General features: G+C 44.6%; 3 protein-coding genes across 4 annotated transcripts in view; 2 read left to right on the forward strand and 1 right to left on the reverse strand.

Annotated features, from left to right (window-relative positions):
• The first annotated feature begins 32697 nt into the window (after positions 1-32697).
• On the forward strand, positions 32698-111493 carry LOC120917326 (pre-mRNA-processing factor 39-like). 2 transcript variants are annotated; one of them, XM_040328544.1, is made up of 14 exons: positions 32698-32801; positions 47413-47609; positions 62669-62794; positions 69695-69813; positions 73161-73328; positions 79031-79175; positions 91608-91712; positions 91830-91994; positions 94067-94193; positions 95338-95606; positions 97330-97508; positions 101830-101886; positions 110283-110760; positions 110850-111493. In XM_040328544.1, the coding sequence occupies exons 1-14, from the start codon at positions 32762-32764 to the stop codon at positions 110892-110894; spliced, it is 2220 nt and encodes a 739-aa protein (XP_040184478.1). In that variant the 5' UTR covers positions 32698-32761; the 3' UTR covers positions 110895-111493. The 2 variants fall into 2 exon arrangements, with proteins under 2 accessions (XP_040184478.1, XP_040184479.1); XM_040328545.1 differs by lacking the exons at positions 32698-32801; positions 69695-69813 and having other exon boundaries at positions 47503-47609.
• Positions 111494-121631: 10138 nt separating this feature from the next.
• On the forward strand, positions 121632-124778 carry LOC120917327. Its single transcript, XM_040328546.1, has 2 exons — positions 121632-124522; positions 124739-124778. The coding sequence occupies exon 1, from the start codon at positions 121658-121660 to the stop codon at positions 124517-124519; it is 2862 nt and encodes a 953-aa protein (XP_040184480.1). The 5' UTR covers positions 121632-121657; the 3' UTR covers positions 124520-124522; positions 124739-124778.
• Positions 124779-130961: 6183 nt separating this feature from the next.
• MRPL49 (mitochondrial ribosomal protein L49) overlaps positions 130962-144179 on the reverse strand; it is a 14964-nt gene continuing 1746 nt past the window's right edge. The window contains exons 2-4 of the mRNA XM_040328547.1: positions 142859-143021; positions 133431-133555; positions 130962-131299 (exon numbers count right to left, since the gene is read on the reverse strand). Coding sequence (XP_040184481.1) covers positions 131153-131299; positions 133431-133555; positions 142859-143021 — 435 coding nt within the window. The 3' untranslated portion in view covers positions 130962-131152. The remainder of the gene's footprint in view (positions 131300-133430; positions 133556-142858; positions 143022-144179) is intronic.

A 144179-nucleotide genomic window follows, 5' to 3' on the forward strand; every position in this document is an offset into this window, starting at 1 on the left:
TCTTATGAACAGATAAGCTACACATGGCTTCATTAGTACACACAGTATAATTTCTGTTACTAAGGTACATTAGATGTGAGTTAGGAGGCTCAGTTTCCAAAGCTTAGGATACTTATTTTAAAATAACTGATGGCTACTGTCAATTGGATTTAAACTGAGTCACTTGCTTAAAATAAGGGTCCTCATCCTTCTGTTCAGCCTTGAGCCTAATGTGACCTATGCAAAGACTTTTGAGCACATTCATATAGTGAACTAAAATCCAAGCTTTCTAGACTTCTTATTGTATGACCTTTTTTTTAAATCCGCTAAATACATTCCACATGCGTCAAAACAAATGTTGTTCAATGTCTTGCAGTTTGGTTTACTTTCTAAAATGAATTGAAAAGCTTGTCCACTGCCAGCAGCTTCAGAGTGGGACTCTTGCTCTTTTGTGAAAACAATGTTTTTTTTTTTTTCAGAGGTCTGACACGTCCTAAAAAAATCTGTGGCGGCCCGTCCATTAGGGGGGTTCCCAGGCGCCGTCCCCTCTCTCCAGGCCCCCCCCCCATACGGTAATGGATAGATTCATGCGTCTGGTCCCTTTCGAGTCACCGGGCACATGAATTGCAGTGGCGGGGGTGTGTTTTTAAAGCTCCTGATTAGGGCCAGAGGCTTCATAATCGGGTGAGCTTGGGTCACAGAATGTGCGACCTGGAGCCCACCCAGGTGTTGCAACAGCGAATTAACCTCAATCTGGCCTGTCTGAAGCGGGTGTGAGACCAGTTTTCTGATTGGCCAAAAAGACTCCCAAATTCGGCTGAGGGGGCGTGTTTTATGCTAATAGGGGGTGACCTTACGAGATTGACGTATTTTATGAACGGCGCATGCGCCGTCCGCCTACATATCCCAGTGTGCATTGCGGCAAAGTACGCTGCACGGTCCTTTTGGTTTCGACGTGGATGTAAATGACGTAAATCCCTATTCACGGACGACTTGCGCAAACAACGTAAAATTTTCTAATTTCCACGCGGGAACGACGGCCATACTTAACATTACTATTCCAGCTATTTGGAATAACTTTAGGCCTGATTATGCGTTACGTAAACGGTGTATCGGTACTGCGTCGGCCGGGCGTACGTTCGTGAATAGGCGTATCTAGTGATTTACATATTCTACGCCGAACCGCAATGGAAGCGCCACCTAGCGGTCTGCCTAAAAATTACCCTTTAGGATACGACGGTGTAAGACACTTACGCCACTCGTATCTGAGCCTAATTTAAGCGTATCTGGTTTCCAGAATACGCTTAAATTAGCGCCGGCGCACATTCAGACTTAGGCTGGCGTATCAGTAGATACGCCAGCCCAAGTCTTTCTGAATCCACCTAATAGAGCAGAAGTGCTGCATGCTGGCAGGGGTTAGGCTTCTTTACTAATCTGATTTTAATCAGAAAGATTAATTGGGCTTTAAAAAACTTGCAAGATAGTTGTTTGTTTACATATGCTGCAGGTGTCCATTCTGTGAGACAAATGTAAACGCTGCACTTGCTAGATATTTGTCATCAGAATCTTGTATCAGAGATTTATTGTCTAGTCTTTTGTTTTCAGAATTTGTTGGATAACGTATAATGGAAATTAAGTTTAGTGAATCTGAAGTGACACAAGTATTTCCCTGCATTCTGGTAAACCCAGAAATATAGACACTAAAGACAAGTAGAACCAGCAATTGATACTGCCAGTAAAGTATTGTGCACAAAGTCTGTACATGCTTCATTGATACAGAAAGGGTAGAATGATATTCTTGGTCTAATTGGGCAGACTCAAGAAGACTAGGGTATGGGTTATATTCTCTCCTTACAATGGCACCTAAATGTTGGTGTGATATTTTAGGCAGCAAGTGAACATGTCTCTGAAGTTGATGTGTTTAAAAGAAAAAGTGGCCAACCATAAGGATTTGAACAACTTTGATAAGTCTCAGATTGTAATGACTGAATCGGAGCAACTCCAAAACGGCAGCTCTTATGGAATGATTTCGGTGTGAAGTAGTCCATTGAAAGAAAACTGGCAACAGTGTCATGGCCAACGCTAAAATTGCTGAAAAAGTAAATGTTGGTTCAGATAGAAGGTGTCGGAACAAAGGGCATCAGTTTGGTAAGTGTGCCCGGGCTGACCAGTGTCAACAGCCAAATGCATCAGACCTGGACCACGGAGCAATTGAAGGTGGTCTGGTCTCATGAATCAAGTTTTTCTTTAAAATCATGTGGCTGGCTGGGTGATTTGTGTATTGTTTACCTGGGGAAGAGATGGCATCGGGATGCACAAAGTGAAGAAGGAAAGCTGGTGGTGGCAGTGTGGTGCTTTGAGCAATGGTTTTCTGGGAAACCTGTAATCCTGCCATTCATGTGAATGTTACTTTGACACCTACCTAAATATTGTTGCCGATAAAGTACACCGCTTTATGGAAACGGTATTGCTTGATGGCAGTGGCCTTTTTTTTTTTTTTTTTTAACAGGATAATGTGCCCTGCCACACTGCACAAAATGGTTTAAGTATGGTTTGAGGTGTTGACTTGGCAACCAAATTCTCCAGATCTCAATCAAATCCAACATCTGTGGTATGGGCTAGAAAAAACATGGAGGCCCTACCTCGCAGCTTAAAGTATCTGCTACTGATGGTTTTGTGCCAAATATCACAGCATACCTTCCGAGGTCTAGTGGAGTCCATGCCTCGATGGGGCAGGGATGTTTTGGTAATAAAAGGAAGGGGCCTACTCAATATTAGGTGGGCGGTTATAATGCTTAGGTTGATCGTTTGTATAAACCAGGGGTCTCCAAACTTTTTACTTCGAGGGCCACATTCTATATTTTACACATATTCGCGGGCCGGAAACATAATTTATAAATAAATCCACAGTAGAAGAAGAATAGAATAGAATTTGACTTACTGCTGACAGCAAGATTGAATGGTGCTCCTCTATTCTTTGCTGGCACCTAAACGCTGGAGCATCATGCAGCGGGGCTAAACTTCCAGCGTGCATGAGGCTTTACATCCGTGTCACCATCATCTGTGTCCCCATCAGTCTCTCCATTCATCTGTGTCCCCATTCATCTGTGTCCCCATCAGTCTCCCCATCCAACTGTGTCACCATCATCTGTGTCCCCATCAGTCTCCCCATTCATCTGTGTCCCCATCAGTCTCCCCATCCAACTGTGTCTCCATCATCTGTGTCCCCATCAGTCTCCCCATCCATCTGTGTCCCCATCAGTCTCTCCATTCATCTGTGTCCCCATCTGTGTCCCCATTCATCTGTGTCCCCATCAGTCTCCCCATCCAACTGTGTCACCATCATCTGTGTCCCCATCAGTCTTCCCATTCATCTGTGTCCCCATCAGTCTCCCCATCCAACTGTGTCACCATAATCTGTGTCCCCATCAGTCTTCCCATTCATCTGTGTCCCCATCAGTCTCTCCATTCATCTGTGTCCCCATTCATCTGTGTCCCCATCAGTCTCCCCATCCAACTGTGTCACCATCATCTGTGTCCCCATCAGTCTTCCCATTCATCTGTGTCCCCATCAGTCTCCCCATCCAACTGTGTCACCATCATCTGTGTCCCCATCAGTCTTCCCATTCATCTGTGTCCCCATCAGTCTCTCCATTCATCTGTGTCCCCATCAGTCTCCCCATCCAACTGTGTCACCATAATCTGTGTCCCCATCAGTCTTCCCATTCATCTGTGTCCCCATCAGTCTCTCCATTCATCTGTGTCCCCATCTGTGTCCCCATTCATCTGTGTCCCCATCAGTCTCCCCATCCAACTGTGTCACCATCATCTGTGTCCCCATCAGTCTCTCCATTCATCTGTGTCCCCATCTGTGTCCCCATTCATCTGTGTCCCCATCAGTCTCCCCATCCAACTGTGTCACCATCATCTGTGTCCCCATCAGTCTCCCCATTCATCTGTGTCCCCATCAGTCTCCCCATCCAACTGTGTCACCATCATCTGTGTCCCCATCAGTGTCCCCATTCATCTGTGTCCCCATTCGTCTGTGTCCCCATTCATCTGTGTCCCCATCAGTCTCCCCATCCAACTGTGTCACCATCATATGTGTCCCCATTAGTCTCCCCATCCAACTGTGTCACCATCATCTGTGTCCCCATCAGTCTCTCCATTCATCTGTGTCCCCATCTGTGTCCCCATTCATCTGTGTCCCCATCAGTCTCCCCATCCAACTGTGTCACCATCATCTGTGTCCCCATCAGTCTCCCCATTCATCTGTGTCCCCATCAGTCTCCCCATCCAACTGTGTCACCATCATCTGTGTCCCCATCAGTGTCCCCATTCATCTGTGTCCCCATTCGTCTGTGTCCCCATTCATCTGTGTCCCCATCAGTCTCCCCATCCAACTGTGTCACCATCATATGTGTCCCCATTAGTCTCCCCATTCATTTGTGTCCCCATCAGTCTCCCCATTCATCTGTGTCCCCATCAGTCTCCCCATCCAACTGTGTCACCATCATCTGTGTCCCCATCAGTCTCCCCATTCATCTGTGTCCCCATCAGTCTCCCATTCATCTGTGTCCCCATCAGTCTCCCCATTCATCTGTGTCCCCATCATTTTCCCCATCCATCTGTGTCCCCATCCATCAGTTTCCCCATCCATCTGTGTCCCAATCCATCAGTTTCCCCATCCATCTGTGTCCCCATTCATCTGTGTCCCCATCCACCTGTGTCCCCATCAGTTTCCCCATCCACCTGTGTCCCCATCCACCTGTGTCCCCATCAGTCTTCCCATTCATCTGTGTCCCCATTCATCTGTGTCCCCATCCACCTGTGTCCCCATCAGTTTCCCCATTCATCTGTGTCCCCATCAGTCTTCCCATTCATCTGTGTCCCCATCAGTCTTCCCATTCATCTGTGTCCCCATTCATCTGTGTCCCCATTCATCTGTGTCCCCATTCATATGTGTCCCCATCAGTCTTCCCATTCATCTGTGTCCCCATTCATCTGTGTCCCCATTCATCTGTGTCCCCATCAGTCTCCGCATTCATCTGTGTCCCCATCATCTGTGTCCCCATTCATCTGTGTGCCCATTCATCTGTGTCCCCATCAGTCTTCCCATTCATCTGTGTCCCCATCATCTGTGTCCCCATTCATCTGTGTCCCCATTTATCTGTGTCCCCATTTATCTGTGTCCCCATTCATCTGTGTCCCCATTCATATGTGTCCCCATCAGTCTTCCCATTCATCTGTGTCCCCATTCATCTGTGTCCCCATTCATCTGTGTCCCCATCAGTCTCCGCATTCATCTGTGTCCCCATCATCTGTGTCCCCATTCATCTGTGTCCCCATTCATCTGTGTCCCCATCATCTGTGTCCCCATCATCTGTGTCCCCATCCATCTGTGTCCCCATCATCTGTGTCCCCATTCATCTGTGTCCCCATTCATCTGTGTCCCCATCAGTCTCCGCATTCATCTGTGTCCCCATCATCTGTGTCCCCATTCATCTGTGTCCCCATCAGTCTTCCCATTCATCTGTGTCCCCATTCATCTGTGTCCCCATCATCTGTGTCCCCATCATCTGTGTCCCCATCCATCTGTGTCCCCATCATCTGTGTCCCCATCATCTGTGTCCCCATTCATCTGTGTCCCCATTCATCTGTGTTCCCATCAGTCTCCGCATTCATCTGTTTCCCCATCAGTCTCCCCATCCATCTGTGTCCCCATCATCTGTGTCCCCATCATCTGTGTTCCCATCAGTCTCCGCATTCATCTGTTTCCCCATCAGTCTCCCCATTCATCTGTGTCCCCATTCATCTGTGTCCCCATCACTCATCAGGCTATCCCCAAAAATTGGTGTCCCCATTAGAGCCCCCCCATCATTTATCCGAGTCTCCCTGCACATTTGTGTCCCCATCACAGCCCACCCCCGCCTGCATATTTGTGTCACCATTAGAGCCATCAGCCCCCCTCCTCACATGTTTGTGTCCCCATAAAAGCCACCAGCACCCCCACATTTGTGTCCCCATCAAACCCCACAGATATTTGTGTCCCCATCAGAGTCATCACCCCCCCCCCCCCCATTTATGTCCCCATCTGAGTCATCACCCCCCCCATATTTATGTCCCATCAGTCATCAGCCCCCCCCCATTTATGTCCCCATCAGTCATCAGCCCCCCCCCCCACATGTATGTCCCCATCAGAGTCATCAGCCCCCCCCACATTTGTGTCCCCATCAGAGTCATCAGCCCCCCAACATTTGTGCCCCCATCAGTCTACAACCCCCCCTCCACGTGTGTCCCCAGCAGAGTCATCAGTCCCCCAAAATTTGTGTCCCCATCAGTCTGAAAAACCCCCTCCACGTGTGTCCCCATCAGAGTCATCAGCCCCCAGATGTTTGTGCCCCATCAGCGCCATTCAACCCACCCCCACACAAGTGTATCAGCCCCCCTCCTTGCATGTGTCCAGCGCGTCTCCACTCTCCGTCACTGGCTGTGCACTGCAGACCTGCTGCATCTCCCGACTCCCGCCCCGCTGGTATTACACACTCGTTACTGGTTAACAGCGAGGCGGGAGCAGGGAGGCGGCAACAGGTCTGCCCTAAACACCTCATTGGCTGCTGGGATGCCGTGGTCCCAGCCAGCAGCCAACACACACAGTGAGACGCCGGGAGGGATTGCGGGACCTGCGCTGCATATTGCCTGGGGCGAATATGCAGCGCAGGTTTCACAACTAACAGGGGAACTAAGGATTCACACTGCGGGCCGGAATAAATGGCCTGGCGGGCCGGATGTGGCCCGCGGGCCGTAGTTTGGAGACCCCTGGTATAAACGGATGCATTGACTATATTTCTGCTCCTTATGTTGGGGGAAACCTATAAGGCGCCTTTCACATTGGAGCGGGAGCCACGGTGGCGGTATATCGCTGTAATTGCCGTGGGAATCGGCCGCTAGCGGTGTGCTATTAACCCCCGCTAGCGGCCGATAAAGGGTTAATACCGCCCGCAATGCGCCTATGCAGAGGCGCATTGCGGGCGGTATTGCAGCGGTTTCCCATTGTTTTAAATGGGAAGGAGCGGTATACATGCCGCACCTCTCACCGCTCCAAAGATGCTGCCGGGAGATTTTTTTTCTCTCCCGCCAGCACATCGCCTCAGTGTGAAAGCCCTTGTGCTTTCACATTGAGTAGGCAGTGAAGGAGTTTTTCAGGCGGTATTTAGGCGCTATTTTTAGCGATGTACCGCCTGAAAAACTCCTCAGTGTGAAAGGGGTCTAAGGCTTCATGTACACTAGCAGCTCCTAAACTTGCGTTTAGGAGCTGTTGGTGTTTTTTTTCTTTTCTTTTTTGCCAAACCTCCTAAACTCAATTCCAAAAAAACAATGTGTCAATGTACACATAAGCTTTTAGCAGAGTTTAGGAGCTGCTGCATTTTAGGTGAACTTCAATTTCACTCTCCTGAAAGTAGAATAATGTTAAATTGAAATGTTTTGACCGAAGGCCATGGCAAAATGCTGTGATTTTTGCAATGTTTTGCGGTTTCCCACTGCCACGATAAATGTAGGCCAGTGCACAGGAAGCCTTAGATGGGCTGAACCTGGGACCCCTTTTAAAAAAAAAAAAAAGGTGCGAGGTGTTAAAGGGTTTGTAAAGGAATTTTTTTTTTTTTTTTTTTTTTTTTTTTTTATCTTAATAGCTTCCTTTACCTTAATGCAGTTCTGTTTTCATGTCCTCATTGTTCGTTTTTTGCTCTTAAGTTGCTGTAATTCTTCTCTGATCCCCACACTTCCTGGTTGTCTGTTTCCTGATAACCACAGTGCTGGGAGCTTTCTCTCTGTGGTCACTAATCAAGGAGGTGTGATTACTGTGTGTCTAAAACCCCACAGCACCAATCAGTTTTGTTTTACAAACCATCATTGCCCTGTATTGGCTCTGTTTCTCTGTACATCACAGAAGCAGGAAACGGCATGCAAAAATGAAACTGAAACTGTAGCTACATTATATGATTGATTTTTATCTATTTTTAATCATTTTTAAAAGGAATCAGTTAACTATTATGTCTCTATACCCTGTAAACAGTCATTTCAGCAAAAAATGTTTTTCCTTTACAACGCCTTTAAAGCGTAAACCTGAAATTTCATCCTTGCAGTGGGGCTGTGCCCTCACTGTAAGGGTTAACTGTTTTTCTGTCTAGGGGGGTTGGGAAAACTGTGGAAACTTTACACTGGACTTCAAGCATCTTGCAGTGTGTGCCTCTCCATTCTTCCTCCATACTCGGAAGTCCTTGATTTCCAAATGAGATGCAAACTTTGCTCTCATCAGAAAAGAGGACTTTGGACCACTGAGCAACAGACCAGGTCTGTTTTTCTTTAGCCCAGGTAAGACGCTTCTGTTTGTTGTTCAGGAGTGGCTTGACAAGAGGAATACAACATTTGAATCCATGTCCAGGATCCGTCTGTGTGTGGTGGCTCTTGATGCACTGACTCCAGCCTCAGTCCACTACTTGTGAAACTCACCAACACTTTTGAATGGCCTTTTCCTGACAATCCTCTCCCGGCTGCGGTCATCCCTGCTGCTTTTGTACTTTTTTTTTACTTACACACTTTTCCCTTCCACATAACGTTCTATTAATGTGCTTTTGATACAGCACTTTGGGAACATCCAACTTCTTTTGCAATTACATTTTTTAGGCTTTCCCTCCTTATGGAGAGTGTAAATTTATGGTTTTCTGCACAACTGTCAGGTCAGCAGTTGTTCCCATGATTCCTACTGAACCAGACTGAGACCATTTAAAGGCTCAGGAACCCTTTGCAGGTGTTATGGCCTAATTAGCTTATTAGAGTGGGGAACTTTTGAGCCTAGAATATTGAACCTTTTCTCAATATTCAAATTTTTCTGAGATTGTGGATTTGGGTTTTTCATGAGATGTAAGCCATAATCATCACAATTATGACAAATCACGGCTTGAAATATCTTGTATAATAAAAGGTCAAACTAAGTTGCATTAGTGAAATAAATGAACTTTTGCACGATATTCTAATTGTTTTTAAGTTTCACCTGTATCCCCTAAAGGGGAAGGAAAATGGGTCACCTGTTAGATGAGACCTTTATCCCCTGTTTACATCGTCGCGATTTGACAGGTCAAAATGAAAAGTCAAAACTGAAATGTGGCTTTGAAATCTGAACACTCGCGATTTCAAAGCCATGGTCAGTGTGAACAAGGGCTAAAAGATTACCATTCATAAATGAAAAACATAAATTCGAATTGCATGCCAACCATTCAGAGAAAAGTGTCCGTTTCTCTTTAATGCTACCTCCCTGCAGCAGTATGTACCTTTTTCCAGAATGAAAAAAATAAAAATCTTCCGGTACTGCCAGGTATTGGTGAGGGTGTGACTTGTAACCCTCCCACCCATGTAGCAGCGTTGGTGATTGATCAAGCAAGTTACAAGGACATGTAAAAGGAAAGTGAGTGTGCAGCTGTGAGTGTTGGCAAAAAAGTGAACCTGTTTGCCCTGCATGTCAATAGACCGGGAAAAATCTGCATATCTGGTGCTTGTTCAAGGTCAGCAATTGGGAAACCTTGGTTCACACCTATGCATTTTATTTATTTTTAGTGCGTTTTGCAGTGAAAGTTGCAAATGCGCTACAGTATGTTTAACATGTTTTCCTATGGTATACGTTCACATTTATGCGCTTCGCAGCCGTTGCCTTTTTTGAAAGGGTCAGGGATTTTTTCCCGTGTTTTGCGTGACTTGTGGGATGGGGGCGCTTTAAAAAATAATTCTTATTTAAAATCTATATATTTTATTTAACCACTTCCATACTGCAGGCCGTCGTATAAAATCCTGGGCTTTCAGTGGATATATCTGAACGATGCCTGCATAAGGCATCATCCAGATATTTATTATTTTTTTTTATTTTTTTTGGTGGTGATTCTGAGCACAATAAGAACTATCACAGCGGCTGTTCAGCAGCTTGATCATTCGCTCTTAGCGGTGAGGGGAGGAAACGTCCCCTCCTGCCACCCTCCGGTACTTCTTCAGACTCTCCCATGCCATCAGGGACACTGAGAACAAATTAGCCGGCACTGGAAGAGAGGCATAGAGATTTCACAGGGACAGATGGTCCCCGGCAATCTCTATGATCCTTAGATGCCCGAGCGCAACGTTATGATGTCACGCCTGGGCCGCACAAGTCAACCAAGCTAAGGTCTCAGCTAGAGAAACATCAGATTGTCAATTTTCTTTCTTTTTTTTTTTTATCTGATGCTTTCCAGCCTGGAGGAGAGAGATGGAGTCCTCTAGACTCCATAAAGAGGACCTGTCACACACCATTCCTATTACAAGGGATGTTTTATATTCCTTGTAATAGGAGAAAAAGTGATCAGAAATAAAAGAAATCTGTTAAAGGGGAAGTGTAATAAAAAATAAATAAAAAATTAAAATGCCTTCCGTCCCATGAGCTTGCACGCAGAAGCAAAAGCATACGTAAGTCGCGTCCGCATATCTAACCCACACATGAGGTATCACTGCGAACGTTACAACAATAATTCTAGCACTAGAACCTCATCTAACTCTAAATGGGTAACATGTAAAAAAAAAATATTAAACTTTCGCTTATGTAGATTTTTAAGTACCGAAGTTTGGAACCGTACCACAAGTGTGCGCAATTTTAAAGCGTGACATATCTATTTTCTCGCCGAACATCTGTCGCATTATACAAAAAAAAAAAAAATGGGCCAACTACAGTTTTTTTTTTTTTTTTTTTTTTCTCATGAATGTTACACCCCCCCCCAAAAAAAATTGCATTTGAAAAATTACTGTGTGACATAAAAAGTTGCATTTTATTCCATAGGGTGTCTGCTAAAATATATATATATGTGTTTTGGGGGTTCTGAGTAATTATTAAGCAACAAAAATTATGATTTTTTACATGTAGGAGAGAAGTATCAGAATTTGCATGGTAAGGAAGTGGTTAATACTGTCCCTTTTTATAAAAAAAAAAAAAAAGAATCTTATCACTTTCATTGCTGTCGCAAGAAAAGTAACCATCCCTTGTGACAGTAATAGGCAGGGATTGGGGGGTCTAAAAGACATAGGGTGGGCTCGCCAGGTAATGTCATTGGATGGCTATATAAGAGATGCCAGACAGTGGGCAATGACGCAACTGAGGAAGGCAGCCTCAGAGCCCATTTACACAGGTCCGACTTTAAGTCGCCCCAAAAAATCAATGTAAGTGAATGGAGCCATCTTAATGCACACTACTGCAGTTGCTCCGACTTCAAAAAAGGTTCCTGTACTACTTCAATCTGACTTCTAGGCGACTTTTACTCATTGATTTCAATGGAAGTCGCCTCCAATTCAGATCCTCGTTCATAGTGAGGCAACTTTACAGGAAGTTGCCCCAGTGTGAACCGGTGTCTTGTCACATTCTGCTCCCCATCACAGATTGATCGGGAAGTAAAATTCCGTTGCCGCCATCTTGCTACACCCCACACTCCTGCACAGTAATGATTGAGTGTGAAGGGGGCAAGTGGACATCTTGTTACACCCACTGGAGTTTTGGATTTCACAGAAATTTTCAACACAAAACGGAGCTTATATGCTTAAATACAGTATTTTGAAATCCGACGGACTGTTTACATGTTAAATGTGAAAATCAGAGGTGTTCTGTGACATTAGCAACCATGTAAGGGTAGCAGGTTTGCTGCTGCTTTTAAAATTTAACATTTAACCACTTAAGCCCCGGACCTTTAGGCAGCTAAATGCCCAGGCCAGGTTTAGCGATTCGGCACTGCGTCGCTTTAACAGACAATTGCGCGGTTGTGCGACGTGGCTCCCAAACAAACTTGACGTCGTTTTTTTTTTTTTTTCCCACAAATAGAGCTTTCTTTTGATGGTATTTGATCACCTCTGCTTTTTTTTTTGCGCTATAAACAAAAATAGAGCGTCAATTTTAAAAAAAATTCAATATTTTTTACTTTTTGCTATAATAAATATCCACCAAAAACATATTACATTTTTTTTTTCCCTCCAGTTTAGGCTGATACGTATTCTTCTACCTATTTTTGGTAAAAAAAAATCGCAATAAGCGTTTATTGGTTGGTTTGCGCAAAATTTATAGGGTTTACAAAATAGGGGATAGTTTTACTATTTATTTTTTTATTTTATTTTATTTTTTACTACTAATGGCGGCGATCAGCGATTTTTTTATTTTATTTTTTTTCTCTTCCTTTCCTTTCCTTTGGACATTTTTGGGACCATTGTCATTTTCACAGCAAAAAATGCATTGTAATTGCATTGCATTGTTTATTGTGAAAATGACAGTTGCAGTTTGGGAGTTAACCACAGGGGGCGCTGATGGAGTGATGCTTCACCTAGTGTGTGTTTACAACTGTAGGGGGGTGTGGCTGTAGGTCTGACGTCATTGATCGTGTCTCCCTATAAAAGGGATGACTCGATCGATGCAGCCGCCACAGTGAAGCACGGGGAAGCCGTGTTTACATACGGCTCTCCCCGTTCTTCAGCTCCGGGGAGCGATCGCGAGGGGGTGGCTAGCCGCGCCCTCGTCCCGGATCGCTCCCTGAGGCTGACAGGCGGATCTGAACGGTCCGACCATGTGAAAGGGGCCTTTAACCTAATATAAAAAATATATATTATTATAAACTTTTACTAGGACCCTTTCACACAGGTGGATCTACGCCGCCTGTCAGTTTTTCACCATCACCATCAAAAGGGAAAGTAAGAGAAAATCAAACTTTGACTTGTCCCCAGAAAAGTAATTAAGGGAAAAATCTTCCAAAAGGGGCCTGGGGATTTGGTGACCTGTTTTGGTGACTTGGGGTCCCCAAGAATTCTCTTAATTTGCAGGGATTTCCTATCATTCCTGTTTGGCTATGGGACAGGAAGTAAAGGGAGAGCTCTGCAAAGAGACACAGATAAGAATAAATCTGACAGGCTATGTAACTCTTCCTTGCTCAACCCAGAATCAAACAAATAAAATAAAAATTACTTATAGTTCTACTTCAAGTACCATTAAAAGGCCAGAAATCCAGTTTGGCAGATTGTCTTTCACTCATTGATTTGTACCTTTGCTCAGGAAGTGACCCATATGGTTCCATCTATTAGGTCCTTGGGATTTGCATTTGGTTTTGTCTGTCTTATAGAAACCATCTTTTGAACCAATTTGTGATGTTCCTATACTCCTATTGACTCGAAAGGTGTTTTTTTTTTTGTGGCAATGTCAGAGTCCTCCCTCCTCCTCAACGACTTGATCTCACTGAACTTGCCGAGGGTGACTGCTCACTGGTGTCTGGATGGATCAAGCACAGCGGCATCTCCCACTGTGTCGTGGAGCTTTTATCTAAATATCCCGGTGCTCCCCTCCTCCAGCGGTCGCTGTAACAGAGTCCCACCTCCTAGACCAGGTCCTGTGATAGGTGGAACACTGCTTGGTTCGGTGTTCCGTCTATCACAGGACCCGTTCTTGGAGGTGGGACTTTGTTACAGCGGGCACTGGAGGAGAAGGACGGGCGTGCCGGGATATTCAAATCAAAGCACTGACAGGAGGTATTGTATCACCACCTCATTGATTGCTTTAACCCCTTCAACCTCACTAGCGCAGCCCAACCGTGTGCATTGCATGTGGCTATGGGGTGCCGCAGAGTACTACTTGCAGATTAGCCCCATTCACTTGAATGGGTCGTCGTTGGCTGGCGCTACGCCCTTGAAAACAATGACAGGGGTATATAGTAATTCCTACCATGGATGTTAAGCAAAGTATGGTGGCATGTGTACATACCCCTGCAGCTAAAGGGGAGGCGGTTGTGGGGGTGGTAAAAACACTTCAAAATTGCAAGGAGTTTACTACTCCTCAACTACTAGTGTTAATGAATCCCCATTAAAAAATAATTGCAAACTACACCAGAGCCATTGTTTGCCTGTAAAGTGGAGGCTAAACACAGTCCATAGAGAAGGATCTCTAGAGCAGTGTTTCTCAACTCCAGTCCTCAAGGCGCCCCAAGAGGTCATGTTTTCAGGATTTCCCTCAGTTGAAACAGCTGTGGTAATTACAAAGGCAGTGAAACTGATCAAATCACTGATGCAAAATAATGGGAAGCCTGAAAACATGACCTGTTGGGGCGCCTTGAGGACTGGAGTTGAGAAACCCCGCTCTAGAGAACCATTATTTACTTCCAATGTTCACATGGCAAGTGACTGGAAAAGATAATTAACTGGGATATACAGGTATATACAGTGCATCCGGAAAGTATTCACAGCGCTTTCTCCAAAAAAAAATTATGTTACAGCCTTATTCCAAAAATGGATTAAATTCATTATTTTCCTCAAAATTCTACAAACAATACCCACAATGACAATGTAAAAGAAGTTTGTTTGAAATTTTTGTGTAACACTACCCCCGAAGGAGCTGCTGGTTTGTTTTGGGTGGCATGTTACCTCTATTTCTTTACCGGCTAGGGTTCTTGATGAGAGCTGAAAGAAAGTTAATGTCCACACGTTGCGTTCTTTTTTCTCTGCTTTATTTACCAAGCGTGGTAAAAGAACAAGCATAGAAATTGAAGAGGTGGAAGGGTATAGGTAGTAGGTTCAGGTGTAAAACACTCCTGCTTCCAGTCATGTAGCTTTTGTCGCCACTCTAGCCAGAGTGGGGGTTGTGCACCTGGATAGGCCTCTCTCACTAACCCAGCAGCCAGGGTGTCACACGGAATTTTTGGTAAAGTCTCTGCCACGACCTTCCCAAAAAAAAGAGATTTAACTGGTCCAGAATCCTTTTTAGCATAGGCTTAAGCATCCAAATCTCTTCTTGAATAGTGATGGACGAACATCTGACGGGACGGTTCGCGAACGCTAACCTCAAACTTTCGCAAATGCCTGCGAACCGCAAGCCAATATTAAAAACCTTCAGGTCATATTTGCAGCCAAAAAATACTTACTAGCTGTGCACAAATAGTCCCACAACATGGACACTGACCTACCAGAAGTATTAAGTGAAAAACCGGATACATAAGTAAGTGCCGGCCATTACAAGCCCTAAAAATTAGCCGACAGGCATTCACCTGACAGCAAACAACTTTGTATTCTGTGGCTGGAGGTACATTAAGCTATTCACCGGATACAGAAGTAAGTGTCGGCCATTACAGGCCCCAAAAATTAGCCCACAGGTGTTCACCTGACAGCAAACAACCTTGTATTCTGTGGCTGGTGGTACGTTAGGCATTGTAACAGCATTGGTGAACGGAGTAAACCACAACTGCGGTTAGCAAGGAATTCAATGCGATTCTCTATGCGAAAACTCATTATTAGACCCGAGGCATCACTCCTTGCAACAGGAGTTTGGGGGATCTATACATTATCTCTGTGTCACATAAAGAAAGGCGTTGAGCTACTAAGCATGGATGCATTACAACATGTGACCAAGGCTTAGCGTTTAAAATTAGTTCAAGTTCAATATCCCAATACACCACTACATGCAGGTGATTATCAGTAAGGGACCCCAGGCTTCACTCCTAGCAACAGGAGTTTGGGGGTTCTCTACATCATATCAACCTTAGCATGTAGAGATGTATTTAGGCCACTAGGGGAGATGCTATGAAATAGCATCAACCCCTAGCATAGAAAAGTTAGAGCGAACATGTTCAACAATTAGGATGAGGCCTATAAGTATTTTATATTTCTGTCAAGCACGTAGTAAATTGTATTTGTAGTAACAAGTATTAATTGCATAGGAGAGATAGTGTAGCTCAGGTACTTTGAGGATACACGTATAATACACAAGTTGTACTGGCAACTAATAGAAATGCATGAGGCAATATAGCTCAGGTACTTTAAGAGTACATATAGTATTAGTAGTAACAAGTATTAATTGCGTATGAGAGGCAATATAGCTCAGGTACTTTGAGAGTACATATAGTATTAGCCCACGGCCACAGGCGTTCACTGGACAGCAAACAACTTTGTATTCTGTGGCTGGTGGTACATTAGGCATTCAACTGATACAGAAGTAAGCCAGTACAGGCCCAAAAAATTAGCCCACAGGCGTTCACCGGAATTTGAATGAAACATGGTCTACTGGTCACGTGTTGAATTCCTCGGGGATCCATGCTTCATTCATTTTTATAAATGTGAGGTAGTCAACACTGTTGTGAGCTAGGCGAGTGCGCTTATCGGTCACGACCCCCCCCTGCTGCGCTGAACGTCCTTTTGGACAGGACACTGGATGAGGGGCAAGCCCACAGTTCCATTGCAAATTGTGCAAGCTCTGGCCAGAGGTCAAGCCCGCCCACCCAGTAGTCCAGGGGTTCGTCACTTCTCAGTGCGTCCACATCGGCCGTTAACCCGATGTAGTCGGACACCTGTCGGTCTAGGGCAGGGTTTGACAAATTTGCTTGGAATCTAGGAGCCAGCTAAAAAAGTTAGGAGCCAGAAAACGCACCCCGTCCCGACAAGCTTGCGCGCAGAAGCGAACACATACGTGGGTAGCGCCCGCATATGTAAACGGTGTTTAAACCACACATGTGAGATATCGCCGCGATTGGTAGAGCGAGAGCAATAATTCTAGCCCTAGACCTCCTCTGTAACTCAAAACATGCAACCTGTAGATTTTTTTTAAACGTCGCCTATGAAGATTTTAAAGGGCAAAAGTTTGTCGGCATTCCACGAGCGGACGCAATTTTGAAGCGTGACATGTTGGGTATCAATTTACTCTGCGTATCTTTCATAATATTAAAAAAAATAGGGATAACTTTACTGTTGTCTTATTTTTTTATTTAAAAAAGTGTAATTTTTTCCCAAAAAAGTGCGCTTGTAAGACCGCTGCGCAAATATGGCGTGACAGAAAGTATTGCAACGATCGCCATTTTATTCTCTAGGGTGTTAGGATAAAAAATATATATAATGTTTGGGGGTTCTAATTAGAGGGAAGAAGATGGCAGTGAAAATAGTGAAAAATTACATTAGAATTGCTGTTTAACTTGTAATGCTTAACTTGTAATACCAACGGTCACCACCAGATGGCGCCAGCTCACATATGGTGGTAATAACTTGTAATACCAACGGCTCACTAAACTGGAAGCACTGTACGGGCCTGGCTCTTGCTCATCATCCAGGATAATGTCGTCCTCGTTCTCCTCCCCCCATCCACGGACAACACCAGGGATCCCAGAAAGGTTTAAAGTATGCTCTTCTTGCTCCTCCTCCTCCGCCCTGGCACCATCCTCCTCTGACCTTAGACTCCCGTTGTTGACTTGTCTCAGGTGGAGTAGCCCCCCCTGGGAATTCATCCAGCATTGCGACTTCCTCATCTTCCTGCCTGACGGTTTGATCAATGACACAACGCAATGCACGCTCCAGAAAGAAGGCGTAAGGTACGATGTCACTGATGGCGCCCTGGCTGCGACTGACCAGTTTGGTGATCTCATCAAATGGCCGCAGAAGTCTGCATGAGTAGCGCATGAGCAGCCACTGGCGCGGTGCAAAAAACCAAGCTCCCCAGAACCTGTCCTGCCGCAGAGTTCGTACAGGTAGTCGTTAACTGCACGTTTCTGCTGGAGCAGCCTATCAAGCATATATAATATTGAGTTCCATCGCGTCAGGCAGTAGTGTTGAGCAGAATATGCCATATTCGATTTCGCGATATATCTCGAATATATATTCGAATATTCGAGATATATTCGCTAAATTCGAATATTCGTGATATTTTATCGAAATTAATTGATTGCGATTTTTCGCTATTGCGAATGCGAAAATAATTGCGATTTTTTTAATAACTGCGGTAGGAGCGCTCTGATTGGCTTAGAATATTCGTGATATTTTATCGAAATATCGCAACATGCGAATGCGATATTTATTGCGGAATTTCGAGATATGCTGGAGGAGCGCTCTGATTGGCTCAGAATATTCGTGATATTTTATCGAAATATCGCAACATGCGAATGCGATATTTATTGCGGAATTTCGAGATATGCTGGAGGAGCGCTCTGATTGGCTCAGAATATTCGTGATATTTTATCGAAATATCGCAACATGCGAATGCGATATTTATTGCGCAATTTCGAGATATGCTGGAGGAGCGCTCTGATTGGCTCAGAATATTCCTGATATTTTATCGAAATATCGCAACATGCGAATGCGAAATTGATTGCAGATATTTCGAAAACTGCTGTAGCAGCACTCTGAAATCGAATATGTATGATATTTTAACCAAAATACATATTGCGATTGCGATTTTTCGATCGCGCATGCGCAATTGCGCGAACAACACGCGACCATTTCCTGGAGCCTTGCCAGTTTCCAACTTATGATCGCAGCGCAATCACACAGCAACATGGTTGGAAGCAATTTCACTAAGTCTGAGGAAAAGTTGCTGATTTGTGTAAGTATTTTGACCACTGTTATTTCATCATCTTCAACTGCATTTTAGTCTAGTTTAAAAGTTAGTATATATGATCAGATATTAGTATTTCACAAAAAATGTGTCTCCTGCTTTTATAAAACTACAAGTCCCAGCATGCCTGGACAGCTGCAGACACCCTGGTTGGCAAATGTGTATTTAGGCACTTTTCCTTGTTATTTAGCATAATGAATTTAACATTTTTTTGGACATAGGACGTATGCGAACGTCCTGACTTCAGTGTCCTCAAGGCCCAAGGACGTTCGAATACATATTGCCCTTTAGATGTTGCAGAACTACAACTTCCAGCATGCCTGGGAATGCTGGCACTTCTAGTATTGTAAGTTCTGCAGGCCCCCGTTTTTCAGGCCTTTATGCACGGGTCTCTAAACTGTGGCACCCTAGATGCAGCAAAAGTAAAATTCTTAGCATGCACTGACAGACCGTGGCTGATGGGAGTAGTAGTTTTGCAACAGCTGGAGGTGGACTGGTCTTGAAACCCAGAGTTAGGTAACAAACCCGTAGTGTTTTGCAACCATTCTGCCTCCAGCTGTTTTTTTCCTGTTGAAAAGCCTGTGGCGTGCAAAACACAACCCAAAAACTCCACCCGGATGCAGTGAAAAATGTGCACACACCTAAAGAGTGACATCACAAAAAACTGCGACGGGTACATACGTCAGTGGCCCTCCGAAAAGGTCCCGTCTCTGACCCCCGGGGCGTTAGGCTCCTGACAGGGAAAAGAGTTAGCAACGCATATCTCCCCTATACGTGTATCCTGTGTTGTTAATAATATATTCATAATTATGCAAATGATAATGGCTGCTATATTTATGCAAAAAAGGTGGCGACCGAAATGGCAGGATATAAAATCTGTCATGTTACCCCTGTCATTGATTAATAAGGCGAGAATGCTTCCAATTGTTGAATAGCATACATTTACGTCATATATCCATAAGGCTGTCAACAGAAGTATTACAATATACTTTGTTCTTCATCTTGCAGAAGTTCCTGGAAACAGGATACGATAAGCTGCGGAGGCAGCCAGAGAAAAGGGCTGTGGTCAGCGCCCTAATCGCTGACTTTGGCGGCCAACACGACCACAATGCAATTGTGAAGAAGTGGTCTGACCTGAAGAGGCGCCAAATGGATCAGGTCAGACGTCTTCGGGCTAAATATCATCCAGGTAAGTTATTGTTGACAGTTATGTTTTTTTTTTAAAAAGTGTATTTTGTGCGTGAACTCGAAAGAGAGAGGAGCCGGCCTGCAGGAGTTGGGAGGCCTCCCCCAGAGGCAATCTGCCACCTTTCTCCATGCCCCGGTTGGCAATGGCGGGTGTGAGGGGGTCCTCCCAACCCAACCTCGCATAGCACACCCACCAGGGGCGGGGCTGAGACCACCAAACTCAATTCACAGGTAGCCGAGAGCGGGATCCGAACCCCTAGCTGCAGAGGTGAATCACTTGTCAGTGCAGTGGCAATCGCGTGGAGCCACCGCAGCTCCTTTGGTGACAGTTATGTAAGGTCATATGTAATTCATGTAAGGTCAGATGTTGTTAACCAAGATGCCATGTTGTGCTAACATATATCACCACCAGCCAAGGTATTCATAGTACTGTTGAAAAAAGACATGGGACAGCAGACAGGAACACAGAAGTTATGTGGGAACATAATTTTCCCATTGCTTTGCATGGGACTTTAAAGAAAAACCCCGACCATGGCAAGTGGGGGTGGGTAAGGTTTAAACCACCTATCCTATGTTTGTGGCTGACATATAAGTAACCTGTGTGCCAAGTTTCATATAAATATCTTTAGCCGTTTGTACGTGATGCTGGAACATACATACATACATACATACATACATACATTTATGCACACACACACGTTGAGTTTTATATATATAGATTACCACTAAATTCCTGTGTTAGGAGTGGGGTTGTTATAGTAATCCCGTGTGCTCCATCAGGCCCTTTTTTTAACATGAGATGGTCTGAACAAAACAAAGGAGACAAAAACAGCTCATTTTAACATGGTTGCATCCCAGCTCACGCTCAGTCCCCTGTAGTGCCCACAAGACCCTTTAATATAACATTGTCCCATTGGTTAACTGTCTATATAAATCAATTTGTATTCATATACAATACAGCAGAGTACACAGAATTTGCATACGTCATTAGAAAACATTTTTATAATATATGAACATTGTGTTATTATAGGAGCTCCAATGCCAGTTGTCCGCGCCAAGCGCAGAAGGCGCCAGGCCGATGAGGAGGAGGAGGAGGATGCGGCAGAGGAGGATGCGGCAGAGGAGGAGATGCATGAGGAGGAGCAGCCAGGGCCCTCCCACTCCCCAACCCCAGCTCCTGTTGAGGAGCAAGCTGAGGAGCTTCCCCCCCCACCACCCCAACTTCTCAAGCAGAAGAGCAGGAGGAAGAGAGCGGTCCTGTGAGCCTCATTCAGGAAGGTAAATATGTGCACAATGATTAATAACATTTCAACAACAAAATGTAGATATAAAAATGGACAACATATAAAGCGCACCTGTCAGATTGTAGAACCATAATATGGTATTGATGCTAGAAGTATACAGGTAGTGCATAATTATTAGGCAAGTTGTATTTTTTGCGGATTCATTTTATTATTGAACAACAACCATGTTCTCAATGAACCCCAAAAACTCATTAATATCAAAGCTGAATTTTTTTGGAAGTAGTTTTTAGTTTGTTTTTAGTGTTAGTTATTTTCGGGGGATATCTGTGTGTGCAGGTGACTACTATTACTGTGCAGAATTATTAGGCAACTTAACCAAAAAATAAATAGATAGCCATTTCAATGATTTATTTTTAACAGTGAAACCAATATAACATCTCAACATTCACAAATACACATTTCTGACATTTAAAAACAAAACAAAAACAAATCACTGACCAATATAGCCACCTTTCTTTGCAAGGACACTCAAAAGCCTGACATCCATGGATTCTGTCAGTGTTTTGATCTGTTCACCATCAACATTGCGTGCAGCAGTAACCACAGCCTCCCAGACACTGTTCAGAGAGGTGTACTGTTTTCCCTCCTTGTAAATCCCACATTTGATGATGGACCACAGGTTCTCAATGGGGTTCAGATCAGGTGAACAAGGAGGCCATGTCATTACTTTTTTTTATTTAATACCCTTTCTTGCCAGCCACGCTGTGGAGTACTTTGACACGTGTGATGGAGCATTGTCCTGCATGGAAATCATGTTTTTCTTGAAGGATGGTGACTTTTTCCTGTACCACTGCTTGAAGAAGGTCTCTTCCATAATCTGGCAGTAGGACTGGGAGTTGAGCTTGACTCCATCCTCAATCCGAAAAGGCCCCACAAGCTCATCTTTGATGATACCAGCCCAAACCAGTACTCCACCACCACCTTGCTGGCGTCTGAGTTGGACTGGAGCTCCCTGCCCTTTACCAATCCAGCCACGGGCTCTTCCATCTGGCCCATCAAGACTCACTCTCATTTCAGCAGTCCATAAAACCTTAGAAAAATCTTTCTTGAGATATTTATTGGCACAGTCTTGACGTTGCAGCTTGTGTGTCTTGTTCAGTGGTCATCGTCTTTCAGCCTTTCTTACCTTGGCCATGTCTCTGGGTATTGCACACCTTGTGCTTTTGGGCACCCCAGTGATGTTGCAGCTCTGAAATATGGCCAATCTTGTGGCAAGTGGCATCTTGGCAGCTGCACGCTTAACTTTTCTCAGTTCATGGGCAGTTATTTTGCACCTTTGTTTTTCCACACGCTTCTTTTGTTTGATGATCACGCTTCAGAAGCTTTGCAACTTTAAGAGTGCTGCATCCCTCTGCTAGATATCTCTCTATTTTGGACTTTTCAGAGTCTGTCAAATCCTTTTTTTGGCCCATTTTGCCAAAGAAAAGGAAATTGACTAATAATTATGCACACCTGATATAGAGTGTTGATGTCATTAGACCACACACCTTCTCATTACAGAGATGTACATTACCTAATATGCCTAATCTGTAGTAGGCTTTCGAGCCTATACAGCTTGGAGTAAGACAACATGCATAAAGAGGATGATGTGGTCCAAATACTCATTTGCCTAATAATTCTGCACTCCCGGGATGTGTTAGACACAACAAGTGTATACACATGATAATGATTGATTAATAAGCAAAAAAAATATTTATTTATTTGGTAACGTTATTTGAAATCCAAATGTTTTTTTATTATATCCTAAAAGCATCAAGAGATATGAGGAGGCAGAACAGACTCATCGAAAAGACCCACCAGAGGATCCTGCAAAACCAGCGGAAGATGAGCTACCTCACCCAACAAAATGCTCTGCTAGAGCAGCAGCTATCGGGTCAGATTGCGGAACTGCACCGCATTCAGAAACGGATTGATAGCTATATTTAAATTTATTTTTGTATTAAAAAATCTTATTTTTTGGAAATGTTTCATTTCTTTTTGAGATAGAGTTGTAGGTTTTTCAACACATCTAACTTCACATCAAACAAATCAACATCAACACATTTAACTTCATAATAAGCAAAAACATTTTATACTATTATTTTATTTAACATTAACCTAGGACAAACTAAAGCACACGACACAGACACGACGAACACAAAATAAACTGTTGAAAAATGAACATAACAAAAGCAACAATATATATATATATACAAAGAGAGAGAGAGGGAGAGCAAGAAAGAGAGAGAATGCAGATGAGCTCTTGCAGACAGCCCAATGGTTGCAGTATAAATGCCGCAAAACAGGGTTTAACATAAGGTTCATTGTTATAGTTACACTTGCTGTTTAGATCCGGTCTGGTAGTCCGGTCTGGTAGCTTGTAGCGGAGGCTGTTGGTGGATCCGCTGTGCCAGAGAGGTCATGAAGCTTTACTCAGCATGGAGGCAGCAGCAGGAGTATTAAAATATAATATAACTAGACAATGCATTTCCTGAGGAAAATGCGAGTGGGAATGCTGAATAGCTTAATTGGTGAGCCCCTTGCCAAAGACATTCACCATAACCACTACACTATCTTTAGGACACACAGCTTCTTTCTCTATCTGCAAAGTATAGAGTATGCTGACTTCCTGGTCGCCCCTCCCCCCTCAATAGGTTTCCCCTCCCCCCCAGGTCAGTGAGGAGGAATATTGCACTGAGGTCAGGAAAGTTATTTATGGAAAGAAATAACATTACAAACGCTTTTAATTCACAGATCTAATACATGATTTAAGCCTCCAAACAAAGCTTAATAAATCCTCAAACGTACATGCAATTGATACAACGACTACACCGTTTGAAATACACGGCCCTTGTAAACGCATCGATATGAAATTTATGTAGATAAACTTAAAAATGTGGCCATGTCTGCGATTTAGAAAAGAGCGTCTTTGTGAGTTCTGCAGCAACATTTTTTAGATAATTTCACATGAGAGTCTATGAGACATAATTTCTGGCAGTTGCTCCAATAACTAAAACTAAAATACGTATCGCAGAATTGGTCACATTGCCATAAACCAGACAAGCATAGCTACGTTTTGATATAAAAATTGTGTATGAAAAGTAGATCTTGTGGGCGTGAGACCAATTTGTTTCCCCTTTTTGTAAAGATATTTTTAATTACAAAGATCTCCAATGTTAAGGTCACATGACAGACTCTAAATCCCCTCCATAGGATTACATTATAACCTATTGCATTTTTGTGAAAAATTCGCAAAACGTAAATTGCGTTTTCACCAAAAAATTTTAAACGATAACGATCTGAAAAGTCATAGCCGGATAGCTAAATATTTTGTGACCGCTTTAAAGTTTTTTCAGTGTCTGTAAGTGAAAGTATGAAGTAGCTGAAACTTTTGGCAGGGCATGTGAATTCAAAGGGGAAAAGGATGTTCTCATTGACTTCAATGTTAAAAAAAAGGGTCTAAAAGCTTAAAATTTATAAAAGTGTAAAAAGTAGAAAAAAACTTGAAGAAGTCCCATCATTAGCTGAACGAGACGAACATTTTTACAGTTGAATGGTCTCAATAGCTGAAAGTATGCCGAAGTTACGCAGAACCAAAAACGTAAGGAATAATAAGATTACTAAATTTACGGATATCAATACTGGAAATGTTTATTAAAGCATTCACACTAATTAAGATTAATACATTTACGGGTATCCATACTGGGAATGCTTATTAAAGCATTCCCACTAAGTATCACACAGGCATGATTTACAAGCAGTAGTGGTAATAGTAATACATAGCATAAAAACACTTGGGGAATACTTTACAGCATCAGTAGTGGTCATAGTAGTCAATAGTGTACCAAAAAATTGGGACACAGGTGTCTTGACTGAGCTGTAATAGTAGTAGTAGACATTGACAATACAGTGTCAAATCACTCGGGCAAGAGGTGCCATGATGAACAGCAGTCTTAATAAGAGTATATAGGGTGTGAAATAACTGCTGACATAGGTGTCTTGACTGGGCAGCAGAAGCAGCAGTAGTAGTATTAACAGTAGTAGTTGATACAGAGTCATATCACATGGGCAGGAGGTGCCATGATGAACAGCAGTAGGAATAGGAGTATATAGAGTGTCAAATAATTTCTGACATAGGTGTCTTGACTGGGCAGCAGCAGCAGCAGAAGCAGCAGTAGTAGTATTAACAGTAGTAGTTGATACAGAGTCATATCACATGGGCAGGAGGTGCCATGATGAACAGCAGTAGGAATAGGAGTATATAGAGTGTCAAATAACTGCTGACATAGGTGTCTTGACTGGGCAGCAGCAGCAGCAGCAGAAGCAGCAGTAGTAGTATTAACAGTAGTAGTTGATACAGAGTCATATCACATGGGCAGGAGGTGCCATGATGAACAGCAGTAGGAATAGGAGTATATAGAGTGTCAAATAACTGCTGACATAGGTGTCTTGACTGGGCAGCAGCAGCAGCAGAAGCAGCAGTAGTAGTATTAACAGTAGTAGTTGATACAGAGTCATATCACATGGGCAGGAGGTGCCATGATGAACAGCAGTATTAATAAGAGTATATAGGGTGTGAAATAACTGCTGACATAGGTGTCTTGACTGGGCAGCAGCAGCAGCAGTAGTAGTATTAACAGTAGTAGTTGATACAGAGTCATATCACATGGGCAGGAGGTGCCATGATGAACAGCAGTAGGAATAGGAGTATATAGAGTGTCAAATAACTGCTGACATAGGTGTCTTGACTGGGCAGCAGCAGCAGCAGTAGTAGTATTAACAGTAGTAGTTGATACAGAGTCATATCACATGGGCAGGAGGTGCCATGATGAACAGCAGTATTAATAAGAGTATATAGGGTGTGAAATAACTGCTGACATAGGTGTCTTGACTGATCCAGAGGAGTCATGGGAGAAAATCATGTGGTCAGATGAGACTATAATATAACTTTTTGATCATAATTTCACTAACCGTGTTCGGAGGAAGAATAATGATGAGTACCATGCCAAGAACGCCATCCCTAATGTGAAGCATGGGGGTGGTAGCATCATGCTTTGGTGGTGTTTTTCTGCACATGGGACAGGGTGACTGCACTGTATTAAGGAGAGGATGACCGTGGCCATGTATTGCGAGATTTTGGGCAACAACCTCCTTCCCTGAGTTAGAGCTTTGAAGATGGGTCGAGGCTGGGTCTTCCAACATGACAATGACCCAAAGCACACAGCCAGGATAACCAAGGATTGGCTCTGTAAGGAGCATATCAAGGTTCTGGCGTGGCCTAGCCAGTCTCCAGACCTAAACCCAATAGAGAATCTTTGGAGGGAGCTCAAACTCCGTGTTTCTCAGCGAGAGCCCAGAAACATGACTGATGTAGAGAAGATCTATGTGGAGGAGTGGGCCAAAATCCCTCCTCCAGTGTGTGCAAAGCTGGTGTAAAACTACAAGAAAGGTTTGACCGCTGTAATTGCAAAGAAAGCCTACTGTACCAAATATTAACATTGATTTTCTCTGATGTTAAAATAGTTATATTCAGCACTGTAAATACATCAGGTCCGGGGCTTTATCAGGGAATGCATGACAAGGGACCCTTCAGCGCCCTGAACCGACGACGGGTGCCAGAAAGTCACCGCCGATCCAGGACTCATTCATCTTTATGAATGTGAGTCTGTCCACGGAGTCTGTGGACAGACGGGTCCTCTTGTCCGTGACCACCCCACCTGCCGCGCTGAATGTCCGCTCAGATAGTACGCTGGAGGGGGGGCAAGACAATAACTCCAGCGCATACTGAGCGAGCTCGCGGCAGGTGTCCAATCTGGCAACCCAGTACTCCATGGGGTCGTCGGTGCTCATACTGTCAGAAGCACCGACGGACGCCATGTAGTCTGCCACCATGTGGGCCAGCCGCTGGTGGTGACTGCTGCTGCTGCTGGTGCTGGTACTGGGTCGCTCGGTTTGGAAGAACATCCTCATCTCTTCCATTAGGTCCCCTGCTCGGCTGCAGCTGGGTGCAGCCACCTGCTGGGTGAGATGAGGGGGGACAACTGGAGGCCGGGGAGTTGCCTGCTCCAACCGTCTGACAATGGCTGCCTGCAGTTCCTCCATCCGGTGCTGCCTCCGGCTGGCTGTGATGAACTGCTCCAGTTTCCCCTTGCACCTGGGATCCAAAAGGGTGGCCATCCAGAAATCATCCCTCGTCTTGATGGTCTTAACCCGGGGGTCCCTCCTGAGGCATCTCAGCATGTGGGCAGCCATGGGGAAGAGCACAGCCCGCTGTGACTCCTCAATGCTGGCCAGGTGAATGAGGTGCGACTCTTCATCCCTGAGGCGCTGCTGGTCAAACTCAGACATGCCCAACCTCCGGACTATCGGTGCCCCCAACACCGGCTCTCCCTCCTGACCAGGCCCTGACTCCGGGACGACACCAGCAACCACCTCCTCCTCCTCTTCATCATCATCCTCCTCCTCCTCCTCCTCGTCCTGGCCCTGGTCTCGGTGGAGCATTGCTGACTCCTCCTGCTCCACCAAGGCACTCTCCCCAGCCTCGAGCAGGCGATCTAGTGTCCTCTCCAGCATGAACACTATTGGCAGCACGCTATTGAGGCCGATTTGCTCACTGCTGACCATCTTGGTCGCCTGCTCGAAGGAGGACAACACTTGGCAGACCTGGTTTATCTGCCCCCACTCCGCACAGGCGATGAAAGGGAGTTGTGGTGAAGTCCTCTCAGTGCCTAGTTCCATCAGGTACTCCCTCACCGCCCTTTGCTGCTCCCACAACCTCTTCAGCATGTGGAGGGTGGAGTTCCACCGCGTCACACTGTCCACAATCAGCCTGTGAAGGGGCAGATTGTACTCCCGCTGCAACTTGGACAGGGACGCGGTAGCGGTTGGGGAGCGCCTGAAGTGGCTGGCAATCCTACGCGCCTTTGCCACAATGTCACTCAACCCTGGATAAGTGCGCAGGAACTTCTGCACCACCAGGTTGAGGACATGTGCCAGACAGGGCACGTGGGTCAGACTGCCAGCACTAAGGGCGGCGAGTAGGTTGCTGCCGTTATCGCAGACAACCATACCTGCCTGGAGCCTTCGGGGTGTCAGCCACTTCTGGACCTGAGCCTGAAGTGCTTTCAGCACTTCTTCTCCAGTGTGTCTCCGGTCCCCTAAACTAACAAGCTGGAGCACGGCCTGACAGCGCACGTGCCCCACACTTGAGTAGCTACGGGGGCGCTTGCTGGGAGGCTCAGCAGCTGCGGAGACAGTGGCTTGAGGGAGACCAGCAGTTCTCCCCTGGACACCCCGGGGCGGCACCACAAGATCGGTTGCCGCCGATCCCTCACCGACGCCTCGGAGGGAAACCCAATGGGCCGTGAAGCTGATGTAGCGCCCCTGCCCATGCCTGCTGGTCCAGCCATCCATTGTCAGATGAACCCTGTCGCTGACAGCGTGATCCAGCGACAGGGTTACATTCTGCACAATGTGCTGGTGTAGGGCAGGGACACCAGTCCTGGCAAAGAAATGGCGGCTGGGGACACGCCATTGGGGTTGGGCCTGCTCCAACATCTGCCTGAAGGTGTTGCTGTCAACTATGTTGAAGGGCAGCAGATGTTGGGCAATAACCCTTGCCAGGAGCCCATTGAGGGAACGCACACATCGGTCTCCAGGGGGGAAGGGAGTGGTGCGGTCAAAGGCGTCTGAAATCGACGCCTGGCGCCGGACGGCAGTGCGGGACACAGACGTGGAGGGTGCTGTGGAAGTAGAGGTCTGGCTGCCGGTACCAGTACCTCTACTAGAGGGAGCGGGGGGGCATGACCTGCTGGAAAGAGATGAAGATGTGGCAGGGGCTGCTGTACCCTGCTCACTTGTGGTGGTGGCGCTGCTACCACCACCACGCTTCATCTCGTCATACACCGCCCAGTGGTTTATTCTCAGGTGCTGGTTCAGGGCTGTGGTACCCACCCGAGCCAAACACTTCCCTCTCTTCACCCTCACTTTACAAATCCGGCAGATGGCCACGGTAGGGTTGTCTGCCACCAGGGTAAAGTAATTCCAGACAGGTGACTTCAGCACCGCCCTCCTGTCAGATGGGGTGACGCTTACTTGCACCTGCTGGGACTCGGTGCGCACAGGTGGAGCTGCCTGCTGCTGCTGCTCCTCCTCCTGACACCTCCTGCTGCCATCACCAGTGGAGACCCTGACGATGGTCTCCCTGGTGGTGACCTGGCGCACCGTTTCACCAGGGTGCCTACCTTCCCCGTCGTCACTGACGTAGTGAGCCGACGCGTCAGATGGCAACCATGATGGGTCACCCTCTTCGCCCCCAGAGATGTCAGACCAAGGGCTGAAATGTGTTGGTCTGAGGGAACCAACTGACATGGAGCCTCTAGCCTGGCTCCGCTGTCCCCTCACCCACGCCTGGGTCTGACTAGGTGCTGCTGTTTCCTGCACCAAAACAGCAGCACCAGTTTGAAGGGATGTCTCTGGGATACTGCCAGCAGGTATCCCATCCTCCTCATCCATCCCTTCAAAAAGGTCCTGACCATCAGGACAGAGCTGGAGGTCTGCCTGATGCATGGCCTCCCCCAAGAGATCCCTCTCACTGTCGCTGTCGAACAGTAAGATGCTGGACTCTTGGGGGCTGGGGGGGCGTACTACAGGCACCGGAGTAATGGTGGTACTACTGTGAGTCGGGACCGACGACTCAGTGGCACTGCTGTGCCCCATGTAGTCCACCACTACTTCAGCCTGAGATGGCAATATCGGGCGGCTGCCCGATGGGAAGAACTCCCGGATCAGGCGTACTCCCCTTGCACCCGATCCTCTACCACTAGTAGGGGCACGAGAGGTACCCCGTGCTGGCAGCGATCCAGCACTGGGAGTAACTCCCCTACCCCTGCTGCCACGGCCACGGATGCCGCTGATTATTGCTGATATGTGTGTGGGGGGGGGGGGTAAACTTTATTGGGGGGGGAAATGTGAACAAAATGTGTTTTTGTGTATTTTTTACAAGACAGGCACGCAGACAAAGACGTACACAGACAGCTACTAAACTATAAGAAAAGTAGTACACCAAAGACAAGGACTACAAAATTAAAGAAAAAAAAAAAAGCACTAAACAAACACTAACTTTTTTTTTTTTTTTTTTTTTTTTTTTTAAACACAAAACACAGACACTAAACACACACTAAGCTAAGCTAGATGAAATAAATGTACACTAACAGTGTGTACACTTACTACACAAAATTTAACTAAACTGAACACAAAACTTAGCTTTTAGAAAAGCTCTTTAGGAAAAACTAAACAAAATGTGAACTGAGAATGCCTAGCAAATATCACTGAACAGCGAACCTGCAAGATCTAACAGTAACACAAGATGAACAAAACTTAGCTTTTAGAAAAGCTCTTTTAGAAAGCTCAGCAAAATGTGTTCTGAAATCTCTAGCAAATATCACTGAACAGCGAGGATTGCAGGATCAAACAGTAACACAAATGAACAAAACAGCACAAAACAGCACAAAACGTAGCTTTGAAAAAAGCTCTTGGGTCTATTGCTTTGAAAAAAGCAGTTGATATACTGGAAAAGATCCACTGGAATCACTAAATAGCAATGCTGGTGATGATCTAAATCAATCAGGAACAAAGACACAGGAAAACAGGAACACAGAAACAGCCTCCACACTCTATAGCCAGCTTCTGAATCTGCAATGAAATGGTGCTGGGAGTGAGCTTATATAATGTCCATGCAGGCAGGTTCCTATTGGTTGCTAACCTCTGACGAGTGTGGAAGGAGAACTCTGATTGGCTCTGATGCAAAAGGGCGGAGCAAATAATCGCGCAATATTCCTATTGCCGAATATTCGCATTGCGAATATTCGGCAATATAAAATGATCGCTTCAGCTACTCGGCCCAATGGCTCTAATCATACCAGCAATGCTTTTAGACGTCTATGGAGATCACTAGGATGTGATCTGTTTTAAAAATGAAACTGTAAAAATCGCTCTGATGCGGAAGATCGGGGCGAGGAAAGTAATCGCGCGATATTGCGTTTGCCGAATAATCGCATTGCGATCTTTCTGGAAAATTCAATGAACGCTTCAGCTACTCGGCCCAGGGTCTCTAATGATACCAGCAATGCTTTTAGACGTCGATGGAGATATCTAGGATGTGATCTGTTTTAAAAAAAAAATTGTAAAAAATCGAATATTCGGAATTGCGAATATTCACTGCGAATTTCGAAATATAGCGCGATTTCTCGAATATGCTATATTCGAGTCGAATATTCGCAATGCGAATATTCGTGAGCAACACTATCAGGCAGTCACAAATAAGATGTCTGATGGGCAGGTTGTGTCGCCGCTGAATCTAAGCCAAGCGAGCCATGGCTGTGTTAGATCTTCTGAAATGGGCCGAAATTTTCCTGGCCTGCCACAAGACGTCATGGAGCCTAGGGTATTTGGCAACGAATCGCTGCACGACCAAGTTCAGGACGTGTGCCATGCAGCCGCCACGGAGATGAATCTCCTGTCATGCGAATTGGATCCTGCGAAACCGCATCCAATTCACACTAGTGTGAACCCGGGCCTCAAGGATGATCATTGGAAACAGGATTTTGAGTGTCACTGCAAAGGCTGTTACTAATATCTGTACATGGGAATTTTTATTTATTTATTTTACCTCCCTGGTGGTATGATTATGTCAGATTTTAGGTGCTGAAAGCGGTACAACTATTTTGCATGGAAATTTGGCGTCTTATATTGTAGGCATGCAATTCTTAGGAATAACTCACTTAAATCTTTCCAAATAACAGTCTAGTAGACATCCCGGGTATGATAAAGTTTGAAAAACAAAATCATAAATTATAATATAATAAATAATTATATAAGTAAAGTGTCCCTTGCACTACAGGAATAAATGTGAACCCCTTAAAGCAGAGCTCCACCCTCTACCTCCACTCGTCGGAACCCCCCCCCCTCCGGTGTCACATTTGACACCTTTCAGGGGAAGGGGGGTGCAGATACCTGTCTAAAGACAGGTATTTGCACCCACTTCCGGCCACACAGTCTGCGGGCAGGACGTCAGATCCCCCCACCCCCGTTGTGAACACAGCAGGAGCCAGTCAGCTTGGTGCAGCGCGACTCGCGTGTGCGCCGTAGGGAACCGAGCTGTAAAGACGGAGGAGCGCTTCACTTCCTGGTTCCCCCACCGAAGAATGGCGGTGGGGGCAGCAGAGTGACGAGCGATCGCTCGTCCTCTGCTGCGGACGGAGCTGGACTCCAGGACAGGTAAGTGTGCTGATATTAAAAGTCAGCAGCTGCAGTATTTGTAGCTGCTGGCTTTTAATATTTTTTTTTTTCCAGGGGACATCCGCTTTAACTAATAAAAAATGTTTTTGTGAAAAGTGCAGCAAAACCTGTTAGTGTTTACAATACACAAAAAATAGAGAATGAAAATTAAGTGATCTTGCGCAAAAGTCCAATAACATGAATAATAATACCCTCAATGTCCACTAGGTGGATTAAGTGATAAATGACAAACAAAAGATGAAGTGCAAGTGTGCATAAAATACGAATGTCCAAAATGAATAAACAAATCATCTAATAAATGGAAAGTCTTAAATAATCCGGAAAAACCGAGATTCTAAATGATCACATTGACAGCAGTGTAATGCGACGTATTCTTGAAAATCTCCAATGGTGTAGTATGCGGTAAATAAAATGGGAGTATTTATTTTAATTGCTTGTTTTTTTCAATTGCATTATTTAATTCCCGGAAATTCTGAATGAATACAGTAAACGGAGGAGTCAGGCGGAGCTCTGTGATGTGTATCTATGAGGAGTACTCCTCCTGTATACAGTACAGCCCCACCATCACCCCGCACTGCTCGGACGTCGCTCATTGATGACGTAGAGGGACAATATGGCGGACCCGAGGAGGCGTAGCAGGTTTTCAACAGCAGGTCTGATTATTGACTGTTTTTAATGCCGATAAGTGTGAGTGTCGGGTGTTGTGGCGGTGTTCGGTGACGGGTTCAAGGGGCATATAACGGGAGTCATGTGACTTGTCGATTTGTTCAGGGGCCCCGTGTCCCAAAATGGCTCTGTAGGTGAAAGCAGGCCATGCTGTGGTGTGCACAGCTCCTCATATTGTCTACAGCCTCTCTATACAACAATTGAAGGAAGATGCGAAGTCTGCCTACCCCTCCATAAAAACAAGCATTCGGGTAATAAATGCACCCATATAGCAATAGAAAAAAATGTGCATGTGTTCATCATTTGCAATTGGGGCAAGCAGAGCATTGCACCTGTGAGCAGTGCTTCGTGGGTGCAATGCTCTGCTTTCTGCAGACTGTTCCTCCAGGTATGGACATTCTGCTATGGCGTTTGAAGAAGTATATCCTAGGAGGCCGTCTGCTGTAGTCTTCCAATCACAGAACTGTGAATGGATGCTGTGCAGGCAGGTACACACCTGTGGGGAGAAGTACTTGATTGTTCAGGTAGGTGGGAGGTTGCAGAATGGCACCACACATCATTTACACTCAAAGGCTTCATTAACCACTTAAGCCCCGGACCTTTAGGCAGCTAAATGCCCAGGCCAGGTTTTGCGTGCGACGTGGCTCCCAAACAAAATTAGCGTCCTTTTTTCCCCACAAATAGAGCTTTCTTTTGGTGGTATTTGATCACCTCTGCGGTTTTTATTTTTTGCGCTATAAACAAAAATAGAGCGACAATTTTGAAAAAAATTCTATATTTTTTACTTTTTGCTATAATAAATATCCCCCAAAAACATATATATACATTTTTTTTCCTCAGTTTAGGCCGATACGTATTCTTCTACTTATTTTTGGTAAAACAAATCTCAATAAGCGTTTATCGATTGGTTTGCGCAAAATGTATAGCGTTTACAAAATAGGGGATAGTTTTATTGCATTTTTATTAATTTTTTTTTTTTTACTACTAATGGCGGCGATCAGCGATTTTTTTCGTGACTGCGACATTATGGCGGACACTTCGGACAATTTTGACACATTTTTGGGACCATTGTCATTTTCACAGCAAAAAACGCATTTAAATTGCATTGTTTATTGTGAAAATGACAGTTGTAGTTTGGGAGTTAACCACAGGTGGCGCTGTAGGAGTTAGTGTACACCTAGTGTGTGTTACAACTGTAGGGGGGTGTGGCTGTAGGAATGACGTCATCGATCGAGTCTCCCTATAAAAGGGATCACTCGATCGATGCAGCGCCATAGTGAAGCACGGGGAAGCCGTGTTTACATACGGCTCTCCCCGTTCTTCAGCTCCGGGGAGCGATCGCGACGGAGCGGCTATAAACGAATAGCCGCGCCGTCGTCCCGGATCGCGCCCCGAGGGAACCCGACCGCCGCATGTAGCGCGGGGGGGGGGGTCCCGATCGGACCCGCGGAAAGGCAAGGACGTACATGTACGCCCATTTGCCTGTACGTGCCATTCTGTGGACGTACATATACATGCGGCGGTCGGGAAGTGGTTAAAGCGGAGTTCCAGCCTTTTGGTGTTTATTAAAAGTCAGCAGCTACAAAACGTGTAGCTGCTGACTTTTAATAAACAGACACTTACTTGCCCCAGGGTCCAGCAACGCGGCCGTCCGGAGCTCTGCTCCTCGACGGAGGGGCCGCCTAAGGCGCAAAGAGAAGTCGCCGAGGCGGAAGGAGGAAGTGGGACAGGAAGTTCCACTCCTACCGAAGCCCCCACTCCCCCCCCCCCCAAAAAAAAATTACATGCCAAATGTGGCACGTGAGGAGGGCTTAAAGCGGAACTTCCACTTTTGGGTGGAACTCTGCTTTAACATGGAGAGTACTACAGCGCATTCCTATATGAGGCCATGTTTACCTGCACAATGTTCCATGCATCCCTCTGCAGGCTGTCCCATTTATGTTAATTGGATGCAGCATCTGCACAGAGACAGACACTGCTCCCAGTTTGACATTTATGTGGGTGCGGGTGGTGTCCTCAAACTTCAACTGTCTGCATTCAGGCCTGTGCATCCCCCATGGATGTCAGATTGGGAGCAGTATGTGTGTCTGTGCAGACGCTGCATCCAGTTGACATCTATGGGACTATCTGCACAGGGATGCATGGAACATCTGTGCATCCCTGTATGGGGAAACATGGCTCTCGACACAGGCATTCACTGTAGTATGCCCCATGTGAAAAAAATAGGGGGGGGGGGGGGGTAAGAAAAGAAGCATACCCTACCCCCTTCCCTTAGTTCAAGTGCACTGACCTAGACCAGGGTGAAATTACTGTGATTTATTCTGAGAAAGCTGAGACTACTCAGTCTTATGAGAATGCACTCTTGAACAGTGAAGGAGCTAATTTTTACAATATTTGGGATTTTCTGGTTCAAAGGAGTAATGGCATATGGGTGTCTACATGAAGCAGAGATGTAATGTGAGTATTTGTAAAACAACTAAGGATGAGCTCTGGCGTGTTCGCATGCTACACTTGCAGAGCCCGCCAGGAAGTGTGCACGGCGCTGCGCTAAGCACAGCGCCATGCACACTTCCTGGCGGGCTCTGCAAGTGTAGCATGCGAACACGCCAGAGCTCATCCTTAAACAAAACTATAGGGTTTTAATTTAAAGCGGAGTTTGACCCAAAAGTAAAAGCTCCGCTTTAAAGAGGCTTTACTTCCTCGTTTGCTCCATGCAAACCCTGCAAATTAAAAGCATAATGGGCTAGTTTGCATCGCATACTAGCCCATTATGTGACATTAAGGCTGCTTTCTCACTGAGGTGCTTTGCAGGCGCAATTGCGCTAAAAATAGTGCCTGCAATGCGCCCTGAAAGAGCCGCTCCTTTCTATCCAATGTGAAAGCCTGAGGCCTTTCACACTGAAGCGTTGCGCTGGCGGGACGCTAAAAAAAGTCCTGCCAGCTGCATCTTTGAGGCGTAGTAGGAGCAGTAAAAATACTGCTTCTATAGCACCCCTGCCTATTGAAATCGATGGGGTAGCGCCTCCAAACCACCCGCAAAACGCCGCAAAGCTGCGTTTTTTGCGGGCGGGTTTAACCCTTTTTTGGCCACAAGCGGGGGTTAAAATCTCACCGCTAGCACCCGAAAATAGCGGCAAACAAGACGGTAAAACGTAGCTAAATATATCGGTGCTTTACTGCCAGCGCACCAAGCGCCTCAGTGTGAAAGTACCCTTACTTGCAAACGAAGCCTGCGCTGTTCCCTGTGCAGGCTGCATCCAGCTTCACTCCTCTTCCTTCCGGGGCCACGGACTCCGGCTCTGTGACTGGCCGTGTGACGTCACTACCGCGCATGCACGCAAGAGCTGTCAGTCACAGCACACGCTTGGGAAGAAGGCGGTCCGTTTCTTCACAGCGCATGCGCCGATAACGACATCAGCACACTACAAGTGAATTATCTCCCAAACGGAGCACGTTTAGGAGATATTTCCACTACCTATAGTTGATCCTTATTCTAGGCTTACCTATGGATGAAAGACAGACAAAAGGGTTTTTACAACCACTTTAAGCACTCCTTACATGCCACATTTGTTATTTTTATTTTGGGGGGGGGGGCGCGGCTACCTAGTTTTGACAGGTATCTGCTCCGACTTCCGCTCGGGCCTCCTAGAATTACATGCAAGGGAGACAATGAGCATAGATCTGATAATTGTAGTATAGAATTGTATCCAGAATTCCATCGTCTTCGGGCAAGACCACCAGATATGGAATTGAGTGCAGTGTTCCATGCATCCCTAAAAGCAAAGGGGAATGCAGAGGGGACAAATTTGATTACACGCATCGGGGGTAATGTACTAATGTGGAGGCAGTTTGTAGGTATTCTCTTGAGTCGGTACATTTTGTGAGCATTTAGAAGAGCCCGGCCGTATTTGGTTACAGGTGGCTTGGTCTGACGTTTTGTGAGGTCCCATAAAATCAGTAAGTGAGGCGTACAGGTCTGAAACGAAGCCCTACAGGTAGGGGTCTTTCTGAAAGCGATTTTTAAATGGGGTTAGACGTTTTGGAGATTCTGTTTGGCACTTGAGAAGATTATGAGTGTGTATAGTGGTGTATTTGAATATATCGAAAAGCTTTGTCAGCTAGTGGACGGTTTTAACCTTTTAAATATTTTATTTATTACAATTCTTTTTTTATTTCATTTTATCAGCCCCAGTCCGTGATCACTGACTGTGCATTCAGAAAAGAAAGGAGTTGGTAAATGACATATTTACCGGCTCCTTCCTCCGCTCTCCATCCTGACAGATCCAGGAGGGGGGGGTGGCACCAGAGAAGGACACCAGGAGCCAAGGGAAGACACAGGGGACAGTCGGGGTGATTGGTGCAGCAGTGTTTTGTCAGTTATAAGCACCAATCTTACTGTATAGCTTTCAATAAAGCAGCTGACAGCCACAGGAGGGAGAGGAGGAGAAACAGCTGTCGGCTGCTTTATAAAAAGCTATACAGTGAGATTGGTGTTCTATATATCACTGAGTTGTAATAAGTCTGTATCACTTGCCTGACGAAGAGGTCCTGTGCGACTTCGAAACGTTGCTGTTTTCTGTGATCGTTTCTATGCATTAAAATTTTTTGGATGTTTTAAACGATCCGTGGTGTGCTGGCGAATATATCTATATGATTGCTTTTCCAGTTCCCAGCTGGTGATCGCTTCAGCACCCTCTTTTCTCATTGGCCACTCTCCAGGAAGGTGTGCAATTGGAATATTTTTGAGATGGTGTATGTAACTGCCCGCACCGGTCATCTTTGAGGCTGTCTGGCCTTCTCCCCCATGCTATGCTGAGGATGCCAGCCTAGGGTAAAACAGGTATCGAATTAATATAGAGAGAAAAAACTGCGCTTGTAAAAAACTTTCTAAATATATATGCGTCAAGGCAGCAGAAGAAATGAAATAAGTATATAAAGTCCAATAAAAAAGTAGACTGCGCCAAGTAGGAAACCAGATATCAGGCTGGTAAAAAGCAATGATAATAAATAATATGAATAAAAACACATTCAGTCCAATAAAAGGTTCGTAGCAGCACCACCATGTGTCAGCAAATGATGATTGAACATATCCTCGGAACGCGGTAACGTCAGTGTGCGCCTTCCCAGACGACGTTTCGTCATTAACAGACATTCCCATTGAGAATGTCTGTTAATGACGAAACGGCGTCTGGGAAGGCGCACACTGACATTACCGCGTTCCATCTGAAGGAGGAAGGGCTCCTATTGCCGGCCGGCATACATACACGCTTTTAATCATGAGATGTTTGTAAGTACATGTCTTATGCATTTTTATTAAATATTTCGTACGGTATCGCGCTATGGTCCGTTTTTATTTATATACCGAGGATATGTTCAATCATCGATGTGGTGCAATTTGAGATTTGCTCCCTGCCCAGTCTGATGCTAATTTGATGTGAAGCCCATTGAATAAAATCTGTCTACATGCCTAATGTTTGTGTGGTTCTGGTAAGCGGCTTTCAGTTTGGTGGTGGTGTGTTCACACTGAAGTTTTGCTGACACATGGTGGTGCTGCTACGAACCTTTTATTCGACTGAATGTGTTTTTATTCATATTATTTATTATCATTGCTTTTTACCAGCCTGATATCTGGTTTCCTACTTGGCGCAGGTATCGGATTAACCCCCCTGGCGGTATTCCCGAGTCTGATTTGGGGTTACATTTCTGTGCTGCGATCGGTAACCCAGAGTCAGACTTGGGCTTGCCTTGCTGAATCCACAGGCAGTGTTTACTTACCTTGTCCCTGGATCCAGCGATGCCACCGCGCTGTGTGAGCGAGCGGGTGCTCGCTCGATTCACACAGTGCCTCTGTGTGCCGCCGATCTCCGTTCCCTGCGACGTTACGACGCACGGGGGCGGAGAACCGCGCCAAATTCAAAACGGTAAACAAACACCTTACATCAGGGCTCGACAAATCCCGGGCGCCAGGTCGCCATGGCGACTAGAAATAGGGTCCTGGCGACTTGAATTGTAAGCTGGGGCCATCTGGTGGTGGCCGTTGGTATTACAAGTTAAGCATTACAAGTTAAAGGGTCACTAAAGGAAAAAAATTTTTTTGCTGAAATGACTGTTTACAGGGCATAGAGACATAATAGTTAACTGATTCCTTTTAAAAATGATTAAAAATTTATAAAAAAACAATCATATAATGTGCCTGCAGTGTAGTTTCGTTTTTGCTGTTGTTTGCTGGTTCTCTGATGTACAGAGAGCCACTAGAGGGCAGTCAGCCAATAGAGATCAGTGATACTTTGTCTAAAACTCCTCAGCACCAATCCAGTTTCGTTTTACACACAATAATCACATTAGTGACCACCGTGAGAAATCTCCCAGTACTGTGGTTATCAGGAAACAGGCAACCAGGAAGTGTCCAAAACAGAGAGGATTTACAGCAACATGAAAGCAAAAACGAACAATGAGGACATGAAACCAGGACTGCAGCAAGGTAAAGGAAGCTATTTAGCTAAAAAAAAAAATTCCTTTAGTGACCCTTTAAACAGCAATTCTAATGTTGTTTTTCACTATTTTCACTGCTGCCATCTTCTTCCCTCTAATTAGAACCCCAAACATTATATATATTTTTTATCCTAACACCCTAGAGAATTAAATGGCGATCGTTGCAATACTTTCTGTCACGCCGTATTTGCGCAGCGGTCTTACAAGCGCACTTTTTTTGTGAAAATGTGAAAAAATTACACTTTTTTAAATTAAAAAGTAAGACAACAGTAAAGTTATCCCCCTTTTTTTTTTATATTATGAAAGATAATGTTACGCCGAGTAAATTCATACCCAACATGTCACGCTTCAAAATTGCGTCCGCTCGTGGAATGCCGACAAACTTTTACCCTTTAAAATCTTCATAGGCGACGTTTAAAAAAAATCTACAGGTTGCATGTTTTGAGTTACAGAGGAGGTCTAGGGCTAGAATTATTGCTCTCGCTCTACCAATCGCGGCAATACCTCACATGTGTGGTTTGAACACCGTTTACATATGCGGGCGCTGCTCACGTATGTGTTCGCTTCTGCGCGCAAGCTCGTCGGGACGGGGCACGTTTTCTGGCTCCTAACTTTTTTAGCTGGCTCCTAGATTCCAAGCAAATTTGTCAACCCCTGCCTTACATACAGTATACTGTAATCTTATAGATTACAGCAGGGTTTGACAAATTTGCTTGGAATCTAGGAGCCAGCTAAAAAGGTTAGGAGCCAGAAAACGCACCCCGTCCCGACGAGCTTGCGCGCAGAAGCGAACACATACGTGAGCAGCGTCCGCATATGTAAACGGTGTTCAAACCACACATGTGAGGTATCGCCGCGATCGTTAGAGCGAGATAAATAATTCTAGCCCTAGCCCTCCTCTGTAACTCAAAACATGCAACCTGTAGATTTTTTTAAACGTTGCCTATGAAGATTTTAAAGGGTAAAAGTTTGTCGGCATTCCACGAGCGGACGCAATTTTGAAGCGTGACATGTTGGGTATGAATTTACTCGGCGTAACATTATCTTTCATAATATTTAAAAAAATGGGGATAACTTTACTGTTGTCTTATTTTTTAATTAAAAAAAGTGTAATTTTTTCCCAAAAAAGTGCGCTTCTAAGACCGCTGCGCAAATACGGCGTGACAGAAAGTATTGCAACGATCGCCATTTTATTCTCTAAGGTGTTAGGATAAAAAATATATATAATGTTTGGGGGTTCTAATTAGAGGGAAGAAGATGGCAGTGAAAGGCTTGCGGCCTTTTCCCAGGATCGCGGCGAGCGGCGGGCAGGATGTTTTAGGCGAGGCCGCGGCTTCGGCCTAGTCCGTGGAGCACCAGTCCTATGGAACCAATTTTTTTTTATTTTTTTGCCCACCTTCCAAGCCAAGTCGCCAGGGCGCCATTTCTAGTCGACCTCGCGACCGGGATTTGTCGAGCCCTGGTTTATGTATATAGTAGGTTGTATTTGGGAATAGTTTATGCTTGCAATTTTTTTTCTTTTCGTCCATGGACGGACATAGCTTCCATAAATCTTGACTTGTGGGTTATGTTCCTGTTCTATAGGAGAGGACTAGGCAGAACATTTTAGATATTTAAATACATGTTACTTTAACAGAGTTGAACAGCCCCACCCAAGGGGCAGTCCCTCCAGACATAACCCTCCGTCCTGCAGACAGCAGCTCAGTTTTCTTCTGCCTAGTAGAGGAGTAGGACCTGGCTCCCTTTGGACTCAGGGTCCTGAAGACATTTTTATTATTTTATTTTTTGAGAATCTTCTATCAACTGCCGGCTGGGTGACAGGCTGGATAATATAGATCCTTGTAGTCCCCCCCCCCCCCAGTCCGGCCATCGCACGTGAGCAGACCTTAGCTATGCGTTGGGTTGGCCACAACATACCCAATGGCTCCAGGGGTGGCGGGTGAGCTATATGCTCCAGGGTTCACATATGACCGGCCTGACAGCTACTCCATACTACTCGGTTGAAGGTCTGTCAGGAACGCACCAGCAGGGATGGGTAAGTACAGTTCCTCCTGCCTCGGCAGGATGGAACAGCTGGACATTCCTGGGAAGGGGGTTCTCCTGTCCTCCTCTTCCTCTCCCTCTGTCACCCTTTTTTCCTCCTTACCTTGCGGGGCTCGCTGCAGTTGGGGTATACCTTTGTAGGACTCCAGGTCCCGGTTAGGGTCTGTGGGGGTGTCCAGGCCCGCTTTCTGTGGGGGGTAGTCTTTTTGTGGGAAGCCTCCACCGCGGCCTTCTCGTCCACTTTGCTGTATTTGGGTGCCATTTTAGTAGCGCCTGCCTGTGGCCTGTGGTTATCATTGAATTTGCCATTGGTGGTGAAAGGAGAGCGGGCAGCGGCGCTGAACAGATTCCGACTGGGTGGCCAGTCCCCTGGGTGGCCAGTCCCCTGGGTGGCCAGTCCCCTGGGTAACCCCCCCCCCCGGTCAGTGCAGCATAGGAGGGTGGACGTTTTTGTCTTGGCTACATCCCTAAGGTTGTCAGTGGGCAACATGGAGTCAGTGGCTGACCTTTCTTTCCCAAACATTCCTGAGGCAACAACCAGTGCCCCTGCACCTGCGGTTCCCATGGATACACTGTCGGCAGTCCTGGAGTCATTTGTTGCCAGGGTGAAAGCGGTGTGTGGGCGTAAGGGGGGTAAAAAACGCCCCCTCCCCCCGCCATTCTTCTAGGTAATGCTCTGACTCAGATTCAGGCCTGGCTGCGGCACAGGACCCTGGTTCTGGATTGTTAGAGGATGCGGACCAGGACCTTCCCGGTGAGGAGGATCCCTCGTCCGGGTCAGCGCAAGACAGGGCACTTGTGAGCAGGGCTGTGGAGTCGAGGAGTCGGGGGAAATTTTGGGTACCTGGAGTCGGAGTCGGCAAACAATGCACCGACTCCGACTCCTACTAAATTTAGATTGGAATTAAAAAAAAAAAAAAGCAAGTTTAAATGTCCCAATTCACAAAAAGTTATAATGAATGACTTCTCTACTGTAAGAATAAAGACCAATGCATGCAGTGCCTCACGTAACCGCAAAACGAACACGTTAAATGACCGTGAAGAAGCATGTTTTTCATGTGCTTCACTATATGGCACGCAACGCACAATTAGGAGCTGCAATACTTATACTTTCCATAGTGTTGTGTTCTGCTTTTACAGGGAACGCAGCGTCCATGTGTAACCTAGCCTCTCACTGATAAGTAAATATGTTTTTTGCAGGACTAGAGAGTGAGACACTTGTATAAGTGAAGGGAATGGAGGGCCAATAGTTCAAGACTGAAGCTGTAAACCATTGGAAAAACTGCTGTCATTTAGCTAAGGCTATAAAAACTTGTAAACTCCGATTATTAGCTTAAACTTTAAACATGACTATGGGATTCTCCTAGGAAAATCATGTTTTAGAATAAATGCCCCTTCCTGGATCCTCCCACTGCCCTATCTTCAGCAGCAGATAAGCACACAAAGGAGAAAGCAGCAGCCCAACTACCTCTCTAAGATTATTTTCAGCCCTAAAAATAATAAAGTCTGACTTTAGAGCCTCTATGAAAGAGGATCTGGCAGAGGCAATTCTCTTCCTTAGAACTCTACATTGAATTGATTTGCATTTGCTAAGCCTATAACTACATTTCAAGATTAATATAAACCATTTCTAGGTTTTACAGATTTTGTTTTTGGTTCATTATAGATAAGCTTTGTTTTTGTTCTAAAACAACCAAATAATGTGGTTTGTATTTTTGAACTGGTAAAGATCCTGTTCCTGATGTTTATGCCTGCTGCTACTATCCAGCCACTTGATTGATTAATACATTTTTTTTTTATAAAACGTTGTTTTCATTGTGTTTCTTTTGCTTAAACTGTGCAATACAGTAGACTGTTGGCTTCCCAGCCAGTAGTCCTGTGGTAGGTTGCGTTTCTTTCCCTCAAGGAATGTATAAAATACATTCGCATATTAATACAGAGGAGTCGGAGTCGGGGAGTCGGAAGTACATAAAACTGAGGAGTCGGAACATTTATCTACCGACTCCACAGCCCTGCTTGTGAGTGCACTTATCAATGCTGTGAGGGATTCCCTCAAGCTGGAGGATACAGCCGAGACGTCCACGCAGGTCTCAGTTTCATTTGGGTCGCACAAAGCGAACCTTATCTATGAACAGAGCCTCTGTATCTGTGGTGTTATTGCGCTGCCTGATTTGGCTGAAATGCTGGTTCGCTGACCAAGCATCCAAAAACGCTCTGGCAGAGGTGGGAGGCTTTTTGGTACCTCGCTGGATGACATTATTAAGGATGTCACTGGGGGTAAGAGCACACTTCTCCTTCTGTCCTCTAAGGGGAAGGAGCCACGCCGTATGCCATGCAAAAGCGGTATTTTTGTCAGTCAGGGCCCGCGGGCAGATCTTCCCAGACTGACAAAAGGTCCAGCTGGGGGACAAAAGCATCCCTGGGTGCGCAAGCCTAACAAGCCTGCTACCGAATGAAGTTTTTCCCCATCCGACTCATGGGTGGGGGGACGACTTTGCGGGTTTGCAGATCGGTGGACCTCCCTGCTCTCCGACCAGTGGGTCTGCGAGGTGGTCACTTCAGGGTACAAGATAGAGTTTCTTTCCTATCCGCCGAACAGATTCTTTCCCTCAAATCTTCCTCTTCTCCCGACTCGTCGGACTGCTTTAATGGAGGCAGTTCAAGACTTACTGAGGAGCGGGGTAATTTTACCTGTACCACTACAAGAAAGGTTTCAGGGATACTACTCGAATCTGTTTGTGGTCCCAAAGAAGGACGGAGTCCGTCCAATCTTGGATATCAAGGCCCTCAATGCCTTTGTAAAGGTTCGAAATTTCCGGATGGAATCAATTCGTTCGGTGGTTGCTGCACTCCATCAGGGGGATTTTCTGGCATCCTTGGACATCAAGGACGCATACTTGCATGTCCCCATCTGCATCAGAGGTTTCTGCGATTTGCGATAGGTGAAGACCACTATCAATTTGTGGCTCTTCCCTTTGGCCCAGCGTCCGCACCAAGAGTTTTCACCAAGGTGCTAGCCCCGATTCTGGCTTTGCTGAGGCAGCGAGGCATTGCTATCGTGGGCTCCCTAGACGATCTTCTGAGAGCTGCTTCTGGCTCAGAATTAGAGGACAATGTGTCTATAGCCAGTCAGACCCTCCGGGAATTTGGTTGGGTGCTGAACATTCAGAAGTCGGTCTTGGTACCGACTCAGCGTCTGGAGTACCTAGGATTGATCCTGGACTACTCGGAGGCGAAAGTCTTCCTTCCTTTGGAGAAGTTGCAGACACTCCAGTCGGCGGTGAAATTTGTTAGCATCCCGCAAATGGTCGTCTCTCCATTTTGCATGCAAATTCTGGGCCTCATGGTACTTTCCTTCAAGGCAGTACCGTATGCCCTATTCCACACTCGATTTTTGCAGAAGGAGATCCTGTCCAAATGGAACAGATCTCTGTTGTCTCTGGATCGTTAGATTCAGGTAAGTCACCTGGTCAGGGCTTCTCTGAGTTGGTGGCTGAGATCCCCGACTCTTCAGTCCGGGAAGTCGTTCCTTTCCTTCCATTGGACTGTGATCACGACGGACGCCAGCCTCACAGGTTGGGAGGGAGTCTGGAGGGTCCAGTCGGCCCAGGGTCGCTGGACTCCGGACGAATCCCGCCTGCCGATCAATGTACTAGAACTTCGAATGATCAGGCTGTGCCTCTCCTCGTGGTCGCAGATGCTACAAGGACGTCCAATCAGGATCTAGTTAGACAATGCCACGGTGGTGGCTTATGTCAACCATCAGGGGGGAACAAGGAGCTCGGTGGCGGAGGTCGCTCACATCCTGCGGTGGGCAGAAAGGAGCGTGCTGGCTCTGTCAGTCGTTTACATTCTGGGCGTAGAAAACTGGCAAGCGGTCTACCTAAGTCGCCAAATGCTGGATCAGGGGGAATGGTCGTTACAACCCGAGGTGTTTCAACTCCTTTGCTGGAGGTGGGGCATGCATCTCCTGGCTTCTCGACTCAATCGCAGGGTGTCGAGGTTCGTGGCCAGTTCCAGAGATCACTGGGCAGACGCATCAGACTCGTCGGTGGCACCGTTGGGTCAGTATCGGCTAATTTATGCCTTTCCTCCACTGAAGTTGCTTCCTCGTCTGCTCCGCAGAGTAGAGGCCGAGGGGTTTCCGGTGATTCTAATCCCTCCGGATTGGCCCCGGCATCCCTGGTACACTGACCTCATGCGCCCTGGCGGCTGCCAATGCGGGAGGACATTCTGTCTCAAGGTTCCATACTTTATCCTGCTTTACAGTCGCTGGCTTTAACGGCACGGCTATTGAAAGCCAGGTACTAAGGGACCGAGGTCTGTCGGATTCGGTCATTTCAACCATGCTGAGGGCACGAAAGTCATCTTCTCGGAAGATCTACCATCGCACTTGGAAGGCCTACATCTCTATGTGCGAGGAGATGGAGTGCCGTCCACGGGCATATTCGATTTCCAGGGTCCTGCTGTTTTTGCAGTGTGGAGTGGATCGGAAACTTACCTTAAGCACCATTAAGGGACAGATTTCAGCCCTGGCGGTTTTCTTTCAACGACCCTTGGCGACCCATTCACTGATGGGTACGTTTGTGCAAGGGATTAGACATGTGATTTCCCCAATTAGACCACAGCTTCCTCCATGGGATTTGAATCTGGTGCTCTTGGCTCTTCAGGAGCCTCCTTTTGAGAACATCAGAGAAATTCCTCTCTTGACACTATCTCAGAAAGTGGCTTTTCTAGTGGCCATTACATCTGTCAGACGAGTTTCTGAGTTGGCGGCCTTGTTTAGCAGGTCACCTTACTTGGTACCCCATAAGGATAAGGCGGCGCTAAGCCTGCAGCCTTATTTTCTTCCGAAGGTGGTTTCAGCTTTTTACCTAAATGAGGACATTGTACTTTCTTCCTTGTGTCCTCGGCCGTCGCATCCTAAAGAGGCTGCTCTCCATACTTTAGACGTGGTACGTGCCTTGCAGGGGGAACCTGTCTGATACGGCTCCGTTCCGGAGGTCTGACTCACTGTTTGTGTCGGTGTCTGGTCCACAGAAGGGCCTGGCGGTCTCGTCGGCCACCATTTCTCAGTGGCAGATCGTCATCCAGGTTTATGCTCTTAAAGGGCGGGCGCCTCCCTTTCCTGTCACTGCACATTCGACCAGGGCTTTTGGTGCCTCCTGGGCTTTCCGACATCAAGCGTCTGTTTCACAAGTGTGTAAGACAGCAACTTGGTTGTCCGTTCACACCTTTTCCAACTTTTACAAGGTTGATATGAGTGCATCTTCATATGCTTCCGTCGGCCGCAAGGTTTTGCAGGCGGCTGTTTAAAGTTGCAACTCCTCCGTTGAGGAGCTCTGTTTGTTTGGGGTGAATTAGTTTTTGATTGCTGTTCCCACCCCTCATTTTTTTGACAACACTTGGGGACGTCCCACAAGTCAAGATTTATGGAAGCTGTGTCCGTCCATGGACGAAAAGAGAAAATGGGATTTTTTGTACTCATCGTAAAATTCTTTTCTCTGTCGTCCATGGACGGACACAGCACCCACCCCTCCTTTTTAAAAGTTTGTACTGCTGTGCTTTTTATGAACTGAGCTGCTGACTGCAGGGCGGAGTGTTGTGTGGAGAGACCGCCCCCTGGGCGGGGCTGTTCAACTATGTTAAAGTAACATGTATTTAAATATCTAACATGTTCTGCCTAGTCCTCTCCTATAGAACAGGAGCATAACCCACAAGTCAAGATTTATGGAAGCTGTGTCCGTCCATTGACGACAGAGAATAGGGTTTTACGGTGAGTACAAAAAATCCAATTTTTTCCCTCATTGATGATAAAAGCAACACAAAATGTACTGCCTTCTAATAAGCTTTATTTTGAAACATTTTCATTATGCTACACTAAAAATGACGGTCTGGGTCTTTCTTGCAAAAGAAGTAGACATTTGCAAAGCTGTAGGTGCTGTTGAAAATTGGGGATATTTTAGTGTAATTTTACCTTTGCATAACACAGTGTCTAATATTAGAAATGCACAATATAAGTGTAAATGTTCTGCATGTAAAGTTATTTCCCTTCATCTCCAGTGAATCCCACTACATCTGATTTATCCACCATGGACTGCGAAGTTCTGACCACGGAGGACTGTAGTGGCAGTGATGAAGAATCCTGTGATGTGAAAAGTGCCATGCCTCCTGAATTTAACAGTTTGTGGAAATCAGCGATGAAGAAGCCATTTAATTTCCATACTTGGACTAAACTGGTAGCATATGCAGAAAGTGAGGTAAAGGCCTAATGCCTTTTTTTATCATTGCTGATTTTACATTTAAAAAAATTAAGTTATATACAGAAACTTTATTGTTCATGTTTTTTACTTGTGTTGTCTTTGTATCTCCTTTTTCAGACTCTTGTCTGTTGTTCATTTTTTAAGATCAGGCTGTTATTAACATTATAATCAGCCACCTAGTGTGGGCAAGCATGTAATGTTGGCGCTGATCCTATCACAGTGGATCTTACACAAGGAGGTTGATTTACTAAAGCTGGAGAGTGCAAAATCTGATGCAGCTGTGCATAGATTTTAGTCAGCTTCCAGGTTCTTTTGTCAAAGCCTAAGGCCGGGTTCACACTGGTGTGACACGACACTAGTACTTTGCCCTGGGACTTGAAGTCACGTCCTACGCATCCGACTTCAATGAACAGGGATCTGCGCACCACTTATATAGACCTAGGGCGTGGTCACTGGGTGATGTCACCCGGTGACCCCCGCTCCTTGTGATGTTACATCCTGGGGCATGATGGGACTGTGACGTCATAAGGGGTAGGGTCACTGTGCACATGGCATTACAGCGGGAGAGAGCGTTGTGTCAACATTGGAAGAAGACGACGGAGAAGATCAGGCCACTGCTAGTAAAAGAGCTGGCAGAAGATAGCGGAGGAGCCCGGCAGAAGGCAGCGGAGAGCGCGGTAAAGAGGCCGAAGAGAGTGGAGAAGTCAGAAGAGACCCCCGGAGCTGCCTGATAAATTACTTTAAAAACCTGTCTAGTGTGTGTGTTTTTTTTTTTATTGACACTTTTTCCCCCAAGGTGAATGGGTAGGGTACGATGTACCCCATACTCATTCACATACGATGGGGGGGGGCCCCCTTATTAAAGGGGGCTTCGGATTCCGATAAGCTGCCCGCAGAACCCGAAAACCAATGGCCAGGTTTGTCAGGAAGAGGCCCTTGCCCTCATCAACATGGGGGACAAGGTGCTTTGGGGTGGGGGGGCTGCAGTGGAGTTCCCCCTCAAGATCAGCAGAGCACCAGTCGCATGCCAAAGTCGGATCATGCCAGATGGCATTTCAAATTTGATCCAACTACAATGATATTCAATGGGCTGAAGTAGGATCAAAGTCGGACCAAAGTAGTACAGGGAGCATTTTCAAAGTCGGACCGACATGTGTCGGACCAGTTAAGACGGCTCTCATAGGGAAACATTGATTTTCACACCTAATGCGACATGAGCTCCCAATGTCGGAGCGTTTGTCGCACCAGTGTGAACCTGGCCTAATTGAACAAGCTGAAGTTAGAAGTTGATTGGCTGCCATGCACAGCTGAACCAGATTTTTCACTCCCCGGTTTTAGACCCCTTTCACACTAAAGCCGCATACACACGACCGTTTTTCATGACGTGAAAAATGCAATTTTTTTAATTGGTCGTTAAAAACGGTCGTGTGTGGGCTCCAGAGCATTTTTCACGACCTGAAAAATGGGCATTAAAAATTTAGAACATGCTCTATTTTTTAACGTCTTTTTTCACGTTGTGAAAAACGGTGGGGCGGTGCGCTTGCAGGACAGGAAGAAAAGCAGCATCTTTGGGGTGGTGGGGGGAGCGGAGTATACATCGCTTCTCCACCGCCCCTGCCCATTGAAATTAATAGGCAGCACTGCCAAAGCGCTTTGGCAGTGCCACAACATGGGCGCTTCGAGTCCTTTTATTCGGCCGCTAGCAGGGGTTAAAAGTGCCTCGAGGCTGAAAAGCGCTGTTATAACAGCCGTAAAGCGCCACTAAAGCTAGCAGAGTTTTACTGCTACCGCCCCAGTGTGAAAGGGGTCTTAGTAGTAAATTAACCCCATGAAGTTTTTTGAGGTTTGTGTTGCCCCTTTAGCAACTAGTTGTCTTCTCCCTGTCAAGGTGTTATGGGTTAAACCTAACACCAAATGGTTGCTACAGTATGATATAGATACTTGTTTTAGAAGAATAGCAGGTTTTTTCCCCCCATAAATTTATAGCAGTTAAAATTGACAGGATGTTTGTTGAGAATGTGGATTTATATTGTGTTATGCCTATATATGTGGTCACTGCTTTCCAATGTCCAGTCATATGACAATGGTGACTACAGTCATAGGCAAAATATTGGCACCCCTGCGCTGTAGAGTACTGAACTGGCCAGCAATGAGTCCAAATCTAACTCCCATAGAGCACCTATGGAGAGATCTGAGAGACCTGGAGAAGTTGACGAAAGACTGGTCCAAAATTGCAGTAGAGAGATGTAAGCAACTTATTAATGGTTACAGGAAGCGATTGATTTCAGTTATTTTTTCCAAGGGGTGTGCTCCCAAATATTAAATTAAGGGTGCCAATAATTTTGTCCAGTCCTTTTTTTGGAGTTTTGAGTGAAATGTGTCAGATTTGGCTTTCCTGGTGCCTCCATGGCAGCATACCAATGGTCATGGCTCCGCCCCCACTGACCCACAGGACCACGTAACTCTCTCAATAAAAAGAGCTCCCCCCCTCAGATAGGCATTCTTTTTTTCTGTCCTCATCCCGCAGGATCAGATTTCAGCCCTTCCTCACCATCCATGGTGCAACCGTTGCAGGTTCATGCTCTCCTGCAGGACGGAGTCCTATGGCTTAGGCTGCTAAAGGCGCCAGATAAGTATAGGAGCCCATTTTTTTTGAGGATTTTTTTTGGGGCACTTGTATTACCTCCAGAAGCCTATGCTATCTCCTCTTCAGGTATTCAGGCTGACTATTCCAGGATAGGGCTTTACCACTATGTTAGGGGATTTCCAGCTCTTACCGCCTGTATGTCTCTCTCCTCGGCGAGACGCCGAGCGTCTGTCCTCTCCGTGAGCTGCAAGCGCTTCGCGCGGGTCACATGACGCAGTTTGTCATCTCGGGGGGCGGAGCGTGGCGACGCGGCCGCGCATGCGCACTGCGCGTTCGGCGGCCATCTTGGTACTCCCAAGACTTTAAAAACAGCCTGTCTTGGTCAGTTGAGAGCAGACTGTCAGTGGGGTAGCATCGCCAGCACTTGTCTCCTGATGGAATCCCTCTACCAGAGCGATATGGATCCTTGCCAAGGTACTCTTTTTTGAATAGTATGGGAAGTGTGTTTTATCATGTATTTTTTTTTTTTTTTTTCCTCTTTCTTCTTTGCTCTCTCTCCTTGTACAAGGACCAGATAGTAATCATAGGAAATTTCTTAAATTTACCCTTAGCTGTCCTGGACATAGTCTTGCCAATAAAAGATCCTCAACATTCCACTAGGTAAGGGCTGCTACAGATCAGGTAAGGTATTTTGAAGGAAAAAGAGCACTATCACAGACTTACTATAAATCCATATTCTGGGATTATGTCTCCGCAGCCCGCAACGAGACGCATCTTACAGATCCTCCCGTGACAGAAGCTCAGGAGGCCATAGGAGCTCAGGCCATCCACACTCTTCAGGCCGCAATACCAGCAGCCATCGAAGTTCGGCCCACCAGTCCTCTTCCAAACCTAGGGGGGATGACTGTTGGGTCTGTGGGAAAAAAGCCCTGCCAGGCAAGTTAGCCTGCGGCCAATGTTTCTTGGAGGCTACGGCAGAAAAACAGGTGTCTGCGAGCTCGATAAAAGACCTTATCAAGGAATCCATCAGGGAATTGGCTGCAGCACAAAGCACTTCTGCAACTCCTTCTCCCTCGGCTGAGCAAGAGATCGCAGGTCCATCCACCCCATACCCGGGAGAAGAGGACCTGGACGAGGACTTGGTATCAAATGAAGAAGAGATTTCAGCCTTTGACTTTGGGCTGGTGGAGCCATTTGTAAGGGCAGTCAAGGACGCCATTCAGTGGGAAGAAGAGGGTCTGGAACCTCCTTCCAAAACAAAAAAATACTTTCCGCATTTAGCAAAAAAGGTGTCTAATTTTCCCCTTATGGAGGAGATTAAAGGGATCATTCTAGAAGAATGGCAGAAGGTTGATAAGAGGCCGGTCGCCTTTAATCGTCTTCAAAAACTGTATCCGTTGGCCGAATTGGATGCTAAGATCTTTGAGTCCATTCCAACTGTGGATGCCTCAGTCATGAGGCTGGCAAAAAATTCGACCCTGCCGTTAGAGGATTCGGGCTCCTTCAAGGATGCTTTAGACCGGAGGATCGATGCAGATCTTAAGAAGATATACCAAGCAACTGGCGGGGCTTGCAAACCGGCGGTAGCCCTATCATCTGTTTCCAGAGCCACCAGGGTGTGGACTGACAACATTGAGACAGCTCTCAGAGCAGGCATAGACACTGAGGAAGTCATTAAGGCATTAGATGAGTTAAAACTGGCATCAGATTTCATGGCAGAGGCAGCGATAGATGTCTTGAGAAGCTCCTCCAGGGCCATGTTGTATTCAATCACGGCCAGAAGAGCCCTATGGTTAAAACCATGGGCAGCAGATCCATCTTCGAAGCAAGCGTGGTGTCGCATTCCGTATGATGGGAAAGCTCTTTTTGGGGAGAAGATGGATTCGGCAATTTCAAGAGTCACAGGAGGAAAGAGTGGTCTAATCCCTCAAGATAGAAACAATAGGAAGAGATTTTTTCCCAGACCGGGAGCGCAGCAGAGAGGAAGAGACTCAAGATCTTATCGCCCAGGTTATAGAAGGGGCTGGAAGGGGTCTCAGGCTTCTTTCCTTAAGATGGGGAAACCAAAACCCACAACTCCTGTGGGAGATTCCCAGAAGTCTTTTTGACTCCCCTGCCACCCAGACCGGCCCAGTGGGTGCAAGACTCAAGGCCTATGCGCAGGTCTGGGTGGAAGGGTGCACCGACCCATGGGTAGTGTCCACCATCCTCAGGGGACATTTTTGGAGGTTCAAATCTCGCCCTCCTCCATACTCTTTTCAAGACACCAAGATTCCGGCGTCCAAAGAGAAAAGGGCAGTATTATTTCAGTACATCCAAATACTGTTGCAACAGAAGGCAGTGTTACCAGTCCCAGCTTCAGAGACGAACTCGGGATTCTACTCTCCCGTCTTCTTGATTCCCAAGAGGACGGGGGGATGGAGACCCGTACTGGATCTAAAAAGACTAAACAAATACATCAGGCTGGAACGCTTCAAGATGGAGTCCCTGAACACAGTAATCTTATCAGTCCAACCCGGGGACTGGATGGTTTCCATAGATCTCCAGGATGCATATTTGCACATTCCAATAAACAGCCAGTTCCAGCACTTTTTACGGTTCAAGGTGGGCGACCTACGTCTACAGTTCCAATGCCTCCCGTTTGGAATCTCATCAGCCCCCAGAACGTTTACCAAAGTATTAGGGGCCATTCTAGTGCCTCTGCGGGAAAAGGGGATACGAGTACTATATTATTTGGACGATATTCTAATCTTGTCTCAGCAAAAGGACCGCTTAGAGGAGCACACCCAGATAGTACTAAGCACTCTGGTCAGGTGCGGTTGGTTGATCAACATAGCGAAAAGCCAGCTAAAGCCAACACAGAAGATGGGTTACTTAGGGGCTCTATTCAACACCCCGGAGAAATCGGTCTCTCTTCCACCAGAAAAGGTTCCAATGGTGGTCCAGAAAGTAAAACGAGCAATGAGCTCCCGCTTCATGTCAGCGTCAGAGTGTCTGAGCCTCATAGGCTCCTTCGCTTCATGCATCCCAATGGTGAAATGGGCCAGGTGGCACCTACGGGATTTTCAGCTAGGGTTCCTAGCCCAATGGGGGAAAGAACATCTCAAGCAGAAGATAGTTGTGTCCTCTTCGATGAAAGCCAGTCTATGGTGGTGGACAAGACCCTCCAATCTATTAACTCCGCGACGCCTAGGTCCAATAACATGGACCATTCTTACTTCAGACGCCAGCCAACTAGGTTGGGGAGCACACACCCAAGACAGATTAGTTCAAGGGAGGTGGCCATTCAGTGCGGAGGGAGTGATATCCAATATACTGGAACTAAGAGCGGCCTGGATGGGGTTGTTACATCTAGCACCTCTTCTCAGGGGCAAGCCAGTCCTTCTTCAAATGGACAACCGGGCGGCGGTGGCCTACGTTCAGAACCAAGGGGGCACGCACAGCAGAACATTATTCAGCGAAGTAACTCCAATAATATCGTGGGCAGAGAAGAATCTGTTCGACATACGGGCATGTTATATTCCGGGTCCGGAGAACCAGTTAGCCGATCACCTATCAAGGTCGTTCTGCAACAACAACGAATGGTCTCTAGACCAAGAGGTCTTCAACAGGATCTGCCAACAGTGGGGGACTCCCCAATTAGATCTTTTTGCCTCACCGCTCAATGCAAAGACTCCTCGGTTCTTCTCAAGAGCACCATGTCCGGCAGCAGTGGGTACAGATGCTCTGATCCAGCCTTGGACATTCCAATTGGGTTATGCCTTTCCCCCAACTCCTTTAATTCTGAGATTCCTCCAGCGTCTGACAAAGGAAGAAGTAACCATCCTAGCGATCATTCCATATTGGCCAAGGAGGCCGTGGTTCCCGCTATTAGTCAGTCTATCCCTGGGCAATCCGACATCTCTGCCTCTCAAGAACAACCTGCTGACGCAGGGCAGTTTCATCCACCCGAATCCAGAGATTCTGGATTTGAGGGTCTGGATATTGAAAGGAGGAGGCTGGGGGATATAGGGTGTTCACAAGAGGTCATCCGAACCCTCTTGCTCGCAAGAAAGTCTTCCACGAACACCACTTACTACAGGATTTGGAAGAAGTTTGTGACCCTAGCGGAATCCAACCAGTTCAATCCACTGTTTCCGGAGGTTCAGAATATTTTGTTATTTTTACAGTCAGGCCTAGACCTAGGTTTAGGACACAGCACTCTAAAAGTCCAAGTGTCTGCCATCTCAGCCTTAACAGATGTCAGATGGGCACTTAATCCACTGGTGGACAGATTTTTGAAGGCGGTTCTGAGACTTCGCCCGCCCAGGAAATCTCTATACCCAAAATGGGATCTGACAATTGTGCTGGAAGCCCTAGCACGTTCCCCATTCGCTCCTACAGAAGGTTGCTCATTAGAGGACATTACCTGGAAGACAGCCTTCCTGATTGCAATCACATCGGGGCGCAGGGTATCGGAAATCCAAGCCCTGGGAGCCCAGGAGCCTTACATCACATTCTTTCCAGACAGGGTAGTACTCCAGCCAATGCATCAGTTCATTCCCAAAGTACCTTCGGTTTTTCATTTCAATCAAGAATGGGTACTTCCAACATTTGAAGGAGAGCAGGCATCCACAAACCTGCATGAGCTAGATGTGGCAAGATCATTAAAACATTATCTTAAGATGACACAGGAATTCAGAAGGGACCAACGTCTCTTCATCATCCCAAAAGGGGCAAGGAAAGGAAAAGCAGCCTCCAAGTCAACAGTGGCAAGATGGATTGTAGGACTCATCCAAAAAACCTATCGGGCTAGTGGTCTTCCTATTCCCAAGGCAATAAATGCGCATTCAACGAGAGGAGTCGCCTCGTCCTGGGCAGCCCTGGCAAGGGTCTCCCCGGAAACTATCTGCAGGGCAGCAAGCTGGTCGTCCTTCGGCACCTTTATGTCCCACTATAGCCTTGATCCGGCAGCCCTCACATCGAGAGACTTTGGGAGAAAATTGCTAGAACGCTCTACTCTATAATTATTAAATATATTTTCTTTGAGCAGTACCCTCCCTGTAAAGCGAGTTATTTGACCATTGGTATGCTGCCATGGAGGCACCAGGAAAATGGAAAATTGAATACCTACCTTTCTGTAATTTTCCTTTCCTGGTGCCTACCCATGGCAGCATACACCCTCCCTTATGGACTGCTCTGCGGTCTGAGGGCTAGTAACTAGAATGCCTATCTGAGGGGGGGAGCTCTTTTTATTGAGAGAGTTACGTGGTCCTGTGGGTCAGTGGGGGCGGAGCCATGACCATTGGTATGCTGCCATGGGTAGGCACCAGGAAAGGAAAATTACAGAAAGGTAGGTATTCAATTTTCCATTTTTTGTTTCTCCACTTTTTTGTCATACCAATACAAACAAAAGAAATAAACATGAGAATGCCTAAACCTTTGCTATTTACTGTGTGAGGTGGTATATTATCTGACAGAAATGCACGGGTGCCAACATTTTTGGCCATGACTTGCCGTATATGCTCAAAAGACAAGTGTGTGTAATTTTCCTGTTAATCCAAGCCTCATCCATGTGGCATCATAACACTGTTCACTCTTAGTTTACACACTTGTATATATTGTCATGTTGCAACCAAAAACGTAAATGTATTTTATTGGGATTTTTTTTTTCTGTTAGACCAACACAACGTGGTACATAATTGTGAAGTGGAAGGAAAATTAGAAATGGTTTTCAAGATTTTTTTGCAAATAAATATCTGAAAATTGTGGCTGTATTTATATTCAGCCCCCTTTACTCTGATACCCCAACTAAAATCTTTTGGAAACAATTTTTGCCTTTTAGAAGTCATCTAATTTAGTAAATAGAGTCCACCTGTGTGTAATTTGATCTCAGTAAAAAGACAGCTGCTCTGTGAAGCCCTCAGAGGTTTGTTAGAGAACCTTATTGAACAAACCGCATCATGAAGTCCAAGGAACCCACCAGACAGTTTAGGGATAACGTGGATGTAGACCCTCTCCTATATCCAGTGAAGTGAAACAGTCTCAGATGATACACAGAGATGAAACAAATCTTCCTACATAAGTTTTACATTCATTTCTGCTGTCTTCAGCTTTCTATATTCTTTAGAATGTGAACATCGTGTTATAATATTTACTTCCTCTTTCAGCAGTGGGAGGGAGGGGAGTCTTAGCATACGATGGGAGTTATTTACGAAAAGGCAAATCCACTTTGCACTAAAAGTGCACTGGAAGTGCAGTCGCTGTAGATCCGGGGGGGAGGGGCATGCAAGGAAAATAAAAAACAGCATTCATTTTAGCTTGCAGTGATTGGATAATAAAATCAGCAGAGCTTCCCCTCATTTCAGATTTACAGCGACTGCAATTTCAAGTGCAAAGTGGATTTGCCTTTCATAAATAACCCCCAATGTGTGATAGCTTATTGGAGGAAAGGCACACACTCCACCTCCACATAGGCAGAGGAAGAAAGAAACATGCAGAGTTGTGCTGTGAATAGATCATCTCTCTGCTAATCTTTTTATAGCAACCTCCCTGACACACATTTTCAGCTGCTTTTATCTCCTGTGTCGGAGAGCTTGTTATTAGTTATCATGCTGATAACAGAGGAACGAAGCAAGAGGAAAGGCACAGGACTTGGGGCTTTGGAGAGCGATAAGTAAACACTACAGATATATGTGCCCAGATTAAATTTCGTAAATCGGGTTTACATCCACTTTAATGTAGGGTTAGGTTGTAAAAAAAACTCACAGAGCACTGTTCAATCCATCATCCAAAAATTAAAAGAGTATGGCACAACTGAAAACCTACCAAGACATGACCGTCCACCTAAACTGACAGGCTGGGCAAGGAGAGCATTAATCGTAGAAGCAGCCAGGAGGCCCATGGTAACTCTGGAGGAGCTGTAGAGATTCACAGCTCAGGTGGGAGAATCTGTCCAAAGGACAACTATTAGTCATGCACTCCACAAATCTGGCTCTTCTGGCAAGAAGATAGCCATTTCTGGAAGAAGCCATAGAAGTCCCGTGGGGGACACAGCAAACATGTGTAAGAAGGTGTTTTGTTCAGATGAGACAAAAATTCAACTTTTTGGCCTAAAAGCAAAACACTGTGTAGTGGAAAGCTAACACTGCCCATCACACTGAACACGCCATCCCCACTGTGAAACATGGTGGTGGCAGCATCATGTTGTGGGGATGCTTTTCTTCAGCAGGAACAGGGAAGCTGGTCAGTTTATGGGATGATGGATGGAGCCAAATACAGGGCAATCTTGTTAGTCTGCAGAAGACTTCAGACTGGAGCGGAGGTTCACCTTCCAGCAGGATAACAACTATAAACCTACAGCCAGAGCTACAATAGAATGGGTTAGAACTTTAGATCAAAGCATATTCATGTGTTAGAATGGCCCAGTTAAAGTCTGGACCTAAATCCAATTAAGAATCTGTGGCAAGACTTAAAAGTTGCTGTTCAGATGCTCTCCATCCAGTCTGACAGAACTTGCAGCTGTAATTGCAGCGAAAGGTGGTTGTTCTGCCCATATTTTTCATAGCAAATATGTGCAATGTTAGTTTGACGTTGCTGCCATCTAGTGGTCAGAGTTGGTTATTATTTTGCCAGAGCTTATGTTGTAGTTTTACAAAGTTATTCAGAAAAAAGAATACATACAGATCTGATGTCTCACGTTTCTTGACTTCTGAATTATTGTTAAGCTGTCTGACTAGTGTTATTACAGTTCAATAACGCAAAGCAGAATAGTGGTTCTACAAAGTATTAACTCAGGGAGCTGCATACAAATGAACACCGAAATCTTCACATACAGTGGAACCTCAGATTGCGAGTAACGCAGTTAACAAGTGTTTTGCAATACGAGCACTGTATTTTAAAAAATTCATGCTAAAACAGTGTGCAGTACCGCTTTTGGCCTGAGGTGGGGGGCACCGGAGCAGAGCCGAAAGTCGCCGATCGCAGTCGATTGGCGCCATTCGCAAATGCACGGAAAGGCTCGAGGACAGCACGTCTTGCCTCGGCAAATCTCCAAGGTTTGTCGAGGTCAGCCGAAGTGTCCTCGAGCCTTTGCGGCCATTTCCGACGCTCCCCGCCTCCGGCCGCATGCGGTATTGAAGTCAATGCGGAACAAATTATTTTCATTTCCATTGACTTCAATGGGGAACTCGCTTTCATATGCAAGTACTTTGGATTACGAGCATTCTCCTGGAACGAATTATGCTTGTAATCCAAGGTTCCACTGTATTTATTTGAAAAAAAAAAAAAAAAAAATTCCACTTTTTTTTTTATACATTTACGTTTTTGGTTGTAACATAACAAAATGTGGAAAATGTTTAAGGGGTATGAATACTTTTTCAAGGCACTGTATGTATGCTTACTTGTCAGTACACATTTGGATTCATATTTTGCCTGGTTTAAAGTGCATACATTAAATACTAAAATTCACCGCGTTCAAAACTGAACTGAAATGTTAATCCTAAATTAATATAACAATTTCTGCTACTTTGTGATCAAAATATACCCAAAAGGTAAAAAATCATGAGTAATAATCTAATAATATTCCACAGTAGCACAAATGTTACAAAAAAAAACAAAAACCGACTGTCGTAAACTAATGTGAGTAATAAAGCATTAAAGTGCTAAAAATTGTGCTTTGTGTCTTCTCGCTGGAGATACACCAAAAGTCCACCACCAAATTGAAAGCGCAGATCCCTCTCAAATTAATAGCCACCACATGCCTCATCACCAGTAACTAGCAGAACCAGCAAATTGAAGGTCATCATCTCCTTCCCCCCCTTTTTCTTATCCTGTTTCTATTACACCTTTCTCTGATGCACATTGAGTGAAATAATCTGAACACTGGAATATCCTTGGGATTGAATACTATTTTCAAGGTATGGAAATATCAAATCTATTGCAACTATTCAGAATAACTTGAGCAAGTGCATTCAGATTATGTCACTCAATGTGCATCAGAGAAAGAGGTAATGTAAAAAGGATAAGAAAAAAAAAAAAGGGAGAAAAGAGATGATTACCTGCAATTTGCTGGTTCTGCTAGTTTTTGGTGATGAGGCATGTGGTGGCATGGATATGCGAACCAGAGTAATGAATTAGAGGTGGTGTTTTTAATTTCCCAGGTGGAGATTTATCCTCAAGCATTATTGACAGTCATGAGAATGAGTGGCAATGAGGCTCGGTGAGTTAATATACTAAAGCGAAAGGGACCTGCACTTTTAGGGCTCATTTACATTGACTTTGGCTTCAACAAACATTAACAGCTAATTTACGCTTCAAAACAAGGCTTCAGACAAACTTTGATAAAGCTCTCTGAACGCCAGTCAAAGGCTGTCGCTAAAAAAATGGTTAGCTTACATTCCTTTTTACACAGTCTTCGGCTTTGCTTCAAAAATTATACACCATGTCGCTTTAGTGGTGCTTCAAAGAGTCTTCAAAGCCTCCATAGAACTCTATGACAAAGATTGCTTGAAGTCCCATCGAAGCTCCACCAGCCTCATTGAAGCACCAAGCAAAAGCCTGTGTAAACAGAACTATAAGCTAACAATTTGATTTAGTGACGTTGCTTTGACTGGCGTACAGAGAGCTTTAACAAAGCGTGTCTGAAGCCATGTTATGAAGCAAGTGTAAACTAGCCCTTACTTTGGTAGTGCACATCATCTCCAGTGAAAAGAGACAAAGCACATTTTTATTTTTATTTTTTTTAGCATTTTTATGAACATTTGCTTTATTACTCACAGGTGATACTCGAAAAATTAGAATATCGTTCAAAAGTTCATTTATTTTACTAATGCAACTTGAAAGCTGAAACTAATATATGAGATAAACTCATTACATGCAAAGCAAGATAGTTCAAGCCGTGATTTGTCATAATTGTGGTGATTATGGCTTACAGCTCATGAAAACCCCAAATCCACAATCTCAGAAAATTGGAATATTGTGAAAAGGTGCAATATTCTAGGCTCAAAGTTTCCCCACTTTAATCGGATAATTAATCCACAACACCTGCAAAGGGTTCCTGAGCCTTTAAATGGTCGCTCAGTCTGGTTCAGTAGGAATCACAATCATGGGAAAGACTGCTGACCTCACAGTTGTGCAGAAAACCATCATTGATATTCTCCATAAGGAAGGAAAGCCTCAAAAGGTAATTACAAAAGAAGTTGATTGTTCCCAAAGTGCTGTATCAAAGTACATTAATAGAACGTTATGTGGAAGGGAAAAGTGTGGAAGAAAAAGGTACACAAGCAGCAGGGATGACTGCAGCCTGGAGAGGATTGTCAGGATAAGGCCATTCAAAAGTGTTGGACTTTTTTTACAAGCAGTGGACTGAGGCTGGAGTCAGTGCATCAAGAGCCACCACACACAGACAGATCCTGGACATGGCTTCAAATGTTGTATTCCTCTTGTTAAGCCACTCCTGAACAACAAACAACGTCAGTAGCCTCTTACCTGGGCTAAAGAAAAACACACCTGGTCTGTTGCTCAGTGGTCCAAAGTCCCCTTTTCTGATGAGAGCAAATTTTGCATCTCATTTGGAAACCAAGGACCCCGAGTATGGAGGAAGAATGGAGAGGCGCACACTGCAAGATGCTTGATGTCCAGTGTGAAGTTTCCAGTCTGTGTTGATTTTGTAATCTGCTGGTGTTGGTCCACTGTGCTTCATTAAGTTCAGGGTGAGCGCAGCCGTCTACCAGAAGATTTTGGAGCACTTCATGCTTCCTTCCGCAGATGAGCTTAATGGGAATAATGACTTAATTTTCCAGCAGGACTTGGCACCTGCCCACACTGCCAAAAGCACCAAAACCTGGTTCAATGACTGTGGGATTACTGAATAAATGAATGAATGAAAAAACTTATAAAGCGCGGCGCATGCGAACTGAATCGCTTCTGGGCGCTAGTTGTTCGTGTCTCATGACATCAAAAGAGCAGAGTTTTGATCTATCTTCTTAAAGTCAGGTGGTTTTCCTCCAACCGAATGCTGGTTGGTAAAGCGTTCCATAGTCTAGGACCCTGAAAAGCAAACCTTCTTTCTCCTTTGGACTTGTATTTGGTTTTTGGTACCCTGACCAGATTTTGGTCGGATCGCAGAACGCGATTCGAATTGTGAGGTTCTATCTTGTCGCAAAGATATTGCGGAGCCTTCCCATGGATGCACTTATGTGTCAGGCAGAGTGCTTTAAATGCAATTCTGTCTTTTACTGGCAGCCAGGGAAGGGTTCTCAACGAAGGTGAGATTGATTCCCATTTTTTTTTCCCAGTCACCAGTCTGGCGGCCGTATTCTGAACGACTTGCAGACGGGAGATTTGGTACTTTGGGAGTCCGAGGTACAGGGCGTTAGCATAGTCCAGTCTGGAATTCACGATTGTTCCCACCACGACTGCTACGTCTTCTTTGGGGATAAATGGAATAAGTCTGCGTAGTAGGCGCAACAGATGGTGTGCTCTGCTGACTACTGACCCTATTTGTGCGTCCATTGTCATGAAGGTGTCGAAGATGACCCCAAGACTTTTGACTTTGGAGCTAGGGGTGATGATTTGGCCCAGAATGGGCGGCGGTGTCTAGGTTGTTGCCAGTTGACTCTTTCGGCTGGCGTGAAACATAAGGAGTTCTGTTTTTGAACTGTTGAGTTTAAGATAACTCTTAGTCATCCAGTTTTCTATCAAAGAGAGACATTTCTTTAAACTGAGATGATGATCCTTTTTGTTGCAGATGCGAAAATACAGTTGCGTATCGTCTGCATAAGAGTGATAGAGTAGTTCTTGGCTACTGATAATATCAAAGAGAGGGCGAAGATAGATGTTGAAAAGCACCAGTGACCCTTGTGCTTGATTGGTAAGAAAATTCGCCTGACATGAACCCTATAGAGAATCTATGGGGCATTGCCAAGAGAAAGATGAGAGACATGAGACAGAACAATGCAGAAGAGCTGAAGTCCGCTATTGAAGCATCCCACGGGCAGAGATGGCTTCCATGCCACGCCGCATTGAGGCAGTAATTGCTGCAAAAGGGGCCCAAACCAAGTACTGAGTACATATGCATGCTTATACTTTTCAGACGTCCGATATTGTTCTATGTACAATCCTTGTTTTATTGATTGCATGAAATATTCAAATTTTCTGAGATTGTGGATTTGGGGTTTTCATGATCTGGAAGCCATAATCATCACAATTATGACAAATCACGGCTTGAACTATCTTGCTTTGCATGTAATGAGTCAATCTCGTATATTAGTTTCACCTTTTAAGTTGCATTAGCGAAATAGATTAATTTTTGTACGAAATTCTAACTTTTCGAGTATCACCTGTATTAGTTTATGACAATCTGTTTTGTTTTGTTCGTAACATTTGCGCTACTGTGGAATATTATTTGATTATTACTGATTTTTCACCTTTTGGGTATAACATGCATACATAGTTGTCAGTATAGCCATCTTTTATTTTCTTCCCACAGAAAAACTTGCCAGCATGTAGAAAAGCTTATGATGCATTCCTCACATATTTTCCACTTTGTCACATCTACTGGAAGAAGTATGCTGACCTGGAGCAGCATCATGGTAATGAAGAAGAGACAGAAAAGGTATTTGTGACTGGTATATCAAAACCAGAAAGTTTATGCACCACAGAAATGTAAATGGAATAAGCCAACATAGACATTACAATCGTGTATTTACATGAAAGATTGCATTGATATTGAGTCTTTACTTTCTATACAGGTTACATTCATTGATAAATAGCATCTATTTGGATGAAAAACATTGACACGTTTGTAGGCAGGAAGAAATATTGCTGAGGTTAGATATTCTTACTGTTTCCTTACACCTTAACTATGGAGTTTATGCACAAAGCACAAAAAGTTAAATTCTACTTTTATATGGGGTACCTGAGCCGACCACAGCCATATTTCCTTATATAAACATACTAACCCAAAGAAAGACCATCTCAGCTGTGATTGTATGATGCTTAGACACAGCCTCCATTTCTACTGTTCAGCTTATACAAGCTGTGAGAACAATTTAAAAATCGTTTTTTGATCATTGAAAATTGAAGAGGTAAATGAGCTAGTTATGTCCGAGGGAGCACATAATATGTTCATGAATGAACACGCAGATTTTACAATGGAAAGTGCGCGCAATGTCACTTTATTCAAAGAAAGTCACATAAAGAACACTAATGCCGCGTACACACGATCTGGCTTTTGCCCGGCCAAATCACATCGGAATTCCATCTGAAAAAAATAGAACATGTTCTATATCTAAACTCCGATGGAATTCATCAGAATTTCTGATGAAAAAACTGGGGCTACACACGATCGGAAAAAATCTGATGGAAAAAGTCCATCGGAAATTCCGATTGTGTGTACGGGGCATTAGATCTTTCACTTCCAGTGATCTTTGTCAAATATTTTGCCCATCTGCTAGCCAAAAATAAGCTTGATGAAAGCAAAGGATGAATATGATTTCATAAATGGTACCCATGCTGGTACAGGTCATACAAGAGCATGCTCCTTCCCATTGCTGTGCTCTTCATTGTGAATGGCAGCCTAAAGTGGTTGTAAACCATTACAATCCAGATTTGACTATAGGCAAGCCTATAATAAGGCTTACCTGTAGCTACCTTGAACATATCCTAAACCTGCACAGTTTAGGAGATATCACCTGTATCCGCATGTGCCAACGTCATAGGCACATGTGCACTCAAGCAACGGCTCGTTCGCGCCGTTGCTTCTGCTGATGTGCCGTAACAGGCGGCTCCCACGCGCATGCTCGAGAGTGACATCGCGGCTCTGGCCAAGCACAGCGCCAGAGCTGTGATACCCGGAAATAACTCCGGAAGTGGTCGCTGGCCGGAGAAGTGTGCGGGGACCGCAGCGGGGGCTTCGATCTAAAGTGAGTATTTTATTATGAGCTAGTATGCTATGCTATACAGCTCCACTCTCCTTTGCATGGTGTTTGATGGGAGGTCCTGCAAAAGCACCAGGACATTACATGCTACAACTTTGACCTCACCCAGGCCTGTGTTGACAGGGGCAGGTAGGATGATCATAGCCAACAGTATTGCCGCGTACACACGATCATTTTTCAGCATGAAAAAAATGTCGTTTTTCAAAAACGTAATTTAAATTGATCGTGTGTGTGCTTCACATAATTTTTCAGGTTCTAAAAAACGACAAACAAAAAATTTGAACATTCTGCATTTTTTAACGTCGTTTTAATCTATGTAGTTTTTCGGGTTGTAAAAAATGATCGTGTGTGGGCTAAAACGCTGTTAAAAACCCGTGCATGCTCAGAAGCAAGTTATGAGATGGGAGCGCTCGTTCTGGTAAAACTACCGTTCATAATGGAGTAAGCACAACATTCATCGCACTGTAACAGACAAAAAAGCGTGAATCGTCTTTTACTAACACGGAATCAGCTAAAGCAGCCCAAAGGCGAATGGAACTTCCCCTTTATAGTGCCGTCGTACGTGTTGTACGTCACCGCGCTTTGCTAGATAATTTTTTTAAAACGATGGTGTATAGGCAACATCGTTTTAATGATGAAGGTGGGAAAACGTTGTTTTTTTTCATGCCGAAAAATTATCGTGTGTACGCGGCATAAGACATGAGGCTTGCTTACTACTAGAAGGGAAGCAATGGTGGCAATGATGAAGAGGCTGTACAAGTCTGCAGATCATTGTCGCCAGAGAGGGGAGAGTTTCTAGTGAATGGCATCATTTACAGGTGTTTTCTCCTAAAGGAAAAATTTCAATGAACAAAGGGCAAAGAGATATTTCAAAAATTTGTTAGGGTTTGGTCACACCTGCGTCAATTCCCTGTGTTTTATGTGGCATTTTTATAGCCTCATAGCTGCCCTTCAACACCTGCCATGAATATTATAGTGACACCAAACAGTGCTGCTCATACATGAGTGGTAGCGTTGTGTTAAACATAAGGTGACTTGTCAGCCATCTCCATTAATTTCAATGGTAAAGTGCAGTTACAGAGCATTAACAGTACCTATAGCAGTCATGGTGTCCTAGTAAAGTATTTATAAAGTGTTACTTGGGCACTGGGGGAGATAGTGGAGGATCCAGTATCCCAGAATGCACTGGGAAATAATAAAGAACTGGGACAGAGCAGCTATAGCCACTTCCTGTTTGTACAGAGCGGTTTTGTGGTAACACCATTTGTGTGCAGGCAAAAGCATCAAGCGAGCCAGCAATACTGATCGTGCCGGGAAAACACTTTCATGGGTATTTATGAAGTATTCTTGAAGCATATTAAACGCTTCAAAAACACAATGAAAACGCATCATAAATATGTCATAAATGCTATAGCCTCATTAATGAGCATTGCTTCCTTTTTCATAATCAACACACGTATAAACGAACCCTTAGGAAATATGTTTTTTTAGAGAAAGGGGTTTACTGACACTCAAAAGGAGATGTGTGAGCTACCAATGCTAACCTTTTTTTCTGAAAATGCTAGCAGTCTGGCTTTCATAAGTGGTTTAAATGCTCTCTGGCTCTGAAAAAGTATGCAGATTCTGGGTTCAGATTGTACTTGTACCAGGTCAGTGACTCAGAGCAGAGACAGCTAGGCATTTGGCCATTACAAAAGAAAGTCCACCTTGACAGCTCCACTATTCCTCTCCAATCCTTTTGCAGCTCCAAACGTGCACCCAGCTACTCTTCGCTGCAGATCAGGTTCCCTTCCACTGGGCTTCTAATACGGCCCTTTCATATTTTCTCTCCATTTCATACACTCTGATATTTCAAATATTACACTAATGCTGTGTTTGCCTGCAGTTACAAACACAAAGTAGCTGCATCAGTTGCAGCACGAGTTATGGAATTGAACCGAGTCTCGGAGACATAGTGTGCTGCTTCTTCAGGGACCATGAATGAATGGACTTTCTGAAAATATGAAAAGAAGTATGTTAGTTTTATTAATATGTAAACTTTTGCACTTTTTGTACTTTGCCCTTCTGTGGCCATATAGGCTTAATATGTCTAAATAAATATTGACATAACAAACAAAGCAAAAAAGTAATTTTCTACCCATGATGCGAACCAGGATGGAGACAGCGTATGAACGCAAAGTTGATTATGTCTCCGATTAGTGTTCTCTGAGTTGGAAAAAAAAAAAATTGAACGTTTGTCCTGAGATGTGTGTGAAATTCTGTTTTTTTTTTTTTTTTTTTTCTGTTGTTGTGAGTGTTCCTTTAGTCATTGTCCATGCTGTATATGTGTATGCCTGTCTGTTATATGACTTATATTTGGTGGCTGGGTGGTATGTCCGCTTTACTTAAATTTCAAGGATAAGCTTGACTCCCACAAGCGACATGTCCTGCTTGTAATTTGTGTGTTTACCTTGTATTTGCATGGAATTCCTCACTTTCCTCTGGTACTACAAAAACTCCCAATAGGGAAGTCAACTGCTGCATGGCCAAACAGGTCCAAGAGTGTGTGTGTATTTGTATGTGTGAAGTAGGGATTTTAGACTGTAAGCTCTTTTCAGGGCAGGGTCTGATGTGACTGGTTATATGTACTACATAAATATGGTAAATAAAGTATACCAAAAACCAATGGCTGTGTAAACCTGTTGTACAATTTATTATATACTCACACTTTGAAACCTTTCACTTTATTTGATCGTGTGTAGTAACAATTGTACAGTTTTCATAAAATATACATATCCTATGGAAAGGATGCCTACAATATTTATAAATACTAGGACATATACATAGTAGCAAATACACTAAGAGTCGGTTCACACTGGGGCGACTTGGGATCCGACTTGAGGTCGCCTCAAGTCGTCCCAAGTCGCGCTGTAGAGAAAAACAATGTAAGTGAATGGGAGCGGTGTTAATACACACTACTCAAGTCGCTCCGACTTCAGAAGAGGTTCCTGTACTACTTCAATCCGACTTGTAGGCGATTTGTACCCATTGATTTCAATGGAAGTCGCTTCAAAGTCTGATCACTGTCTTAACTGAAGCGACTTTCCAGGAAGATAACATACATTTCTCAGGAAAACCTCTCCCTCCCTCCCCTAGAGCTGATTGTTGTTTGATTGGCCACTGGAAAGTCTCCTGTCCTGGAGACGACTTCAAGTCGTGTTGTAAATCGCCCCAGATCGCCCTGTGGTTCATGCTCAAGTCGTGTCGGAGTCGCCTCTGAAAGTCGCGCTGGAAGTCGTGTCGCCCTAGTGTGAATTGACTCTAAAAGTTGCTAGCAATAATATTCTATACATACAATCACTTGCAGTTACACACGGTGTACATGCACTGAGGTTAACATTCTCTATATCTCTCTGTACAGTACAACTAAAATGCTAAAACACAAAGGGAACAAATTCAATAAACATTTTGTAAAACATTTCTGGCATTGTGGATGTAGTTAGAAGCCTTGTGCCGAAATCATGAAACCTGTGCAACAGTTACATTTTTGGTACCCACGTGTGCTTATTTGACTTACACTTCCTATTTAATTGATGCAGTTCTTGTTCACTTTTACTGTCTGTTGCTATTGTTGCAACTAATTCATAAAGAAAAGCCACTGTTACACGGATAAGAAAAGTGGACGTAGAATGTAAACAAGTCCTGCTCCATGTTGGAGTTGTAGCACGGGTGCAAGAATTGTATCGCAGAAAAAAATTCTGTTTTGAGACCGTTTTGCTATACACCTTTTCGATACGCACATGAATCTGTCACAAGTTGCGTACCACTGCAAATCATATTTCTAATGCGTATTTACAACACTTTTTATGAACGTCGCAGATTGCTATTCAGACATGTTTACCCTAAAGCGGAATTCCAAGCAGGTATAAAGACACAAATGAATGTAGCTTTATATCATAAAAAGTTTTTTTAAATTCAAGCAGTCCTAAGTACAGCAAGTTCCCTACTTGTGAACGTTCGTTCGTAAGGCTAACGTGTTTTTAAGTCCAACAAATATCGGTGCTTGCCTACAACGACTGCGAGCGCTGATCAGTGTGGCGGGGGGAGTTCCCCTGTTAGAACACAATAGCACAACTGGGGAAATTATGTGCATGCAAAGAAATCTTGCACACTCGCTTACAGTGCATAGCCACCCCCACTTGAGAGGTTGCGCCGTTTTCTTCAGTGTTCTTTTATGTGATATCTGAACAAGCTGGGGAGTTCCTGGAGGGCTGCATGGGCTTAGACGCTCCTTTTGACATCTGCTCTACAACCATCAAGATGGTGATTTACAAGGGAAGAGACATCCTGAAAGAAAAAAGGCAAGTTTTATATTTAGTTGGTGTACTGAATTATTTTACTACTGTATTTAAGAAATACAAAATATAGTAAAATATAATATTGCAGCATCTTATAGAGATTTTTAGAATGTTTAATATAAATTAACAATATAAGATATATTTGATTGTAATTTGGAAATATTAGTAGCAGTCAGGGCAAATTGGGTCTATTTTTATTTAAAAAATTGCTTTGCGATTGTATCAGTATTTGCACACAAATCGTGAATAATACCCTTGCAAATGTTTTTAATGCGTGAACCTCCACTCAGGGCAGTGATGGGGAACATTGACACCCCAGATGTTTTGGGACCTAATTTCCCATGATGCTCATGCACTCTGCAGTGTATTTGAGCATCATGGGAAAACATCTGGTGTGCCAAGATTCGACATCACTGGCCCAGGGCGTCCTAGCTCCCAAACAAAAAATAATGTGCCCTTTTGTATGACGTTCCGATTTTAAGTTTTTTCTTTTGCAGGGCAAATTTGGCAAATTATGTTTGTTCAAATGTTGTCTAATTGAATGTAATTAGAATAAGTTACCTACATTTTATTTTATGGATTTCTCTGGGGAATATAAGTAGTACTGGATATAGCATATTCCAAGTACATTAAATCCTTAAAGAACATACCTTTAAAAACATTTGATCCCAAGAGGCTATACTCTAAGAACATTCAATCAGAAGAGAAAATACTTTAAAAACATTACATTTTTCTCCATTTGCTCACATGTCACTGCTTTATACATTGAGCATAAAATCCCTAAAATGAATGGGCAAATGCTGGTTTAGTCACACAGAATGACTGTACTTGCAGTTTCTCTGGACAAAAAGCTAGGCTTTTTTTTTTTATAAAAAGACCCATAAGTTTACAGCTTATTCTTTTTAAAACTGCACTAATATGGTAAGATTTATGAAAACTGAAGCAACAATCTAAAATATTAAATGTACAAGTATCTACAGTATTCATATATCAAACCATAGATGTATTTTTTAATCAATTGTTGCATATGGTAATTTTTTTTTTCAATGTATTTCTTACTTTGTTTCAAATTTTTCAGCCTATTTAATATATATATATTTTTTGAAAAGTGTGTTATCCACAAAGTGAAAGTTGCAATATAAGTGTAAATCTCAAAAACAAGACAAGTTGTATTACCAATTTCCGCTAAACCCTTGTGTTTCACCTCCTAAAATGTTCTAATATTTTTATTCTGTGCAGATCTTTGATCGTGCTGTGAAGGACAACCCACTTAATGTCAACATGTGGACCAACTACATTCAGTTCCTGAAGAAGACTATGGACATGGATTTGACAAAATCTATTGACAAGTTACGAGGGTAAGACTGATATGACGCTGTTTTTATTCTGGAGTTAAAGATTAGCTCTACTTTTGTTGAGAAAAAACTTTTCCCTCTGTGTACAGAACACCTTCAGGTTACCATATTGCATTGCAATTTACAGAAAATTACAAAGCTGCAGATTGAAAAGGAAATGTATTTTTTTAATAACGTTTAATTACAATATGACTTGTGTAGTTATTGTATATGCTATATTATATTTTTTTCTACCAAAGTGCAGTTACCCTTTAGGCTTGACTTGGGCGACGGGAAAAATCTATGAATTATGCTGTTGGTATGTCAAAGGACAATAGATTAGATTATGCATGTTTTTCTTTTATTTATTATTATAATAGACTCTATAAATAGTTTTTGCTGCAGGTTACAGATCTCCACATTTTAATGTTCCTTTAAATAGTTTGCTTTGGCCAAGTTAGACCAACTACTACACTAAGAGATCCACTTACAGAGCACGCTTTATTTACTTTGTGTAACATCAGCTACATACAGTATACAGCAGTGGGATGGGGACTTTCCATCCCACTACCAGAACAAAATAAGGGTTTGATTGGGTGCTGCTTAGCCATTCATGGGAAGCTTTGTATTCTATGAATGAGGCAGAGATTTTGATTTTATCTGCTTGCCTCATTGCCTCGCCCAATCTGCTCCCATCCCACTGCCAGAACACGGCGCGGTTACCTGTATGTTTCTACGGCCACATACAGTTAATACAGCGCACCCAGCATATGTATTTGTTAGTGCAGCAAATGGTTTGCTTTGGCCAGCTTAGCTCAAACTAACTGTTTAAAGGGACATTAAACGTGGAGTTAGGCTTTAAGTGTGTGTGGTTGGTTGTTGACTTTTTGTTCTCACTCCCTAGTTAATCAATGTGTGTGTATGTGCGTGCGTGCGTGTGTGTCAGAGGGGGTTGGTGGTGGTAAAAGCAGTGTGCAATGTGAATTGAATATTTCTGTTAAAAGGCCCTGACTGATTATTGTTTGAAAGTTTTTTTTTTTTTTTTTGCTTTGTTATCACTTAACCATCGTGCTTCTGCAGGTTCTTAAAACAAGTTTTACTTAACTTCTGACAGGTGAAGAACTTAAACTTCATGAAAGGGCATCTGATGCAACAGGTGTAGACCTTTTTTTGTCTACTAGGGGGGAGAGTTCAAAGGATCAGCCAGATTTAAGTAAATGTATTTCTACTGCTAATAACACTACAGACACATTGCTGCTCTGTTTTGTTATTTTTTTTCCAATGAATGACCTTTTCCATTCCACCCTAAATTTGCAGTGAACATTTTTTTCAGGTGACTTTTTTAGTCGTATAATTGCCAGCGTTGGGGATTGATCCATGGAAATTGGTGACAATTGGTCAAATTTGGATTTGTGCAGTAGTGTTCACTCTTCTATTATTTATTGCTACTATTAGATTCCAGTAGACTAATCCACAGATTATTTTGTTAATCTCTCAACTTTTATCATGTAAGGAACATAGGAGTTTACACTTTCCCATTTTATTAGCAAAATGTTTTACCTGCAGTATAATATGAAATGACTGGTGTGTAATTCTCTGCCATTAATGTGTGTCTTCGAATAAATTGCCTACTGATATATGTATATTACCTTGTTGATGACATGGACAAAGTTTAGACAACTCAATGTCTTCTTACACTCCCATTCCTGTTGGCAAATTTTTCTCCAAAGAAAAGATTTTACTGCAAAGGCTACTTTGCTGATTATGAGATACATTTGGGGCTGGGATTTCTGCCAAAGGAAAAGTTAAATACTGACCGGCAGGCTCTTCAAACTTTTACACATGCTAATTTTTTTCCAGTTTAATAAATGCAAAATGTGCATTGTAGGTAAAATATGTCGTGTTTTGGCTATACTCACTTGCACTCCTGTGTTTGCCTTCCAAGATCACCTTTTGCTGCATTTTTTAAAGTCCAGTTAAACTGAACCAAACTGTACAAAAGCTCATTTGAAATGAATCTCTTTGAATAACTGATCATTTATTAGTGCATTTAGTGTCGACATTAGGGTTCAGTGAGAGGCCAAAACCTGTGGTAGCCTTTGGGAGAAGAAGCAGTGACCAAGAGAAGGGTTGCTAAATGTTTGTGTAGGTGATGTGATTAGATGGTCTTGAGGCATGCATATTTGTTGGGGAATTGTGCATTGAAGTTATTAAGATCACCATGAAATAGTTTCACCAGACAGGATGAAGGTGTCTATAAGGGGTTCGATATGTAGCGGGTATTGGCCTAATTATTTTTCATAATACTTAGCGCTTTACCATATTACAGATTTCTAAATACGTTACCTACTAAAAAGACAGTGAATCTAGCTTTTTTTTTATTTTTACTTTTTTTAAATTATTAATTAATGTGAGGAAGGTATACCAGACATGCAAGTACAGATCACATTCAGCCTGAGCATTGTTCTGTTATCAGAATTCAGAAAGGAACACCATATCACTATTCTTTGCCAAGCACTTCACTTCAATTTCATGCAGCCTTATCTTCACTTAACCGTTTACATCAGTGGGCAACAAATAGGCTAATTTTCTGAAGAACTGTATTGATGTGTGCATTTTGACAACATGTGGTTCTTTCATGACTCTGACAATCTGAAGATCAGTGAGAAGAACAGAAGCTGAAGACTGTCTGCTCTGCGGTTCCTTTAGACGAGGAGGATTGCTGTGATCTAATGCAAAGGGGCATCAATTTTGACTTCAGCAGCCTGGGTTTAGTTCTTTGTCATATTTCATAGAATTTGTTCTATTACAAAGTAAATGCTTGATAGTGTTCATAAATTTGCTAATATAGTCCACAGATTTTTTTTGTTTTTTTCATTACTGTTTTTCTACTTGTGTTTCTGTTAAATTTTCACTCTTTTGTGAATTAAATGTGTACTGTCGTGATTGCTAAACCTATTGTACTTATGACTTCCAATAAAAAAACAAATTTAAATAATGTAGCGGTGGAAAAGACTTTTGAGATGCTTGTTGCTTATGGGATCCTACATTTTGTGAATTCCTGTTTAAAACATAGAAGTTTGTCTTCTACAATCCCTTTGCTTCAGTAGTATAGTCAGGGTTCAGTAAAATTGAAACAAACAATGTCTCGCATAACAAATAATACACCATTGTTTAGGGACTTTGCTGAGCTGTCATATAGTTCATTGTATTCAGTTGGACATTCTTATACAAGTGTTTTAAATTGTGATGCTTTTTCATATTTGCAGCATGTCACTTTAGGAGTGTTATGTCTAAATTGTGACATGCAGCGTATGCTGAAATTAACCTTATTCATTTGGGACTTGCCTTCATTTTGTACCTTCTTACAGTGTGTTTAGGGAGGCTGTAAATGCTTCTGGTATGGAGTTTCATTCAGATGTGCTATGGAGGATGTACACAGAGTTTGAGATTGAACAGAAGAACCTAAAAGAAGTTACTGTACTATTCGATCGAGTGCTTGCTATTCCCACTCAGCTATATAAAACACACTATGAGAGGTGAGGATAATGTTTGGTATGCTTAGAATTACTTTAATTTCCTATTCTTTTACTTCTGTTTTATGATTTATAAAATGTTTTTCTGTAAAAACCAGCATCATTTATGTGTACACTTTGCTTTCTTAAAGTAAATGTAAAGTCTCCTTTTTCTCTTGTGTTCATGGATGGACACAGCAGCCTTTTTCTTGACAATGGGGTATTAGCCTTCTATTAGGAGAGGACTAGGCAGAAACATGTTACAGTGTTAAATCCACATTAAACTGTACAGTACCGCCCAGGGAGGGGGGGGGGGGGGCCTTCTGGGTACAACCGCTCTACCTGCATCTGGCAGCTCAGTTTTTTTTTCTGCCTAGCATAGGAGAAGGACCTGGTTCCCAGTAGGCCCTTTGGTCCTGTGGATTTTTTTGCTTTTTTCTACTTTTTTGGATCCTGAGATCAACTGCCGGCTGGGTGACAAGCTGGATATTTAGATCCTTGTAGTCTCCCCTGTCTGGCCATGGAGCGTGAGCAGGCCTTTAGCTACGCACTGGGTCAGCCACGACATGCACCGATGCTCCAGGGGTGGCCGGTGAGCTACATGCTCTGGGGCACACATATGACCGGGCTATTACTGTCCATGCCACAGTGTGCCGTGGCCGGCAGCTATCCCCGTACTGCTCGGGTGGTGGGTCTGTCTGGAATGCGTCCAGCAGTCCTCGCAGGATGGGTAAGTAGTGTTCCACCTGTTTTGGCAGGTTGGGACAGCTGGGCATTCCTGAGGATGTTGATTAGGGGGTCACTCACCCTTCCTTTCCTCTCTCCCTAGCCTTTCCCTCCTCCCCATGTGCTGTAGTGGCTTGGCCTTGCTGTGTACTGGCCGGGGGGGCTCCGCTTCTGACTGTGTGCTGCACTATGTATAGGGTCCGCTCTCTGAGGGGGTGTGCTGCTCTGTGTGGGGGGCCTCAGTTGAGAGCCCAGAGTGTTCGCTGCCTTTTTTCTCTGTGTGTGTTATCTTACCTTAGATTCGGACGGCGGCTATTTTGGAGGTGCCTGGGGCCTTTTCCAATAGGTATACAGCAGTGGCCATTTTCTTGTAGTCTGCATGCTTTTCTTCACAGAAACGATTGGCGGCCATTTTCTCGTAGTCCGCGCTTTACAGGACTAGGCCGGCGGCCATTTTCTTGTGGTCTTAACCTCGTTTTTGGCCCCTAGCAGTGCACATGGCTCTCAGAATGGCACGAACAGGGGAAAAATTCACTTGAGAGAGAATGACGCAGGCGGCGGTGTAGGAGAACCTCACTCACAGGATTGATCAGACGGCGCGCTGTGCAGGTACCTGGGTCAGGGTGGTGAGTCCTCCAGGGGTCCCTTCGGTTCTGTGCGGCTGGGAGGGTGGACTTGTGTACCTTGCCTTAGGTCCCTATGGGTGTCAAGCGAGTGGGTCAGCATGGCGCCAGTAGCTGGCATTTTCTTTCTCAGACATACCTGTATTGGCAACCGGTGTCCCTGCACCTGCTGTGCCTGTGGACGCTGTGTTAGCGGTCCTGGAAGCTCTTGTTGCCAGGGTGGAAGCGATGTACGGAAGCAAGGGGGGGTAAAAAAACGGCCCCCTCCCCCCACAATCTTCTGGGGAAGTCTCAGTTTCGGACTCGGGCCTATCTGCGGCTCTCAGCCCCTGTTTTGAAGTGTCAGAGGATGCAGATCAAGAGCATTCAGACAGTAAGGATGAGTCCGTGTCAACGCAGGATAAGGCGCTTGCTGGAGCACTTATCACCGCAGTGCATCTACAGAGGGGTCGGTCCCTTTTGGGATCCCACTAGCCAGCCCGCACTGCTAAGGTGTTTCTTTGCGTAACTTATTTTGATAAGTTGCTATACAGGGAATGGGAATGATGGTTTTGCAAGCCTGCAAACGAATCTGTGACAGCATGAAGGTTTGCTCCCATCCGACACTTGGGTGGGGGGTCGCCTTTGCAAGTTTGCAGCTCGGTGGACTTCCCTGCCAGTGGGTTTGCAAAGTGGTTTACTTAGGGTACAAGATAGAGTTTCTTTCTTGCCCATCGAACAGTTTTCTTCCCTCCTACCTTCCGACTCGTTGGGATGCCCTGTTGGGGCAGTGCAGAAACTGCTGGGGCATGTGGTGATAATGCCCGCCGTGCCGTTGATGGAAGGGTTTCAGGCGTTCTACTCATGCTGTTTGTAGCCACTAAGAGGGACAGGATCTGCCCAGTCCTTGATCTCAGGGACCTCAACTGCTTTGTAAAGGTTCAAATGTTCAGGATGGAATCAGGGCACTCTGTAGTCGCGGCACTCCATCTGGAGGTTCCAAAGAAGGAGGGGGTCCGACCAATCCTGGATCTCAAGGCCCTCAACTGCTTTGTAAAGGTACAAAAGTTAAGGATGGAATCAGTGCGCTCTGTAGTCGCGGCACTCCATCCGGGGGATTTTCTGGCATCCTTGGACATCAAGGACGCATAGTTGCATGTCCCCATATTTGTCAGGCATCAGAGGTTTCTTCGATTTGTGGTCGGGGACGATCACTATCAATTTGTGTCTCTCCCCTTCGGCCTGGCATCGGCAGGGTTTTCACCAAGGTGCTCGCCCCGATTTCGACCTTAAGACAGCGAGGAATCGTTATCGTGGCCGACCTTTTTCTGAGAGCTGCTTCAGACACTGAATTAGAAGGGGATGTGGCGATTGCCAGTCAGACCCTTCAAGAATTTGATTGGGTGCTGAACTTCCAGAAGTCAGTGTTGGTGCGGACTCGTGCCTGGAATACCTAGGCCTGGTCATAGACTTTTTGGAAGCGAGAGTTTTTCTTTCGTTTGGTCAAATTACAGACTCTTCAGGCGGCGGTGAAGCTGTTGGCATCCCGCAGATGGTCGTCACTACGTTTTTGCATGCGAGTCCTGGGTCTCATGATAGCCTCCTTCGAGGGGGTACCGTATGCTCAATTTCACACTCGAGTCTTGCAGAAGGAGATCCTGTCCAAATGGGACAAATCTCAGTTGTCCCTGGATCGTCAGATCCAGGTGAGCCAACTGGTCAGGGCTTCCTGGTCTGGTGGCTGAGATCTCCGGGCCTTCAGTCCGGGAAGTCGTTCCTTCCCCTTCTCTGGATGGTGATCACGACGGATGCCAGCCTGACCGGTTAGGGGGGAGTCTGGGGTGTTCGGTCGACACAAGGTCACTTTACGCAGGAAGAATCACGGTTGCCGATCAATGTGCTGGAGCTTCGAGCAATCAGGCATTGCCTCTCCACATGGTCTGAGTCTACAGGGGCGTCCGGTCAGTTTCCAGTCAGACAACGCCACGGCAGTGGCGTATGTCAACCATCAAGGGGGAACGAGAAGCTCGGCTGCAGCTTCGGAGGTTGCTCACATCCTGCGATGTCGGCCATATACATTCCAGGCGTAGAAAACTGGCAAGCGGATTACCTAAGTCGCCAGATGCTGGACCAGGGAGAGTGGTCGCTATACCTGGATGTGTTTCAACAAATTTGCCAAAGATAGGGCACACCAGACGTGGATCTCCTGGCTTCTCGACTCATCGGAAGGTGTTGAGGTTTGTGGCCAGGTCAAAAGACCCCTGGGCAGACGCGACAGACGCGTTGGTGGCTCTGTGGGGGCAGTATCGGCTCCTTTATGCCTCCCCCCCAATGCTTCTCCCTCACCTACTTTGCAGGGTGCAGATCGAGGGGCTTCCGATGATCCTAATCCAGATTGGCCGCGGCGTCCCTGGTACACTGACCTAGTGCATCTGGTGGCAGATGCTCCTTGGCGTCTACCGATGCGAGAATACCTTCTGTCGCAAGGTCCCATACTTCATTCTGCTTTACAGTGAAATCCAGGTGTTGAGGGACCGAGGCCTGTCGTATTCTGTGATTTCTACCATGTTGAGGGCTCGGAAATCGTCCTCTCGGAAGATTTATCATCGAACGCGGAAAGCTTACATCTCCATGTGTGAGGAGATGTGGTGGCAACCACGTGCTTATTCGATTTCCAGGGTCCTGCTGTTTTTGCAGTGTGGAGTGGACCAAAGGCTTGACTTAAGTACTATTAAGGGGCAGATTTCAGCTTTGGCTGTCTTCTTTCAACGACCTTTGGCGGCTCACTCACCAGTGAGTACATTTGTGCAAGGGGTTCTACATGTGGTCCGTCCACCGCTTCCTCTGTGGGACTTAAATTTGGTCCTCTCAGTACTTCAGGAACCGCCTTTTGAAAACATTAGAGATTCCCTTGTTGACGCTCTCTGAGTTGCCTTCTTTAGTGGTTATTACGTCGGTCAGACGGGTTACTGAACTGGCGGCCTTGTCTTGCAAGGCTCCTTATCTGATCCTCTATAAGGATAAGGCGGTGCTGCCCCCGTAGCCTTCGTTTCTTCCGAAGGTGGTTTCGGCCTTTCATCTGAATGAGGACATTGTACTTCCATCCTTATGTCCTCGGTCGTCGCACCCCAAAGAGGTTGCGTTACATTCCTTAGTCGTGGTACGTGCTCTGTGGGTGTATCTGTCTGCTACGGTTTCGGAGGACATTTCTCGGTGGATCAGACAGATTGTGATTCAGGCCTACGCTCTTAAAGGGCAGGCATCTCCCTTTCCTGTCACGGCCCATTCGACCAGGGCAATAGGTGCCTCTTGGGCTTTCCCACATCAAGCATCTGTTTCCCAGGTGTGTAAGGTAGCGACCTGGTCATCCATTCACATTTTACCAAAATTTTACAAGGTTGATGTGAGTGCATCTTCGGATGCTTGATAGGCCGCAAGGTTTTGCAGGCGGCTGTTTAAGGTTGTAACTCCTCCGTTGAGGAGCTCTGGTTGTGTTTGGGGTGAAGTTTGTTTGATTGCTGTTCCCACCCCTCGATTCCTTTGACACTGCTTGGGGACGTCCCTACTGTCGAGAATAAGCTGCTGTGTCTGTCCATGAACACAAGAGAAAATTGGATTTTTGCACTCACCGTAAAATCCTTCTCTCTGTGTAGTTCATGGACGGACACAGCACCCACCCCTCCTTGTTTTTTTATGTTTGTACTGTTTTTGACGAACTGAGCTGCCAGATGCAGGGAGAGGGGTTGTACCCAGAGGGACCGTCCTGTGGGCGGTACTGTACAGTTTAATGTTGATTTAACACTTTAACACTTTAACATGTTTCTGCCTAGTCCTCTCCTAATAGGAGGCTAATACCCTACTGTCAAGAATAAGCTGCTTTGTCCGTCCATGAACTACAGAGAAAATAATTTTACGGTGAGTACAAAAATGCTATTTTTTTCCCTATAAAAATAACAAACATGTTATACTTACCTGCTCTGTGCAGTGGATTTGCACAGAGCAGCATGGATCCTCCTATTCTTGGGTCCCTTTTCTGTACTCCTGGCCCCTCCCTCCTGTTGAGTGCCACCACAGCAAGCAGCTTGCTATGGAGGCACCAAGAGGAGCCACAGCTCCCTGTGTCAAATCAGACACAAAGCCTTTATCCAGCTCTGCCCCCTCTCTCTCCTGATTTGGCTAGCTGACTTTGACAGCAGCTGGAGCCAATGGCACAGCTGCTGTGTCTCAGTCAATCAGGAGGGAGAATCTCAGGGCTGAGACACTTGTGGATGTCGCTGGACAGAGAGGGACCTCAGTTAAGTGTTAGGGGGGCTGCTGCACAGAAGGCTTTTTATCTTGATGCATAGAATGTGTCAGGTAAACCAAGTAAAGATTGTTCTTTTCTGTTGTACTATCCAGATTTAGGACGTTTGTATTCGCTTATTCCCCGATTGAAATCTTGAAAACAGAGGAACTGGATTGGATCCACTCAAGAGTACAGATTGAAAGTGACAATGATCAGATCGCTGCTGAAGACTCAGATGACTGTTTTGAGTCATTAACAGTGTGTATTTTCTCCCAAATTTTTAGATTGATTTTGATTCTTGATGTTTTTGTGTATATTTTGACTCATTTATGTAGTGAAACATAGTTGGGGAACAAAGTCCCACATACTCTGGCAGATGATCAGGTCCCAAACTGATTTTTCACTTTATATTTACTTTAGAGGCTGTGCCATAAAATGGAAGGGCACAAGAATCGATAATTTCCATAGCGTAGAAGGGCACAATCATCAGCCTTACTTAAACAACTGCATCAATACAGACACGTTTGAAGTCTTTTATGCATGAAAGGCTTGGTTTCATCCAATCTATGTCAAAATTTGTTGTGTTCAGTTTTAAAAAAAAATACAAATATTCACATGTGGATTGTGCCTTGCGTATTCCACATTTTGTAGTGCTACAACCTAATTGTGGTCATTTTTCTGCCAGTAGGTGAACCTGGGCACCCAGTCTCAGATCATCTCTTTTACTAAAATAAACATTCCCATAGCATATCCCTGTATTCCCTTAACATCTTATTAACAAAAATCTCCATCCTGAATAGTTTTCCAGTCTTTGTTGACAAAAAGCATTACTGCAGTGCTAATTGTGAGGATTGTGTTCTCAGGAAGATGGATCACTTACACCACAAAGTATTTTGTGCTTCATCCAAAAAGTATGATTTTGATTTCACCAAAGAACTTTTATCCATCTGTTTGCTGTCTCTCCTACATGTCTTGTGGCAGTGCATTCTGTTGGTGACCATAGTAGTGCTATTCTTATGTACATTGGTATAATATCAAGCAAATATGTGCTTCTTCGTGAAAGAGATAATATGGTGTGAATCGTTTTTGGCTTTTGAGTCATTCCTTACATCCAGGTATACATCACTGTCCATTCAGACAAAATTATAGCTCTATATCTATTATTTGGTCAGTTATGATGGCTCATTACATTTTGGAGATACGGGGTGTAAGGGTCAGAGCTGATCATAGACCATTGGTAGAAAAGGTAAAGTGGAAGTTGATCATTGGAAAAAGGAGTCAGAATGGTGGCTGAACTTTGGTACATTCAGGAAATGGGAGGGTGTAGGTGGATTAAAAGTAGAATGGCATGTGGTTGGGGGCTAATTGGACAGTAAGGACACGGGATCATGTAGGTCGCTGCTATCACTATACAGTAGTATTGCTGAATACTACAGTGATTTTTGTTAAAAAGTTCCCCCTTTCAGAGTCCAGCACTGAGCAGCATTCTTGTTTGCCTCTGAGCTCCTTGCCTGTGCTTTTTGCTTCCTTGACTTCTTGTGTACCAATTTTGGGTCTTCCCCTTGGATTTGCTTGCCTGCATTCTTGACCTTTGATGTGTTTCTTGGATGTTCGCAGCACAATTGTTATAAGAGCATTGACTCCCACCAGGCCAAGCAAGAGAGAACTAACCTCTTCCTACAGGGCCTTTCTGCCTACCTTGGCCTCTCCCCCCTCGGCTCTAGCCCCACCAGTAGCTCCATAACATCCAACATTTCTAGCCTTCTTCATCTCTGATGTCCTATTTTCTTTATCGTACACCAGGGGACACAGAGCCAGTCATTTCATAATGGGTTAAGGGTCACCAGAGGTGAATAGACACTGGCACAACCAATTGAAGACAGTTCCCCTCCATATAACCCAGGGAAGTAGCTCAGTTTTTTTTTTTGCCAGTGTATAAGGTGTTGGACACGAGTAGGATGTGCTAAAAAGAAAGCTCTGCCAAAAAGACCCTCTGGGGGTAAAAAGAGCTATGCTTTCGGATTCATCCAAGACACCAAAAATGTACGCTAAAACTGGATGGTATCCGGCCGGGCCTCATGCACGAGGCATCGCCTGTAATGTCTCTCTTCGGAGGACTGGGCTCTAGGGTCCAGCACTTTCACTACTTATGCTAAAAGTCCTGGTAAGAGTCTTTTACAAGGCCCAGGGGAGAGGTCTCCTTTAAGTAGGAACCCATATCCCTGAAGGTTGGCACACAAAACCCGCCGTGATGGGTGAAGATTGGTTGTCTGATTTTCAGCAGAAAAACCTGCAGCGGGGATAAAGGTAAGAGCAAAGGAGTCCCAAGCATAATCTTAAGGACCTTTCCTAATGTTGAGTAAAGTGCCTTCTCTCTTTCTGCCACTAGAGGGAGTAAAGAGCTGAGTTGTACTCTCCATGCTTCAAACCGTGTCAGATCCCACAGACAAGCACACTTCCTCCGCTGCAGAGCTCTGCAATGAGACGGCTGCCGCTTCTCTCCTCTCAGATGCTGGGTAAGATCTTCACAGCCATGGGGACATGCAGCTAATATGAAGTCAAGCAGGAGGAGGCTTCCCTCATCCCAGGACCGTCGCCATTAGTCGTACGTCGCAAGGGGGCACGCTTTATCGGCGGCGGGGGGACAGGAGCGGGGTCGCGAGCGTGCACGTTTAATTTTAAAGATGGGGCTCAAATACAGGAGCCAGAAAAGAAAGGACTCAAAGGCAGCAGCTCTCTCCTTGGGACACAGCAGCATTACGGGGGCACGTAAGCTCTAGGTGGTTGGTGGGACACTCTCAAGAGAGAAACCTAGTCTATGCATGAAACTGTGTTTAAGTTGCATACTTTATGTAGATTGCTAAACTGAACACAGTATTATATATGCGTTGTGGTACCCCGGCTTTTGCTTAGTAATATGTCTTCCCTTAGAAAGAATTCAGGGACTAAGAGAGACAATAAAGCACCGCCGCCTGAGACAGGGGGCTCTAGCCGTGCCTGTTCGGTACCTTTCTCTCCTGTAATTTCTGACGCACCTGTACAGGATGAGCCATTGCCACTCTCAGGGGTAGCAACTTCCACTGTGGTACCTGGGCCTGCATATGTCACTGAGGACACTTTGGCCACAGCTCTGGACAACTTAGAAGGGAGAATCGCAAAGTCCTCGCAAAAGGACAAGAAGCGAAGCAGATCTCCTTCTGTTGTTCTAAATCTCCTTTCAGAAAAACCTGAATATGAGGAGGATGAGGTAACACCTGCAGAGGATAGGGATGAGGAATCGGATGGATCAGGGATATCAGAAGAACCTTTCTCTGCTTCCCAGATGCTAAAGTCACAGGTGCAATGTTATGCTGAAACAGTGCGTTCTGCATTCAAGTTACCCTCTTTGACGTTAACTGAATCACCTGTCTCCTCCTTCACTAAAATCCCTGCAGGGTGCTTGCTCTTTTCCTGTTCATCCGCTACTAGAAGAGCTAATTTACGCAGAATGGCTACTTTCAGATAAGCGTTTCTCACCTCCTAAGAAGTTTGACATTCTTTATCCCATGGAGGAAAAGTTTTCTAAGAAGTGGAGTCTGCCTTCTGTAGATGCAGCTATTTCTTGTATAAATAAAAACCTGACTTGTCCGGTGGATAACCTACAGGTGTTTAAAGATCCTTCGGAAAATAAATTGGAATCTTTACTAAAATCTTCCTTCCTTTTGGTTGGTTCAGTTGCCCAACCTGCTGTAGCAGCAGTGGGTATGTGTCGGGTCCTCAAGGATCAGGTAAAACGGGCTGAAGGATCTGCCTCCGGAACATGTCAAATCTTGGGAGAATTTGCATAAAGCCTTATGTTTTACAGTAGATGCCATGAGAAATTCGATTCAGCAAGCATCTCGCCTCACACTCCAGCTGGTGCATATGCACAGAATTTTTTGCCTAAAGCATTGGTCAGCAGAGGCCCCATGCAAAAAACTTTTGGCCAGTTTCTCCTTCCATGGTGAACGCCTCTTTGGGGAGAATTTGGAAAAATCTATCCAAAAGATATCAAGTGGTAAGACCACTCTACTACCAGAGAACAACAAGGAAAAACAAGTGGCCTTGTTTTAAACGTTCTCTTTCCCCGGCTTCCGGAAGATCTGCCTCCAGCCAGTGGCGACGGCATTTTCAGCCAACCACAAAGACTAAAGAAAATCGGGCTCAAAAGAACAAGAAGCCGTGGGGTTCAAAGGCAAATAAGCAAAACCCCAAAACCTCTTTGTGAAGAGGCGCCCCCGCTCGGCCAAGTGGGGGCGGCTTTGGCAGTTTTCAGCGGCATGGCAGACAAAAATCCAGGACAAATGGGTAGTATCCACAGTATCCCTAGGGTACAAACTGGAATTTCGAGAGAACCCATCTTCTCTGTTCTGAAGCTTAAGGCTCTCCAAAGATCCACTAAAAATAGGATCCTTCTTCAAAGGTTTTGGATCACTTGCTGTCTCAAGGGGTGATCAGAAGTACTCCTAAAAGAGCAAGGTTCAGGTTTTTATTCAAACCTCTCTGTGGATCCAAAACCAAACTGAGACGTCAGACCCATCCTGGATCTAAGATCTCTAAATCAGTTTCTGAACATTCGCCATTTCCGAATGGAAACTATTCGATCAGTGGTCGCCACCCTACAAGGCGGAGAATTCATGGCGTCTATAGACATCAGGGACGCATATTTACATGTGCCTATCCATCCCGCTTACAAAAATTCCTAAGGTTCGCGGTAGAACATCGCCACTTCCAGTTTGTGGCTCTGCCCTTTGGTGTGGCTACCGCACCCGAGTATTTACAAAGGTACTGGCCCCTCTATTGGCAAATCTGAGGGCACAAGGCATAGCGGTAACTGCCTATTTAGACGATCTGCATGTCATAGATCGGTCAGTGGCGGGATTAGATCACGCCGTGCTCACTACAGTAAATTACCTGGAGCATTTAGGATGGTTTATAAACCTACAGAAATCCTCTCTACAAGCGCAAAGAAGGGTAGAGTATTTGGGCATGATCATAGACACAGCCCAAAACAGGGTATTCCTGCCAGAGCCAAAGATCAAGTCGCTAAAGGACTTGATCCACAAGGTCAAGACAAAGAAAAGGCTGTCTATTCGCCTTTGCATGAGGCTATTGGGGAAGATGGTGGCCTAATTCGAGGCTGCTCCTTACTCCCAATTTCATTCGAGACTACTTCAAGGCAGTATCTTAGCCGCCTGGAACAGGAAGATCCAAGCTCTGGATCTACTCATGCGCCTGTCTTCTTAGGTGCGCCAAAGCTTCAGTTGGTGGGTAAGAGACCAAGAACTTGCGGAAAGGAAAATACTTTCTCCCAGTCACCTGGAAGGTGGTGTCTACGGTTGCTAGCCTATTGGGCTGGGGAGCAGTGTTAGAAGAAGCTTCAGCTCAGGGAACCTGGGCCAAGACCGAAGAGAACCTGCCCATCAACATACTGGTGATTCGGGCAGTATATCTAGCCTTTACAACCTGGACACATAGGTTACAGGGCCACCCTGTTCGGATTCCATCCACAATGCTACGGCAGTAGCTTACATCAAATCACCAAGGAGGCACCCGCAGTCAGGATGCTCCAGAAGGAGGTGAATCGAATTTTGGCATGGGCAGAAGATCATGTTCCTTGTCTCTCTGTAATCTTCATTCCAGGGGTAGAATACTGGCAAGCGGACTATCTGAGTCGCCAACAGCTGTCACCAGGAGAGTGGTCTCTCCACCCCGATGTCTTTCAGGCAATATGCCAGAGATGGGGGTCCCCAGATGTAGACCTGCTAGCTTCCAGGTTCAACAGGAAGTTGGACAACTTTTGTATCCAGGATGAGAGCTCCTCTGGCCTACATATTGGATGCTCTAATAATTCCCTGGAATCAGTTCTCACTGATCTATGCATTTCCTACGATCGCTCTCTTGCAAAGGCTACTTTGCAGGATCAAGAAGGAGAGAATTCCAGAAATCCTTGTGGCCCCAAATTGGCCCAGAAGGCCCCGGTACGCCGAGAGCATAAAGATGGCTGTAGGAAGACTTTGGAAGCTTCCGCTTCATCACGAACTGCTGTCGTAGGGTCCAGTGTTCCATCCTTCCTTACAAAAGCTAAATTTGACGGTCTGGCTACTGAGACCCACATTTTGAAGCAACTAGGGATCTCGGGTCCAGTGCTTTTCTACACTCATTAATGCTAGAAAGCCAGCCTCCAAGCTTATCTACTATAGAGTCTGGAAGGCATATGTTTCCTGATGTGAAACCAAGAAATTGAATCCTCAGTAGTACGACATAAGTAGGATTCTCACTTTTTGCCAGTTAGGAGTGGATATGAAATTAGCCCTTAGTACCATCAAGGGTCAAATATCAGCTCTATCAGTCTTCTTTCAAAGACCGCTGGCATCTCATTCCCTAGTTCTGGCGTTCATTCAGGGGGAACTACGAGTAAATCCGCCAGTCAAGTCTCCCTTGTGCCCATGGGATTTGGTATTGTCAGTATTGCAAAAGCAACCTTTTGAACCTATTCGCCAGATTCCTTTAATTCTTTTAAGCAGGAAATTGGCCTTTTTGATTGCTATCTCTTCTGCTAGAAGAGTAGCTGAATTAGCAGCTCTTTCTTGTAAAGAGACTCATCTGATTTGTCACAAAGATAAAATAATACTACGACCCCATCCTGCCTTTTTACCTAAGGTGGTGTTGGCTTTTCATTTAAATCAAGACATTGTTCTGCCTTCTTTTTTTTCCTGATCCCCGGATGGCGGGGGAAAGGTTATTGCACTCTCTAGATGTAGTGAGAGCAGTAAAGATGTATCTGCAGACAACCGCTCAGATACGTAAAGTGGATGTTTTGTTTATTATTCCAGATGGTCCCAAGAATTGCCAAGCGGCATCAAAATCTACCATCTCTAGGTGGATTCGACAAGTAATTATTCAAGCTTATAGTTTAAAGAACAGGATTCCTCCTTTTTCTGTTAAGGCGCACTCCACCAGGGCGATAAGTGCTTCATGGGCAGTGCATCACCAGGCTTTGATGACTCAGATCTGTAAAGCTGCACCTTGGTCTTCAGTTCACACATTTTCCAAATTCTATCAAATAGATGTGAAAGGACATGAGGATGCCGCCTTTGGGCAAAGTGTGCTGCAGGCAGCAGTTTAGGGCTTCTTGTCCATAGTGGCCTGCTTGATCGGTGTCTCCCACCCTTCATTGAGCATTGCTCTGGGACGTCCCATTATGTAATGACTGGCTCTGTGTCCCGTGGTGTACGATAAAGAAAACAGGATTTTTGATAACCGCTTACCTGTAAAATCCTTTTCTTGGAGTACACCACAGGACACAGAGGTCCCCCCATTCTTATGGAAACCTTATTGCTTGCTACAAAACTGAGGTACTTCCCTGATGGGAGGGGTTATATGGAGGGGAAATGTCTTCAATTGGTTGTGCCAGTGTCACTGCTGGTGACCCTTAACCCATTATGCAATGACTGGCTCTGTGTCCCGTGGTGTACTTCAAGAAAAGGATTTTACATGTAAGCTGTTTTAAAAATCCTGTTTATGTGGGTGATCCAAAGGCGTGTTGTTGCGTCATAAATTAGTTCGCTTTTTACTTTCAACTTTCTGGACACCATTTCCCTACTGAACACTCCAAGGTAGCATAAATGATCACAATTGGGTGCCTTGGCTTGAGCCTTTGTTATTTGAACTGCAGCATTTAATGACCTCCGGCCTTACTACCTTTTTAGGTGCTTTCTGGAAAACATTTGACGAGTCTGGGAGAGCTTCCTCTGCTGCTGATGCACTCCTCAAACTTTGTGAAGAAGATATGACTGTAGGGCATGACTGCTACGTTTTGACAAAGTTTACTTAAAGGGAGTTCACCCATAAATTTTTTTTTCAAAGAATCCCCTTAGATGGATGCTCGTTTTGTCTAGGGGAATCGGCTAGTTGTTTTAAAATATGAGCTGTACTTACCGTTTTCGAGATGCATCTTCTCTGTCGCTTCCGGGTATAGGTCTTCGGGAGCGGGCGTTCCTTCTTGATTGACAGTCTTCCGAGAGGCTTCCGACGGTCGCATCCATCGCGTCACTAGTAGCCGAAAGAAGCCGAACGTCAATGCGGCTCTATACTGCGCCTGCGCACCGACGTTCGGCTTCTTTCGGAAAATCGTGACGCGATGGATGCGACCGTCGGAAGCCTCTCGGAAGACTGTCAATCAAAATAGGAACGCCCAGTCCCGCAGCCCATACCCGGAAGCGGCGGAGAAGATGCATCTCGTAAACGGTAAGTACAGCTCATATTTTAAAACAACTAGCTGATTCCCCTAGACAAAATGAGCATGAAGCTAAGGGAAAAAATTGTTATGTACGGGTGAACCCCCACTTTAAACACATACGGAAAGGTTTCTTCACAGTAAAAGCTGTGAAAATGTGGTATAGACTTCCTCAAGAGGTGGTTCTGGCCAGCTCAGTTGATTGCTTTAAGAAAGACCTGGATACTTTCCTAAATGTACATATTATAACTGGGTACTAACATTTATAGGTAAAGTTAATCCAGGGAAAATCCGATTGTCTCTCAGGGGATCAGGAAGGATTTTTTTCCCCTGCTGTAGCAAATTGGAGCATGCTCTGTAACTATGTAACATAAAAGATGAATTGGCCAGAAAATGCATCCCTTCTTCTACCCTGGATAACTTGAATATGCTGAGCATTCAGATTGGTATTCACTTCCAGGAGCGTGCTCTCGAAACATCTAGATTATGTTTCCCTCTAACTGGCCATTTGGCCCCTGTTTTGCAAAAAGGCTCTTCAACCTCTTCCATCTTTGAAAGAACTAATGGAGCCAGGGCAAACACGCTTTATGCCAAGTGAACGCACATGTCCTCTGTTGTGGAGCCAAAAGTCACCTCTTGAAGACCTGCCCAATCCGTCCTGTAAACTCTACATTGACCACAAAAATTTGTAATATTGTTGGGCCCTCTTTTTTGCTAAATTTCATTTCAACATTACCTTCAGCCAAAAAGGCCTATGCTGATGCCTTGTCTGTGCCCTTTAATGGTGCCAAATTGAATTTGGAATACCACTTGACTCCATAGTACTCCTATTTTCCCCCTCGAAAGTCATTTGCAGTGACCAGCAATTGCCCCATGTTCTTAAAAAGGGGCACATGATTTCACATTTTCTGGACATCCAGATAAACTTCCTACCTTGACAGGCTCAACAGACATCTGCGACCACTTTTACCTACATGTAAGCCTAGATTAAGGCTTACCTGTAGCTACAAGAAATATCTCCTAAACCTGCACGGTTTAGGAGATATTTGCAAAAGACATGCACGATGTCTACGGCGCACGTGCCTTATACAACAGCGCACTGAGCGTGCCGCTGTTGATGGCATCATGCCGTTAGTGGTGGCACCCGCGCCAATCACAGCGCCAGAGCCGCGAAACCCGGAATTTTTTGGGGGGATTAACTTCCTCTTTAAACAGTTTTTGCAAAATGTGTCACCAAACTTCGCCCTAAATAACACCACCAATGCTAGTACCTGGAAATCCCCTTTCTTCTCTTGATTCGCCATTTCCTGTTCCTTTTCTCTCCACTAGTATCAGTGGCAGCCTAAACACAAAAGACCCTCACCTTCATCTTGGTTTCCAAAAACCTAAACATTGTGGTGTCTAGGTACAAAACAGCTTTGGATTGTCATTGTCTAGTGGGTCCCAGTCTACTTTGGTAGAAAAAAAAGTGTGACTTTCTAGCAGACTATTACATCTGTCTGCAAGTATACTTGATGAAATTCACCCCATGCTTCATCTGACAATTTCCAATACTTCACCAATCTACTGTTTGCTTCCAAACTCTACCCACCTTCTAATTTTTCCACTTGTCTGTAGGTTCTCTCGTTCCCATCATCGCCCTTCTCCATCAATCAGTACAAAAGTAAACCATTATAAACAGCCATGCTTCCCCTGTTCTGGGCCTGCAGCATTTAGCTTTTCTTCCACCTACCCTGACCTTTTGCCTATTTCCCAGGACTTTTTCATCTCCCTATTATAGTTTCTGTCTCTGCCTTTCCTGCCTGAACGCTTCTGTGCTGCTCACCCCCTGTTTGTGCAGGTTATGCTTCACACGTTTGAATAGGGTGAACCTAGTTGTCACGACCTGGGATCAGCATGGCATTTCCGAACTTTTGTGAGAGGTCCCTGGCAGAATGCTGACAAGCCCTTAGATTCTGCACTACTTTGTGTCCCTAAACCACTGCTTGCACGTGAAGTCACTCCTTTTAACCACTTAAGGACCGGACCAATATGCTGCTAAATGACCCAAGGGGTTTTTACAATCCGGCACTGCGTCGCTTTAACAGACAATTGCGCGGTCGTGCGACGTGGCTCCCAAACAAAATTGGCGTCCTTTTTTTCCCACAAATAGAGCTTTCTTTTGGTGGTATTTAATCACCTCTGCGGTTTTAATTTTTTGCGCTATAAACAAAAATAGAGCGACAATTTTGAAAAAAATGCAATATTTTTTACTTTTTGCTATAATAAATATCCCCCAAAAATATATAAAAAAAAAATTTCTTTCCTCAGTTTAGGCCGATACGTATTCTTCTACCTATTTTTGGTAAAAAAAAATCACAAGCGTTTATCGGTTGGTTTGCGCAAAATTTATAGCGTTTACAAAATAGGGGATAGTTTTATTGCATTTTTATAATTTTTAATTTTTTTTACTACTTATGGCGGCGATCAGCGATTTTTTTTTTCGTGACTGCCACATTATGGCGGACAGTTTGGACAATTTTTAACACGTTTTTGGGACCATTGTCATTTTCACAGCAAAAAATGCATTTAAATTGCATTGTTTATTGTGAAAATGACAGTTGCAGTTTGGGAGTTAACCACAGGGGGCGCTGAAGGAGTTTCGTTTCACCTAGTGTGTGTTTACAACTGTAGGGGGGTGTGGCTGTAGGTCTGACGTCATCGATCGTGTCTCCCTATAAAAGGGATCACGCGATCGATGCAGCCGCCACAGTGAAGAACGGGGTTTACACACGGCTCTCCCCGTTCTTCAGCTCCGGGGACCGATCGCCGCACTCCAGCGGCGATTGGGTCCGCGGTCCCGGAGCTTCGGACCCACGGCTGGGTACTAGTACAGGACGTACCTGTACGTGTATGTGCCCAGCCGTGCCATTCTGCTGACGTATATGTGTAGGAGGCGGTCCTTAAGTGGTTAATCCTGTAACAGTCAGATTTGAGAGGAAGCAGGTTTACCTGCTAAATTTATTCCTAGTAAAAGAATACTCCAGTAAAAGGGAAAATTGCAGTCTCTCTAGATATGACACGGGGAAAACATTAAAACCCACATGTTCTTTGAGTCAGTGTTGAGAATCATTGTGTGCAAATGCACATTTCAAATTACATTTAAAAATCATAGCTTTATTTAGCTTTATTGGATCCATTAAAAGTGAATTGTGGTAATCGGTCCATCCTAAAATGACAGGTGACAATTATATGATGTTCCTCATGTAACCTAGGATTTTAACGTAAGCAAATTGCCACACATTGCTATTAACGTGTTTAATGGATTTAGTAAAGCTCTGACCCCCCCCCCCCCTTCAATTTGGCCTGTGATGATCTACCTTTGAGTGGTATTTCTCACAATAAAACACATGTAACATGCACACCCATTGTGGGGTGCTTTGATAGTATGATGAGTATCAGGTGAGCTGACTTTTCTCTTCTGGTTTTGATAATCATTGTAATTGTGATGTGCTGGGAGCAGATGGCCAGAGCTGGTCAACCAGATTGTTCTTTACACCAAGAAATCTAGAGGATACACTGGCAGAATCCCCAGCAAAAAAAAAAAAAGAATGAAGAGCAAATTGTAATTGTGTGAAAGTGAAACTGCCATTACCACTATTCTGTAAACTAACATCACTGGTAAGGTGTAGGACCTGCACATGTCTTCAGATAACTTAATTTATACTTTTCGCTAGGTTGTTATTAAAATGTTACTAAACCCAGGACCCTGCATTCACTATATCTGGTCTCCCACAGTACACAGAACATGGAAATGCAATTGTTTTTAGTAAATCTAAACTGCTAAATACCCTTTCTCAGCAGTTAGAAGTTAGCACTTCTATCAGTGTCCAGCCGAGCACTGGTTAAAGCTTGTAGGAGGAGTTTTAATTCTCCCCTGATTGTTCTATAAGGCTGCAGTACTCCTCACCCTCTGTCTGGACAGTGCTGATTGGTCCTGTGCTGATTATATGCACTCCCCCAAAAAAATAACTCTAGCAATACACACCAAACTGAGCATGTGCAACTTGCCCCCAAGGTTCTGTCGGGGGGGGGGGGGGGATTAGTAACACTTTATGTCAAGCCATTTTGTAATGTACTGTTAATAAACAATTACATTTTCATTTATTCTCCAAAGATATGTAGCTATCTAGAGGTGCTATGATGGTGTTACAGAATGCTCCTCAAGACCAAAATACTATATTGTGCAATTGGTTTAGCTACAGTAATAGGATACAGACACTGCGGCTTTTCTAGGCAGGTCCTCCTATTCACAAATTATTTTGAGATAGGAAATGGAACACCAGCAACAATTTATTCAGAACAGAGAAAGGTGTAAATGTGCCAAAGTGTTTGCTAAAATCTGTGCCATGTACAATCTGGTTGTACTTTTCAATTTTTTCTTTCATTTTTAGGAATCTGATATAGCAAAGTTTCGGGAACATATACTCCAAATTAGAGAGCAGTTGTATATCGTAAATGAAGCAGAAGTTGAAAAGCGCTGGAACTTTGAAGAGAGGGTGAGGGCACTCTCTTTCCTTTTTTTTTCCTTCACACTCCTTTCTCCCACCTTATACATTATTATTGTTTTTTTTTACTGTGTTCTGTTTTCTTTTGTACAACTTGTTTTCATACAGATCAAACGGCTTTATTTCTATGCTATACCAATGAATGCTAAGCAGCTGCAAAACTGGAGAGATTATCTGGAGTTTGAGGTGTCTCAGGGTCAGCATGAGCGTATAGTATTACTGTATGAGCGCTGCCTGATGAGTTGTGCACTTTATGAGGATTTCTGGCTGTCGGTAAGTCTTGTTTATTGTATTTATTTTCTGGGGCAGGAGCTATTGGATTGGCCATAGATTTTACAAGGTGGTTGGGCATGTTGCCGTGATACAAGGGTCCTTAGGGAAAACATCTTAAAGCGGGAGTTCACCCATTTTTTTTTTTTCTCTTTTCCCCTTAGATGGATGCTCGTTTTGTCTAGGGGAATCGGCTAGTTGTTTTAAAATATGAGCAGTACTTACCCGTTTTCGAGATGCATCTTCTCCGTCGCTTCCGGGTATGGGTCTTCGGGAGCGGGCGTTCCTTCTTGATTGACAGTCTTCCGAGAGGCTTCCGACGGTCGCATCCATCGCGTCACTAGTAGCCGAAAGAAGCCGAACGTCGGTGCGGCTCTATACTGCGCCTGTGCACCGACGTTCGGCTTCTTTCGGAAAATCGTGACGCGATGGATGCGACCGTCGGAAGCCTCTCGGAAGACTGTCAATCAAAATAGGAATGCCCAGTCCCGCAGCCCATACCCGGAAGCGACGGAGAGGATGCATCTCGTAAACCGTAAGTACTGCTCATATTTTAAAACAACTAGCCGATTCCCCTAGACAAAACGAGCATCAATCTAAGGGGAAAAAGTATATTGTAGGAGTGAACCTCCGCTTTAAAGGCTCTGTTTTGGCTAATGGTGTTGACATCATTCTGTTCAAAACTGCCATTTCTGTGGGGTAATCTAATGTAGATAGAAGATTAAAATATGCACAATCATACTAATTGGTATTTGAGTAAATTCTCTAAATAATGTGCTGCTATGGTATTGTAGGAAAGAGTGCAAGTAGACATAACAAAACTTGCCAAGGCAACCACAGTTACCACTTAATGCCTCCTGAAAGAGTTAGTTGCGTTATACTCGCAAACAAATGCTTGTATCATAGCTTTCCTTGAAATACAACAGCTCAAGTTCATGACGAGACAGCCTACTATAACTATATTTCTCCATTTTCTATCAGTGATGGGGATGTCTCATCATGAACTTGAGCTATTGTCTTTCATGGAAAGCTATGATACAAGCATTTGTTTGTGAGTATAATACTTACCTTTTTTTTTTTTACTTAATAAACATTAAATATATTTATTGAGGATAATGCAGTAGGCCTGTGTGCCCTTTGTTTTATTTTATGATTTTAGTGTATTCAGACTTCAGCAGTCTTTGGAGGGCAGCAATTTGTGACATATCCTGATAAGCCAGGATAAGTGTCTGGCCCCATTTCTAAGCGCAGGAAATTGTGTGTTAGTTGCATGGCTGTTTTTTAAAATGAGTGGCTGACCTGGAACAAGTATGGAGAGTGGGAGTTCTTAAAGGGGTTGTAAACCCCTGCGTGTATTCACCTTAATGCATCCTATGTGTTGAGGTGAAAAAACTTCTGTTACTGAGCAGCCCCCCCCCTGTTTTATTCACCTGGGCCCGTTCGCTCCCATGCCAGGGACGTGCACACCCTCTCTGGCCTTGGTCACTGCTCTTAATTGGATAGATTGATAGCAGCACAGCCATTGGCTCCCGCTGCTGTCAATAAAATCCAATGGCCCAGGGGCGGGGTCGAGTCTGGCTTTCTGTGTCTACGGATGGAAAAGCTGGACTCGGGAGCACACCCGCACAGGCACCCCCAAGGAGAGCGCTTCTCCTAGGTGGTTTCCTGATGCAGGGAGGAGCTATTAGTGCTGCCGGGGGACCCCAGAAGAGGAGGATCGGGGCCACTCTGTGCAAAACGAACTGCACAGTGGAGGTAAGTATGACATGTTTGTTATTTTTATATATATATATATATATATAAAAACAAGGCTTTAGTAACCCTTTAACTTACTGCGTTCTTGCTTTAGATCGGTAACTTGATAAGTATTGCATCTGCATGACAGCCAGGAAAGTGATATAATTTACACAAAATATTGGCAGGCTATAAGGCAACTTTAAAAAAAAAAATTGAATTGTGGCAATTTAAGTTATAGGAGGCCTAATATAATAAATGGATCTAGCATTTTAGGGCAAGGTCTGCTTTTAATATCAGGAACTGTAAGAACTGAACTAATAACGTTTATTTCCATACAGTATGCACAATATATGGAGTGCCATTCAGTGGAGAGTGCCCGTTCTGTATTTGAGAGAGCCTGTCGTATCCATTTACCATTAAAATATGGCATACATCTTCAATGGGCTGCATTTGAGGAGAAGCATGGTAAGTTACTATTTTCTGTTTTATGTATGTTGTGCCATAAAATTTGTTAAGCCAGTGTTTTGCACCTACATTGTTCAATTCACAGGCTTCAGCCTTGAAGCATAAAAATAATATATTTTGGGCCTGATGTTAAAAAAAAAAAAAAAAAACAGTCATAACTGTTAGAGGTGCTGCCTTTAGTAAGTCTCCAATTATGTCTATCATTTTCCAAACTGCAGATATAAAAGTAATTTCTGGGGCTGTAGATATTATCACCCCCTGTCAGGAGTCTATGATAGCGAGCTCTTGTAGGATTACACAGGGCATGGAGTCTAAGACCCTAAGCCTGCTTCTTCACTAGAGCTCCTGATGGTGGGGATGACCTTGCAGCAAGCTGGAATCAGGTCCTGGCTCCCAGGTACACCCAGCTGAGAATGCAGAGACCACGTAGCATGTGCAGAGTACCATAGCAGGAAACTGAAGGAAAAAACAGGAGACAAGCAAAGGGCGGGCAGCAGGCTAGCATTGACGGAAGACAAAGCTGGGATCTATACACGTATAGTCAAACCAGATGCATAAAGTAGTAAGCGGCCATGGCTCTGGGACGAATGCGAGCCGCTGGAGCCGCACTCATGCTGTGATTGGACACAGCGGGAGCCAATCAGTGGGTCCGGCGGCTGCCGGCCACCAGCGATCGTTGAGAGGAGAGACAGAACGGCAGTCTACCTATGTGAACAAGACAGACCGCTGTTCTGTGAGGGAGGAAAATGGAGATCTTGTGTTTCTGCTAAACAGAAACACGAATCTCTGTTTTCCTCCAGTGACTGCGCAATTGTCAGTTAAAGCGACGCAGTGCCGTATCGCAAAAAATGTCCTGGTCAGGAAGGGGGTAAAGTGGTTATATAGGAAAGCAGACTGGGAGGTGACCAAGGAAGTGATAGAAGGAAAAATATATAAATCCAAAGTAAAGCAGGCGACGTCCATAGGTGAACAGAGATGCCAGCAGCACATCTGAAATGGTCACAATTCTAGCAGAACACGGCAGCAAGGAGAAAAGAGTTTCAAAAACAGAAATCTACAGGCTTAACTTGTGACACCTCTTTACTTTTTTCCGTTTTTACATTTGCATCCTAGATTCTTTGTTATGATAGTTATTTTCTTCCAGGATGTTTGGACTCTGCCCGTGCCATTTTGTGTCGCTTTGAAGAGAGAACACCTGGTTTAGCCATTGTACGTCTGAGGCGTGTTGGTCTGGAACAGCGCAATGGAAATCTACAGGAGGCGGAAAGATTGCTAAAGGAGGCTGTGCAGATCAGTGCAGGCACAAAGTTAAAAGGATTTTATGCTGTGAAACTCTCACGACTAATTCTAAAGCTCCAGAGAGACCCACACAAGGCAAAGGCTGTACTTGGTGAAACCATTAAGAAGTATCCGGTGAGAATGAATGAACTATTGAAAGTAGATGTTTGGTTTGTACTCTGCTATGTAGCTTCAGCATTTAACTTATATTATTGTAATCTTGTTTATAAAGTTTTCCTCAGCCATCAAGACTGCTGATTTGTAAGATCCGCTAATCATGGCTGATGGCTAATTTTATACCAGATCGGGCTATGCATGCCAAAGAGAGGAAGCCTTGGGCATTTAGATCTGCTCATGTACGGGCAGCTTTTAAAGGGAAAGTGTCTGAATGCACATACAAAACTTCCATCTTGATTTTTGCTTCTTTTACAGTCAGTCTTTAACCACTTGCCGACCTCCTCATGTAAATATATGTCAGCAGAATGGCACTGACAGGCACATGTACGTACCCGTACGTCCTCTGCTTGACGTGGGTCGGGGGTCCGATCGGGACCCCCCCCCCCGGTACATGCGGAGGTCGGTAAGCCTCGGGGAGCGATCCGGGACGACGGCACGGCTATTCGTTTATAGCCGCTCCGTCGCGATCGCTCCCCGGAGCTGAAGAACGGGGAGAGCCGTGTGTAAACACGGCTTCCCCGTGCTTCACTATGGCGGTGCATCGATCGAGTGATCCCTTTTATTAGGGAGACTCGATCGATGATGTCAGTCCTACAGCCACACCCCCCATAAGTTGTAAACACACACCAAGTGAACACTAAATGTTACAGCGCCCCCTGTGTTTAACTCCCAAACTGCAGCTGTCATTTTCACAATAAACAATGCAATTTAAATGCATTTTTTGCTGTGAAAATGACAATGGTCCCAAAAATGTGTCAAAATTGTCCGAAGTGTCCGCCATAATGTCGCAGTCACGAAAAAAAACGCTGATCGCCGCCATTAGTAGTAAAAAAAATAATAAAAATGCAATAAAACTATCCCCTATTTTGTAAACGCTATAAATTTTACGCAAACCAACCGATAAACGATTATTGCGATTTTTTTTAACCAAAAATAGGTAGAAGAATACGTATCGGCCTAAACTGAGGAAATTTTTTTTTTTTATATATATGTTTTTGGGGGATATTTATTATAGCAAAAAGTTAAAAATATTGCATTTTTTTCAAAATTGTCGCTCTATTTTTGTTTATAGCGCAAAAACTAAAAACCGCAGATGTGATCAAATACCACCAAAAGAAAGCTCTATTTGTGGGGAAAAAAGGACGCCAATTTTGTTTGGGAGCCACGTCGCACGACCGTGCAATTGTCTGTTAAAGCGACGCAGTCCCGAACTGTAAAAACACCTTGGGTCTTTAGGCAGCATATTGGTCCGGGGCTTAAAAAAAAAAAAAGAGTGTGCATATCCTGTGTATGTGTGTGCTGCTAGGTCAGCAACTCTTCAGGTAGTAAAGGAAGGATAAAAATTACAATCTTGGAGCATGTACTGTCAAAAACAACTTTGCTTTACGTTTCTCTTAAAGAGAAAATTATTTAAATGTTCCACTCCATAAAGTGACAAGAAAAATATGCTTATTCTTGTTACTTAAAATGAGTAAGATTTTTGTTCGGCTGCCTAGGTTATTTTATTTGGCATTTTATTTGAAGTTGTACTCCTTATTTCATACTAGAAGTATATAGCAGATATAATTTAGTATTTTTCCACCAGCATGTTTTACCATGATTGACACAAGAGTATCATACCATTTGGTTGATTGGGATTTTATTTGGCATGTTCTGTGACTTAAATATATATATCTCCTAGGATAATCCCCATTTACATATGTGTATGCTGGAGATTAAGATGTCCACAGATGAGGCTGAAGATGCTCCTCTGGTCTGTTTGGAAGAAGCTTTGAAATGTAAACTCTCTGATGATTCAAAGAAGATCCTATCTCAAAAACGACTTGAATTTCTAGAAGACTTTGGCAGTAGCCCAGCAAGGTACAATGTCTTTTCCAGGTTGGGTGTAGGTGTTCGTACAAGAGCACATTCAGATGCCCAGTGTCAGCATCTGGCGATTGTCTCTTAAAGTGCAGATAATCTTATATCTGTTAGATAAATATAAAATCACTTTTACAATAATTGTATGTTTGGGGACTTAAGATATATATTTATATCCCACAGGAAAAAAACTGTTTGTCATAGTAGCAATAGCATACTCTATTAGATGAAGTAGCTTTAATAATGTGGATGTAATTGATTATGCAGCATCATTCATCTCCTATTCTTTTCTTCCAACACACACGGAAATTATTCACAAAACATAAAGTATTTAAAGTAAAACTCTTCTCTTGGAGTTCATTAAGGGACACATAGTTACAGGGATTCTGAGATGCATAGGTTATATTGCCACCTTCAGGAAAATTGGTAAACGGACACTGCCGAACAAAGCTGTTAATCAACCAGTATAACCCCTCCCACTTCCATCATGCTTCAGTTTTTTGCAGAAGCAGGAAAGATGTGATCATAAGGCAGAGGGGTGGGACCTGTGTTACCTAATGAATTTCAGGAAAGTCAAAAATCTTGTTTCCTAATCATTCATCAATGGATATCAGAAGTCAGAAGTATTCTTAGATGTATAGGACATCCTAAAGCAGTCCAACTGAGGGTTGGGCAACACCGCAAACATTTATTATTATATTAATTAACTCTGCAATTTTCTTACACCTATGACTGCAGTGTAAAATTGGGGACAGTTTGTAGCTCATTGAGCCACATGCATGTCCTTGTGTCCAAAGGTGGCATCAGATGAGGCCTGAACATCCACCTGGTAAACCTCAGAGAACATGTGAATGGAAGACCATATGGCAGTCTTGCAAATCTGAGAAACATGTGCCTGATTCTGAAATGCCCAACAGACACTCTTAGATCTAGTAGTGTACGTGAATATGCGCTGTGGAATGTAATTGTACAATATTGTTGAAAATCTAAATAAAATGTACCCTTTAAAAAAAAAAAAAAAGTTGCTGGTGCAATCTGAAGCAAGTTGTCCATTACAGGCACCCTCAGACATGATGAAAAGGGAGTTGATCAGGTCCCTGCTGAACCAGTCGCATTTTGATCCATCTATGGCGGGCTTTAGAGTTTTGGGAAACTGGTTTCTGTGGTAGGAAATGTTCCAGCCTAAAATTTAGATTTCTTTTGCTGAGGAAAATTGGTGTTTTTTTTCACCCCGTAAAGTAAGTTGTCCAGGGAGGCATGAAAGAGATGACCCCTATCAAAAGGCATACACAGAGTTTTTTTTCACTGTTCTGCATTTTGAGTCCAGGCATGCATGGCGCTTGCTACTGAAGTTGGAGCAATAGCGGGTTTATAAGCACCACCAGTCGCCAAGGATTTTGCAAGTCCGTGTCTCTGCACCTGTGTAGAATATCTTTAAATGAAGAGGCATCTTCCAACGGGAGAGTGACATTCCTTGCCAGTCTCATAACCGACGTGTCCACCGTTGGTGTGTTGTCTCCTCCTCAAGCGGATACAGCTTTTGTAAATGATTGGCTGAGGATCGTTTACACCTTTTGCCTATACTCCTGGAATAGGCCCTTGATCTCTGCCATTAGAGGAAAAGAGGCTATTTTTTTCAAAAAAGGAAAATATGTCTGACTTTTTTGGAGGAGGTTCTGGGTCTTCCCTTTATACAGTCCCTTTAAATGCCTTGATCGGTTGTACCACTCTGAACTCAAAGCCCAAACATTCAGGCTCTGCCGCCTAGGAGGATGCATTCTTCGCCACCACATCGGATAAAGCTGGGTGCACGGTCGGACCTGGGGAGTCAGTCCGTGGGTCCCGCTGAGCCGTTGTCATCCCTGATGTGTCTGGTACTTATTTGGTTAGAGAGGGTTGCGCTGTTCGACTTAACTCTAGTGGGGGAGTTGTCCACCATCCTCTGGTTCTGGTTGTCTAAGATGGCCAGAGAGTCTCAGACTACTTGTTTGAGCAGAGTCAACATCTGCTAAATCTCAACCTGTCTTTCCCTGGCAAGATGTCTGCAGCAGACTCCATTACTAATTTGTCTGGCATGGGGTCTGCCCCATTTGACCAACATTTATTTCTCTTGAGACATTGTGCCCTCTGAGCAGACCTGTGTTTTGCGCTTGTTCAAACTTTTGTAGCTTTTATGATGGGATCTGGCAGGACTGGAGGAATCACTGTCTACTTGTTGGATCGGGGATCCACTGGATCTTCTAGAGCGAGAGTGGACTGGGCTACAACAGAGAATAAGCCTTCCTTGTTAGAAAAGAATGCACTCTTTTCCCCTGGTATCTACTTACTTGCCCATAGGCGTCCTCTACCTGAAATTGCGGTCTTGGCTGCGTGGCAGTAGGCTCATTCTGGGAAAAAGGTGTAAGGAAACAGCGTGACAAAAAAGGGAACGTTTTTAGAAAGGGCTGTATAACCTGAATAATCCCCAACCCCACTCCACAGGAAAACCAATTGCCTGCCCTTACCATAGAAACATAGAGGACCAGCAGAAAAAAAAAGCTCAATGCCACGGGCAAAAAAAAAAAAACTATGCCCCAAAAGGCAGAGTACAGAAGAAAACAAAAGCCAGAAAGGGAAAGCAAGCAAGTAAGAAAGGAAAGGATGGGAACAGAGCCTCAGCATTCAATCAGAATGGCACAGAAGAGACACCAGAAGTCATGCAGCCCCAAACCAACAGTTTTGAAAACGAGCATGTACGCCACAAGAGGATTATTTTCTCTGGTTAGAGAACACCTCAGCCCCAAAAAGACCACCAGAAGGTGCTCCCCACCTTTTTTGTGCATTTAGCCGCCTAAGATATGGGACTGTGCCTGGGAGAGGCTGAACCCAGACGGAACCCAACTCAGTCGGTGGGTAAGGGACGCAATAGTGTGGGTGTTGATCTTGAGGACAAACAGGAGAATGGGGGAGGTCGCTCTGTCAGACTTTTATAATTTAAACAGTTCCTGTGGGTGGTGATAGGAGCGAAGCTATATCATATATATATGCTGGCATCAGGAAGTTTTAACCTTTCCCTACTCCTTCCAAAGCAAAAATAAATATTTTAGCTGTCATTACACTTTAATAGCTAGATTCAGAAAGAGTTAAGCCGGCGTATCAGTAGATACGCCATCGTAACTCTGAATCTAAGCCGTCGTACATTTAAGTGTATTCTCAAATTGAGATACACTTAAATGTAGCTAAGATACGACTGCCTGCGCCGTCGTATCTTAGCTGTCTAGTTCCCCCGGCCGCTAGGGGCGTGAACGCTGATTTACGCCTAGAATGCGTAAATCAGCGAGATACGCCTATTCACAAACGTACGCTTGCCCGTCGCAGTAAAGATACGCCGTTTACGTAAGGCGTTTTCAGGCGTAAAGTTGGTCGAACAAAAAGCTGGCCTAGCCAATGTTAAGTATGGTAGTCGTTCCCGCGTAGAATTTTGAAAATTTTGTGTAAGTCGTCCGTGAATGGGGCTGGACGTAATTTACGTTCACGTCGAAACCAATAAGTCCTTGCGGCGTACTTTGGAGCAATGCACACTGGGATATGTCCACAGACGGCGCATGCGCCGTTCGTTTAAAACGTCAATCACGTCGGGTCATGGTTTATTTACATAAAACACGCCCACCTCATCACAATTTGAATTAGGCGCGCTTACGCCGGCCCATTTACGCTACACCGCCGTAACTTAGGAGGCAAGTGCTTTTGTGAATACAGCACTTGCCTCTCTGACTTACAGCGGCGTAGCGTAAATACGATACGCCGGCTCAAAAATACGCCGCCCAACGTGAATCCAGCTATAAGTGATTATATGGACCGGCTGCTTGATGGGCAAATGCAGCGTACTTTTGACATCTGTTTGAACATTTCTGAGATGATGGAGAATTCATAGCAGGTGCTAGATGACCTGATTCAGCTTCTTTTGCATTCCCAAGTGAACTAAAGCCCATCAACACAGGCGCTCAAGGGTTGCTGTAAAATCTGTACAGGACCATACTGCCTAAACTTACATTATGTAGGTGGATAAACATAATGTGATGTAATTTGACATTTTGTATTGCTTACACTCAATATAAAAATAGGATGCATTTCAAAATAAGTTTTCAATAATACTTTTGTTGAAAGAAGCCAATGTGTTTAATTTCTTTTGCCATGAAAAGTGTCGGCCATCTGGAGAATTTGGAATACAGCATTGCCTACACATATTTTTATGCTCTTATCTGCATAATACCATTCTGCTTCTTTTGAAATTGTTTTTGCTTGGTACTTCTTGATGATTGTATTATGTTTTATTTTGTAGCTGGATAGATGCCTACAATGAACATCAAACGTATCTGAAGACAAAAATAGATGATGGGTGAGTGTCTTAACTAAATAATGACTGGTTGTTTTGGTTCCTCTCCACAGTTGTAAAATTGTATATAATGGAAACATCAATACTATAAGCGCAAAAATCGGTGTAACCGTTAACATGCCAATAAAGAGGGTTAAGATCTTGAGCAAATACATAAGTTCATATGGAATCGGTGAATGGTAATGGATGGCGGCAGCTGTACTCAGAGATAGCCAACTCTGTATCTAGGACAAGAAAGTGAAACAGGAAGCGCCACCTGAGTGTAGTATTTTTTTTTGAATCAAAAAGCAAGTTTATTGTATACAGATAGGAATACAATCATATAATTGTACACAGACAGATCAACATTATTTGCAGTTTACAGGGAAGAATCAGGATATAATCCTATATCCAACATATCCATAAACAGTACAATCATGAGAAAATGTTATACTTTACAGTACTGCATGTCATATGTAGCATCACCCTGGGAAACGTAATCTGACTGTGTGCAGATGCATCCGACTGCAATCTCAGGAGGTAAAAGAAAGTGAAATAAACTAAAGTTGGAAGGAAAGGGAGGAAGGTAAATAGGAGAGAAGGAGGAAAGAAAAGAGAAGAAGAGGAAAGAAAAAGAAAGAGAAAGAGAGAAAAAAAAAAAAAAAAAAAAAAAAGAAAGAAAAAGAGAAAGAAAGAAAGAAAGAAAGAAAGCTGTGGACCTCTATCATATTCTCCGTGCCTTTTTAGGTTCTCCAATAAATGATGTAGCATGTTCCTCTCTCTCTCCCCACCCGCAGCACCATCACACTCCCTTTCACTAAAGTAAGATACTCTATCCCTGTAGCAATCTGTCTCTCACCAATTGCAAGGGACCCAGTCCCGGTACATCCAGCCATGGCTGCCACATAGAGTAAAACTTTTTTAAGGCACCCCGGTGTTGATATGTTAGTTTCTCACGTATTAAAATACTGTTAGCCTGTTTCACCCATTGCGCACCCGTTGGTACCCTAGGGGTGATCCATAATTTAGCAATCTCCTTGCGGGCAAGATAAAGCAGTCGTAGCACTGCAGTATGGCCATTTGGTGACAGGTCAGGTAGTTCCAAGGCACCAAGGAGGCAGACCACTGGGTCAGTAAGAACTGGTATCTGAAACACCTGAGCTATAGTATCCAGAACAAATTTCCAATACCGAAATAGTTTGGGGCACTTCCACATCATATGCAGCAGATCTCCATTTTGTGCGGTGCATTTAGGGCACAAGGGGGTGTCTCTAAAGCCCCACTTGTGTAGCCTAGCCGGGGTCCTGTACACCCTGTGTAGTAGATATAAGTGGGACAGTCTCTGGGAAGCAGAGACTGAGACTAAGGGGGCAGATGTCAGACACAACTCCCAGGTTTCCCCGTCTATAGGTCCCAAGTCACGCTCCCACCCACGTCTACAAGGAAGTTTACTGGCATCATGTGTATGTTGAAGTAGCCTTGCATAGACCCGTGAAATCATGCCATTTCTATCCTCCGTGGAGAGCACATCTCTCATCAACGGGTGTGCTGTCACAACTAACGGGGAGAGTCTACTCTCGCACTGTACTGCGTGTCTCAACTGTAGATATTGATAGAATTGAGTGTTATGTAAGCCAAAGTCCTCTTTCATGGCAGCAAAAGTTTTAAAGACATTACCAGAGAACAACTGGGTGACGTAATGTATCCCAAGAATTTCCCATGAGCCGAAGCCCTTCAGAATAAAGAGTTCCCCCAGGTATTTATTTCTCCAGATTGGAGTGAACTGGCAGATTGATTTAAGTTTAAAAATACTTCTCACATACTTCCATAGTTTGTTCAACAGGCCTATTGTGGGAAAAGTATCAGGGAACTGAGTAAGACCAGCCTCCAGATACACCAGAGCCGGGAGAGCCGAATCCACCGGGACCATCAGTGACCTAATCGGGTCAGAGCTATCTACCACTCCCCAGTTGCCAAGATGTTGGAGTTGCGAGGCTATAAAATAGAATCTAGAGTGTGGGACTGCTAAACCCCCCTGGTCTTTTGTGAGCTGCAGTGAGTGTAGACTAATACGAGGTGATTTACCCCCCCAAATTAATTCCCTAAACTGAGAGTCTATCCGAGTAAACCATCTATGAGTGATCCAGATTGGGGAATTGTGAAAGATGTATAGGAGCTGAGGCGCCCATACCATCTTAATGAGGTTGACCCTACCAGTCACAGATAGTGGCAACTTCCTCCAGGCTGAACATTTTAGGCGGAGTTTCTGTAGCAATGGTGACAGGTTTTTGTCTAGGTAGTTAAGCGGGAATGGCGTGACCTGTATGCCCAAATATCGAAATTCATCCACCACAGCGATGTCCCTTGCGCACTCAGGCAATGGACCCGGCAGGGGATCTAAGGGCATAAGAACAGATTTGTTCCAATTGATAGTGAAACCCGAGAGCTGACCGAAGCCAGCAATCAGGTTCATGACATTTTGTAGAGAGTTGTCTGTGTCTCCCAGGTATATCAGAGTGTCATCAGCGTAGAGGGAAACCACATCTTTCCTAGGCCCTCTCTGAAACCCCACTATGTCCTGCATGTGCCTGATATGTATGGCCAATGGTTCGAGAGCCAGGGCAAACAGCAGGGGCGACAAAGGGCACCCCTGCCGAGTGCCCCTAGCGAGATGAAAGGGTTCTGATACTTCCCCATTGATGCGCATTCTCGCCGTCGGGGAGCTATACAGGAGCTGAACCCATTTCAAAAATGTGGGCCCCATCCCAAACCGAGCCAGGACCTCCCAAAGATAGGGCCATTCTACGCTGTCGAAACGCCTTGGCGGCGTCCAACGATAGAACCGCCCTGTTACCCACATTATCTGGGGGGATTTGTAAGTTCAGGAAGAGTCTGCGCAGATTCTGTGAGGTAGACCTCGTTGGAATAAATCCAGACTGATCCCTGTGAATCACCTTTTGTATGCATTTCGCCAACCTGCTAGCCAGAGCCCTGGCCAACAGCTTGACATCACATGTCAGAAGCGAAATTGGCCTGTAGGAGTCCGGTGACAAGGGTTCCTTACCGGGCTTCAGCAGAACCACCACAAGGGCCTCATTCATGGATGGGGGGAGGAAACCTGTGTCAAGTGCATGGTTATAGACCTTGAGTAAAGCAGGGAGGAGTTGGGTAGCATATCTTTTGTATACCTCAGATGGTAACCCGTCCGCCCCTGGGGCTCGGCCGTTTTTTGAGTGTGCCAGTGCTTCTAGTAGTTCCTCCTCAGTCAGAGGGGCATTAAGTAGAGCAACATCTGAGGCAGACAAAGACGGAATGGGGTATTTGTCTAGGAACGAGTGGATTTCGTCCTGAGTGGGATTAACTTTGGAGGAATAGACATCCTGAAAAAAAAGTTTAAAGGCCTCTATAACTTCTTTAGTTGAGTGGCAAGGGGACCCCGCGTGATTCGTGATCGACGCAATGTAAGATGATGACTGTTGTGATCTAGCGAGTAATGCTAACATATGGCCTGTGTTTTCACCTTCTTCAAAGTGACTCTGTTGTAGGAAAAAGCGTTTATTTTCAGCTAACTGCATGGACAGGTCTTTAAGTAAGGTTTGAGTCGCTAACCACGATCTTCTATTATCGTCTGTGGGGTCTGCAATATACTTGGCTTCAGAGGATCGCACCTCCTCTAACACTGACATTTCCCATTGCTTTGTAGACGTTTTAACCTTAGAGATTTCCCTAATAAATTGGCCTCTTAGGAAGGCTTTGGTCGTATCCCATACCACGTCTAATGCTGCAGTGTTCAAGTTTCGTTCAAGAAAATTTGTGAGGAGTTCCGGGATAGGGTCAGGATCTGGGATAAGTGATAGCCAAAAGGGGTTGAGCTTCCAGAGGGTGTTACCCCTGCGGGCCCCACACCTGATGTCTATTGAAAGTGGGGAGTGGTCCGATACCTGTCTGGGGTGATATTGGGAAGACTCCAACATTGGTAAAAGCAGATCATTCCCCAAACCTAGGTCAATTCTGGATAGACATCCAATAGAGGCAGACTGGCAGGAGTAAACTTTGGCCTCTGGATTATAGACCCTCCAAACATCTGTGAGACCCATTTCCGCCAGTAAACGGGCAAACGGAGTAGGCCCACTCCCTCCCTGCCCCCCCACCCCTCCCCGCGCAGACATCCTATCCCTAGCAGTATCTAGACAATTATTAAAATCCCCGATCACTAATACAGGTATACCCGTAAAGCGGGCCATGAAGTCAGTCAATATCTTCAATATGCTAGATGAAAAAGGAGGGGGAATATAAATTCCAGCCAAAATGCATTTGGTACCGTGTATACAACATAAGATAAAAATATACCTTCCATCCGGATCAATTTGCGTTTTCAGGGCAGTGAACTGTGTGCCCTGCTTGACCAGGATACTCACCCCCCTCGAGTACACTGAGAAAGTGGAATGAAATTGGTGGCTAAATTGCCTTACCGCAAATTGGGGCGTGGAGGTCGGGGGGAGGTGAGTCTCCTGCAGACAAATAATATCAGCAGCTATCCGCCTGATCGTGCGAAGCACGGCCAGGCGTTTAACCGGGTTGTTCAGTCCCCTTACATTCCAGGACATAAATCTAGTCAGTGCAGCCATTGTAGTATAGGGACAGGTAAAACATGCATGGGAATGATAGTACCACAGTGCTGAGTAGCAGGACAGTAGTGCAGACCGGCAAGGAGAACATGGACCCGGACAGTGCATGCGATACATGCGACATTGGTAGCAAAAATAAGGCACCTGAGTGTAGTATTAGCAGAACGATTTAATGGCAAGATACAAGAAACACTCACAGGATAAGAATTTAAAACAAGCTCATCTGTAGGTAGTATCATTCAGGTCTCCTAGCGTGCACATGCATCCACAGGCTGCTAAGATGGTAGGGGGTCCGCTGCCCGTCCTGTGGTCATCAGAAGGTATGACGGAACCAGGGTGGATCCCACGGAAGTGACGTCACCGGAAGCGGGGCGACATCCGGGAATGCTGTACATTTTAGACCAGAAGGTGGGCTACGTGCTCGGAGCTACAGGCTCTGTGATAGCTGTGATTTCGGAGTAAAGGCCTAATCACCATGTCCCTTTACCACGTGATCAGCGGTGTCCAATCACAGCCGATCACAATGTAAACACACTTGCCAGTTATCTGCATACCTTACCTCACACACTGTCGCAGCGTGAGGAGAAGAGAGCTGGTAACCGGCCAGTGGGACATGGGACACTGATGATCAGGCCACTGATTATCGGTACAGCCCCAACAGTGACCATCAGTGCTGCCTATCATTGTCCATCAGTGCAGCCTCATCAGCACACATCAGTGAAGGAGAATTTTTTTTATTATAACAGAAACTAAGAAAAACTTTTCACAATTTTCTGTATTTTCTAGTTTGTTTAGCAAAAAATAAAAAACCCAGTGGTGATTAAATACCACCAAAAGAAATCTCTATTTGTATGTAAAAAAATATAAAAATTACAATGTTGCATGACCACGCAATTGTCATTCAAAGTGTGACAACACTGAAAACAGAAAATTGGCCTTGGCAGGAAGGGGGTAAAAGTGCCCAGTAGGCAAGTGGTTAATGTAGTGCATGCTACTTATCTGGAGGTGTCACGGAAGAGGAATTGTGGGATAAAGCACCCTGGTTTATGGGGACACAATGGGGAACTGGTGTTGGGTTGTATTTTGTGCGATTAAGTTTATGGATTTTCATACCATATGCCTTCAGTTGCCTTTTTAAGCACATCCTGAATGTATTCAAAGTACAATCATTGTTTTCTGGTTACCCTGGTTCACACCAGTGCATTCAGTACCAGTGCTTTTAAAACAAGTACACTTGCATGATTTTTTTGATTTTTTTATTGTTTACATGTGTAAACTCACCAGACGACAGATAAACACAAGGGGGAGATTAAAAAAAAAAAGGAAAAAAGCCCTGAAATGCATCACAAACACATTAAATACAGTGCCTTGCGTAAGTATTCGGCCCCCTTGAACTTTGGGTCCTTTTGCCACATTTCAGGCTTCAAACATAAAGATATAAAACTGTAATTTTTTTTTGAAGAATCAACAACAAGTGGGATACAATCATGAAGTGGAACGAAATTTATTGGATATTTCAAACTTTATTAACAAATAAAAAACTGAAAAATTGGGCGTGCAAAATTATTCAGCCCCTTTACTTTCAGTGCAGCAAACTCTCTCCAGAAGTTCAGTGAGGATCTCTGAATGATCCAATGTTGACCTAAATGACTAATGATGATAAATAGAACAATCCACCTGTGTGTAATCAAGTCTCCATATAAATGCACCTGCACTGTGATAGTCTCAGAGGTCCGTTTGAAGCGCAGAGAACATCATGAAGAACAAGGAACACACCAGGCAGGTCCGAGATACTGTTGTGGAGAAGTTTAAAGCCGGATTTGGATACAAAAAGATTTTCCAAGCTTTAAACATCCCAAGGAGCACTGTGCAAGCGATAATATTGAAATGGAAGGAGTATCAGACCACTGCAAATCTACGAAGACCTGGCCGTCCCTCTACTTTCAGCTCATACAAGGAGAAGACTGATCAGAGATGCAGCCAAGAGGCCCATGATCACTCTGGATGAACTGCAGAGATCTACAGCTGAGGTGGGAGACTCTGTCCATAGGACAACAATCAGTCGTATACTGCACAAATCTGGCCTTTATGGAAGAGTGGCAAGCAGAAAGCTATTTCTTAAAGATATCCATAAAAAGTGTCGTTTAAAGTTTGGCACAAGCCACCTAGAAGACACACCAAACATGTGGAAGAAGGTGCTCTGGTCAGATGAAACCAAAATCAAACTTTTTGGCAACAATGCAAAACGTTATGTTTGGCGTAAAAGCAACACAGCTCATCACCCTGAACACACCATCCCCACTGAGAAACATGGTGGTGGCAGCATCATGGTTTGATGCTTTTCCTCAGCAGGGACAGGGAAGATGGTTAAAATTGATGGTAAGATGGATGAAGCCAAATACAGGACCATTCTGGAAGAAAACCTGATGGAGTCTGCAAAAGACCTGAGACTGGGACGGAGATTTGTCTTCCAACAAGACAATGATCCAAAACATAAAGCAAAATCTACAATGGAATGGTTCACAAATAAACATATCCAGGTTAGAATGGCCAAGTCAAAGTCCTGACCTGAATCCAATCGAGAATCTGTGGAAAGAACTGAAAACTGCTGTTCACAAACGCTCTCCATCCAACCTCACTGAGCTCGAGCTGTTGTGCAAGGAGGAATGGGCAAAAATGTCAGTCTCTCGATGTGCAAAACTGATAGAGACATACCCCAAGCGACTTACAGCTGTAATTGCAGCAAAAGGTGGGGCTACAAAGTATTAACTTAAGGGGGCTGAATAATTTTGCACGCCCAATTTTTCAGTTTTTTATTTGTTAAAAAAGTTTGAAATATCCAATAAATTTCGTTCCACTTCATGATTGTGTCCCACTTGTTGATTCTTCAAAAAAAATTACAGTTTTATATCTTTATGTTTGAAGCCTGAAATGTGGCAAAAGGTCGCAAAGTTCAAGGGGGCCGAAAACTTTCGCAAGGCACTGTATGTGTGGAAACACAAACTGAACGTGGGCATTGTCGTGTGACCTAGCCATTATAGTAGAGGTACAGCAGGGCATGAACCGTATTCTTCCACATATTCCAACAGGTACACCAGGAAAGGCCAAGTGCTGCTCCCATGGATTAAAAGAGAAGTAAGGGTTTTTTTTTTTGGTTTTTTTTAAGAATCATACTTACCTAGGTGGATGCAGTATTGGTCCAATGCTGCATCTGTCCCCCGGCGCCTCTACACTGAGAACCAAGCGATCGAACATTGCCGATCGCTCGGTTCTCACAGTGCCCCAAACAGAGTCACAGCTCTCCGGAGTGGCCGGCTCAGGCTTTCAGTGGCTCGCTGAGAGCCTGAGCCAGGTGTAGGTCCAGGGACCTGGTGGATCCCAACTTCCATTGTCGTGATGTCGCAGACCCTGGACCAACTTCTGTTACATCAGCAGAGAGTGGACTTCAGCCCGCCCTCTGCTAAAAGGGGGTCACAGGAGTGCAAAATGAACTGCACTCCTGTAATCCATAGGAGATGTACAGCCAAACGCTCTTTATCTGTACTTCTCCTTTAATCATCCTTATAAAAAGTAGTCCGTTTCAGTCCACTTGGTAAACAACACACTCTTTAAATGAATGTGTTGGGTCTACAGCAACCTTTTCTTCTCTTGTAGTATATTGAAACTTGAATAGTATTTCCAGATGTAGGGTTTATACAATACGTGTATACAGAAGATTATGAGAAGTAACAGTGAGACCACAAATCCAAGCATAATACATTGTTGATAAATCGATATTTTTATTTTATGCAGAAACAAAGATATAGTCAGGAAAGACTCAATTTCTGAAGACTGCTACCCACCAGGAGTTCCGCCACCACCTAAAAGTTTAAAACAAGAAGTTCCTCCTGAGGATAAGTCTACAACAAATGCACCAGAACCTGCGAGGAGTCTAACATCCAATGTTTCAGTGCCAGGAAACGCTGCAACTGTATCATTTTTTTCAAAACCAAATACTATGACCGCCACTGTACAACCTTATCCAAGTAGTAATTACTATAGCCCACGACCATTATTTGCACCTAAAAGACCATATGGCCCACCTCAAAATGCACCAATGCAGCCTTTCTTCAATCAATATTCAGCACCAAGAGAGTTTAATCACTTCAATCAAGGCATGATCCCTCCTCCACCTCCAGGCCCTTATAGTGGACCCCCTGCACCACTTATGGACAATTACAGGATGCGGTTTAACATGCCCCCTATGTTTGGCTATGGACCATGGTTTCAGGTGAGCCAAGACACTCGGATAAATTGCTGTGTTGGTGTTTGACTTGCAATGTCTAACCTAAATACTCCTCTTTTTTTTATTTTTTATAGAACTTTGGAGCTCAAGGTTGGAACAGATTCTTTCCACCCCAGTGATCCTGCATTATTCTGTTCACAAGAAGGTGCGACCATATGATAACACCAATGAGAAGCTTAAACTCTGCTGTGTTAAAAAGACAACCAATTACAGTTCATGGTGTTACATTTTTTTGTTTTCAGCTGTAATTGAAGTACACTTCCATGGAGATAAAACCAGGCACAAAAAGGAACCTGAATTTGGATAGCTAAGAGTTCCCTGGAAGTGGGAAATGTAACACTGTTATACAAATCTCAAGTTCAGTTCCTGAGTTTGATTTTGGCACCACCTGCTCTTGGACTTTTGTATTGGTCAGTAGTTATGGCTTGTGACCTTTGTTGGCAAATTGTGATCTCTACAAGGGCGAAAAGCTCCATTCAGGGCTGAAACTGAGATTTGCATAACAGAGGGTTAATCCAATGGCTAGCATCTATCCGTAGGTGTGCTTTACCAGCAAATTCTGCTGACCCGTTGGTACATATGCCTCTTTTTCTCAAAATATCATGTACAGGCTTAATTTACTAAGAATTATTACATTTCAGTTTATTGCCCTTTGTAAATAAATGTTTACAGTTAATGTCGTTTTATTAATTTTGGAACAATAAATGACTTAAATGAAGTGTTAGTATTTCGTTTACACTGAGGTCAGCAAACATGTTGCCAAATTGGCATGTTTCTTAATTCAGGTCATAGGATTGGCAGTTCCTAGATTTTCTCTTAATTAAATGTAGCCTATTCTACGGCTAGTGGTCAGCAGAAATTTGCATTTGTTTTACCTTTATTTGTCCTCAGATCAACTCCACTATGGAAGTCAGGGGCTATGTTAGTAAAACTTTGCAGCAGTGTTGATGTAAATGAAGTGTCCTATGTTTTATTCATGCGTTAGGGTTGGTGTGAGCCCTGTGTATTGTAATTCTGGGTTGGCAGATCCACCCCACCCCCTTAGGCTGCTTTCACACTGAGACGCTATTGCACTAAAAATAGCGCCTGCAATGCACCCTGAAAGAGCCACTCCTTTTTATCCAGTGTAAAAGCCTGAGGGCTTTCACACTGGAGCGTTGGGCTGGCGGGACGCTAAAAAAAGTCTTGCCAGCCGCATCTTTGAGGCGCCGTAAAAGCGGTAAAAATAGCGATCCTATAACATTCCTGCCCATTGAAATCAATGGGGTAGCACCTCCAAACCCCAGGTTTAACCCTTTTTTAGCCGCTAGCGGGGATTAAAATCTCCCCGCTAGCGCCAAAAAATCGCGGCACTTTACCGCCAGCGCACCAAGCGCCTCAGTGTGAAAGTACCCTTATTCTATGTTAAAAGTGAAGTGCTTTAATTCACTACAAGGAGATATCGAATTAAGTGATTTTGTACAATTTACTAATGAACACTAATCTGTTTGAAACCAAATAATTTGCTTGGCCTCAAATTAATTAAAGTGGAGGTCCGCCTAAAAAATAAAAATATTAAAAGCCAGGAGCTACAAATTTTGCAGCTGCTGACTTTTAATAAATGGACACTTACCTGTCCAGGGTGCCCACAATGCCGAAGCCGATCAGTCGATCGTCTCTTAGCTGCCCCCGCCGCCATCCTCGGTGAGGGAATCGGGAAGTGAAGCGCTGCGGCTTCACTCCCCGTCTCCCTACTGCGAATGCGCGAGGCGCGCTGCACGTCTTCACTGGTCCCCTGTCTTCTGGGACCAGTGTGTTTCCCAGAAGACAGGGGGGGGGGGAAAGTGGTGTGACCCCCGTGGGAGTCTATGCCTGGAAGTGGGTCCAAATACCTGTATTATAAAGGTGCCAAATGTGACACCGGAGGGGGGGGGTTCCGAAAAGCGGAGGTTCCATTTTTGTGTGGACCTCCGCTTTAAGGCTCAAGCGTGTCTCCCTAAATAAAAAAAATAATATGCATCCCTGAACCTGAAGTGGTAATGAGATCTCCAAGTGACAGTTTTATGTCACTTGGACATGTGTGTTTAATGCCTTTATTCTATTAATAATTAGCTGCAATGGTAAGTTCATAGGAAAAATTGCTGTCTGTTTTAACCACTTGCGCTCCAGGAGATTTTACCCCCTTCATGACCAAGCCATTTTTTGCTATTCAGCACTGCGCTACTTTAACTGGTAATTGTGCAGCTCATGCAGCGCTGTACCCTAGCAACATTTAAATCATTTTTTCACACAAATAGAGATTTCTTTTGGAGGTAATTGATCACCACTGACTTTTTTTATTTTTGGTAATATAAATGAAAAAAAGACAAAAAAAATGGTATATTCTTGTATTGATTGATTTGCTTAAAAGTTATAGGGTCTACAAACTATGGTGTGTGTGTATATATACTGGAATTTCTTTTTTAATACCACTCATGGCGGTGATTACCGACTTATATTGGGACTGACCAGTGACATTAATTCAGTGATACTACTATACACTCACTGTACTAATGACACTGGGTGGGAAGGGGATAACATCTAGTGTGACCAAGGGGTTAAATGTGTGCCTATGTGTAAAGTGTGCTACTTTTACTAATAGATCTCTTAGATTCTCATCCCTGTTTTGCAGAAAGATCTATCCCTCTGTACAGAGCTCTGTGTGTCGATTGTCAACACAAAGCTCTGGGCTGTAATTGCACACAGCCAATCAGCAGGTCGCAGCCGTAAATCATTGGCTGGGACTTGCTGACAGGCTCCTGATGAGTACAATCACAGCAGGTGCCGGCGAAGGGCGCATGCCGTAAACCCGGAAACACTTTGCCTGTGCGGGGCCCGTACGTTGCAGGCAGGTGGTCTGCAAGTGGGTAAGGAATTTTGCTTGCAAACCAATATCAATAACCTACACAAGTGTTAAAAAAAAAAATTGAAAAACAAATGTTTTCACCCAAGATTAATGCATTTTTCGAATTGAGTTCAATTGGACAAATCTGTGTCCTCGGTATAAGTTGTGTGAAAACATGTATAAACTACAACCCCAATTTCAAAAAAGTTGGGACGCTGTGTAAAAGTGTACATAAAAACAGAGTGTAGTGATTTGCAAATTTCATAAACTAATGTTTTATTCACAATAGAAAATAGAAAACGTATCAAACGTAAGATGTACCATTTTAAGAAATAAGTAAGATCATTTTAAAATTGAGGGCAGCAACACTTCTCAAAGAAGTTGGGACAGGGTCATGATTAACATGGTGTAGCATCCCCTCTACTTTTAACAATCTGTAAACTTATAAATGAAATCGTTTTTATTAGTGCGGTACTAACATAACTTCACATTTAAAAGAGAAGTATGTTTTTTTTTTTTATTTTTTTTTAAAGAATCATAGTTACCTAGGTGGATGCAGTGAACACATATAAAAAGAAAGATGAGCAAAGCCTCTTCTGACACACTGTGTTAAGATTATTGATGTCCCGATTTTATACACGTAGTCACTTCCTCCAGTAAGGGGAACACCGCCGCAGCCAACAACAGGCATATACAAAAGAAAGGATGTTGCCCCTACAGGGAAACCAAGAGGTGGTGTCCCCTGGGACAACCGAGAGGCTACTTGGGCAGTGACGGACAATCAGTGTAATTAAAATGATGTGTTTAATAAATAGTAACAAATTACATAGTATAATTTATACACCTGGGACAGTCGTACAAGTATAACACTACAGGAGCTAGAATAGCTCTAATTAAAACCTGTAATCAATGGCCGGCCAAAAAATGCACGTATGAAGCTGGTTCATATAGCGTGCAACAAACAACACATAAAAAGACATAGACAATGACAAACATGTGGGACATAAATAACTATGGCAATCCGGACGCCAGATGGATCACTTTTGCTGTCAATTCTATTCGGAAATCCGATATAGTGTACTTGGCATAAGCCTTGTGAGAAAAAAGAGAGAATTGGCAGCAAGAGTGCCCCCGCAGTGGATAACTGAGGTTACCGGACCTGAATTCCGTAGGAATAGTGGTCTTGCATGCATGAACCTGATGGCAAAATCAGATAAAGGTTCATGTGTATGAGGCTTGGGCATACATTTTGGGTAAATTACAAAATGAAAGAAAGTAAAAAATAATTCTGTGTGGGCTGCCCTGCCTGCAAGAAGGATATATTGTACAGTTCCTATTTGGTCTCCAGAGATTCCGATGTGTGAAGCGGTTAGATGCAAAATTTAATATAAGAGTTTATATGCTACCACCGAAGATCTGTATTGTAGACTTCCTGATGTTAGCAGAGCATGTGAAAAAAGGTTTTGGAACGATCTTACCAGTAAGGTTCACAGGTTCACAATGATCCGGGATCCGTTGGCTAATGATTGCCTCCTGACTGTTGTATTGTCCAGTCGCTGTAATCGGCGTCTGTGATCAGTCAGATGCGCCTATGTGTGTCAGCGTGCAGGGAGGATGATGCGGCCATACAGTCCGGTCATGTGATTCAGTTCCCACAGATCCGCTAGGCTGGCAAGTCCAGCTATACACTTCTGGAGGTAGTCAATATGTGACTCTGGTGCGCACCAGGTATTTGGTGCTCTCTAGAAGTAGTGTAGAGCATCCGCTCGCTTCTTCTCACTCGCGTATTCCCGCGAGTCACCACTTCAGTTTCCCGCTGCTATGGGGCATTGAAAGAGTGGCGTCCGGAGCCGTGATGACGTCAACGCGTTTCGTAGTGTTGATACGTAACTTCGTCTGGACGGTGAGAGAGAGGCGTGCGTCGCTCCTTTATATGCTATCGGCGCACGCCTGTCTCTCATTGATTAGAAAAGTGAAAAAATATACGGAGTTCCGTTTAATAGACTTAGATGACATTTTAGTGCTAAATGCCTCCATCCAATCAAACAGAACCCATTAAGCCTGTCACATATAACAAAACACACATAAGAAGACTATATAGACATATAGGTTGATAAAATAGATATAGGCAGCTAAATTTCTCGGGGTGCACAGGGAACTTCAATATTGGGCAATCAGACTTACAGATGAAGGCCCCTCATATGTATAGTTTAACCCATAGTGTGACTTGAAGGGGAGAAAACATATTGTTATTGCCCCTACAGGGTACATGCTCATAATGAGATCACACTTGGCATGTATAGTGTAGTGCTGGTGCCCCATGCAGGGCCCATACAAAAAGCCAAGATGCTATGGAGAGATTTGTAAGGACTAGCAGGAGAGAAAGCAGAGAATTGTTAAATAGAGAGTCTGCCCAGATGGACAGACATAGACAGATCTAGATATTGATAATGCAGTATATCAATAGAACTAGTCTGGACATGAGTGCTATTAATCAAAGACCCCTGTACCAATGTGTGTATGCATATAACTGTACAAACACACCTTAGTTCAACCTCTATGGGTATGTAGGTGCATAAAGGTAAAGAGGGAGAGCAAGCGCGCTAGGAGTGAAGACAGAGACAAGGCCCCCACCCCGTGGGGGGCACAGTATGCAGGCATAAGATTATATACTTGCTTTAAAAGGACAAGTATATAGTTAAACTAAGAACGAAGCAGGAATTAAATATGCTCTAAGATTGATTGAATAGAGTAGGGATTTAAACAGAAAAAGAGGCCGACAGCCTACTGGTCCAGAAAGGGTTGCATGCTTAATTCCGTGTTCATGCCAAGAGGCATGAGAGTTTTAAGGGTGAAGATCCACCATTTTTCCTTCTGGAGAAGTATTCTGTCAAAATCGCCCCTTCTGGTGGGCAGATGCAACGCATATATGCCCTTAATTTTCATGCCGTCCGGTTTGCCTTGATGGCATTCCGCAAAATGCTGTGCTACTGGACTTTCCTGTTTAGGTTCCTTGTCTCTGTCTTTCTCTTTCTTTATTTCTCGCAGGTGCTCCCCTATTCTAGTTCTGAGCTGCCTTTTGGTTTTCCCTATATACATCTTTTTACAGGGGCAGGTTATCGTATAGACAACCCGTTCGGTCGAACAATTGATGAGATCCCTGATCTCGTACTCTTTGGAGCCAGTAGCATCCATAAAGGTACGTGTTCTGTCGACAAAGGGACAAACTTGACATCTCGTACAGGGGAACATGCCCAGGCTACGTGGGTACTCGGACAGCCATGTTTTATTAGGTTGCCTGACATACTCCGATTGGACCAGAATGTCGCCCAAATTTTTCGCTCTGCGAGCCACCATTTTAGGGCGCTCGCCAACGATGTCTGCTAAATTTTTATTGCTGGTGAGAATGCCCCAGTGTTTTGAAAGTATTTCTCTTACCCTGTCCCATTGGGAGCCATAGGTGGTGATTATCCTCACTGGTCCACTCTCACCTTTTTGGATGCAGTGAACACCGTCAGCGGCCCACTGAGACGGGTGCCGGTCCAGGCAATTGGGTGGATCCCGACTCTGTTGTCATGATCTTGCCCAAGCCTGGACCGGCTCTGTGGCATCAGCCGACAACGGGCTTCAGCGTACCATCTTCTGAAATACGGGTAACAGGAGTGCAGAACAAACTGTACTACTGTGACCCACAGAAGTACAGTCAAACAAGCCTTGGTTATACTTCTCCTTTAACACACACTTTGTATATATGAGCATAGAAACTTCAAAAAAAAGTCTCTCATATATTGAAAGTCTATTACAGTGATTGTGTCACTCCAACACACACGCCAGTCAACATCCAAAAATTCCTCTGTGTATGCTTTACACCAGTGCACTCACAACCAATGGTATCAGATCATCCAGGCCTCTTGTCCTTATGGTTTTCCACAAATTACAGTATATGCCCCTTTAAGGGGTCAGGGATACACTTATATGCACTCAATGCCATAAATAGGATGGGTAAAACAACCCTAGAGTGTAGTATTAAATGTTTTATAAAAATGTATTCAGTATTGCACTCACATAGATATAAAAAAAATGGCTATCTTATAATACAAGAATCAAGCTCAGGCAAAATGGTGGCACCTCGACTTCCAGTCACAGTGCACAATGACGTCACCCAGCACCTGTTGAAAACATAACAGCCTTTTCATGTCAGACCATTGTTGATTTGAGAAATAAAGGTTTTTTTATGGCCTGGGTTATCAAGAGTCTAAAGATTTAAAGGCAGAAAGTTTTTTTATCTTAATGCAGTTAGATAAAACAACTTCTGTGTTTAGAAGCCTACCGAGCACCTCCTAATTACTTACCTGAGCCCCATCTCTCTCCAGCGATGTCCATGAGTGTCTTAGCTGTCCGGGACTCTCCTCCTGATTGGCTGAGACACAGCAGTTGCGCCATTGGCCCCTGCAGCTGTCAATCAAAGTCCGTTAGCTAATCAGGGGAGAGGGGGTGGGACCGGGTTGGGGCTTTGTGTCTGAATGGACACACAAAGCTGTGACTCAACTCGGGTGCCCCTATAGCAAGCTGCTTGCTGTGGGAGCACTCTCCGGGAGGGAGGGGCCAGGAGCAGCAAAAAGGGAACCGAGAAGAGGAGGATCTGGGCTGCTCTGTGCAAAACCAACTGCACAATGGAGGCAAGTATAACATTTTTGTTTTGTTTTTTTAAAAGACTTTACAATAACTCTGTATTTATACCGCCGCTTCAGGGTATGTAATCTGCGGGACTGGGCGTTCCTAATTGATTGACATCCTTCCGACCGGCGCATACAGCGCGTCACGAGTTGCTGAAAGAAGCCGGACTGCGAGTCGGCTCTATACGGCGCCTGCGCACCGACGTTCGGCTTCCTTTGGCAACTCGTGACGCGCTGTATGCGCCGGTCGGACGGATGTCAATCAATTAGGAACGCCCAGTCCCGCAGATTACATACCCGGAAGCGACGGTGAAAATATGGTATGTACGTCAATGAAAAAAAAAAAAAAAACAGCCTAATGTCATTCTGACAACTCGGCTGAATGTAATAATAAAAAAAAAAAATTTGGGTGAACCCCCGCTTTAACTCCGGGTTTCTTGTCATTTTAAAAAATTTATTTGGACAAAGATGTTCCAGATGAACTGTTTCTTTCACTTATAAATGTGATGGCTGGGAGCACACTGTATGTACTATATGTATCAGCTACATACGGTATACAGCGCTGTTTTTTTGGCAGTGGGATTGTGTTTATTTTTTCATTCATATATAAAGCAAAATTGTATTCCTATTTAAAGTGGATGTAAACCCTCTCCTATACCCGGTGAAATTCCAGCCTCAGTTGATACAGAGATTACGCAAATCTCCCTACACAAATTCTACATGTATATCTGCTGTCTTCAGCTTGCTATAGTCTTTATAATTCTTAGATCATGTTAGAATTTGTACTTCCTCATTCAGCAGTAGGAATGTGGTCTTGGCATACTCTTTGTGACAGCAGATTGGAGGAAAGGCAGAATAATGAGGATGCTTTCAGAGCTGTGCTGTGACAATGCAAGCTCTCTGCTAATCTATTTATAGTACCCTCCCCGACACAGATTTCAGGTTGATTTTATCTCCCGTCTCTGAGAACTTGAAACTGCAGAAAGACACCGGACTCTGGAGAGGGAGAAGTAAACACTACAGATGTGTATCTAGGTCAAATTTCATGAATCAGGTTTACATCCACTTTAACGCTTATCAAGATTAAATAACTTTTCCCTATCCGTCTTTCAGGACAGCCACAACTTGAGAGATAGGCTCCTCCTCTTCCTTAGGAAACACTGCCCAGCCTTTAAAATCTCTCCTCCCCCTGCTAGACCTCAGTTCTTAGTGTTTCCTCCGGTGGGGAGACACTGCTAAGGAACCAGGCAGAGCAGTCAGGGGACTGTGGCCATCATTATTTTTCCTATGGAGGAGGCAAGGGCTTCCTAAAGGAGATTGGGCGAAAGAACTTACCGCCAAAAGAAACGCACCCCAACCAGGTCGAGCGCGACAGACGGTTTGTGGGGGGGTCCCTATCGTGTCCACAGGACCGCGGCGGGGGAATTCAGCTCCGGGCACCCTGATTACAGGCCGCACATTGTTTTTTTCTTTTAAAAAATGCGGGCCGAGTGGCGGGCGACGTCATTTCCGGTGCGCCTCGGAAAGGATTCCCTATGACCCGCGACTTCCGGTTCCGGGTCGCGGCGCTGATAAGAGACCCACGCGTCCTGCTGGAGGTGTCGGATACTCGTTGGGACGAGTTAGACACAGCACAACCACCCCGCTATGTCGGTGACCTCTCCGGAACGGGACCCGACTAGGGACGCTACCTCCAGCCAGTCCAAGGTAAGGGTTCCTGGGGAGGGTTCCCAAAACTTTAGACTATGTCTCTTTTCCTTCCTCTATTTTTCCCTTGGTGGTTGGGGGAGAGGAGGGAAAGACAGCAGGGCACCTAGCAGTAGTGTCTGTCTAGTGCTTCCCAGAGGGTTGTAACCATGTTGTTATTTAAAAAAAATAAAAAAAAAAAAAAAACTTTTTTTATATCTCTGCTCTTTTAATGTGGGTCCTTATGTCTTCTATTTTCCAGAAGAGCCTAGAAAAGAGCCAAGAAAAAACAGGAAGGACACATAGTTCTAAGAAGAAGTGTGCTTCCTGTAGGGATTCCCTTCCTGATTCTTGGGCAAAAGTTTTATGCAGAGATTGCATAAACTCTCTAGTTAGGGAAAGGGATGCAGAACAGGAGGATAGTCTAGCTGCTTCAGTTAAGGAACTAGCCTCTACCTTTTCCTCTTTCAAAACCTTGTTTGAAAGGGTGCAACCCCCCCTGGTACCCACACAGGTTACAGCCCACCCTGATGTTCAGGGTCCTGCACCTGCCTCTCCTGATCCTTCAGCGGAAGCAGTTGATTTTGCAGGCCCTTCTCAGGGGCAGCACTCCTTAATGGAGAATGTTGCTTTCGACTCGCAGGCAGAGTCAGGTGAAGAAGACCAGGACAGTGAGTCCAAGAAGTCTTCCAGATACAAGCTATCTCTGGATGAGGTTGAGGAACTACTAGGGGCCATTTACACGACCCTAGGCATTCACACGGATATTAAACCTCTTAGTCTCCATGACCAGATGTACAAAGGTCTAGGGGAACACAAGGGCAGGGTTTTCCCAGTGCACGATCTTCTGGTTGATACTGTTAAGAAGGAGTGGCAGGACCCTGAAAGAAAGCCTTTCTTTTCTCAATCCCTTAAGAGAAGGTTTCCCTTTGCGGAAGATTCCACGTCTGTTTGGAATAAGAACCCTAAGTTAGATGCGGCCTTTTCACAAGTCTCTAAAAAGACTGATTTAGCATTTGAGGATATGGGCAACCTGACGGATGCTATGGATAAGAGAATGGACTCGTTGTTGAAAAAAGCATGGGAGTCCATAATTGGCAATTTAAAACCAGAATTAGCAGTTACAGTAGTGGCCCGTAATTTAGAACACTGGCTCTCAAAGATCCAAGAACATATTGAGGCAGATACGGACAAGGACACTATTTTGGCTTCCTTCCCCACAATTTTAAAAGGGGTAGCCTACATTGCGGATGCCTCAGCAGAATCCGTCCGCATGTCAGCCAGGTCAGCAGCCCTGGCTAATTCTGCCAGAAGAGCTCTCTGGCTCAAGACTTGGTCAGGAGACATTGCGTCCAAGTCTAAGTTATGTGGGATTCCCTTTACAGGAGATCTCCTATTTGGTCCTGACCTGGAGTCAGTCTTAGACCGCACGGCGGATAAGAAAAAATCTTTTCCGTTTAAACGTAAAACTCCACAAAAAGGAAGAGGGTTTCGTCCCCAAAGACAAACAGGGGTCCCGAAACCAGAGACTCAAAAAAGGATCTGGACACCTAGGGGTAGGGGAAGAGGAGCGATTTTTCGCCCACCTGACCAGCCCCCCAAAAAACAATGACTCCCAGATCAGAGTGGGGGGAAGGTTGGGGGCCTTCCTCCCACAATGGGAGTCTTTTTCCCCAAACAGGTACGTATTGGCGATAGTGAGAAGGGGGTATTCCCTAGAGTTCTCATGCCTTCCGCCACAGAGGTACCTGGTCACTCAGCTTCCCAGAGCCAAGGAAAAAACAGAAGCTCTAGTGGGGGCCTTGAGGGATCTGGAGGTCCAAAATGTTGTTTGCAGAGTCCCAAAAGGAGAGGAGAAAAGAGGGTTTTACTCCCACGTTTTCGTGGTAAAGAAACCCTCTGGCAAGTACAGGTTAATCTTAAACCTGAAACCACTGAACAAGTCAGTAACATACAAAAGATTCCGTATGGAGTAAATTTTCACGGTAAGGGCCCTCCTACCACAGAATTGCTTTATGGTCTCCCTGGACCTCAGGGACGCGTACCTGCACGTACCCATTGCAGAGGGGTCTCAGGAGTTTCTACGGCTAGCGATAGACTTGGGAACTTCGGTGGTGCACCTACAGTTCCAGGCCTTGCCATTCGGTCTATCCTCCTCACCCCGCGTGTTCACAAAGGTCCTGGCGGAACCAATAGCTTTTCTGCGTCTTCAGGGAGTGGGTATAATAGCGTACCTGGACGACCTGCTTCTTTTTGCAGCCTCTCCGGAACAAGTCTCCAGGGACCTGGAACTAACCAAAAAGACCCTTATGGACCTAGGTTGGCTGTTAAACCTGGAAAAATCCAGTCTAATACCATCGCAGCGCATTCCTTATTTAGGGTACACCCTGGACTCCACCCTGCTAAGGGTCTTCCTTCCATTAGAGAAGGCTCTAAAGTTAGAAAAGTCAGTATCTGCCCTCCAGGGCAGCCATCAGGTTTCAATCAGATTCCTGATGTCAACACTAGGACTGTTAACTTCCACTCTACCGGCAGTCCAGTGGGCAGGGATTCACTTTCGGGCCCTGCAGGCCTTTGTACTCAGAATCTGGGACCACAGCTCAGAACACCTAGACGTCCTGGTACAGGTCCCAAGTCAGGTAAAGAGATCCCTCTGGTGGTGGAGAAAGATCACCAATCTGTCACAGGGTCGTCTATGGCATATCCGGTCTCCATTGATTGTCACCACAGACGCCAGCGGCAGAGGTTGGGGGGCTCACCTGGGGGTACTTCCAGCACAGGGTGTTTGGGAAGTGGCAGAGCTGAAACATTCCTCCAACTGGAAGGAGCTGAGGGCGATCGGTTTAGCTCTCATCTTCTTTCAGGAGAGACTTCGAGGACACCACATCCAGGTGAGGTCAGACAATGCGTCGGCCGTGGCCTATGTAAACAAGCAGGGTGGCACCAGGTGTGTAGCCCTGTCGGCCATAACAACAAGAATCTTTCGCTGGGCCGAAACAAACACCCTGTCCTTATCAGCAGTTTTTCTAAGGGGGATAGAAAACAGTACAGCGGATTTCCTCAGTCGAAGTCAACTGAGGGAAGACGAGTGGTCCCTCAATCAGGAGGTCTTCCATCTTTTGGTCAAGAGATGGGGGTCTCCGGAGATAGATCTCTTCGCATCCAGGGAGAACGCAAAAACACATTGGTTTTTCTCTCGGGGCAGGGGAGAGGGAGCAAGAGGGATAGATGCCCTATCCCAGAGCTGGCGATTCGGGATTTGTTACGCCTTCCCACCCCCAGCTCTTCTACCACTGGTCCTGAGAAAATTTCAGCTGGAGAACACCTCACTTATCCTTGTGGCACCCCACTGGCCCAAGAGGGCTTGGTTTTCGGTTCTCAAGCAACTGACCACAGAACCCCCTCTTTTTCTTCCTCTTCGAGAGGATCTCCTCTCGCAGGGTCCAGTTCTGTGCCCTCAGGTACACAGGTGGAACCTTGCGGCGTGGTTACTGAGGAGTCCTTGCTGAGGTCCAGAGGTTTTTCGGACAAACTGACTGCCACCCTTCTTAACAGTAGGAAGAAGGAGACACGTTCTATTTATAGAAAAGTTTGGATTCGTTTTAATACTTGGTGCCAGGAATTTTCCTTTCCAACACAAAGCCACAAGTCCGTTCTGGAATTTCTCCAGTGCGGAGCGGATAAAGGCTTGTCAGTGAGTACCCTTAAAGGCCAGGTCTCAGCACTCAGTGTGTTTCTAGAGAGCCCTCTAGCATCCAATCCCTGGGTCATCAGGTTCTTTAGGGCTTTGTCCAGACAGAAACCTTCCCAGGGACCTTCCTTCCCCAAGTGGGATCTATCACTAGTTTTACAGGTGCTAACAGGGTTGCCCTTTGAACCCTTAGACAAGTGTTCTTTAAAGGATCTAACATTTAAAACAGTCTTTTTAGTTGCAGTGACTACTGCCAGGAGGGTCAGTGAATTGGAAGCCCTGTCCATTCGTCCTCCTTTTTGTGTAATTTTCCCGGATCGAGTTGTTTTTAAAACCGATCCGGCCTTCCTTCCGAAAGTGGCTTCCAAGTTCCATAGAAGCCAGGAGGTTGTGTTACCCTCATTTTGTTCCAATCCCTCTGGTGAAAGGGAATTTAAGTTTAGTACACTAGATGTTAGGAGATGTATCCTACAGTACTTGGAGCTGACTCGAGCTTTTAGGAAGTCAGACTCTTTGTTCGTTTTGTTTTCTGGGACCAGAAAGGGACAGAAAGCGTCTCGGCGCACTATTGCTAGGTGGCTCAGACTAGTTATTGGGCAGGCTTACTCCTTGACTGGTAGGGAAGTCCCTACAGGAATTAAGGCACACTCTACTCGGGCGGTGGCTACTTCTCAGGCTGAAAGGGCTGGAGCGACGCCAGATCAAATATGCAGAGCCGCAACTTGGTCCAGCTACGCCACTTTCATCAAGCATTACAGAGTAGACCTGGTGTCAGCAGGTGAACAAGCCTTTGGGAGAAAAGTCTTGCAAGCCGTGGTCCCACCCTAAATTGTAAGTACTCGATTATCCTCTCAAGTTGTGGCTGTCCTGAAAGACGGATAGGGAAAAATGGAGTTACACTTACCGGTAACGTCCTTTCCAGTAGTCTTTCAGGACAGCCCTAGTTACCCTCCCGAAAAGTAAGAAGAAGGGGTTTCTAATCCAGGAACATAGTATGATATTGATGTGTTAACTATGGATTACTAACATGTTCTTGTGTCTCCCCAGCGGACCGGAGTGCTCGTATAAAAACTGAGGTCTAGCAGGGGGAGGAGAGATTTTAAAGGCTGGGCAGTGTTTCCTAAGGAAGAGGAGGAGCCTATCTCTCAAGTTGTGGCTGTCCTGAAAGACTACTGGAAAGGACGTTACCGGTAAGTGTAACTCCATTTTTCCTCTCCTTAGCATTACAGTATTAACCCGCGACTCTTATTTTTTACTGTTCATTTTTTTTCTTCATTTTGCTTTCCATGCTTGTGCCAAAAACATTATTTTAGTGTGTTTAACCACCTTAATACCGGCCATTTTCACCCCCTTCCTGCCCAGGCCAATTTTCAGCTTTCATCGCTGTAACATTTTAAATGACAATTGTGCGTTCATGCAACACTATACCCAAAAATTGGTGGTATTTGATCACCTCTGCGGTTTTTATTTTTTGCGCGATAAACCAAAAAGTGTAAATTTTGAAAAAAATCACTTTTTGCTATAATAATAAATATCCCATTTTTTTTTTAAACATATTTTTTCCTCAGTTTAAGCCGATGTGTATTCTACATATTTTTGATTAAAAAAAAAATGCATTAATGACCATTCTAGATATTGTTATCGAGATTGATCCTACATGTATACGTGTATTGAAAATTTTCTGAATAAAACTGTTATTGGAAAAAAAAAAAATGCAATAAGCATATATTGAGTGGTTTGCACAAACTTTATAGTGCCTACAGTATAGGTTATTGATTTATGGCATTTAATTTTTTTACTAGTAATGGCGGGGATCTGCGATTTTTATCATGACTGTGCGGTGGACAGATCAAACACTTTTGACACTATTTTGGGACCATTGACATTTATACAGCGAACAGTGCTATAAAAATGCACTGATTACTGTATAAATGTCATTGGCAGGGAAGGAGTTAACACTAGGGGCCGATCAAGGGGTTAAATGTGTTACCTAGGGAGTGATTCTAACTGGAGGGGGGGTGGAACGGACTAGGGGAGGAGACCGATCGGTGTTCCTATATAATATAACACGATCTGTCTCCTCTAACCTGGCAGGATGTAGATCTGTGTGTTTGCACTAAGCATAAGCTCCGGCGTGTTCGCACAGTCCACGTGCAGAGCCCGCTAGGAAGTCTGCACAGCGCTGTGCTAACCACAGCCAGGGAGACATTTCCTGATCTCTGCAGCCGAGCATTGGGACAGTGTCTCCCTGCCTATGATTAGCGCAGTGCCGTGCAGACTTCCTGGCGGGCTCTGCACGTGGACTGTGCGAACACGCCGGAGCTCATCCCTAGTTTTCACACACAGATCCACATTCCTGCTCTGTTACGAGCGATCACGGGTACCCGGCGGACATAGCAGCTGCCGGCACATGCACCGGCTCCTCGTGACGCGGCGGGACCCCCTATACCGCCAGGAAGTCAAAAATGTCATATGACTATACCTGGGTAGTGAAGTGGTTTAACAGGACAAATGTATAGAATAAAAAACTTTAGAAACAAAAAGGAAAAATTTCCTCATTGCCCAAAAATATGTAGTGTAACAAAAACACTCTTAATTATCTGAACACTAGATAAAAACCATGTGATCACAATAAGGAGCACTATCACTCCCCTAGAAACAGCAACATGTCGTCTGCATTCAACGCGACCTTCTCTTCTCCTGTTGCCCTCCTAAATCCCTGTATGTTTCAGGAGGATCTTATAGCAAACGCCAGTGGCTCCAATGCGAGGGCGAAGAGCAGGGGTGATAATGGACACCCCTGCCTCGCTCCCCTCACCAACTGGGAGCACTCTACATTTATTCTTACTTTGGCCCTAGGTGCCCGATATGATATTCTGATCCATTGAACAAAATTGGGTTCAAATTCCGCTAATACTTGCCAGAGATAATGCCATTCAAGGCTGCCAAATGCCGTAAACGTGTCCAGTGACAAGATGGCCCTTGTCCCCTCCCTTTCTGTTGGTAACTGGAGGTTTAAATATGCCCGCCTTATATTCACGCTTGTGGCTCTAACCGGTATAAAACCTGATTGGTCTGGATGTATACACTTAGAAGGAGGGTTAAATAGAATCATTTCAAACACCTTTACTAGAATTCTTACAGCTGAACATAATAGGAATATTGGCCGATAAGATGCTGTATTAAGTTGATTTTTTTTCCCCACTCATTTGGCAGTACAATAATTCAGTACTTCCAATTTTGGGAGCAATATGTTTCCATACTGCTTGTATATTTCTATTGGCAAGTCATTTGGTCCTGGGGCTTTGTGGTTTGCCATGGCTGCTGTTGGACTTTGTAGCTCTTCCAATGTGATTGGGGCCTTTAGTCCCTCCCTATCCTCTTTTGAGAGTGACGGCATCCTCAACCTTCTAAAGAAATCCTATATCTTGTCCTCTACATCTACCTGTGATGTACTGTACAGGTTTTCATAATAATTTTTAAATACATTCAATATTTCTGGTACAGACCTAGCGATTCTGCGCCACTCGACCAAAATGGTAGATGAGGGTACACTAGCTTTAACTATTGGGGTCAGGATGTGTCCCACTCGTTCTCCCTCCCAAAAAAGCTTTGTTTCTGAAATGGCCTCTTATTTTCTGCTTTCGTCAAGACCTGCATCTTATATTCTTCCTGTTTCTCCGACCATTCCCTATACCTTTTTAACGTCGGGTCCTCCACATACCGTGCTTCCGCTACTTTCACCCCAGCAATGGTCTCTTTTGCCCTTGTTTGTTTTTTTAATATATGATATTTGCTGTATCAGTACGGCCCAAAGGAACGCCTTCAGGGTATCCCAGATCACTCCCAGTGGGGCTAACTCCGCGTTTACTTCTATAAACTCCTTTAGGCTGGCTGCTATTCTTTCTGAGTCCTCCATTAGCTCCAGCCAAAAGGGGTTTATTTTCCAGTCACTCTATTCCCCATTTTTATTGAAAAGACCACAGGTGAGTGGTCTGAAAAACCTCTTGATTCATAATTTACCTCCTCTATCATATACAAAACCTCTTCATTGCGGTTGATTCTGGATAATGTGTCCTAGAGCAGTGGTCATCAACCCTGTCCTCAGAGCCCACTAACTAATTACCTTGGGGGAGATACAGACTAGAATATTGCAATCACTGAGCAGCAAATGATATCACCTGTGATGTATTTCAGTTATCTTGCAAACCTGGCCTGTTAGTGGGCCCTGAGGACAGGGTTGATGACAACATTTTTTTTTTAGAGTAACAGGAGTATTGTCTTACCTCCAGGTTCCACTTCTTCCAAATTTCTACCAGCCCTGTCTCCCCACAACATTGGAGGAGCGGGCTGCTAGATATCATGCCCAGCGGAACTTCAGGTGGAAACCTGTCCATGGTCATATTAAAGTCTCCTGTCACTGTAACAGGTACCCTTGGTTTGTCCATGATAAACTTCATTAGTTTGTTCAGTATGTCTATAGCAAATGGCAGGGGGAATATAAACATTGGTCAGCACACACTCTGTCTTCTACCAAGCAAAAAAACATTTTGTCCATACTCATCCATTTTAATCTTGCCTACAGGAGAAAGCCACCACTGAATCTACCAAAATACTCACCCCCTTGAGTAGGAGGTGTGAACAGAATGGTATTGAACCAGATAGTTCCTTCAAAGTGCAAATTGTATCTTTTTTTGAGGTGTGTCTCCCGTAAGCAGAGTATTTTAACCACTTAAGGACCTTGTCTGTTTTTCAGACTTGGTGTTTGCAAGATTAAAACTGTTTTTTTTTTTGCTAGAAAATTACTTAAAACCCCCAAACATTATATATTTTTTTTCTAATACCCTAGAAAATAAAATGGCGTCATTGCAATACTTTTTGTCACACCGTATTTGCGCAGCGGTCTTACAAGCGCACTTAGTAAAGTTAGCCCAATTTTTTTTTTTTCATATTGTGAAAGATCATGTTACGCCGAGTAAAATGATACCCAACATGTCACGCTTCAAATTTGCGCCCGCTCGTGGAATGGCGTCAAACTTTTACCCTTAATCTCCATAGGCGACGTTTAAAAAATTATATAGGTTGCATCTTTTGAGTTACAGAGGAGGTCTAGGGCTAGAATTATTGCTCTCGCTCTAACGCGGTGATACCTCACTTGTGTGGATTGAACACCGTTTTCATATGCGGGCCCTACTCACATTAGCGTTCGCTTCTGCGCGCAAGCTCGTCGGGACGGGCCGCTTTAAAAAAAAAATTAATTAATAAAATAAATACAAGTCACTTTTATTTCTATTACAAGGAATGTAAACATCCCTTGTAATAGAAAAAAAGCATAACAGGTCCTCTTAAGGCTGGGTTCACACTTGTCCGACAAACGGTCCTACATTGGGAGCCTCATGTAGCATGACGTGTGAAAATCAATGTTTCCCTATGAGAGCCGTCTTAACTGGTCCTACACAAGTCGGTCCGACTTTGAAAATGCTCCCTGTACTACTTTTGGTCCTACACTGATCCTACTTCAGGCCCATTGAATATCATTGAAGTCGGGCCAAAGTAGCATCCTGTTCATGAAAGTAGGATGGATGTAGGACCAATGTAGCAGAGCAAAGTAGGATGAAAGTAGTGTGAACCCAGCCTCAATCATCTCCCCCACTTGCTTTCACAATTTAAAACAAAACACGGCTGTGCGGGGGCTCTGCCTATTTGGCCACATTCATTCAGAGAGTTTTGCAAACGTGAAAACTACCAAACAGCCTTTGCAGCTGTCGGCTCGTAGTTCTCAATGAACCACCAGGTTCCAATTGAGCGGAAGGTGGATGAGTCTGGCTGTAGTATTCATGATATCTGGACTGGCGTCACAGGAGTGCAAAACAAAGTGCTTTGGTTCTAGTTCCTTTAAGGAAGTTCCATCATGGCTGTCTTGCCAATATTCTTCTAGTAAATGCATCCTTACCAAGCAATTTCTTTTAATTAGTTGTGCCAGTCATAAATGATAAAAATAACAGGAAAGGTGATGGGGCTGAGGAGACCTTACAAGAAAGCAAGAGAGGAACCATTGTCCAATTATGTTCCTATGGCTAAACGGTCCAAATCAGTGGCATCGCTAGGGGGGGTGAACTGAGTCATGCCCTGTGAAAGGCCGCACCGCTTCTACTGCAGACATACAGGGCCACCAGAAAACCTGCAGTTCTATCCACCTGCTCCTCTCCTCCAATGACCACTTAATTCTCTGCAGGTGCATGCGACAGCCGATTTGGGGCCTGCAGCTGTTCTGGGAGGGATCCCCACACTGCTCCACCCACCTCTAGCATGCCTGAGCATGACACATCCCTTCTCCCACCTGTGTGCTTCATCGGTGGAGCCTACGGCCACATTGAAAGACGCCACTGATCCAAATATAGTCAACCCTAAGGCCTTGTACACACGATCAGTCCAAACTGATGAAAACGGACTGAAGGCTGAAGTCTGATGTGCCTACACACCATCAGTTCAAAATCCAAACGAGTCCAACGCGGTGACGTAAAACACAACGACGTGCTAAAAAACCGAAGTTCAATGCTTCCAAGCATGCGTCGACTTGATTCTGAGCATGCGCGGGTTTTGAACCGATGCTTTTGCGTACTAACCATCGGTTTTGACTGATCGGTCATCAGTCCGATTTTAAAGCAAGTTTTAAAACTTTGGTCTGAAGGACAAAAGTCTGATGGGCCATACACAGGGTAGGTTTGGACTGATGAAACTGAACTTCAGTCCGTTTTCATCAGTTTGGACTGATCGTGTGTACAGGGCCTCAGGCTTCATTTCCATGGATGTTTTTACAGCCACTTTTTTAGCCTTTTTTACAGCTTAAAAACGCCTGTCCATGTTTTTTCTTTTTTTTTAATTTTTTATATATTTTTTTCTTTTAGCTGGTGCTCAAAAACGTTGCGGTAGCGTTTGAGCGTTTTTTAACGTCTGGCGTTTTTACAGCTCTAACGCTCTGGTCCTGGGTTTTTTTGCAGCTTAAAAATGGCTCAGCCATCTACAGTTAAAAAACGTCATGGTGGGCATGAGGCCATAGACTAACATTAAGAGCAGTTTTTAAGCTGCAAAAAACGCTCAGAAAAGTGGCTGTAAAAACGTCCAAAAGCATCCATGGAAATGAACCCTAATACATAGTCCTTTACTGCTAAAGATTATTCTACCGCAAGTATTCGTTTTTTTGTGCCCCACTTTCTACAGAAGGGGACTACACTTAATGCATATTTCCACACGCAGATTCACATCAGAGTTTACACATATTGCAAAACAATGCTTTATTTGCAAGAAACATATTTACAATAATTTTGAAAGGTTTTGTCTATTTTACAAGTATATTTGTAGCGGCAACCACAGGCAGAACTTGTGAGCACAGTCACTTCTGCTTGCAGTGGCTACACCATTTCCACTTTCCCAGTGAAGAGGTTCTCAGTGCTACCCATGTTAAAAGCCTTTCTCTGCAAGCCAAGTCTGTAGCTCTTTATCAAAGTATCCTTTGACTTTGATGGCCCTGCTGATCTCATTAACTTGTGTTGCTGGTGTCTTTCCTGTTAGCTGGGTCAAAAAGTCTCGTACTTCAGCTTCAAGAACCTGTGGAAAGTACAAAATATTACATGATGAAACAAGTAGTTGTATTTGTATTCTCCAGAACACTACACCCTTCTTAACCACGTCAGCCCCGGACCATATTGCTGGTCGAAGACCAGAGCACTTTTTGCGATTTGGCACTGCGTCGCTTTAACTGACAATTGCGCAGTCGTGCGACGTGGCTCCCAAACAAAATTGGCGTCCTTTTTTTGCCCACAAATAGAGCTTTCTTTTGGTGGTATTTGATCACCTCTGCGGTTTTTAGTTTTTGCGCTATAAACAATAGAGCGACAATTTTGAAATTTTTTTTTTTTTTTTTACTTTTTGCTATAATAAATATCCCCTAAAAATATATATATATATATATATATAAAAAAAAAAAAATTTCCTCCGTTTAGGCCGATACGTATTCTTCTACATATTTTTCGTAAAAAAAAAAAAAAATTGCAATAAGCGTTTATTGATTGGTTTGCGCAATAGTTTATAGCGTTTACAAAACAGGGGATAGTTTTATGGCATTTTTATTAATATTTTTTTTACTAGTAATGGCGGCGATCAGCGATTTTTTTTTTTCCGGTACTGCGACATTATGGCGGACACTTCGGACACATTTTTGGGACCATTGGCATTTTTATAGAGATCAGTGCTATAAAAATGCATTGGATTACTATAAAAATGCCACTGGCAGGGAAGGGGTTAAGTATGTTCCCTGGGTGTGTTCTAACTGTAGGGAGGGGTGGCCTCACTAGGGGAAATGACTGATCGCTGTTCATACATTGTATGAACAGACGGTCAGGCATTTCTCCCCTGACAGGACCAGGAGCTGTGTGTTTACACACACAGCTCCCGGTCCTCGCTCTGTAACAAGCGATCACGCCCGCCGGAGTCGGCTGCTCGGCGAGATGACGTAAAGCTACGTGATCTCGCCCAGCAGAGCCGACCTGCCGCCGTATACGGCGGCTGGTCGGCAAGCGGTTAAACTGTTACTGAACCCAGCATTCATTAGATCTGCCTTCCACAGTACACAGACATTTAATTATTTTAGTAAATATAAATGGCAAAATACCTTTTCTTATCAGCAGTCTTGTGACTTTTTTTTAGTGTCTAGTTAAAGCTTGTAGGAGGAGTTTTCATTCTCCTCCAACTGTCCTATGAGTTTGCAGGACCCCTGACCCTGTGTCTGGACAGTGCTGATTGGCCCTGTGTGCATCACTTGCAGTCTCCCCAGAAGAAAAACAAAATTCTCTAGCAAAATGCACCAAACTGAGCAAAGGCCCGGTCTTATCAGGAGATGGCTTGGAGACAGTGGAAAAGGGAGAATCAGAAAACAGGATCAAAAACTGAATTTTTACAAAATGCAGAGGATTAATCCCTTAGTTTCCACAGTGAGTATAACAAGCATGCTTTACTGCATATACAGACTGATTTTACGGTTGTGGGTTTATAACACTTTAAATTCACGCTGATCAGTTAGAAATCAATGTGTCAATGATACAGGCAGAAAGAGGAGTTATGAGCCATTGGCAATGCATGGAAACAAGATGTATTCTTCAAAGCAGCTCATAAAGAGAAAGGTGTTCAAATGCATACAAGCTGAGACAAAACACATTTTATTTACTGTATTTATCGGCGTATACCGCGCACTTTTGTGCCCTGAAAATAAGGGTAAACATCGTGGGTGCGCGATATACGCCGATACTCGCTTCCTGCGCTGTGTTTGAACCACTCTGCCGACATATACCTAGCGCAGTACACTCGGGCAGGCTCGGCTCCGCTCGCGGTCACGTCCTGTGCGTCCTTTACATGAGAGGAGCCGAGCCTGCCCGAGTATACCGCGCTCGGTATATGTCGGCGGAGTGGTTCAAACACAGCGCGGGGATCGGCTGAAAAACACAGCGGGGAGGACACCACGATGGCCGCAGAAGGACGCCGGAGCGGACAAGGCTGCCGATGGACGCCGGGCAAGACACCGACGAGGGGCATCCAAACTAAGTATTTTTTTTTTTCCAGGAATTTTCCTTCTAGGTTGGGGGTGCGCGCTATACGCCGGGGGGCGTTATATGAAGATAAATACGGTATCTAACTAGCTGCAAAAAGAAGATTGCCTGATAAAATGATACAGTTGTATGCTCACCCATATGTCACCTTCAATCTTGCGGATAACAGTCATTTGACGATTACCATGAGTGATGTCTTTGTACACTGGAATGTTGTGCATTCGGGAGCGTCTCACAAAATAAGGGAGATCGGGAGGTGTATCTAAAAATTTAAAACAGAAAATTCAAACTTGTAGTAAAGTTATGGAGACGACATGCCTGAAATTTTAAATATATGAAATCAAATGTATAGTAAGTAATCAGTAATGAACAGGCAGCAGCACTACAATGAAGGCACCTGGCATGTCTGCACACAGCTTTGGAGGTCTCTAGCTTCCTGGTACCCTGAATCATGGGGCACTGTAATATTATAGGTTAGCTCTGCCCTACTCCAAGGTGGTCACTGCCGCTAATGGATAACCCCAATGTCATCACATCCTTTGCTATACTTTTACATTGCCGTTACCTTGTTTAACAATCTTCTCTTACAAAGTATTTTGGAGCAGGGACAGATATTGCTAAACATCGTGCGGGCACCACATTCCTAGGTCATTAACTACCGTACCACCGAGATACAAAAGCCACATACAGAGTTCATTATTTCAGTGACTTGACAAACCCAGTCTTGCATTGTGAAAAGGAGCAGTTAGTAAATCAACCCCAATGATTTCACTCATAGGCAAATATACTGTGCACTGCAAGTGCAGTTGGTCTAACATGAGGAGAAGCTCTGCTGATTTCCATCATCCAATCGTGTAAAAAGCACAAATGCTGTTTCTCCCCCCCCCCCCTTGCATGTGATTAGGGCCACCATCAGGAATTATGGGGCCCCTTACACAGCTTCAGGCATGGGCCCCCTGGAGCAGAGAACCGAGGGGGGGGGGGGGGGTGCAGCCGCCTCAAATTGAGGGGGAAAAAAAAGGGGGGGGGGGTTGCCATCCGGGCCTCTTACAGGTACTGCCTGTACACCCCCCTGATGGCGGCCCTGCATGTGATTGGGTATTCTTTGCAAAGTAAAGCTTTGCTTCATTTATTAAAATGTTTCTAAACCCAGGACCCTGCATTCACTATATCTGGTCTCCCACAGAACAAAGAAATGGAATTATTTTAGTAAATATAAACTGCTACCACCTTTTCTCATCAGCAGTATGAAGCAGTCTTGTGATTTCTATCAGTTCCTGATAAGGCTTGTAGTGAGAAGTTTTCATACTGCACTGGGCTGTCCTATCAGGATGCAGGACCCATGACCCTCTGTCTGGACTGTGCTGATTGGCCCTGCGTTGATAACATGCACCCTCTCAAGAAAAAAAACAACTCTTTAGCAATACACACCAAACTGAGCATGCATATGTTTTGGGGGCAGTGCAAGAATGCAGAGGAATAACCCCTTAGGTTCCACAGCGAGTATAAAAAGCATGCTTTAATGTGGAGCAACTGCACAGTATATTTGATTTTAGTAAATCAACCTCATTGTGCAACACTACAAAGCAGCAAGTCTTGATATGTAGTAGGATACACATATATAACTATGCAAGAAGGTACAAATAGAAAAAAAAAGTTTATTTAAAGCATTACAGCCGTATTAAATCCAAAAAAAATATTAAATTGCAGCTCCCAATTCTTACATGTGGTGGCTGCATTTTTTTTCCCCTTTCCGTACTAACAGACCAAGCTGTCCAGACAAAGTTGCAGTTAAAGGGTTGAGACTATGGAAAATTGTTACCATGCTTACCGTAAATTTTCTTTCCTGTGAGCTCATGTCAGCCTACGAATGGGTCAGCTCCACCCCTCTGACCCCACAAGACAATCCCCTGCTCAAATAAAAGGAGGGATTCCCCCATACCCAAGCGTTCCCAACATGACCTCCTGACAGAACACCAGGGCCGGAAAGCCTAGGCCGATATGATGAGCCCCCAGGAAAGGAAAATTACGCCAAGTATGGTAACAATTTTCCGTATTCCTGGGGCTAATCATGTCAGCCTATGAATGGAATATAGCGAGCATGAAAAGAAAGGGCAGGACCAAGCAATATAAAGAAAAACAAGAAACTACACAGACTGAATGCAAAAGAATTGTATAAAAAAATAAAAATCACACATAAAAGCGCAGAACCAAGCACCAAGATGCCCAAAGCCCAGAAAGGGCCATCCATCACATCCAAACAGTAATAGTAGGTGGAAGCGTTAGGGCACTTTCAGCTGGCAGCCTTACAGAATTTCCACTGGAATCTAAGTGACTTGCCCACAAAGCCGATGTTGCCATTGTGGAATTCACATGAACCCCCTCTGGAGGGGAAAGACCCGAAGCTACCTATGCCCATCTAATGGTTTGGACTAGCCAAGAGGCAAAGGATTCTAGGTGAGGCCATTTGACCCATTTTAGCACTTACTGATAGATTAACCAGTTATTCGCCAGCCTGAACTTCTGCGCTCTCTGCAGATACGTGAAAAAAAAAAAGAAAGAAGGAGACCTATAAATTGCGTCCACCTTTGACCAAATTTCCTGTCCCGAAACGTCAGACAATGAAGATTGCACCACTTCCTAACTTATATGAAAAGGTCCGACCTTTCGAAGAAAAGACGGAACTGGATTAAGAACCACCATCTTGAAACGGCTCACAATATGGAGACTTAGCTGAGAAAGCTTGGATTTTTTCTGTGACCCAACTGGTTGTTGTTTAGCTATAAGTTTTCTTGCATAAAAGGTGCAACCAAACAGATTTTCCACGCAACGAACAGTTAGAGCTGAAATGATCAACAGCTGGACCAAACTGTAGCCAAGCCCTTTGTCTAGGGCTGATTGGAAGAAATCCAAGACCTCAATAAGAGAGGAAGACTCAGAATTGAATCGAATAATCACTGCCACCCCAAAGATCTTTTCCACACACTATAGAATGTAGCATTCAAGGATACCTTCCAAGATTCGAGCAGCATCCACTGAACCTCTTCCGCTATGCCCATTAAGGTCCTGGAGTGGCCTAGCCAGTCTCCAGACCATAATCCCATAGAAAATATGCGGAGGGAGCTGAAGGTTCAAGTTTCCAAATGTCAGCCTTGAAAATCTTAAAGCGGTGGTTCACCTTAAATAACAAGTTTCTACCATAAAATCCAGCATACTAGCGTGAGCTACAGTATGCCTTTATTTATTTTTTTTGCGCCGCACTCCCGTAGTTAAGTTTCAGACTCCCCGCGGGGAATGGGCGTTCCTATGCAGAGGGGAACATGATTGACGGCCGGCTATGGCGTGTCACGCTTCCCGAAAATAGCCGGAGTAGGACTCGGCTCTTCACGGCGCTATACGGCGCCTGCGCACAGACTAGGAGCTGACTGCGCAGGCGCCATGAAGAGCCAAGTCCTATTTCGGCTGTTTTCGGGAAGCGTGACGCGCCATAGCCGGCCGTCAATCATGTTCCCCTCTGCATAGGAACGCCTACTCCTCGCGGGGAGTCTGAAACTTAAAGCGGAGGTTCACCCTTTAAAACAATTTTTGACATCACACAAAGTCGCGCCATCCTACCGACACAATGCCGGTGTTTTTTTTTTTTTTTGTCTGCACATACCTCTTAATCCCAATTTTCACCTCACGGCGATCCCGTGGGAGTGGGCGTTCCCAAGCACTGCCTGTGATTGACAGGCTTCCGAACGGCGCATACTGCGCGTCACAGGTTGCCGAAAAAACCCAAACGTCGGTGCGGCTCTATACGGCGCCTGCGCACCGACGTTCGGGTTCTGTCGGCAACCTGTGACGCGCAGTACGGCGCAAAAAAATAAAATAAAGGCATACTGTAGCTCGCGCTAGTATGCTGGATGACATGGTAGGAAAAAAAAAATTTTTTTTAGGGTGAACCCCCGCTTTAATGACTGAGAGGATCTGCAAAGAGGAGTGGGACAAAATTCCTCCTGAGATGTGTGCAAACCTGGTGGCCAAGTACAAGAAATGTCTGAACTCTGTGATTGCCAACAAGTACCAAGTCATGTTTTGTGAAGGGGTCACTTATTTCACTCAAATCAAAATTATAACTTTTTAGAAATGTGTTTATTTGGATTTTTTTGTTGTTATTCTGTCTAACTGTTTAAATAAAACTACCATTAAAATGATAGACTGACCATTTTTTTGTCAGTGTTTGTGATACTTTTGTCCCTCACTGTATAAAATAGGCTGCTAGTGTAGCTACTAAAATTATTTTAAAGTGAAACTGTGCTTTGCCCATGCAGGGCTAATAGTGCAGCTTCATTTTAAAGCGACGGTCACCAGATCCAATTAAAACTTTGAAGCAGCAGAGTATACTTAAAGCGGATGTGCCAGTAAAAAAAAATATTAAAAGCCAGCAGCTACAAATACTGCAGCTGCTGACTTTTAATATTAGGACACTTACCTGTCCTGGAGTCCAGCGCCGTCCGCAGCAGAGGACGAGCGATCGCTCATCACCCTGCTGCTCCCCCCGATATCATGTGTGCTGGGAGCCGAGTGTTCCCAGCACACAACGGGGGATAGACGGGAAGTCAGGAAAAACCCGTCTTTTGCCCGTGACTTGTGGCCGGAAGTGGGTGCAAATACCTGTCTTTAGACAGGTATCTGCACCCCCCTCCCCCTGAAAGGTGTCAAATGTGACACCGGAGGGGGGGGAGGGTTCCGATCAGCGTGAGTTCCACTTTAGGGTGGAGCTCCGCTTTAAAACGGAGAAGTCCAGCCTGAGCTTTTTGCTTTTTAGGCTGGGCTTCGCCTCTGGGTCACAGGAGTGCAATTCATTTTGCACTCCTGTGACCCGTTTTCAGCAGAGATCAGTCTGAAGTCCGCTCTCCGCTGACGTCACTGCAATCAGTCCAGGCACCGCATCACCTCGACTTTCAAGTCTGGATCCGTCAGCTGCCCTGATTGATGGCAGTATCAGCGAGCCGCTGAGATGCTGAGACAGCCGCTCCCCGCCCCTCCACAGCTCAGCACTCCAATAAGCGCGGAGAAGTAGAGCAGAAGAGATGCTGACTGACAGTCATCGCTTGGGGAGGAGTGAGAACCGAGCCATTGGCAGTGTTTCTGGCTCGGTTCTCAGTGCAGAGACACCGGGAGATAGATGCAGCATCAGTCTGATGCTGCATCCACTGAGGCAAGTATGACTAGCAAAAAAAAATAAAAATTCTCTTTTAATAGTTACATCTCTTAGCTCTTTAAACGTTTCTCTTACAGAGGCTTTAAAGCGAAGTTCCACCCAAAAATGGAACTTCCGCTTTTTGGATTCCTCCTTTTTGAATTTGGCACCTTTCAGGGGGAGGGGGGCAGATACCTGTGTAATCCAGGTATTTGCTCCCACTTCCGGGCATAGATTGCCGCAGTAATCTACACCATGTCCTGCCCCTCCTCCTCCATCCCCCCGCTGTCTTCTGGGAGACACACAGGTCCCAGAAGACAGCAGGGACCAGCGCGACTGACGCAGTAGGGAACCAGGGAGTGAAGCCGCAAGGCTTCACTTCCCGATTCCCTTACCAAAGATGGCAACGCCTCCACCCGAGAGGTGAAGGACAGATCGGCTTCGGGTGCTGAAATCGCGGGCGCCCTGGACAGGTAAGTGTCCATATATTAAAAGTCAGCAGCTGCAGTATTTGTAGCTGCTGACTTTAAAAAAAAAAAAATAATAATTCACGGAACTCTTCTTTAATGAATAATAGTTTAACAGGAATCGGACACTGAGCAGAGTGATCAGATCCTTGCCTGTGCCAGCCATCCAGCTGTTGCTCACTGGCCTGCTGTAACTGAAGCAGACATTGCCAGCACCCACACAGCGGGCAACCACAGCTTCTTTTTCTAGTACACAATATACGTTTTTCGTTTAGTTCAACCCAACGGGCTGAATGAAAAAAAAAAAAAAAAACTGAAGAGCTCGGAAAGAGATCCTGTACTAACAATCTGGGCGCAAAACGGACACAGCTTACCAGCATCAAAACATTATCCTATTGGTGAAGTATGGTGGAGGGAACAACGATTTGGGCTGGGCCAGTTTGGCCCAAACCAACTATTTAAAATGGACATTAAAGATAAATAAACGTTATTTTATATAGCACCTTTCCGTAGCTTCTCACAGGATATCATAAAGGAAGAAAAAAGGGACAAGTAACAGCTTGTCTACAAAAAAAAAAAAATTTAGATTTAATTTGAAGGAGTTTAGAGACGAATATGACTCTGATGTTCTTTGGAAGTGAATTCCAGAATTTTGGAGCATAGCAGGAGAAGGCTCCGTCTCCCATCAAGTGTAAGTGAGTAGAGGGGACACACAGAAGACCAGAATTTAACAAGCAGAGGTTATGAGGGGGGAGCAAGTTGATAAAATTTCACTGAGATAATGGAGTGCCAAGCCATGAAGCGCCTTATAGGTGAGCAAGAGGATTTTAAAGTCTATGTAAATCCTGATGAGTAGCCAGTGAAAGGACTCCAGGAGAGGGGTAATAGGAGCACATGTACCAGACCTAGTCAGGATTCTGGCTGCAGAATTTTGAACAGATTGAAGTAGAGTAATAGTGGATTTAGATACACCAGCGAGTAGAGCATTTCAGCAGTCAAGTCGGGAGAATAAAAATGTATGGATCAGCTTTTCAGCTACAGTGTATGATAGCACAGGACGCAGCCCAGCAATATTTTTTCCGACAACATTTTGTACATGTGGATCAAAGGTTAACCCCTTGCCTCCCAAGCCAATTCTGACAGTTCTCTCCTACATGTAAAAATCATATTTTTTTTGCTAGAAAATTACTCAAAACCCCCAAACATTATACTGTATATGTTTTTTTTTTTTTTTTCAGAGACCCTAGGGCAGTGTTGGCGAACCTTGGCACCCCAGATGTTTTGGAACTACATTTCCCATGATGCTCCGCTACACTGCAGAGTGCATGAGCATCATGGGAAATGTAGTTCCAAAACATCTGGGGTGCCAAGGTTCGCCATCACTGCCCTAGGGAATAAAATAGTGGTCGTTGCAACTTTTTATGTCACGCAGTATTTGCGCAGCAATTTTTCAAACGCGTTTTTTGGGGGCTTCAAACAAACAAACAAACAAAAAAAACACTAAAGTTATCCTGATTTTTTGTATAATGTGAAAGATGATGTTACGCCGAGTAAATAGATACCCAACATGTCACGCTTTAAACACTTGGGAACCTGCCGCCGTCATTACATTGCGGCAGATCGGCACAATCCCGCGAGCCGTTGTAGCTGTACGTGCCCACAGCACTGCGGGGGTGCCGATGCTCGTGGCCGGCGTGTGTAAACACACACTCCTCTGTGAGGAGGGGAGATGCAGATCGTGAGTTCCTAAAAGCTAGGAACCACAATCTGTCATCTCCTATAGTGAGTCCCATACAGTTGGAACACACACTAGGGAACACCGTTAACCCCTTTTATCGCCTCCTAGTGTTAATCCCTTCCCTGCCAGTGACATTGATACAGTAATCAGTGCATTTTAATAGCACTGATCGCTGTATAAATGCCAATGGTCCCAAAAATGTCCTATGTGTCCGCCATAATTTCACAGTCCCGCCAAACCCATCAATATTGCAATTTTAATTACCAAAAATATGTAGAAGAATGCTTATAGCGCAAAAAATAAAAAACGCAGAGACGATCAAATACCACCAAAAGAAAGCTCTATTTGTGGGAAAAAAAAGGATGTCAATTTTGTTTGTGTACAGCATCGCACGACCGCACAATTGTCAGTTAAATCGACACAGTGCCGTATCGCAAAAAATGGCTTGGTCATCGAGCAGCCAAATCTTCCGGGGCTGAAGTGGTTAAAATTGTGCACACTTGTGGAATTGCGCCATAATTTTGGTACTTAAAAATCTCCATAGGCGACGCTTTAATTTTCTTTACAGATTACATGTTTAGAGTTACAGAGGAGGTCTTGGGTAGAATTATTGCTCTCGCTCTAACGTTCGCGTGATACCTCACATGTGTGGGTTTGAACGCCGTTTACATATGTGGGCGCAACTTACGTATGTGTTCGCTTAAATTTTTTTTTTCCCTTCTTTATTGTTTATTTAACTTTTTTTTTTATATTTTGACACTTTCCCTTTACATTTTAATCACTTTTATTACTAGAAATCTAAACATCACTTGTAATAGGAATAGGACATGACAGGTCCTCTTTACCGCTAGATCTGGGGTCTATAAGTCCCCAGATCTCTCCCCTAGGCTGGAAAGAGCTAAATAATAATTAAAAATAAATAAATAAAAACACACACAATATGGACCCTTTCACACATGCAGACCGTTCAGATCCGCCTGTCAGTTTTTTTAGGCGGACCTGAACGGATGCCCAATGCAGGTCTATGGAGCGACAGATGTCAGCTGACATCCACTCCGCTGAATCCAGACGGATGGAAACTCTATTCTCCATCCGTCTGGCGGATCGGATCAGGTGAAAACGGACAGGCGGTCATTTTTTCATCCCACCCCCATAGAGGAGAGCAGAGCTCTGAAAGGTCTGTCCCTGCACAGTGTGCAGAGACGGACCCGTCATCCGCAGGCTCAGCGGGGATCAATGCTGGGCAAGCGGAGTCCATCAAAACAAACAGACGTGTCCATCAAAACAAACAGACGTGTATGTATGGCAAAGGGGCCTATCTTGGCTTCCCAGCCGAGGCAACTGCAGTGTTTACAACTGCCGAGGCTGGACGTGACGTCATAACGTCACGCCCGACCTCAGAAGGTCATAGAGATGACCGGGGATCATCTGGTTCTCTGTCAGCTCTATGGTAAACAGCTGTCGCCCATTCATTCTCTGGCTCGTTGATCGCATGGGCTGGATGTCCCCTCCTGGCACCTGTAAAAAACAATCAAGTGGCTGAACAGCCACCATGATTGTTTTTCTGGTGCATGGCATCGCCGGCAAAAAAAGAAGAAGATATCTGAATTAGGTATCATTTAGATATCCCCACTCAAAGTCCACGACATCATATGACCTCGTTGGGCGGGAAGTGGTTAAACTAGCATCAATATCACCCCTAGATTTTTCAATTTACACTAAATTCCATCATGGAATTAGGCTTTAAACAAAAAGGTGAACTAGCCGGCTGTTTATTGCAGATGAGATTTGAAACTACCCGTCTGCAATAAAATAAACGTACCTGTCTGTAAGGTACATCATCCCATGTCAGCCTATCAAGGTGGCCAAAAGTCTACACCCAGAGGAAGCCGGGTGAAGGTGGCGGTGAGGAACCTCTCTGGCACTATACAGAGGAAAAGTATTGCAGACTTTAATTCCCCTTTAACATAGCAGGCAGAACTACAGAGTTGAAGGAGATCCACTCACATGACTTATCCCAGCTAGCATTTTCCTCAAATCATTTACTGATCCAAATGCAGGGAGGCACTAAACACATGTCTGAATCCCGCTGCTTTATGAGTCGCCCCTACAGGAAGATTTCTGCCCAATACAACAAAGAACATCTCCTGGAAGATAACATTACAATGAAGGTACCTTTAGGGGGGATCCACCCAGACGGGGCTACTCCTGTGTGCTTTGGTGGGATGGGCACATGAAGAGATGGGATGAGGCGCTCCACAAAGCGATACTCATCATGTGACTCTATAATACCCGGGTACTGAGATGTCACAGCAGATCCCGACCCGCTGTATGGGCGCTGAAAAGGAAGAAAGACATATGGATTAGGGGGCACTGGATTCCTACAATAACGGTGTGGGAAATGTCAGCGGTCTGTCCTACATGGAGCTCAGAGGCGGCCATCTTCATCCTTTCATCACCAACCACCCACTTACTGTCCAGCAACATGACAGTGTTCAAGTAGAACAGTAGAAAAAAAAAGCAGACAGCGCAAAACCCAATCCTAACAACATGCAGCTGAACACTGAGGGTCAATATAAAACATATAAAAAAGCAGTGCAGCGTTCAAAACAAGCAAAAACCACATATAACAAAAGTGTGGAATTTGGGAGCCAAAAGGTGTCGACAGCTGACACACCGACAGGGAGAGAGAGAAATATTTTGGCAGTGAAACAGGGTGCTTGAAAACAATCACTTCCGTGCTTTCCGCCACCAGAAATACAGGCCTCTCACCTCAATGAATGGACCTCTGATTCAACAGAAAGGTCATTTGTGCAGTCATTTAACAAGGAGGGGAATGGTAAAGATGAGAGGGCTGTCTTCTTATATGGTCCTTCAGTCAGACTCCTCATTCATTCAGCAACCCTAGTGCGCACTCTTAGTACCGGTACACATGACCGAGTTTCTTGGCAGAATTCAGCCAGAAACACGGTCGGAGCTGGATTCTGCCGAGAAACTCGGTCGTGTGTACACTTTTCAGCGAGGAAGCCGACGAGGAACTCGTCGGGCCAAATAGAGAACATGTTCTCTATTTCCTCGTTGTTCAATGAGGAAAGTTGGCCCGCCGAGATCCTCGGCGGCTTCAACACAGAACTCGACGAGGAACTCGATGTGTTTGGCACGTCGAGTTCCTCAGACGTGTGTGCGGGGCCTTAGACTTGCATTTCTTCATGTAAAATTCAGAAGAAATACATAGTGCTCTCCATGTATTTAAAAAAAGACACTAATTTATTAAATAAAATGACTACTCACAAGCGCAGGTAGGTGGCTGTCCCAACGTCACATAGCCCCCCGCACACGTATCGTCCGTGGGTAAGGACTTCCTCAGCGAATTAACGAAATAAAAAGTTAATTTGTTGAGGAAGTCCTTACACAGGGACGATACGTGTGCGGGGGGCTATGTGACGTCAGGACAGCCACCTACCTGGTTTCATTTATTTGCTACATGACTACGAGC

This window comes from Rana temporaria, chromosome 11, assembly GCF_905171775.1.
Source record: "Rana temporaria chromosome 11, aRanTem1.1, whole genome shotgun sequence".
NCBI lineage: Eukaryota > Metazoa > Chordata > Amphibia > Anura > Ranidae > Rana > Rana temporaria.

Excerpts from the sequence above, each read along its gene's own strand:
- LOC120917326 (XM_040328544.1), top strand. The coding sequence starts at position 32,762 with ATGGCGGACCCGAGGAGGCGTAGCAGGTTTTCAACAGCAG. Across the intron at positions 73,329-79,030 it reads TATAAAACACACTATGAGAG|ATTTAGGACGTTTGTATTCG; the intron begins GTGAGGATAATG and ends TGTACTATCCAG. Across the intron at positions 110,761-110,849 it reads GCTATGGACCATGGTTTCAG|AACTTTGGAGCTCAAGGTTG; the intron begins GTGAGCCAAGAC and ends TATTTTTTATAG.
- LOC120917327 (XM_040328546.1), top strand. The coding sequence starts at position 121,658 with ATGGGAGTCTTTTTCCCCAAACAGGTACGTATTGGCGATAGTGAGAAG.